The following is a 144,179-nucleotide window of genomic DNA, read 5'->3' on the forward strand; positions in this document are numbered from 1 at the left end:
GTGTGCACAGAACAACTGCACTGACGTGGTGGCAGGTATGCCACAGGACCTACAAGACACAGAATCACGGAAATGCTTGCTGGAAGGGACCTCTGGAGGTCATAGAGACAAACTTCTTACCCAGAATGGGACTGTCCCCACTGCTTGATCAGCCATACCTTTGTCTAACTGAGCCCTGCACATTGCTAAAGGTGGAGATCCCACAGCCTCTCCCAGAGCATAGAATAGGTAACCAGTGCCAGTGCTGCACTACCCTGCTTGTGAACAGCTTTTCTTTTTCAGGTGCAACCTGAACCTCTTAAGCCAAGATCTGCTGCTCCCTGTATGTAACAGTGCAATTTGTATTTGTAGTATGCAGTATTGGTAATGCAGTATTTGTAATAGTGGAGGCAACAGCTAAGGTACTGAAAAAAATATAACCAAACTTTGATCATTTAGTATTAAGGAATTTTATTCCATTCTTAGATGACAACATAACACAGAGACTTTTTAATTTTTTTTTTTTTTTTTTGAGGGGGCATGGGCTATTTGGTCTCAACGATACTTATCAAGAAAACATTTAGAAAAATAATGTATGTTACAACTTCCTGATAAAGTTCCAATGCTTGTTAGTCTTCATTCAGCATCCATTTTACATTGATACAGATTTCCTGAAGGTGCAAAAATTGCAGTTATTTCATATCAAATTGAGTTCCTCATCACTAAGGTTCTTCTGATGGTCGGGTTTTTTTCTCACTGTCTATTAGATACACTTTTGAGGTCTCCATCTGTAAGGATCAAGTTGTTCTTCACAGGCATTAGGAGTATGTGAGTTCTTATATCTGTCTTGATCTGTATATAACTCTATACTTCCAAGATTTTGTATCTCATTACAGAGGAAACAAAGAGAAGTTGGATGCAGCACATTTACGAAAAGCAGCACAAATGGTGTGTAATATTATGGATGTAATTCATAGAAAAGCCACAGGGCATACATATCTTCAATTTTTGCGTGTTTTCTAGTTACCACAAAACCAGCAGATTTAGTTGCTGTTGTCTAGGAACCAGTAGATTAATGGTCAACCAGAAGGCATTATGTTTGATGACATCCATCGTGTTTAGGTCCTTGCTAGGCACTATTGTTAGAAGTTGAATGAAAAAAAACAGAAACCCTTAGCGTCTTCTAGAATGATGTTTGTGTCTCTTCAGATGGCTCAAACCCCATGTTGCTTTTTCCCTCTTCAGCGTAAGGGTTCACCTCATCACAGTTTGATCCCGTGTCACTCCCACTTTGTCTTGCTTTCCTGTCATAAAAATTCATTTTATATTAGAAGCCCCTGTTCTGCTCAAGTCTTTCTGCATCCACAAAAGAAACTATTGTAAATAATACTGTGCTTAAGTGGGGATATTTATACCAAAAGGAATTGTGTCGGTTTTAGGGGGAACTGTAAAAAACCTACTACGTTCTTAGAAACCCCATTAATGGAGAGCCATAGAAAACCAGCCCAGCTATGTTGCTGTTAATGCAGTAATATTTAAGGAAAATGACATTACTGGACAACCTCCAAAAAGATTATTGAAAACGGCAGGTACTGCTCTACGTGGGCACACTCTGCTGTTGGAGCAGGCACTGTGTTCCCTGCAGGCCACTCCATCCACCTCACAGAGGGGACGGCAGAAGCCTGGCCATGCCACGGCTCCCTGTGGTGACAGTGTCCAGCTGCTTTGGTTAAACTACTGATGATGTAGAAATTGCACTAAGCTGCCAAAGCTGCCTTGCACTGAAAAGCAGGGAGCTGAACCTTTAGCCATCTCTGCTGGTGGGAGGAGGATAGTAAGCTTTAATTCCTTAACTTGCTTCGGTTAGATTTGGCAACCCGTTCATAAGCACCTTGACGACTCAGTCACTGGGACGTCTCCCAGTGGTCATGATCATAGTATCAAAAATGTTACTCACTTTTTTCGATCTCTCTGCCCAGTGATGATCAAGACAATAACTCCAATGACAACCAGGCTAATGACCACCCCAAATATAATTAACCAGATGGTGACTGGTGGTTCATAAGGTGTGGCCAAGGTTGGATATATGCCCACAAACTCCAGCGTATTATCATCCAGTCTGAAAGCCTCATTGATTCGCCCCCGAGACATCCTGCCATCAAAACCAAATTCAAAGACTTTCACACATTTATTGGAAGGAAATAAACAGTTTTCAGTTATTTTATAAATCTCCAGTGTGCCAAGCTTCCCCTGAACTGCTCAGTTGAAAAGGCTGCACAGATGGTACTGCTATTCTTATATTTCTTCTGGCACGGGATGGTGGGTGACAAGCACAGTAACTTAAACCCTTAACTGTCGCAGTTTAACTGACATCTTCAGACACTGTATGAATTCTTAAACTCAGTCTTAACATTTATCAAAATGAGGCAAACAGCCTTCTGATCTCCCTCTCTAGTTGCATTTTAACCCTCATTACCGCAAGTTTCTTGGCTATCCATAAGCTTCTTGGATATGACAGAATATCTGTTTCCTCTCTACAGTCTTCCACAGTTTTGAGTCTTGTGTTTTTCACTGCCCTGAAAACCCTTTCTCTGTATATTTTCTGTGCCTTGTTTTTCCCTGAACTTCTGCTTCTGCTGTTGAGTGCTAACCGGACACTGATTTTCGTAGCTTTATTCTTCTCCCTTGGTTCACCAGGGTCTCTGACTGCTTTTTCAACTCCGCCTCATGTTGCTGCTGCTTTTAAATTTGTGCCCTCTTCATTTCCCACTGTACATTAGCCGTGACCATCTGCAGAGCTGCAGTTCTACTTATCATTTCTACAGCAATGACTTAGAGTGGTGTCATACTGTGCTATAAAAGATCTCTCCATTGACCCGTAAACAGGAACTAGCTCCTGCTCTGACCTCTTCTATTCTGTATAATCAAAGACATCTAGCTGTCTTTCTAATACATCATTATTCTGGAGTCCTTGCTATACAATAATTCTTGCACTGAGTCTTCACTAATGAGAGGAAGAAAACACACGTGCATGCACACACTGTTACCATGCCCTGGATTTCAGAATATTAGCTAGTTCCCATTAAAGTCTGAGCAATGATACTTCCTGGCAAGGTATGATGCAATTAGGTGTGTTATGGCAGCTTTACAAGCCCCTTGAAGTGTTTTACACTGGCTGTTGTCCAAGACACCATGAGATAGATGGACTGTCTTCTTTCTGTCATAACAGTTTCTCTCATCCCGCTATTTCCACGCTAACTGCAGAACAGACTATCTCATTAACCCTTCTGCCTCAGCTGACTTGAGAACCACTTTCCCTTCCACCCTTTCATCTGGTTGGTTGCTTTTGTTTCCCCAGAGAGCAAAATCTCACCTGATGGCATTTTCCAGGTCAGCTTTGGGCACAAGATCACTGTTATTACCTGGCATGCTGACACTAAGGTAGAAGGAGATCCTTTGTGTCTGTTCCTGAACATGAACGTCTGTAATCCTGAATGAGAAACAGAAAAGAAAGGTTATTTTGATTGTTGAGATGATATTAGCTTTAAATTCAGGCATGTGAACAGTTGTGTTTGACCAGCAATGCCAGGGGGTTAGTTTATGCTCAGTGAATGCTTCCTAGTCACCTCAACTGGGAAGCGAAATCAATTTTCCTGTCAGAGTTTCTTTTTTTTAATGTGCTATTTCATTGCTTGAGATGGAGAGAGTCTACTCCATACCTAAGACAAGCCTTGGAGTAATTTTCCAAAGCACGTAATCAGCTGCACAACAGAAACTGTTTGGAGCCTTTTGAGTGTTTGGGGCAAATCTTATGAATGAAGAGATGTATGAAGTACCAAGTGAAAAAAAAAAAATCTTCTTCCTTATATTCTGCTGGGAATAGATCTTAAAGATTACACGACTGATGTTCTACAAAGTAATATCAAACAGCTTAAGTAGATACCTTCTGAAAATTTTGAAGAGACCCCATAAAAAGGGTTGTTTTTCTTACCAAAATCAATTTCAGATGATAGATTTTCTGTTTGTACGTGAACCTAGATAAGATTAGTAAGTCTGCATGGACTTCTAGTGCTTTATAATCAATAAGTTTTTCTTTCATGGGCCCAAAACCTCTTGGATATTTAGTATCACGCACATACGTTGGTATAAATTTTTATTTCTAATCAATGTATCTTCCCTGATATTCCCATGTAGGTGTTGGGTGCAATTCTCAAGGCTCACTTGCACCACTGATAAGCCATGGGAGACAGAGCCTTCTGCATCCACTGAAGTTACCTAACTTTAGCACATTACTCTTCAACGTCAGACTCCTGAGTGAAAAGACAGCATGTAACCAAGCTGGCTTCTTGCCTTTTACAACCAGCTGATGTTTGACATTGTTTGCCGTCACCTTACATTTGACAGAAGGCACAATTAATTCCACCAATTCATGCCGCTAGCGAACCAGAAGCAATATAGGCATAGCCAGCACAATTAAGCAATCCACTCACTGGAAGTCAACTTCCTGCTGTTTCTCCTCTGCAAAGTATTTTCTCATGGCATAGGCGATGGATGATTTGAACAAAAAGAGCTCGTTTTCATCCCATTCATACTGCAAAAACAGCACAAGAGAAATTCATCAGAGATGGCAACTGTACGGCAAGTTACCTGACACTAAGAAATCGTTCTAAAAAGGAATAGAAACGCTTGGCATACACTTTATTTGTGCCATGACAGCATTTCAGGAACCTGCTCAAACCTTTTATCTCTGTCAGTCTGGGTGCTCTGTTGGAGAATAACCAAGCAGGCATCCCCGCTGCCAGACACTGCATTTTCTGGTACTTTCATATGGGGTTGCTGAAGATGCTGCAGTCTCAGCCCGTCTCCCTGCCTTACAGGGAGCAAAGGCAGCAGGAGCAACATTATTCCTACTAAGTATTGTGCATTCTGCTTGAAGTCGAAAGATTTCACAATTTAGATCTTGTTTTAATCACGTACTTTCATTTGCAGACCTGTTCTTTAAGGAGGAAAAACTGTGGGGCAGGGTGGTTCATTTACTTGCTTGATGAGCTGGGATTTTTGTTCGAGGTTTGTTTTGATTCAGTAAAAAACTCTTTGCGTCGGTATTTCTGCAGCAGGCATGTATTTGTTGATCTTCGCTGGACAATACATAGGCAATGTGAAAAAAGCACTGCCTGTGTGCAGGCTCTTCCCGGCGTGCCTTGTCAGTCCAAAGTTATTTGCAGTGGAAGTCAAAAACAGCTTCTCTGGGGCAGGAACCGAGAGCTGTACAGGGGGCAAAAACCAACTGATAGTACAGCCTGGTCTGTTGTGCAACACCTTGTGTGGACAAAGGGAAAATTCCCATTCGAACTCTGTGGCAATTCTTTTTATCCCCCGAAGGCCTAGACTTGATTGCGTTTATGGTACCTGAGCAGGAATGGCTGTAGATGCTGCCAGTGATAGTTTCACGCAGCTCCTGACTTTCTGGGGTATCATTCAAGAAGGTGTGGTAGAAGGCAGCTCTGTTGTAACAGGCTTTATCTACATTTTTCTACCCTGTCCTCCTGTTGACACTGATGTAAAACAGAGAGAGAGAAACGCGTGGGAGGAAGGAGCAGGACAAGCCTGCCGCAGTCCATCCATGCAGGACCAGGCCCCTGGGGACACACCAGTGACCCAAAGCCCCTGCCAGGAGGGCAGCCCCAGCCCCAGCCCGGCGGCGTGCGGAGGGCAGGGGCTGTGCCAGCTCCGGCTGCTCCCGATAGCAGAGGTTGGAGCTGTGGGTCACCCTTGCCCGGGCAAACGCTCCTGGCTTTCTCCTGCTTGCTGGCCAGCTGGCAAAGCCTTGCGCTGAAGCACTTCTTCTCCTTGTTACCGCTGCTGTCTCCGGCAGCTGGCAGTGTTCACCATCGTAGCCTATGATGATACTGGGGTCTCATTTTTTCATTTATCGCAACATCTTTAGCCTCTGCAGTGCTTTTTTCTTTTTTTTTCCTGTTTTTTTCTTTTTTTTTTTTACTAGGAGCTAATTGAGTTTGATTCCTCTGTTGCTGCTTTCTGTACTTTGCGTCTTAGCTTTTTAATCATTTATTTGTTTCCATGGCGTACATTTTGTCTTTTTAAGCCTAATGTATTTTAATTGCCACTGCGCCTCTCCAGTGCCTTTATAAATACCATTACAGGCTGTGTGGATGGAAAGTACCTAGCTGGCTTCTGATCTGTATTTGAGTAATGACTACCCACACTCCTTCCCTAGGCATCTCGGAAACCTACCTTGGCGCTCGCTGCTCGTTACAGAGGCTGCTTTGCTTTGCAGAGCGAAATGAACTTTGCTAAGCGCCTCTGCTCTATTATCGCATGTTCCCTCCAAGATCCCACATGTGACTTGAAAGACAGCGTAAGTCTGGCCTCTAATTCAAAGAAGGTTTTTCCCTTGTGAAATACATGAAAATGCCTGCGGGCTGACAGCACTCCATTTCCTAACAGCGTCTTGTGTGCCAGCCTTTTACAATGTAATCACACATATGACATTGATCCAGTGGGGAATTTTGAATTAATATTTGAAGAGAGTCCTGTTTTCAAGAGGTGGCCAGGGGACTGACACTCCTGGAACCCTGTATTTTAAATAAGACAGACCTTGAGTGATTCAGTTTCCCTTGGGAGAGCACTTTCATAAAGCCCCAGCCGAAGCAAAGCTGTGGGTGTCTCAGCCTCATCAGCTACTCTGGCGATCCAGCGATGCTAGGGCTGCAGCTCTAATCTCATCAGCCTGAAAACAATTAGTAGGGTAACTGCAGCCGCACATGCTCCGGCACAGCTGGCGTAAGCCCATCCGTGAGTCTGGATGCTGAATTTGCCAGAATTTTGGGCTATTGAATCTTCCCTGCTGGCAACAGCTGGGGTGTGCAGCGGGGAGGTGCACAACTGCCTGCGTGCACTGCGGCTGCCCCCGCTGCCCCCCAGGGAAGATCCTCTGCAGAAAACGGGGGGGGGGGGATGAGGGGGATGGGATGTGTTTCCCTCTCTGCTCTAGCCAATGCTAAAGAGCAGAAATACAAAAAGATCTGCTGGCATACTCAGAATGCTTTCTGCTGTCCTAATGATGCAAAGCAGCTCGAAATACATCTTAAACGAACACTTGCACTGCATTCCTTGTTTCTCTGCACTGTGAGCCATGTCAAGCAGCCAAAACATATTGTCCTGCATAGTCGGGCTGAGATTTCGGCCCCATGTTGCCCCTGTCTTCCCTCTATGCCGGTTCATGTGTGCACCACTATCTGCTGCTGGCATATCAGCATTCAGAGTCCTGTCCCCGGGAGCTCAGCGTAAGCGAAATTTGGGGGGGGGGGGGTGCAGAAAGCTACCGAATCGAAAAGGTTTCTTGCATGTTGGTGATGTGGACGGGTTTTGACAGGAAAATGCATGGCTTGCTCTTCGGATTGTAGGAACCTACTGTTCGTATAATAACTCAAATGAAGTAATCTGTATGAGATTGTTTTACAGCTGCCCAATTGCACAACAAATGACTATGATGGCAAAAGGCAGGCATAAAAATGGTATTAAGCTAAACATTAACCATAATGTCTAATAAATGTGTTGTAATATGGAACCTTTTCATGCTGTTGATATCAGGTTTGAATTGTATCTAACTCAAATCAGCAGTCTAGGAAGCAATAAAACTACAGTGGGGCTGCATGTGAGACAGTGATAGAAGTGAGAGCATCAATTTGTATGAAAAATGAGCCACGGTATCGTGTCCCTGCTAGCCCAACAGGCTCCGATGTGCAGGTCTAAGTGACCTGCCTGATGACATACTCATTCTTGGAAAATTACTAATGTTCTGCAAGGTGAAAATGGCTATTAACAGGAATGAAGTGTCTGCACTTAAGCCTTCTTTGCTGCCTCTGTGAGATTAGCATAAAAAGGCACAGCTAGAATAAGGAGCCAAGCGTCTGGGTTAAACAGATGGGCTAAGCCAACGCTCCGTTTAAAATCTTAAAAGCCGTTTTTAGCGTTGATGAGTTTTTTCGGTTGCTGTAATACATTTTATTGGACCAGCTGGTGTAACTGGGGAAAGTAGACAAGCTCTTGGGCATGAAAGCCCTTCTCCTGGTCTGAAACAGAGGCAGCTGCACCCCCCACCCCCAATCTTAATAACAAAGCTGTCTCTGCATAAGGGTTGGAGGGCAGACAGGCAGCCGAATATATCAGGGCCTGGAAAGATTACAGCAAATGGGAAAACAAGAATCTACAAAGGAACGCTGTCAGCAGTGTCTCAGCATGAAACCAAGGCAATTTGAGAATAGAGAATAGAGAATTTGGGAATAGACCCCTCTGCTTTAGCCCCACATTTAAATGTGAAGCAGCTACCCTAACAACAACTTCTGAAGGAAGTCATCACAGCCATGATAATGGAAATTAGGAGGAATGTGTGGGTAGAGGCTTTATTCAGACACATCAGTATAGCTGGGAAAAATATAGCTGTTTTAAGGTACACAGGTGCCCCTATAATGGCCCTCCAGGCCTGTCCTGTAGCAGGTAAAACACGACTGGTAACTCCACCGAATAACTCAGCTCATTCAGCTGAGATGTCTTTCTTAAACTGGGTGGGATCACTCCCTGGAGAGGTCCCTCCAATAACCGTCTTGACCACAAACTCAGACAAGACATCTTTTATGTGACAACTCTTCACCTGAGCTGAGGCCACTCTTCAGACACAAAAATCAGCTACAACCTGCCTTACTTTCTGAGAGGCATTAGCATAACATCTCTGTTGCCCAAAGGATACAAAGAGCACCACAGCGCAAACACACTTACCGCCTCATCCCCCAGTGCCGATTTCAGGCTGATGCGCACTTTGATGGCATTGTTGTAATCTGTTTTAAAAAGAAACAAGGGCCATGTCAGAGCTGCAGCAACAGAAAGTTAGTCCTGGGACATGCTGGGATGGCCAGAATTTCCTTACAGGTCTCCCTGGCCAGCTTGGCAGGATTGATTTTGTTTCCCTTCAGCCACTTCTACTGCAAACATCCGCATCTGAGCTGCCAGTCAGACACATCTGGCTTTGTAGTAGATAGAATGAGAGAGCACAGATCAGACAGATTCTCTGGTCTTCCTTAGACATCTCCCGAAGGAAATGCCTCTTTCCCTCCATGGAGAATGAGCAGCTCAGATACAGATACTGGTGTCTGGCTAGGTGAATCCCGCCATTAGAGACTGGCACAGCACGATAAGGGTTACGGTGCTCCCCAGTACTGATGGTGATTACAGGTACATGACTTGGGCGATTCAACACTCCATGTCACCACAACAGCCTGAAAAATGCATTTTTCCACTGTATTTTGTCCCTTTGAGCTCTTTTGTTTGACTAGTACATGACAGAAAACAAAACAGTAGTCATTTTTCTGTACTGGTTTGTCCTTACACCCCGAGTTCAGGGGCCTCAGGCTCCCAGGACCAGTGGCTCCCAGCCCTGCAGAACAGGCACGCCGCTTTCAGGGAAGCACCACGCAAGCCCAAGCCTCTGGTCTTTCTTCCCTCTGCACAGCCATCCCACACTCTTACCACTGCCACTATGAAAAGGAAAAGAAACTCCATTTCTGAAAACTGGGTGAGGCTGTGACAAACCCCATGTGTGCTGACTTCTCCAGCTTTGGCCATGATGAAGCCAGTCTGCCTTCCTATGAGTAAAATTTACTGCTTGGTGTATATTTCCCACAACCTTGCTTCCACGGGGAGAAGAGCCTTCACCAGCTACAAGAAAGAGGGACTTTGCTGGTTAAGGGCTGTGAGAACTAGCAAGTGTCTGTAATTCACCCACAAGCTGTACGTACATGGAGCCCAGTCTGTTCTCCAACCAATGTATCTGCCAGAATTGTTTATTTGCAGCCAGTTATACAGAGGTTCGAAGTAGCGGAGCAAAGGCGCTGCATTCATGTATTTCTCTCCTGTTAGTCTTTCCAGCGCTTGAGTCCAGGGCTCAGATCTGCCTAATTCAAGCAATTGTCTGTGTATGTAAAAGGAGAGATAACATGTTATTGTCATGTTCCATCTAGACATCTAGCAAAACAGTCTGCGATCAGTATCAAAGTTTTCTATTTTGCTTCTGAGTTTCCTTCTTCCTCCCATCATTCCTACTAATAAAAATAAATTATTTTCTCATTAACAGGCAATTAAACCTTTGATGTTTACCTACTCAGCTGATATAAATTTAGTAAACTTGTCAAAATAAACTGAGCAGACATATGCTAAATTTTCAGGCTAAGTTCATTCTTGGTGCAACCTCATTGACGCCAGAAGTTTTCAATGATGAATTAGGCTTTGTTATTTATTATGTGTGAGGAATTTGCTTTGTTACCTCAAATTGTCACCAGCTGCTGTAGAGTTGGTAATGTCACATGTGTGAAGAGGGCCAGTATGGTTAGCTGCCTTGCAAAGTGCCTCCTGAAACTGGAACTGATAGATGGTCCGAGTGTAATACCTAAAGGAAGGGCAAGGAGAAGGAAGGCATAGGTTTTGTTAGTCATCTGGCAAGGCAACCTGCAAGCCCTTGGCCTTTGGAAAGCTCTGCTGTGTCAGCTGGTGCTCCTGCTTGGGAGGCTGTACTGCAGGGAGGGAGGCCAACTGACATCTATAAGCTGTGCTGACATGGATTTAACAGAATGCCAAGATCAAATGCAGCAGAAGAGCCCCAGATCCGTTTGATGCCACATCAATTCAGAGTGAGTAAAGGTTTTTAAGGCCCAACTCTCACTCTGGCTGAGCCCTCTAAAATGAGATGGCTGGGACATGGAGGGACACCCAGAGTTAGTTGCTTCAGGGCTGCATGTGCATGGCCCAGGTGACAGTGGTATGGGGCACGTGCTCTCCTCAAGAGGCAAGCAACACATACAGATGTGCTGCCACTGGTTTGATGGCAATACAAAGCTTCTACACTTGGCAAGAAGCTCAGCAGCCTCCTTGCAGCTCAGACATTGCTATGCAGCAGCCCCTGACGTCCACAGAAATATTTCCACTGAAATCAGTGACCTTCAGTCAGGACTTTAAACAAATAAGATTGTTTAGGTAGTCAGGGTTTGTTCTGTACCCAAAATGTAAGTCATGAACTCAACACTGAGCAAGGATGGAGCTACCTTATGAATGAATAATCATTGGCCACATGAAAGAGCACCGCAGGGTCGCAATAGGTTTCATCGTGAGGGACGGGTTCGACAACGCCAACTATTTGTCTCCTGGGGATGAAGGGAAAACACAGGATTTCCATTAATAGATAATAATTAAAAATAGCGTGACTCTGCTCCTGCTCCATATTGTCTGATACATGTGGGCATCTCTCTCACTTCCAAACACAAGAAGTACACACAGCTCCCAGTAATCTCAAATGAATACTGCTCCACAGCTGGACACCCCAGAGAAGAAGCTGCTTTGAAACTGATGGTGCAAGGAAGAAATTTGTATGGTAGCAGCGTGTGCAGGGAGTAATTAGTGGTGTGAAATAATCTACAAGACATGAGCTTCACACACACTTCATGCCCTGGCCCATCCCTGGGTAAGGGCATGCAGAGACTGGATGACCCAAAAGGTGCCCGGCCTGCTGTGCCACTGGGCTGGAGATGAGGGTGCTCTTTATTTTCCTCTCCTGAGAGCAGGTTTCCTGAGCAGCACTACGGAAACAAAACCATGTCCTAATTTCTGAAAATGGTAATAAGCTTACATGGAAATATTTTCTGTAAACCCGTATTTCAAGGTCTTGTTCCAGCAGAGAGCTTTGCAGTGCCGCTACAACAGAAGTGATAAGCTTCCCTGAACAATCTGTCATTCTCTGTTTCTCTGACATCTCTGCTACTTTTGAATAAATCGAAGCTGACTGACTTTTACTGTGGGTCAGGAGGCTTGCTTATATCAAGTTTTATTATAGATTTTGTTTGCTGACAGAGGCTCACTGTTTGTGTTCGTGTTAGAGGGCAGACTCCATTTTCAGTGTGGGGCTTGCTTGGTTTCTCTGTGGTTTTCTGTCCCCACGTTTTCCACCCCAGGAAATGAGAGACTCCAGCCTGAATCAAACCGCTTTTAATCTCGAGCTCCAGGGAGCTGAAAGTAGATTGGCTTGTGGGGATCATCTGAAAAGGCACCTCTGGATGTTACTTGCCAAGGGAACTGTATTTTCTTGACCAAGAAAGGTAGTATCTTAAAACACAAGAGTGGGAAGACTTAGTTTGGAGTCTTTCAGACAATTTGCCTCCAAAACCACTCTAGAACGGGGAGGAAATGCAAATCAGAGAAGTGTGCACAGATATTTGGTAGATTGAGATCTGTATGCTTCCCAGGCTGGCAAGTATGATGAACTTCACTCTCCACTTGTCCTTAAGGAGGTGGCGAGCAAACCAGAGCATACGCCCAAGGAGACTTACGGAAAGGCTGTGTTTAAGCTACAAAGATGTCCTGGGGCATACACCACCACGGGGACAGCAATGTTGATCCTGGGATCTGGAACATCTTGTGCAAAGACCACGGACTGCCTTTATCCAAGAAGCTGACATTAGAAACGAGGAGAAAGTCTGCCAAGAGGCAGGGTTAAAAATCCAGGGCTGAACACCATGCTACTGGGGATACACAGCTTGTGAGACCTCGTCTGCACAATGTTGGGTGTTCCTACCTGGCACTCTACTGGGCGTTGTAGAGAGAGAGATCCTGCACCATGGCAGGCACAGGCACCTCGGTATGTTGACTAACTAGGAAGGGATGGTTTTGCAGGATCATTTGCAAAAAATCCTCCTTGTTTCTCAAACTTACTTCATCTCCCACCACCGCTTCGTCCATTCCTGCTTTGTAATCTCACCCCTAAACACCATCCACCTCCACTTCTCCAGCATGTAAGTAAAAGGCATTGTTCCAACAATCGTTAGCGCTTGTTTGAGCAGAAAGTTGATTTCATTTTCTAAAGAGACAAGTAGTTAAGGTAATGGTTATTGTAGCAATTAGTATCTGATTAAACAACTAAAGTTGGTTCCTTTTACAGCTAATGCTTACATCTGGCTTGAATTACAGATTTTCACTAAGGAAAAAGTGGAAGGAACAATACTATTGAAAAAAACATGAGAAAAGATCACTTAAGCATAGTAAGCAGTTTTGCCTCTCTTTCTTTTCCCTCAACTGCTTAAACAACCTTACCCTTTGGTATTTACATGTCATTATCCTCCACTGAAAACCTTCCCAGGTTCTGGGGAATTTTGAGCTGAGGACTTTGGTACATCTCAATCCTTATAAGGTAATAATCAGAGAAGCCAGACAAACAGCATTATAATGGGGACCTACCTACATTGCCCACCCAATATTCACTTAAATGGGAGATGTAAATCTTAAAGCTTGAGTTCCATTTCAACTGCTAAATACATACCTTGGCAGAGATATGCACAGATCCATGCAACAGAAATTGAAAATACTATTAGAGAGTCATCCAAATGAACTATGGAGATGTGGGGATGAGTTCTTCAGTACTGAAGGCAATGAAGTGCTAGCTATTTGTTTCTAAATTATGTAGTGGCATAATAAATCATAGAATCATAGAGTCATAGAACTATAGAATGTTTTAGGTTGGAAAGGACCTCTAGAGGCCACCTAGCCCAAACCCCGTGCAGTGAGCAGGGACATCTTCAACTTGACGAGGTAGCTCACAGCCCCAGTAGTGTTCCTTGCTTCATTACGTGATTTGGGAACAAAACAGTATTTCTGGTCAGCTGGTGGGATAGGATCTTCAGAAGCCTGTTAGTTGCTCACTCAGCTTGCAAACATGATCTTCTGCTGCAAAGTAAGGCCCACAAGTGTTTTGACATAAATATATAATATTTATGCATTTATTTACCTTCATCCTCTTGGAAAGTTGGCTCTAGGAGGTCAAGAGATTTCAAGTGCTCAGGAGTGGCGGCAGAAAGTGACATAATTTCACCCACTGCCTCATGGAAGCCCTCATTGGCACCATCTCTCAGCAGGTAGGGCTGCACCGAGTACGCCATGTCGTATTCGATGTGGCCCATCTCATGGTGTGCAGTCAGGAAGTCGTCCATGGTCACTTTGGTGCACATCTTGATCCTGAGCAAAGTGTTTGTGGTCAGACAGATGGTGGCCCAGCCAGATTCTGGCTGAGCTCTGCCTGCTGCAACTGCAGGGCAAAGCAGCCTCCTAAGCTCGCAAATGCCCGTCGCCCTGAGCGAACCCGGGCAGCCGCATCCTAGCATGGGCCACAGTTTCTCCTGCACGAATGAGGCTTGGAGGGGAACTTGGGAAAGGACTGTCAGCCACCCTGAAATTGTGATGGGAGTAAGAGAAAATTGCTGTTTTGTGAGAAGCAACTGCTCTCTGAAACTTGGCAATAAACTCACTGTCATGTTGGAGTGAGCACCCACCATCAAACTTAAGCAGACAGTAGTATAAAAAAACTTGTGTGTCACTGGTCCTGCTACTTCATCCTCATGTAGGCACTATTTAATAAAGGAATTTCTACCAAACAGGGTTTCCTTTCACCTTCCCCAGACAGCTGAACTGTGACCTCAGCTGGTTGCCACCCAGGGACCCTGTGCCATTGCTGCAGAATGTGCAGGTGTTGACAAATCCCACTGGCATCCACAAGCACCCACATTTGTGCTTATTCCTTAAGCTCTAGAACATAGTCATTGTTTATTTAATTCATACAAATAATAGTCACTTCTCTGCTTAAATTTGAGAGTAGTCCTTAGGTTTTCAGAGGAAAAGTTGCACAGAAAGGTTTACAGTCCCACAGGATCCCTGCTCTCTTGTCTTCCTTTCCCCTCATAACAACCAGAAAAAGTTAATAAATAATGAAAAATTTTAACTTAAACCAGCACCTTTAGTGAAATATATGAATGTTCTAAGAGATGGTATAAAAAGGGGTCATAGTAATCGCAGTACCTGTAGTCATTTTTCCCCAGATCCCATGCCGTAGGATGGCAGACAACACTCCTGCCGTCGGTCGGCTCTGTGAGCATGGAGTTATTCCAGAAGCCCTCGGTCATTTCATAAAGGCCGACGGAGGTGAAGAAGGCCTCAGCGGCTTTGAATATTTTCACCGCATCCCATTTCTGGAAGAGAAAACGCAGCCATTAACCGCTGCTTCTGCACAGAGCCTGCTCCCGACGGCTGGCTTAACTCAGGGCAGCTGACTTCTTATGCATCTCCCAGGGACTTCAGAGCAGCACCTGGCTTACTGAGGGTGAGACGATAGCATCTGCCTTCATCACTTCTGTAAATTCTGCTGGGAATTGGAATTAAGTGTTTTCCCCACAAACAAAATAGGCTTCTGCACTCAGAGGTTCAGAAGATAGCGCCTGACCCAGACCAGAGAATCCCTCAGTAAAAGATAAGGCGGAAAAGATAAAAAAGATATTCTTCTCAGTAGCACGTCTGAACTGGGATCCGACCCTTTAGCCACTTCAGCTGCGGATAACTTGTTTGAGGGAGTGGGGCTGCACTCCTAGCAGATGAGCATGAGAGGAGATCTCGGCCAGAACCCTGCAAGTGTACCTAAAGGAGCTGCTTATTGGATTGTAACTGCACATTAATGCCCAGAATATTTTCAAACATCATTCAGCAGTTTTATGATTCTACATAGCAGGAAGTCTGCATTTTCCTGACTGAGTTTTCACAGAGATTTAGGTGGCAGACAGCTCGGTTGGATGGGAATCCCAAATTGGGCACATCCACTAACAAGGAAGAGTCCAGCCACTTCCCCGAGGCTCTGGAAGTAATGCTTCCCTCCCCACAGTGGTACTTCAATATATACAAATCTAAGGCTACAAGTGGGTCAGTACTGTAAAACAGGGGTAAGGTTAATGCAGACTTGTTCAAACTGCTTATGAATCAAATCTAGTTACTCCTCTCTTGCCAGCATAACATTTGCATGGCGTGCTCCCTGTGAGAGGAGGGTAGATTTCAGGTGAATAACCACATTCCAAAAACCGAATTCCACCAATCACTTTTTGGTTTATAAAAGGAGTGATGTTTAGGCAAGCATACAAAGAGTTATATCTTCATCCATGTTCTCAGTCTGGTAAAGGTGCTGTGATGGCTGTTAGCACTACAGATCTCAAACACAGACCTTATGGTACTATGCAGTTATCAAAAGATAACAGGCAGCATAGCAGTTTCCTAGCTGTTGCCAAATAAACAAGACTGACAAAAAAACCCTGTGATATACAAACTATTTGATTATGGTAATGGATGGCAAAGGTCATATTTGATACCAGCCAACTCCATGGGTCCTGAAATATTTATATGTAGAAATATAACTCTTAATGGTCAGATGTCTCTGAGGAAAACAGACTTGAAGCTGAGATTAAGCCAGTCAAAGAGGGTGGAGAAGAAAGAGAGGAAAACAGCCAAAGGAAAAGGTACAGTGGAAAATGTATGAACACATTAAGGTGAAGAGCAAAAAAGCAATGCTTTGCTGGCGGTGTGTCTGCCTTAGGGCAGCTATGGTTTTCTAGACAACATGTGGTGTGTAATTTTTGTATCATCTAGATTTGTTACATAATTCATATTGCATAAAGGCATGTCTGTCTTACCTTTTGAACCATTGCAGAAGTTACATCAATATTTGGTTTGGCTGGATAGGGAACAGCCAAGGAATACAGATTTGTCCAAAACCTACCCCACATATCACCTTCAAAAAAGAGAGAAAGATAGAAATAATTTAAATGATTGGTTCTGTATTGTTCAAAAGTGCCAGACAGTTCTATAAATTGTGCAGTGTCATGAACAGGGACTTCTACATGCCCAGACAGGTCTGATCCAGATGTGGAGGAGAGCAGCTCTGGTAAGTCCTGCATAGGTCAAACTCAGGTCTCAGATCCTTTAATTCCCCAAGATCAACTACATTTGTACAATACTGTTACAGGACTGATCATCTTCCTAAAGGGCTATTCAGAGTGAATGCTAAATTGTTAGTCCACGTGATTGCCCTTGCCATATTCATGTACATTACAGTCACAGCAGCTTGATGTTGCATGCTTTGAAAGCAAAGTCATGAAATGTGGAACTTAGGATAAGACATAAAAGGAAAAAAAGTCTCTCTGAAACTCTCATTTCTATGGAAGACAAGTGCTGCAGTGAGGAGGGAAATGTCCCAGCCCAGTGCTGGAGTTTTGAGCCAGGTGCCACCAACTCTGGCGAGGATGGAGATGCCTGCCTTCCCCACCTGCCTCTGCTGCTAAGCACCTGCGTCATTTCTGCCAGGAACAACTTCTCCATTTCTCCTCTCCCCTTCTCTTATCTGTAACCTGTTTGTCAATATACTGATTAAACAGGCAGATTACTCTGTTCTCATGCGCCTTGAAGGCGACTGTCCTGTGTACAAAGTCAGGCTCGCACGACACGGCCGCATTGACGTACCCAGCAAATGGGCAGGGAGGCATCCTGTGTCACTGATGAGCTCGGGACCATAGACCTGCTCCAGCCGGTGCCTCACGTAGGCATGCAGCTGCTGGTACAGGGGTTTTATCTGGAAGCAGAGCAGGAGAAGGAAATGAATTATTATCTCTTTGCTCTATGCCACTCATCCCTCCTGAACAAAGAGCTTCGAAGCTGTGTCTGATGAAAACCTCCCAGCAGCTAAGTGCACCACAAATCTGCAGTGGAGCTTTGTCCGCTGCCTCTGAGCTCAAGTGCTGAGTCGAGATGGTAGCCCCAGAAGTTCCTGCTCAGGTATGAGGGAGGGAGCACTGCTAACTTTAGACACGGAGTATCAAGGATGCCATCTACGCCATGCGAAACACACGGCCTCCTATGGGCCCTACCTGGAGGAGAGACATGAATCTGCAGAGTTCCCTCTTTCCCTCCCTTCAGCACAGTGCAGCCTGGGGGGACTAAGCTGGTCCTTGAATGGCTGCAGAGGTAAAAACACCATGTATGTCCCCCAGTGTCTGTTAACCCCATGTAGACTAAGATTAGCCAGTTTAGAGCAGGTCTCGTCTTCCTTCACAACACTGACACGTGAGTCCATAATCACAAAACACAATGCTGTGGCCCAGGTGAGAGCTTCTTCCTGCCCCTACCTGCTCAAATGTCTTCTCCACATCTTCAATCACCTGGTCACGGCTGTATATGTATTCTTCTGGATAGTCTGCTTCATAATTTGCTCTCCAGTAATCTCCATAGTCAGAATAATCTGTAAGCATGGACACATCACATCAGGACACGGCACATGGCACTGCTCAGTTCTGTAGAGCAGTGCAGTTCCCTGTTGACCCCATTCAGACCCATAGCCTTTCCCCCAAAGCAAAACAATGAAGTGTGAGATGCTCTGGATCTAGAGGGGAGAGAGTGCTCCACCAAGGCTCTGTCCCATGGACGTGCAGGTATGGGAGATTTCCAAGAAATGTGGAAATTGCAGTCACGGTTATCTGCTAACTGGCATCATTTCAGCTGGAGATAGAGGTCAAAGCAAAACTTCTCTCCTGACTGGAGCTCCTGCAGGCATGAGGGAGGGCAGCCTGGGCTCAGGCTGGATGCTAAGCGGTTCTCACAGAAGGTGTGTGCTGGTGCACATTGAATATGGGCCCCCTCCTCCATCAACAAAACCACAAGGGCAGGTGTAGACACCAGGACTGAAATTCAGCCCACAGGTTCACTAAGTCTTCCAGTTCACTGAGCTCCACCAAGCCTGGTGTAGAAATGGCTCATAGCTGAGGTCTCTTGCTTATTGGTATGAGGGAAGGTAATAATGAACATTTCTTCATGTTTTGGTTTTTCCTGTCTAACCACTTGGACTATTATTTCTTATTCCTGGTGTCTAGCTCCAGCTTGATAGTTTTCACAAAACAAGGAGTATAGGAAAGCAGGTGTTACAGCTGCAGTTTAGCCAAGAGACAGATGACGTAGCTACTTCAGAAGCTATTTTAGAAGACTCCCAAAAAAAATTAGCAGCCACCTTCCATTGTTCCTTGAAAAGAAAATTCCCTATGATTTGTGCAGAGATCCCTGGCTGGAAGCACACTTCCCTGAGTGCAAAATACATTTGAAGCACCTGGCTGCATCTGCTGGCCCACGCTTACCAAATCTGATCATTCCAGTTAGGGCATAATGCTTATAAATGTACCACTGGTGCAAGAAGGACAAGGCTGACAGAAAAGCGAAGTCACCAAGACTCATCAGCACTTAGAAGTTGTTTAAACTGAGCATGCTTGCCCATACATCGCAAGCAGCGCAGTTCTGGATAAGGCAGTATGTAATGAAGAGCATTCGGGAAAGGTGCCAACAAAGACATTCTCCTTGTGTCCTAGGCTGGTGACATACCTCTGGTCTGGTCCTTGGCACCTGTCTGCACTACCTCTCACTTTGCAATGTGCACACCAAGAGCAAATTATATGCAAAGTGCTGCTCATCTCATGTGTAAAAAAGTATGGGGTTTGAATCCCTGTGCAAATTGTGCAAGACTGCGGTATGTTTGTTAATTTCTGGAAGCCAGAAAAAAAGAAAAAAACATATGACTTACTATTAAGCTTTGCAACCTCGTTTTTAAGCTCAACATACTCTTCGTATAATGGTCTCATTGTCCTGCCTACACCAGCTCTCCAGCCTTCCCAGGCCCACAGTCTCTCATTATAATCAGTGCTGTTAGCCATAATAGTGTCCAGACCTGTCAGAACAAAAATATAAACAATAAGCCTTGAAAAAGCAGAATCTCTTCACTTTTCTTTCACAGCAGGCAAATGAACCAAAAGCGAAAAGAAATGTAATAAACTAAGAAGAAAACACTTTATGTTCGATATACTGAAATATCCCTTTATTTTATTGCATCCTTTTCTGATTAAAGGTTTTCCCCTTCTTCTCTTTAAAACACACGGGGCAGACCATCGTGCCCTTAAATGCTTTCTCTGCATTAGCTCATCTGAAGTTGGCAGTGTTCCTGGGACTGGACTCACTGCAACGCTGAGTCTAACAAGACTTTGATGACAGTGGAAAAAAATAGATTTTCTGTGATGTAGGCAAACCCCGGGTGACAGGCAGGCTGTCAAGCAAACTGAGCAGCCCTCTCCAAATTTTGTCTACCACAAGTAGGAGACAGTATGTCGCACGAGCAGCAGGCCTGTTGGAGGTCCCTGAATTGTAAGGTGCAATTAAATTATGACTAGGCTTCAGATAGCTGGATATAGCTATTGAAACTATAGCCTGTTCTCTCGCAGTCAGGAGCTGCCCTTGGGCTTTTTCTTTTTGAACCATCAGTGTAAAGGACGCAGTAGGGACAGTGGTTCGTACCGTACCTGGCTCCAGCACCAAACACTCAGACGGTTCGGTGATTTTACAGACGGTCCCGGTGCTGTAGATGGTACTCATTGTATTTAGCACAGTGCTCAGCTGCAAGTTAGATGCGAGATAGCCCGTTAGAAACCCACTCTGTGCAAAATAACAGCCAATATTATGCTAATTCCTTAAAAGCTCAATTCAAGACTTCACCCACCAGCTTAACATTTCAGCTTATGTTTAAGCTCAGCAGAGATTAATGAAAGAATTTGCCTAAATGCATTGCTGAACCAGGGCCTAGCTGGAAAAGACAGATAATCTCCCAAATATATGACGTAATATACAGGTCCTTAATATCCAGTCAGATAGAGCTCTGGATTTAATGAGCACAGACTGTCATGAGAGAGCCATCAATACACAGCAGCAATAAAACAATAACGTTCAGCAGTGCGCTTCCATAAGCATGGACCCACCTAAAATTTCCAGGTAGGTTGTGGTTTTGAATGGCAGCAAAAAGGGCTCCTTCTGCAGATGCTGCCAGGCTGAATGTTACTGCTTGTGAGGTTTAGCATCACATTACACTGATTGCATAGAACTCTTTATACTCCATTATAGAGCAGTTACAGACCATGTCTTGGGTCAGCTGGAGGCCAAACGCATCTGAAATCACTCAGCTCTATCTCAAAAGCTATGCTACATGGCTCTGGTTTTATTTTTTTTTATGTTTTCAGGTTTTCATACCTCAGGAAAAACACGCACCACTTTTAGCTTTTCCTTTAGGATTATGTTATTTCTCACTTAAAGCTTTAAATCAGAACTATGTAGAGCTCTCAGTGGGAGGGGTGGTTAATGACTAGCTCTAACTTTATCTCTGTCAGCATTAAAATAAATAGATACCCTGGGAAATTTTTGTATCACTGAAGAATATTTAAATATTCCTATGGAATCCCATCAGACTGTAAAAAAAGTCACTTTCCAAGCAAGAATCAACAATTTCAGCCCCAAAGGCCATTTATCTAGGAAACTACAAGTGTCTAAACAGGGAGGATACTGAAGAAAATACCTCTTCAACAGAGACAGCGTTACCATCAGGGCACTGCAGTACTCCAAAATAAATATAAGTTTGCATGAACTGTCAGCATTCCCACCAAGGTAATCTGTCTTTCCAGAAACACATCTCATTTGGATCAGACAGGAGGTCCAGCCAGTGTGCTGCTTTTCTTGCACAGTGGTTAACACTGCTGATCTTAGCAGAAATATCTCAGGGTCCTTCTATAATCAGGACCATAGGATCCTCTAACTCAGTGCTATGTTTCAATTTGATGTCCAGCAAAAGGAAACTAATTTAACTCTCAAGTGTCTGGTTATAAATCTTTTTTGAATCTGCATAGCTGCTCACTCCAATTCCACACGTAGTTATTATCCATATACATGCTTTTTACATGAACTTGTCAGTGGAAATATCAAATCTCGCTATGAATCTTGCTGGTCTTCAGCAGCTTTCTGTGGAAGAGGGTCACCAATCCTCCCCATTTTCAGGTATCCCAGGGTGCCCGCTGCACAGAAACATCCCCTCTTTTTGACAGTTTGGTAATGCAATAAATGCAGAGAAAGAAAGACTGCCTCCACCTCCACCTTTTTGACTCCTTGAACGTCCTTTGACCCATCTCTTTCTGCTCATTGCCCTAGGTCTGGACTCAGCCAAGCATTTACCACAGGTCCTCTTTTCCTCCTATGACTAATCCAGCCGTTTGTGCAAGGACAACTCTGAGGCGTGTGTGCGCTTGATATTCATCGCACGGATTACATGGAAAAACTGCTGACTTGAATGGGAACCCTTTTCCTAAAGCAGACCACCCCTCCAGTGGTGAGGGCCGTGAGCACTTTGTACTGGTACACTCCCCATACCAGTGCTGGGAGACAGCATGATCCCGAGACAAGCAAGGCAGCGACAGCGCCGTGCCCTTGCTCAGGGGTGTTGTGGGAGGCAGCCCAACTCACCCGACAGAAATGAGCTACATCCAGCAACTTACTCTGCTGTATTTTTCCGGTGACAGCACAGATGATCCTCTGTCCTGGAGAGCCTGGATCTGGAGCCTGGTGAGAGCATCCTGGATGCTGGCTAATGGGAAGCTGCTGGCGTTCCTGGAGGCCTCGTCGTAAAACGTGGACCACTTGGCACTCGCCTCGTTCTGAAAGGGGTTCACACAAACCCTGGATTACTCCGCCTAAAGGGTGCAGCAGCCTGATGTACTCAGTGGGCAAAAGTGTTACTGCTGGGAAGAACTTCATTTGTAGAGACCACCTGGGCATGGCGGGTTGAGCACTTGCACTGCACAGTGAAATGGCTGGGGAACTTTTTGGCTTTGTTTTATTCACACATCCAGATAACCATTTTTCTTTGGAAACAAACAGCAAAAAGCAGGACGGTCTCTCCTCACACCATGCTTGTTCTAATCAATCCAGCGTCACTTAGCTGTGTTCCCTGCTACTCTAAGTCACCACATGTTCTTCCCCTAGTGCTTTTCCTCACCCACCTGTGCCTAACAGAAACCAGATACAAGCCAGGGCACAAGAGGTCTGTGACTCAGATGTCATTCGCCTTTTCTGCTTCAGCAGCAGTGACAGACAGCAGCCGAGATACTGATACAGAGCCTTTTCTCTATGCAAATACCACTTTCTCCTGAAGTTTTGGTAAACAAAAGATTATACTTTGGCATAGGAGGCTCTATAGAGGTGCCTAAATTGGGCATGCAAAACCTCAGTGTTTGGCATGAGATTGCTTTCACCGCTGCTCCAGTTACACACCATGACACAGGAAACTCCCAAATTTCAGTGCACAAAGCAGCACCATAAGAACATTATTTGGATTTGGGACTGTCTTCTTCCTATTCACCTTTTTTAATGTGTTTCTACATAGTTTAGCACATCAGCACTCACCCCAAATGGCAACAAGAACAGTACTAATTAACCTGGGTTCTTGGGCCAGTTTAATTAATTATGCTCATGCCAAAGCTTCCCAGGTTGTGGAGAGGGCACCTGTAACTCCTGTCCCTCCCTGCTGAGGCATCAGGAAACACAAATGTCATACTGTGCTTGAAGAGCTCTTTCAGGAGCTTGATAACCACCCAGAGGAAGAGCATCACTGTGTAAATTTGTTTCTGAAGTCCTTGTCCTGAGCAGGGACGGAGAGGTGTCTTAGGAGCAGCAGGGCAGAGCAGGGGGGTTCTTCAGCTACAAAAGCCAGTGGAAAGAAGTTAGCTGTCTGATTTTTCCCCAATTACAGGAACTCACTGATAAGTCAGAGGAATAGTTACAGGGTTTGTAGCCCAATTTACACGGAAAATAGATGGGAAAGAGCCAGAAGGGACAGTATTCATTAACTCTGCTCCTCCAGTAGAAAGGAAGGAGGGGAAGCAGTGGGTTTATTACCAGCACTACTGAAGAGATCAAGTGAGAGAAAATGTCCTCTCTGAGCACTAGACTAATTGGTTCTTATTGCTGGTATCTCCTAACGTATTTTATTATCATCTCATTAATGCTGAAAGTACTATACGGGGCTTTCACTGTATGTGTTTGGAAACGTTACAATTTAAGTACCTGGTGCCTCAGAAACCATTCCAGATTGACAATGATTAGTCATTAGGATTTCTTCCAGCAACCAGTCTCTTTGCTTTAATTAAGAAATACGATGATTAAACCATGTTTTAATTAGTCTATAAGACCACTAAGTGGAAGACTTAAAACTATTACACAAAAGCAGGTGTGGGATGTTTGGCCTCCTTTTTATGCTCCAAACTGTTTATCTCTAAAGTCTGAGTTAACTTTAAAACAAACATAGCTACAAAATTTAAGGTGGTTTTGTTCATTTTGAAAGGCTGCAAGGTTAGGAGAGGCTAGGCTGAGGCATGACAGTAATCAGCCAGCTCATGGCTGCCTGCCCTTGATAAACGCATTACTTGCCTAGAGACCTCGTTGGCTGGGACAGCCAGAGGTTGGTGTTGAGAAAAAGGGAGAACTGTGTTGCAAGATAGCATGAAGGAAAATGTTGTCGTCCTTCATCCTGATAGAAATTTACTTTCAAACCAATGTACTAGACCACCACACTGCAAACTCCACTGCTAGGTTTTGGAAACCCGTGATCTCACTTCATTTTTCCCAGTTTAATACTTCCAGGCAGTCTACCAACAGCCCTGACTATGAGAAGAGCGATAGGGGACAGTGGGGAAGGTCCCCCAACTGGGTAAAGGGTGTGGACCACTATATAAAACCATCAGCAAACATTTAATAAAATGCCTACATTCAGAAAATATTGGCATATTCATTGAGAAGTAAAACAACTTCAGCAACAGAGAAGACAGAGTGCTGTCCGTGTCAGTAAAAAGCCCAGTGTTAGTTCAGTTGTACGAAAAGCAGGAGACCTGAGCTCATTATGGGTGCAAGATTCAAATCCCGTTCCCTTGCATTGCAGGGCAGCACCTAGCTCTGGCCCTGGGAGCAGGCCATCCCCTCGGGGCTGAGCCCTCTCCATGAGGAACGGGACCCCGCACAGGAACACCACGCCGGGAGGCACTGGTGGTGGTGGGACACAAGCGGAGGAAGGTGTCTCTCTCCATCCAGCTCAGATTTTGGGGATGAACATGCTTGGCCCCTCACTTTTTTCATCCCCTCACTGGGGTGACGTGAGGTGATGGCTTGGGACAAGTCCAGACTCCGGCCATCCCCATGCAGTGCAAGGGCAGCCCAGACACCAGCCCTAGGCTGTAGAGCCTGGTAGTGGTCCAGGTATCTCCAGTGAGGAGGCACTGCTATGTTAAAGCAAGCCCCTCTACCCTCCTGAAACTAAACTACAGCCACCAACCAAGTAGCACTCAAATTTCAGCCACCCACAGTGAAACCAAAATAAACTAGAAAGCAGCTGTCAGATTCCTAAAACAACAGTAAAACCCACAGGATGAAGCACTTACCATTTTCCTGGCAGTCTCCTCGGTGATGTTGGTGTTGTAATTCCAAGAGGCAATGGACATCTCATAGCTAATGTCTTCTGCCCTCCTGTTAAACTCTTCTAGAAACAGTTGGGCTTGTTGCGTGACATCCTGAGGGGTCACAACAGCGCTCAGACCACAGAGAAGCCAGAGGTGGACCAACATATTCATGTTTGGGCTGAGAACGTCCCAACGAAGTAGGTTTCCTCAGGTAAGCTTCTCTGTTGGACTCTGTCACATCAGCCTTCAAACACGGCTAGCGTCAAGAAAAAAGGCTGAATCCAATTTTACAGGCCTTTTATAGGTATTATCCATTGTAGGAGAGAAAGGAAAAAGTTTTTTATAAAAAGCCAAATAAACAAAAGTCAATGATTAACTTTGGAAAAACATAATTACTCCTGCCACTTTATGGCCTTCTTATAAAAGGCTTTTACTTTTGGTTAATGTTTCCCAAATGTGCTGTCAATGATACAGCAGGTCACTTTATCTACAGTCTGCCCGTGTCTTTGGTAGCTCAGAATCTGCGAATCCTTTAACAGGTTGGTGATAAGCTGTAAAAATATTTAGAAACTTCACTGAAACACGAAGCCATGAACTTTAACTCCCAGGCAGGAAGAAACCCCAGTTAGCCTGACATGGGGCACCTGGCTAGGTGTTTAGGCCCACGTTTTAAAAGGCTTTGCAAAGCCCAAGTGATCTGGAGAATGTACCTTGTTTTCAAACAAACTGGGGCACGCAAAACCAGATTTTGAAGCATGTTCACTGAAAAATCAAGAAGTAGCATGAGACTTTGTGGGTTCATAGCATCTTGCGCAGAGACCTAATCTGAACTCTAAATCCACTGGACTTATGTACTAAGGTGACTAAGACTACCAAAATGACTCCATTTTAATATATAAATACCTTTGCTAATCTAGCTAGGAACCTAGCACTTACTGCAAATCAATGGCAAAATCAATACATGAATTAGTTCTGGAAATGCAGCTTGGGTTGAGTGTTATTGACCTGACAATACCTTAGTACTCTTGAAATTAGGCTATTTCTGCACTGAATCACTTGGTTGGTTTTGTCTGGGGTTTGTTTCTTGGGGAGGGGGTGGAGCATGTGAGACACAACTCAGCAGCCACATCCATGGGTTGGTTTCCAGTTCCCCGCAGAACTTCTCCAAAGCCACTATGAGTCTGTCTAGACGGGAGCAGTAGCCCCTTCATTGCCAAAGCCCAAGAAAGGAGTTCCAGTCCTCCCACTTCCGACAGGCTGAACGCAGCATGGCCTCAGCAGGGTCAACAGCAACAGGAATCCCCAGCAAGCAGAGCCAGAAACCAGGGACCTTGAGGAAGCACCTTGCTTTAGTATCTTCTGATACCCATGTCCTGTCGTCCACGGACAAGTGATCTCTGTCATCCATGTGCAATCCTCTAACAACCTTTGTTTTCCGAGGGAAAACCAACAACCTTCACACAGAATCACAGAATCACAGAACGGTAGGGACTGGAAGGAACCTCTGTGGATCATCTAGTCCAACCCCCCTGCCAAAGCAGGGTCACCTACAGCAAGCTGCACAGGACCTTGTCCAGGCAGGTCTTGAATATCTCCAGAGAAGGAGACTCCACAACCTCCCTGGGAAACCTGTTCCAGTGCTCCGTCACCCTCAGAGTGAAGAAGTTCATTCAGCCCTGCCCCAGAGGTCATGTTCCCCAAATTGCATGTTAATCTTCTTGGTACCATCCAGACCCTCCACAATTTTTTCTTCCTCAGCGATGGTGTCCACATCTGATCATCACCACAACCTTATCAATGATCAGTAGTGCAATCACTGTCTGCATCTTACATGCTGTACCTTGCTGATACACAACTTATTTCTGGTGACCTTAGCCAACATTGACTCATATTCCAGTTGTGACCTTTCTGGCAGCACTGCTGCCTGCTCAGCTGTTCCTCTTTTTCTCGTTCTAGGGTGGCCCTAAGTGCATTTTCAATTTGTGCGGGCTGAAGTCCATTGCACTGATTTCAGACCATTTTTCCAATTTTTATGATCATTTGGAATGGTAATCATTCAGAGGACTCCCAGCTTGGCAATGCCTGCAAACCTGTCAATAGATAGGCTTTCTCTTCCCACATCCAGATCATACGGGATATAGCAAGACCCAGGCGAACTATCACTTAAAATGGCCCCTCTTCTTGACTGAGAACCGTGGAGTCTGTTTTTGAAGTAATTACATGCCTTCTGTGATTCTTGTCTAGCCCATTATTCCTTAATTTGCCAGTGAGACTGTCACGTGGTGAAATGTTGAAAGGGTTTTGTGCCATTTTTTCATCTGTTGTGTGTCAAAGCAGAGACTTTTGTCTATTATCACCTTGATATGATTTCTTCTGCTCCAATAGAGAACAGGGACTATGTTGACTATTTGCTTTAACTCCTTTATTTTCTGTTCTATGCTGATAAGTTAACCGCACAATCACTAGATTCAATACATTTTAGGGTACCAAAACAGGGCTGGCTGATCCAAAATTCCCTTTTTTGCAGGCAGGTGTTCTTTTTTCCCCTTTTGCAGTGCTCTGATGCCTTGCTCAGGGGCAGCTCTGATGGCGGTCATCTCCCTGCCATGGTGCAGGAGTCACCTGTGCTCCCCATGCCGCCTGCCTATGCACAGCCCCGAAACCCCGAGGGGTGCCTGCAGGACCCAGGGGCCCCCAAGCAGTGGGGTACTTGGGGGATACCTGGAGGGGAGAGAGGGGCGCCGCGTCATTTCATACAGGGAGTGCATCTGCACAAGCATTTAAGTGTGTGTGCAAGCATTGTGGTGAGCTGAAAAATGTAGCAGGGAGTGTCACACTGAATTATGCTGCAAATTTTCAGCCTTATTTCTAAGTTCTTTCCTATGACATACCTAAATGCGATACTAGAGATCATATCTGAGGAATAATACGAGAATTACACTGCACCTTTCTTGCCACTGCCTTAACACAAGAGAAAAAACTTTAAATTTTGAGATAAATTAGCACAAACTCATGTTTTGAAAAACAGTGTTACAACAGTGGGAAGCCACCAGGCTCCATATACATCACCCTTTCATGGATGGATTTGCTCCCATGGAGCAGACACATGGGAGACCGGGAGACCACTGGATACAGACTTGTCTGTGTCAGCCTTACTGCCACGGCAGGCTTTCTGCAGGATGGCCAGGCTCCAAGCTGGGGGTGATTCATGTAGCCTGACACAGTGACACCGGGTCTGCGGGGAGAGGATGCCATCCATTCTCAGGTGAGCTGGGAGCATTTCTTGGGGTGGACCTTCAAGCTGCTCTGGAAAGCTGGCGAGAGTATGGGGACAGTTTGTGCAGCAGCAAAAATGAAGCAGCAAGCAACTGAGAAAAGGAACTACCTCAAGCCTCTTCAGGAAACCCAAACCTCCAGCAAGGGCAGTGAGGCAGCAGCCATGGGGTTTGGGTTATGGCAGAAGAGCAACCAGGAGTTCAAATCTGCTTTTTGATTAAATGTGTTGCTGTATGTGATGGCGGCCAGCCAGCTTGGCTCAGAGCAAAGATGATTATGTCAGTTTGCCACCGTTACAGTGCAAAGGCTGCAGGTATCATGATCGCACAGGCTCGTTCTCCTCCAGTGTGCCAGTCCTCCCCTCCACCCTTCAGGTCTGCAGCATGAGCTGTGGCTCCCAGCTCCCACCTGACACCCCCATTCCGGTAGTCCCCAGTGTCCGAGTTGTCTGACATCTGCTTAAATAGCTGCCCACCAGCGTTCAGCTGTACCCTGGCTCTGTTAGAGCAGTTTTCTGCCTCATCACTCATGTTGTTGGCTGAGCTGTGCTATGAAACTAGGACTGCAATAACAGAGAATTGCATTTAGGGCATGCCTCAATAAGAAACCGCTGTGTTGCGTATTGGGCACCACACATCCTTAAAATTGCTTAAAATACTATTACCAGGCCATTTTTCCAGGCAGGAGCACTGTTAAGCTCTCTGCTATACTTTGTCATTCTGCCCAGAGCACAAAAGACAGACACAAGCATTGCTCGGTGACCAACCTGCAGAGAGGGGCTCTGAAGGGCTGTGGCTGGATGGCACGGGGGCTGCCTGGCCTGGAGCATCCCCGGGGAGGCCGAGCTGCCACGGGACAGCCACCGCTCCGTCTGCGCAGGGCGGCAGCCGCGGCTCCCCTGCCTTTGGCCAACGAGCGGCTCACATCAGTTAAATACCTGGCAAATCCTTGCTCTGAGGACTCCCCGGAGAGTGGCTTTGTGGAGGCGGCAGAGGGCTCGGGGGTGGCTTCAGCCCCTCCGCACATCGCCCTGACGCGGCAGTAGCGCTTGGAGACGGGCCGTGCTGCCGCAGCCGCACCTGGGCATCGCTGGGAGGTAATCCCAGATCCTCTCCCTCTTCCTCGTGCTTCAAACTGGGGGCTGGGCGAATAGTCCTTTTAATCCCCCGAGCAGCCTTTTTCCCACATGACTAGCTCTTCTGCATGAGCGACATCTTTTCTCAGACAAAAGCTGTCCCGCCAGCGCTGGGACTGGGGTGCTGGCTCCCTGGCTCACCAGCTGCCCTCAGCCCATGTGATGGGGGCTTTCCCCACACTGGGAGCCCTCCTACAAGAGGGCACTTTCATGAGATCCTTGTGCCCGCTCTCTAGGCGGGGAGCAGAGCTGTATAGTGGCGAGAAGGATGTCTCCGCTCCTCCACAGGCAGGCATAGCCCGTCCTGCTCGACCTCTGAGCCACCCGGGACCAGGTCCTGTGCAAAAGGCACTCATCAGCAGCCAGCCTCGGCTCGAGCATTGGCAGTTTGGGCTCTGCAGCTCTCTCTGCAGAAATGAGAGAGGGCAGATCAACAGCTGGTCGGATTAATTCTCCATTGCCCAGCAGGAATGGAGGTCCAGGCAGTGAGCACAGGACACAGAGACTCCCCACCCGCTGCCCCACGCTCAGGACCTCCATCTCAGTGGGGAAGAAGCGAGGGGGACCTGCTACCTGGCTCACAGCCACCTCCTGCGGCCTGCTTGGCCACGCAGCCATATCCTGGAGACTTCCCAGAGATGGAAGAGGGTTGCACCCCACTGGCCTTGGACAACTAATCCATATCCCTCCAGAATCTCCTGTCCCAAGACAGGCTGCTTTGTTCCCTGGATTTCAGACCTGAAGAGAAGCTGTCGCTTCTGCACCACCTCTTCTTGCTCCAAGGGAGGTGCAGGCTGGTGGCTGTTCCCCGAGTTGAAGCGTGCTCAGCATCGCCAAGGGGGAAAGTGCCCCGTGGGCAGGGGCAAGCTCCAGACCTGAAGACATCAGGAGCTGTGTAAAGATGCTGGAGGTTGCCCCGAAGCATCAGGAAACCAAAGTGGTTTTGCAAGGCTTGGGAGAAAGCTTTGAAGCTGAATGATTCTCAGGAAGGCAGATGAGTGTACAAACCGGCAGGTTAAATTAGGATATCATAAAGTGTCACTGCTGAAGGCCACAGTCAAAATAAAGACCGTATGCTAAGCAGGCAGAGGAGAGGGAACCACTCAGGGGCACAATATTCTGTGTTCCTTACAACTTGTCCATTGCAAAAAGTCACCTTGCCCTACCAGTGCAGGGAAAGGTACTGGTGCTGTGAAACACAGCTTTTCATCTAGGCAACCCATGTTGCTCATTTCAGTTTTACTAAGTTGGGAGTGAGTGGTCCCAGTTTATTTTGCAGTGACCATGTGTCCATACATCAGCATCTACAACGTTATTTAGACAGAATATCATAAATAACTAAGTCCAAGGTCTAAAATTCCACTTGGTCCACAACTGATAAAAGCTACACACTGTAATTTGTAGCAATTAGAACCTAAATGATAGGGGAGAGGCAGAAGCTGATAGAAAGATAATGCCAGAACACTCTCACCTTTCCTCCAAAATCAAATGCTTTCTATTTAGCCACTGCTGTAGCTAAAAAGATGCCTTGATAACTTCAGATTGCCACCTCTAAGGGACAGGGAAACACAGTAGGATGTAGGACAGATTAGCAAAGTCAAACTTTTCTTTTTGATCTGAAGTCAAATTCAGTTCCTACTGAACCTGCTGACTTTACTGAGAACAAAGTTGAATCCATGCAGTAAAGCTGGAATTCCTCAGCCACAGAATATCCACCTAAAGCGCAAATGCATTGTGCTAAGTGCATCCACAGTGCTTAATGTATTCATAAAACTGAATATACCGACAATTTGTGCTGGCAAGTGTGTATCACTCATCACTGTCAATGTACTTTAGCTTTATGTGATTTGAAAACTAGCAAGTTCAGTCCGTCAAACTAGGCATATCCAACTGTGCAAATTTTTCATTAGCAACCGCCCAGTAGGGTAGGAAGCTGCGGTGTCACTCCATTGAACACATCCCTTCTTGCAGCCACATTAAATTGAAACAAAAACCATGCGAGGCCAAAAGGAACCGCTCTTCAAAAACCAAGTACAGATTGCTCATTGCTAATGGATTGTGGACAGGTGGTCAATACATTTTCTATAAAAACTTGGCGCATTTAAAGCAGCTCATTTCATGAGCCACAGGTTACTGCACCGATGAACTGACCAAATTTCTGAAGGCATCTGAACCATGTTTTCAAGAGTATCTAGAAACATAGATTCCCACTTTTCACTGTGAGTTATTTTGTCTTTGTTCACTTCTGCCCTAAGCTTTAATTTCTTCTGTTTTCCCACATGTGGGGAGGTTACACACGAAAAACTCTTTCCGCCAAGATGTGATAATGCTCCTTGCTTTGTCAAAACTGACGCCCAGTTCTCGGCACCAAATTATCAAACCAGAAGCTCTTGTGCTAATGCTGTGATTTGTATTAATTTGGGAATTCTTTCGTTCTCACAGTGATGAAGGAACAAGACTCGAATCCTGCCCTGAGAGTCCTTGTTCCCACTTCACCCTTCTCATTTGTGAACAACGGCAGAAACAGCGAACTGGCTTCAGTTATGCCTTCCCTCAAAATGCAGAACAAAGGTGTCCCTTTACGAAGGCACAGAAAGGAACGGATTCTCCATGAAGGTCAGTATCACAGAGGCAAATGTCACACCTGGACAGACAAATAGGAGCATATCGTCTGCAAGAGGCCCATGGCAGAGCTGCAGGGGTATACGGGGTCCAGCTGTGAGCACCCGACTTCGAGATGGGCTGACAGGGACATGTTTAGGGGTGAACACCATAGACAGACTCTCTCAAGACTTTGGACACTGTCCTGGAAGAGAAGAGGCAAATGCAGATGTGACAGAACAAGCTTCAGTTTAGTTTTCTCCAACAGAGTAAGCACCAGCTTGCAGGACAGAGTGGTTAGTTTTCCTCAAAACAAGTGGCAGAATGGCTCAAACAAGGACTTCAGCGTCTGTCCACAATTTGCAGTCTTCCTTAAATAAATATTGATAAACAAGGAGTACTAATTTCATTTCAAAAACAAGTCTGTGGTCGATAGAACGCCGAAGGTTGGGCACAGCAAATGGTTGTGTCACGACTGCACGGTCCCTAATTTAAGGAGGGCACTGCAGAGTTCCCGGTGTTCTCCAGCACTTCAAAAGTGTAGCTAATGACTGACAGCATAAACAACTTACTCATGCATGATTTGTGCCCATTCTAGCCTAGACATCGTACTCTCTCTCAAGTAAGCTGAACAGAACTGTAACGTCCTTCCTGAAACATTGACTCGCTGGGGATGTGGAGCTAGCAATAAACGTTGCAGATTTTCTTCAAATAGAATTTCTCTGGCTTTATTGCTTCATTTAATTTAATTGTCTTGTCTCCTCTCTTTTCTCAAATGCAGCTCTTGAAAACGAAACAGTTCCATCTCAGGCACACCATGCTCCTTTGTCCAAATTCATGGGTACGGCACAAAAGTAACTGAAAGCAGAACCGACTGAGTTTTAGGAAGTAGTTTACAGTATAGATTTACACTATAGTCTATATTGCTTGTTACTGATTTTCCTGTTTATTATCAGGTTATTTGATGGCAGGTGGTGGAGAGCAAAAAAACGGTGAAAGTTACATAAAACATCTGGGCCAGATCCCCAAGGGTTATAAATTGTCGTCGTGCCATTTGCAGGCTCTGGAGGACACACTTTGGCAAATCAAAGTGCCCTTTGTTTTCTAATACAATCCTGCTGCACAAAGAGACAAGAAAAGGGATTTATTTATTCTGTAGCACTGTGCCCTTGATTAACCTAGCCTGCGGTACCTTTTTCAGAGAAAGAGCTAATACCAGCACTGACTTCAAAGTGCTGCTACGTCTCATACCTTCATGTTCATGTATCATTTGCTTCTCTCAAGCCATTTTCTGTCAGCAGAGAGGCAAGCAAGATGTATGCTCTGGGTGAATCCCATATCATCATTAGCAGAAAATTACACCAAACTGCTGTAAAGCAATTATGCAGCTAAAAGGTGAGCTGGGAGGAAGTCAGTGATTAAATACTCACCACCACAGTCAGCCCACACTACATAACATTTTGTTCAGAGGCTTTCAATGTATTTTCAAACCACTGGCCAGTGCCATGGGCTGAACTGAACCTTCACTCAGGCCTTGAGAAGTATGCTCAGATATGCTTGGCCCTTTTTCATATCGAGTGAATTTTATTTTGGTATCATATAGTACAATACAGGATAATAGTAATTCTTAACTCTTAGCTTGAGGTTGCTCTTACACCACCAAGCTGATCTCACCAAAATCTTTCACGCGTTTTTGCAGAGGTGCTACAGTTACAGCAATTCATCATGGTCACACTGCAGTGTAGCTATCTGTCATACAAAGAATGTGAAAAGTGTGAAGGTTTAGAAATGATGGGATCTGAATTACCTCAATAAAACTCTGCCTGAGTGGAAGACCTTGGAGCAATGACTGAGGAACCAATAATAACATGGTACTCTATATCTTCCCTCCAAATGATTTTAAACACCGGTAAGCTTAGTCTTTGACATTCCTGTGAGAAACACATGTCCATGTTGTGGATAGTAATTTTGAAGCACTGAGATATTATCACTAATAACCAACTTTATTAATCCTTTTCCAGAATGGATCAGCACACCCTCTGGGACAGAGAAAAGATGCAGTCCTTGTCCCGAGGGACCCACCAGCAGAACATCAAAGACAACCACAACAGATGAGACCACATGAGGCAAACAATCAGTGGGATCCATAGTTTTATTCTGCATTCAGCCCTCCTCTCCCTGTCTCCCCTAGCCTCGGGCTTCCTGCTCAGCTTCCTTCCTTCGACCCACTGCTTCCCCTTCTTCTCCCCATTCCTCCTCTCCTGCACACCCTGTTCCCAAGAGCCTAGTAAGTAAATGGGTTTTCTAATAGAGCCTCCAAACACGACACTGGAAAGAGGACAGCTAACAGTCAAATCCTGCCTCCAGTGTTGTGGGCAGCTGCTTGGTGACTGCCGATATCGCACTTTGCTTCAACACACTTCCACTCTCTGTGCACAGTCACCCACACATACAACTCCCCTTTACGGGGGCCCAGCTCTTCTGAAATCAGTCAGAATTTTATCACTGATTTAAATGGGAATGGGATTAGGGAACAGATAGCACAGTCTCTATGTGTGGCTGACTTCAACGTAATCCAGCAACGCAGTTCGGGTTCTGGCACCATTCGATGCCCTCAACTGCTGGCTGCACAAATAGGAAACACAGGTCTGAATGGTCTCTGCCGAGTTACCACCACCTGCACGTTCTCACCTGGGTTAGGTGCACCAAGCCCAGCAGCTGGGGTTTCTACCATTGAATCTTTTCACAAGTTATCCAACTGTCACATGAAGGTTCACTTGACCCCAAGGTGGCTACGTCTTGCAAATCTACTCTAGTTTTATTATAAAAAATGTGAGGAAGGTTTTTTCAAAGAGCTGTGAAATGCCCTCATAGATTTAATCAGAGCTGGGCCACTAACCACAAACTGCACCTTTGGAAAACCTGGCATTTGTTGCAACTTCTAACTCCAACAAGTTACAAACTTTTGCAGCTTTTAATTTCCAGGACATGTAATCTGTGACTTCAAGTGAAAAACACCTTTAGTACCAGCTCTTTGCTAGCCCTAAAGCTATAGATGATCCAGCCACTTTTTAACCTGCTCTTACGGAGGATGGGAAAGCTAGCTTTTTTCCCCTCAATAAATGAAAACTTTCATGCACTGATCACTGTTCCATCCAAAGGCATACTGAATATCAGCAAACAGAAGTTATTTTACGGAGAAACTTTTGCATATGGCTTGAAAGAAAGCCCAGAAAGAACTGACAATGATAGATGATCTCCCTGGTGACATTCAGGAATAATGCAGTTTCACATTTATATCAGGGAAAAACAAGCAATGGACATATTTAAATAATCATTAAAAATTAAACGCCTGACACAGGGCAGGTTTCAACCCTGTTCTACTGCACATCTTCTGGAAATCTTTAATGGATAGCATTTGAGGTCTTCTCATTTGCTTTGCTCATGAACAAAAGCTCTGTAATGGAGGTTCGAGCGTATGCGTTATCAGCAAAAAAGGCTCTCTCAAGGGAAATCGAGTGAAAGGACATTTTTCTTGTCTTCACATTTGACATTCAGGAGTAGTGATGAGATAAGGTAGGCACAGGAGTCTTTCAAAAAGCCACCAGATAACAATGGCAGCATTTCACAAGGATGTGAACCGTTCATCATCTGCTGCAAAGACTCCATTAACGTGGCCTGCTTTTAAATCCAGCGCTTCGCAAGGAATCCCATTTTCTACTGTTACTGTCACTTCACCTTTCTCTTCTAAATTTTCTCTCTCTGTTGACTCTTTATTCTTTCTAAAAATGAGAAAGAGAACATCATCTTACTCTGTTGACTTGCAGCACTCCACCACAATTCCACAGACAGAAAACTGCACATTTAGTCAGAGGTTACTTTCTGAAAGGCATAATCTGGTACACCTCTTTGCTGTCGTAAACATACCACAGAAGGTGGGAGGCCCACAGATTGGAAACTCTAGTTTAGTGGCTTGGGTCTGGACTGGGAAACAGAAAATCCAGAGTCAACATGTTGTAAGTACGTTATAAATACTACTTCACCTCCTTACTCTGTAAAACAACTGGAGGGTGCAGAAGGAAAAGCTGGTGCAAAATAGAAATGGAAAAAAATCTCTAAATCTGTCTTTATGTCAGGAAGGACTGCACTAAACATCTTGTCTGACCCTGTTATGCATGTCATAGATTTCACCCCATGATGTGGACAAATTAAAACATACTTTTTAGAAACAGATTAGCTTTAGACTATAGCCTCCAAATGTGGAGACTTAAGTGCCCTCACACTCTTTGATGATCTTCTCCAGAAGTTCGATACTCTTAAAGCTGCAAATGTGAATTTTCAGTTCAAGCTTCATTAACAGCCACCTTCCTACCCATTTTATACTTCTGTTTTCTTGATCAAACAACTGCAGGGCTTTCACTTTTCCAGACTCCAGTTCTCACCTAAAGCATATTAAAATAGTTGCTGAATAAAATTATCTAAAAATACAACCATGAGAAGATGTAATACAGAAATATCAGTCAACATGTCACAATATTCCTTCATTCCAGATTTATTCTGACCTTGAGATCTACTAGTTCATAGTTGAAAAATCTGCTGTAGTTTACAGCCTGCAGCATCAGCGGTTTCAGAGGATAAGAAACTCAAAGGTCAGCTCCACTGCTTCTTCCTATCCTGCAACATGTACTGTAACAATCTGACTCAGGACAATCATAACAACCTGAGCCAGTGCAACTGCTAATAACAGCAATATTAACAATAATAAAATTTTATTAGTCTTTGGGAGATTCTTGGCACTACAGACTTGCTAAAAGTAAATGGGGGGGTAGTAGTGGAAACCTCTGACCTCTGGCTGCTGTATCTGCTCTTACAGTGATAAAAGGAGCGTTCTTTAATACAAAAGCCATGGGGGCAGACCATAAAAGAAGATACTAAGAAGCAGGTTCAAAAGAAATGAGAGGAGTAGGAGATGTGTGGAACTCATATCAACTACACCATATCAAGGGAAACTGCTCAAGCTTAGCTGAGCTATTTTGAAAATAGAGGGGGGGGAAATGCTATCTTTCAGCCTGATATGAAGCACAAATGATTATTTCAGCTAGGAAAATCATAGCTATTTAGCTTAATTTATTTATACTACACTTAATTTGAAATATTCAAAGTGCCCCTTTAAGTTGGGCACTACATAGACACACAGAGCTGTGATACTACACAGAGGGCAGGTACGGGCCTCAGGTAGCAGCATTATTCTCCAGATTTACAGAAGAGGTTGTCTAGGTTCAGCAGATGAAATAACTCAGGCCATAACACGTCAAAGGTTGTGGCAGGGTTTAACTATCCACAGATCCCAAGTACCTACTCAGACTCCCCAACAGCATCTCTCATCTTTTTTTTGAAAACAGAAAGGGGTTTTGCAAAGTCATGCAACTGTTCCAAACGCAAAACGTAATTGAAGGCATTCTGACTACACTACTAAGGGTTCTCTATGAGAAGCACTTTTCCTTTACAGTAAGTGTTGTTTCTCTGAGGTCTTTTAACATTGTTCTTCAAGGCAATAAGGAGGCAGAAAGGAAAAGTCTCTGCAACACATGACTTTTCATACACGAATCCCTTGTTCTGATATATTTGGGGATGCAGTGCAACATACAGTTGATAATTTTAACATTATCTAGTTGTCAGCAGAAATTTAAGCTTTTCCAGTTCTTCTGCTGTTCCTGTATGACTCAGTTGTTGAAGTCATAATTCTGTGTTAACCTAACCTCTGTGGCAGCCTAAAGCACGGCAGAAGCTGAACTTCTATGGCAGAATCTCAGCTCAGCTGAGAAATTTCTGTTCTTTGTGCCAACTCTGAGCCAACAGAGATGGGAGGACCAAACTCCACCTACTGTCTGTCTTGCTCCAACATGCTCACACTGGGGAAGCATGAATAGCCTTCTCTTTTTCACTAGTGCCACTCCAGGGCAGAAACTGAAAGGAAACGAGAGTATCTCTCTCCTACCCGACTGCCAAACAGCAAACACATAGTCTCATGGGGAGATCTGGTCATGAACCTATTAAAGGGCTGGGTAGTTTTGACTCATCAGGTCTTGAATGGTAGGTTAGACCATGCACCGTTCCATTGAGCAGGCCCTCTTCAGCCATACATTAATCATTATTGTGCCCTCTACTGAGGCTTCTCAAACTGCAGCAGCAAATGTTTTTTTAGCCTTGACAGCTTTTGACACTACTGCCCTGGAAGTGGCACAGTCACTGCCAGCCTTCTCCCTCTTGGCAGCTATTTGGGTAGTCTGTGTGAGGACGCCCACCTGTGGCACACTAAACCTTGAGAAGAATGGCAGCAAATGTCTTTGTAAAGCTATCATGTCTAGTTAGGTGGCCTCCAGGATCATATTCTTGTACACTCTATTACCTCGTTACATCCCAGCATTATGAAGGCATCTATACCTCACAGTTAAAAATTGTAACCCCTTTCCTTGGAAAAGGACACGAGGGTTTTTTTTACCTATGGAGGGAGGAGGGGCATAGCTATAATTTCTCTGAGGCTGATCTGAAAAGGAAAATCAGGCCAGCTGACTTAACTTGCCAGTATTCAGTTAGAAGAAAAGCTAAGCTGCTTACTTCTTGCGTTGCTGAATCCCTGCAACAATGAGGAAAATGATTCCAGCCACAATGAGACAAAGAACAACACCAAATACGATAAGCCAGACAGGCGTGGAGGGTTCAACAGGAGGGGATAAGGTTGAGGTTATCCTCAGGAACTGCAGTGTTTTCTCACTCAGCAGGAAGGCACTGTTGATTCTGTTCCGGTTCATCCTTCGTAAAAACACAAAGAACATGACAACACTTCATAAAGGTATTTTATAAGTTAAAAATATACAAGAAAAAAAAAAAGGAATTTTCATGTATGTGCTGCAAGTCTGTCCAGGCTGAATTTGATCCAGCATGATGTTGGTAGGATTACACAGACCTTCAATTTAACATAGACTTTGTCAGTAGTCCACAGACAACCACACATTTACAGGGTTTTGAACACCAGATTTTTGTATGTATTTATGTGAAAAACTTGGAAATACAGATGAGACCTGAAGTACAGTACCATTAGTTATTTCTAGTTTGGACCATGTGCTGAAGACATAGCAGGTTGTAATCTGTAAGGGTGGCTCTCTTGTTCTTCTCATGAAGCATTCAAGATTAGCATGGGAGTGGCAGATCTACCCTGCAGTGCTCAGAGGATTTACTTATCAGTGCCCCTTGGTTCCTCAGACTGAACCATCCTGCATGTTATGGGCCGGTACACATGCTCTTACTGTTGTAGGTTTTCTTAGGTCCATGAGGCACAAGATACAATTTCGTCCAGGAGGATCCACCCCTATTCCCAACACATCCTTCTTCCCTGCAGGATGCAACTAAAGCAGTTTGTGCTTTGCACATTTTTCCATGATGAGAAACTGTAAGTCTGAGAAACACACTTTTTCATTTGAGTAGTACAATTGCCACCCTTTAATGGATATCTTCACCCACATTCACTACTTCTAAGCATTTGCAGGTATTTTTGGATCTGAATCTAAGCAGCCTTAAGAAGCTTTAGCAGAATCTTTCATTAGCTTTTTCAAAGTGTTAAAAATATCTGAGAAAATGTATTGCACATAATGGTCTTGAGAGACTCTTTTTGACTGCAGTTCTATGATTTACAGCAGCTCTTTCTTGTATACAATTCAGTTTATTTACCATAGAGCAAGTATTTCCTAGGAACAGATATATGGGAAATACAGGTAAGATTTTTGCAAATTTCTTTTCTTAGAAATCACAGTGTTTGACTGTTCCTTAAACAGGAAGTTCTTAGCCTTAATGGAAAACTAGCATTCCTGGAGAGGACTGGAAGCCATGGCATATTATAAGACTCATTATACAGTAAGCCATCTTTGATTTAGAAAAGATTTTCATCCTTATTGATATGAAAGGAACATTGTGAACAGCTGAAATAAGCATTGTTCACTCTCATCTACTGGCTGGACTTACAAAATTATGTGCTGAAACCCATGCAGGCAACTACAGGTGCATTTCACATTTGTATATGCATAAAAGCATTTTGTGTATATTTATGCAAGATCTTGGGTCTCACACAGAGCTCTGAGAAGGTTTACCTTTCTCTTTATTCCTACTTTGTAGAGAATCTCATTCAATAAAATTCTAGTCTACGGGTAGTGTTCTTATGTGCTACTATAGCGTGAAGAACTAGAATAATGGTTTAGTATGGAAGCCTGCAATCCGAAGCAACTGAATAAAAAGTATTGTAGTTTTATAGACCGTTTAATTTCTTGTTTCTAAGTTGGGTAGGAATTGAAACTTTTCATAAATAGCATATTCTTTATCGGGTGACAGACAACAGTCGAAAAACAAACATACTGTAATAGCATCCAATTTCTGTGGCAAACAGGGCACATAAAAGACTTAAATAAATCAGCTTATGCTACTGAACATATCAAATAATAACAGAAATGCAAAAACCCTGCATTCCAGCACTCTGTAAGAGAGCTTTAGTGAATAAATAATCTGCTTCCTCCACTAATGCTATGAAGTTATTGTTTTGTGCCTCTGTAGGAAATAGTTTAATCTGCTCACAAGCTTAAAAGTTAATCTTTCCAAAAGAACGCACACTCATTCATCAGGAATTAGGCATTACACCTCACAGAGATAACATGAATTTTCAAGACAAAGTACAGAATGCCAAAAAACAAAGAGGCCTGTTTTCCACTGCGTGCTTGAGAAATGTACGTGAGCTATGCTCCTGGTGGAAGTCATCCCTATAAACCCCTTATGTAGGTTTGGTGGACCACTGAAGCCAGATTACTCATTTTTTTCTTTTTTCCCGCTTCAGCTCCACACTCTTGCTTTTATTGACTACAGAATGCGACAGTAGAAAGCAAACTGCTTTGTACCACATGGTACTTTGTACAGGCAATGCTCAGCTACAATATCAACTGGTGTTCTAGAAAGAGCTGGCATGAAAAGAATGTGAGTGCAAGATAGTTTAAGCCAAGCTGAGACACAGCCAGCTCTGCTCATGAAGAGTTCACACAAGCTCTTCTCATGTGAAAGCTGACTTCTAAAATAAGCCAGAACCGTACTTGAGAAGCACTGAAAGGGAGCCTATGGTCATTAGTCCAGGCGTAGATGTGCATACAGCATGCAAGGCAAGTTAAATGACATAAACCCCACCCAGAAAGCGTGCAATTCCGTCACCTGAGGGAGGAGGTTCTCTCGCTGGGAAATGTAGCAGCTGGATGAGAGCAGTGTATGTACCACGGACTGGGCAGTAAATTACAGGTAGGGCTCTGGAAAGGGACCTAGATTTCTTCTAAGGCTCCAGCATTAAGAGAGGCTCCTTCCAAAGTTATAATCCCAAGGCTCACATGCCTTGCATTCTGTGGGACTGTTAAAAATCCTTCTAATCTCACATGCATGAAAGACTACTGACCCCTTGGTGTTTTAACTACTTGGATTAGTTCATCCTTAAAGAGGCAGAGTTCTCATTCATACAAGACCCAGAGAGAGAAAGCATTCTCGGTCAGCAAGGAAGAAAAGGTTGCAGAAGCAGTGACTGTACCTGATGGCTGCCTCTACCTCACTTCCAGGAACAGCTGTCATATTTTTGGAAGAATCTGTGACCACAAACCAAAATGACACCCGATCTGTCACATTGCAGAGCAGCACATTGGAAATTCTGCAGACAGTTAAAACAACAATCATCATTAAAGAAGCATGGAAGGAATTATTGAAGTATTTTATATTTTCTTAAAATAGTGCTTTCATCTAAAGAGAGAAAAAGTTCTTACTTTTAAAAAAGTTAACAGTTAATGTTCAAGGAAGAAATATCACTCACAGCGTTTCTCATTTCCCAATAGGATCAAAAAAAAGGTAAGCTTATTGAGACCAAACCTGAGTCTTCAAACATATATCTGAATCTATTACAAACTTGCATGGTCTTGGATGTACATTTACTGTATTCAAATAGAAAAATACATATTTGCATCTTAATGATCAGGGCTGTGACAAAGGCCATGTAATGGGGCAGATGCTTTGGTGAACTCAGAATTTTGTTTTCGACAGCTAATACCACAGGAACCAGGCACGGGGGATTCCCCACATGATTTTCAAGTGAGCGCAGTCCTTCTACATGATTCATTTGTTGGAGGGAAGAGCAAATAAACTGATGTTATTGTTTTTGACATCTTTGTTCACAGAGTGGAGGCAACAGGCTCAATTTAGACATTCTGCTGGCACTGGCCTATGCCCTTTAGCTTATGCTATGTCAAATACTTCTCTGTTTTAAAAGAAGATTGCTCAGCTTTATGTGAAGTTAATACCGGAAGTGCACAGGCACGCAGCTTCTCATAGCACACTAAACGTGTGTGAAATGTCTTTTAAATGCCTTTTTTCAGATTGTTACAAATGTGTTTTCTACCACTAGTATTAGTAAATGGTGGAACTATCATCAGAAAAACCTCACAGAATGACACCATCATGAGTACTTAAACAAAAGAAGTGAAGGCTAATACATTAGTGTCATAACGGTGACTGAGGATAGATGGTGCCCCTGTGTTCTTTTATCTGTTCCTAGTTTATTCACACAGCTAAGAAACAAACCAACCAAACTCATGTAATACTCGGGGATTGTGTAAGGTGGCATTTATTACAGCATGGCAAGGAACACAATGTGTATCATAAAAGGACAGCCAAAGCCTTTATGAATTTAATGACAGATAGCTAGAGAGATAAAAATGAAAATAAATATTTAGTTCCATATCATCGATAAATAAGCCAAAGGATTTGGCTCAGGATTCTGATTTACTGGCCAAGCAGCAAGCAGATATTCTGAAAGTCCAGGACCAAGAATTAGGATCATTTTTATTTCCAGAAAGCAGCCTGGACTTGATTCACCTTTGCACGAGGTCTACCTGGCCACAAGCACAAGACAGCTGCCGTGTCGTGACTGATGCCACTTGGGGTGATCGGTCTACAGACGCTACCTGCTGTTCCGGAGGAGCAAACCCTGCAGGGAGCCAGCAAAGAAGAATGTAGCTCCTCTTTTAATTAACCACAGTGATGTCTATAATGCTCATTACTAACTAGTATAACTGGTTTTAAAGTCTGGCCTGCCCATCACCAAAAGGCAAGTCGTTACCACTTCCCCCCCAGCCTGTGCTGCCTCTCGGGTGACGAAGCCCCGGCCGCAGCCGCCCCCCCACGCCGCAGGGCTCTGCTCATTAGTGCCACCTGCTGGCTAATTACAAACGGAGTTCGTCACCTCCGCAGCGGCCTGGGGAGCGGGAAGGACCGTAAGAGAGCCAAAATTGCCGATGCAGGTGTAGTCCCCATCCGGAACAGAACGAGCTCGCTTTTAAGGCAGGACAGGCACTGGCTTGATCACAGTAGTTCATTATGGAACATTTTGCAGAAATATTTTACTCACTCTGAAAGCTTTTTTGGGTGGTGTTCTGGGTGCCTTGGGTAGTGCAACCTTTTGTGTTACAGAGAAGGTATGTATTACAGAGAAGGTATGTATTCCATAGAGACAGGCAATCAGATAGAAAACAATGATTTTGCAGAGCTGAAATACACGCTTTTCCCTCTCTGGAACAACATCTATTTTGCAAATACAGAGAATTTTTACGGATAAAAGAGGAAAGCCATCCTCTGGAATTTAAAAAGATGTTCACATCAGTTTGCTGGCAACAGTCAGAAGATAAAAGCAGATTTATTCCTCCCAAAACAAAAGCAAAGCACAGAATTTACAGAAGGGGGGAAAAAAAGAGTCTACTTTTGGCTGGTGGCTGACAAACTCTTGCTGACTTCACAGAATATCTAAAATTGTATCTGCAGAGGAAGTTTTCCATCAGGAGAATTTATAACAGTGGGACCTAAATCTTCATGCTACTGCCATTTTTAAAGCTGGAATTTCTGTGGTGCAATCAAAAACTGGTCCAGGTAGAAAAGCTAGGTTTGTGTTGCCCTCCAGATGTTCTCAAAATGGGATAAGTGCAGAAAGTTTGATCCCCAAAGAGAAAGATAAATTCGGTAGACAAAGACTGGCAGAACACCCTGACCTTCTCATTCTCGTTCAGATTCAGAGACTCCTCAAGCTGGGGTCTTCCCTACAGCGTCAAGGGCTTTCAGCTTGAGACAGGGCAGTCGGTCACCATTTTGGGCAGCATTTCTCTTTCTCTAGAACGAACAGTATTGAATCAGTTGGGCAGCAAGGCTCACACTAGGATATGTAAATTTTGCCTCCCTTCTGCTCCCTGTTGTGTCTAAAATCCTTGCTCAGTTGTAAGCATCCAAAACCTGGCTTCACTGCCACTTTTTCGTAAGTGGGATCTGAGTGCTGTAAATCCTTCCAGGCTCCAAAGAGAATAATACTGCTCACGAGAAGTTCAAAGGGGATGGGGTAAACACCAACACAGGCTGGTTCAATAAGCACCAATGCAATTTCTCTGCAGCAGCTACGCCTTTTTTTCCTGTACTATTTGTGTGTCAGTCTGATTGACAGCAGGAAGAAGCATCAAAAAACTCTACCTTCACACTGTTTAGATTTCAGAAACCTGACTTCTTCATGCACTATGCTAATTAAGTGTATCTGTAAACATGTAAGTAGACATCTTTTTATTTCCTTAGGAAGGCTGTTATTGTCAGAATAACAAGATCCTGGTCCTGGCCTTATGGCACCATGGCAAAAGTCCAAAATTGCATTTCCTTTAATATAGTCAAGGGAACATTACTGAGCAGAGGGCAGGAAACCCTGATGGTTCCTTGGCCTGAAACACCACTGTTGCTCCTTATGGAGATTTAAAGGATTGTTCAGGTGTAAGAGCTGCCAGAGACTCAAAGGGAGCTGGGTGCCTACGGTGGCCGTTAGCTCGTGGGAGAACCACAGCCCCAAGTCCCAAGCACCTATCTCCAGCTCTCCCAAAAGCTTCAGGCCTCTTCCAACCCAGCGCTGCACAGTTGCTCCTGTAAAGGAATGGTATTTTCTTCCTTTTTGTTAGCAGCAGCCATGGGATCACCTTGACATAACAGCTTTAACTCTGGAAGCTTATTTTGTTATTCTAAATGGTCATAAAATTTTTAGTATCAAAATAGTCAGTCTTAGGAAGAGGATAATGTTGATTAATTTTTTTCTGGTCACTTCATGAGGAAAACTGCAGCTTTTTTTGTCTACTAACGGAGGGAAGATGTATCAAAAGTAGATTCTGTTACTTGAATGACAGTAAATGTGATGACATTCTTTCTGCTCTAAAGATTAACCAGCCTCAGGCCCAAAAGAGATGCATATTATTTCAAATGAGTCACAGATTAGAGAAACCAGGGTTACTAACACGGACTACAGACAACCATTTTTAACACTGAGAGATCAAAGATTGGCTTACGTTGTTCATGAATGTATGTGGTGAGAATTAATTGAAAGGCCGTATATAGAGCAGGATAAAAAGGATTTTTCTTTCTCCACTGAAAAAGAAGTATTTATTTTATCTGTATTAATAATTACTGAGTAATTTGATGGATTGTGTTTGTCTTCTGTTTCACAGAAAATTGAAAATTTGACAAGCCTTTCAAACATTAAACACAGCTCCATGATTTATTAAATTTTAGCTTAGAAATTAACTTTAGAGAACTCTAGATGTAATGTGCAATCTTGGCCATTCTGCGTTGGGTCACTCTGGTTACACAAGTGCAGCAACAGCATCAACTGCTGTTTCCAGCAGCACAGTCAAATGCTTATCATTACAGGCTGGCTTTTTATGCAGCTTCACAAGCCTCACAAAAGGTGACTTTGAATCTCAGAAATTATGTGACAGGCTGCAACAATGGTTATGCTGATCCACCAGACAAATTATTCTGGGGTCTGATCCGGCTTGCTGAACTTAATGGCATTTGGTCTCACGTGGGAGTTACTTGTGGCTGCGAGTTACTGCAGAGCTGTGGGTACGTTAGAGATTAATGGGATGTTGAAGGGGAGGTTTGTCACATCTTGGTTATGGCCCTGTGCAGAATTTATACCCTGGCAGAACCAGTATTTGGTTACGTAAAATACTGGTGATTTTTTCTTAAGTCTTTATTTTGACAAAAATCTTTAATTAACTAGATGCAAAATTTGGGTAAATTTATATGCTACCAGAATGCAGTCACAAGCAATTTGTTTGTTCTTTTTTGACAGAACCATTGATCATTGATCGTTTACAGGTCCCGAAGAAAATCTGTTGGCCTTTATCTGTAAAAGCTCCTTCAGCGTAAGGTAATTTATTTGCCATGAGCTCTTGCTTCTGCCTCCCTCTTCACCACACTGTAAGCCCCTGCCACTACACTTACCAGCTATGTGAGAGCGCTGCTCCTGCGTGCACAGCATACTGCAGTACCCTCTGGGATGCTGAGGGCTCCCACACCTCCACAACCACTGCAGAGGGCATGGAGATGGACCACACTCCTTCCTTTACACCCTGTTCCTTCCAGCTGCCAGCCACAAGGGTGGGGAAAGGAATGCAGTATTTCCAGGACTTCTAAAAGGATGGAGACTTTCATAGCTTTCCTGCTCTCATGTAACAGGCAGGTTATTTGGGGTGTATTGGGAGGTTCAGCTAGCTCTCCATCACTGAACGAGGACTCTGAGGTCCCCTGGGATTTGGGAAACATCTATGGATAGGAAACTCCTCAGCCTGTTGCCTAGTAAGTCGTACCAGATCTCACAGCTGCACAGCTGCCCTTTGGTTGACATGCTGTCTACACATGACCTCAAAGGTATTTAAAAGCCCTAGAAAAGTTATCAGTTATACCTCCAAGGTACACCCCAACAAGTTAGACCCCACAAGGAAGTCCTATACTGTCTTAAAAAAGAGGTAAAGATGCCCACACCTAGCTGTTTCCAAATATTATACTGACTTCTCCTCTGACAAACACAGAATCATAGAATCATAAAGGTTGGAAAAGACTTCGAAGATCATCAAGTCCAACCATCAACCCATCACCACCATGCCTACTAAACCATGTCCCAGAGTGCCACATCTACACATTTTTTGAACACCTCCAGGGATGGGAACTCAACCACCTCCCTGGGCAGCCTGTTCCAATGCCTGACCACTCTCTCAGAAAATAAATTTTTCCTCATATCCAATCAGAACCTCCCCTGACACAACTTCAGGCCATTTCTTCTCATCCTATCACTTGTTACTTGGTAGAAGAGACCAACACCTGCCTCACTACAACCTCCTTTCAGGTAGTGTAGAGAGAAATAAGTCCCCCCCCTCAGCCTCCTCTTCTCCAGACTAAACATCCCCAGCTCCCTCAGCCACTCCTCATAAGACTTGTTCTCCAGGCCCTTCACCAGCTTTGTTGCTCTTCTCTGGACACACTCCAGCAACTCAATGTCTGTGTTGTGGTAAGGGGCCCAAAACTGAACACAGTACTCCAGGTGCGGCCTCACCAGTGCCGAGCACAGGGGGACTATCACCTCCCTACTCCTGCTGGCCACACTATTCCTGATACAAGCCAGGATGCTGTTGGCCTTCTTGGCCACCTGGGCACACTGCTGGCTCATGTTAAGCCGGCTGTCGACCAGCAGCCCCAGGTCCTTTTCCACCAGGCAGCTTTCCAGTCACTCTTCCCCAAGCCTGCAGCATTGCATGGGGTTGTTGTGACCCAAGTGCAGGACCCAGCACTTGGCCTTGTTGAAACTCTAACAGCTGGCCTTGGCCCATCGATCCAGCCTGTCCAGATCCCTCTGCAGAGCCTTCCTACCCTCGAGCAGATCGACAATCCCGCCTAACTTGGTGTCATCTGCAGGAAATTACCGATTTGTGCTACTCCACCTCCAAACTGGAGTATTACTGACCTTATCACATTTGCCCACAGGAAACATTGTCTTTGTAGGAAACCAAATTAAGTGAGCATAAATCCTGTCATTTCCAAGAGTAGATAGACATAAATGCTATTAAAACTTTAACTCCTTTCATACTGGCTTGATTTTTTTCCCATTACTGCACCATGCTTTCTAATATTAGTTGAGTCTGCAGAGAGCCATGGTGCTTGAAGAGGGAAAGATCACTGGCTTCTGACACATATTTTTGCTGTGTGAGAGCACCATAACTTTGAAGGAAGAGAATAATTTTTAAAAAGTATCTGGGACTAAAGTATGCAAAAGCAAATCTTTATGGATCAGATACTGGATGAAAACTCTGCTAAGTTGAAAACCTGAGAAAAAGCCCTGCGTAATCACCTTTAATTAGCTTGTATCTTAAACTCATTTTTCAAGTGTCATTTTAATTGGGTGCAGTAGCATACTTGGCTGGTTTTGTTCAGCTTGGTGTAATGGCTCTCTTGCTCAAAGGAGACAACTTCTGAGGAATAAAAATGAAACAGAAAGGAACCAAACACTCCTGTTACATGGAGGGGGAAACCACCTTCTATTTAAGAGAAAGTGTGGCAGCCACAATAATTATCATGTGACTAAAGTTAACTAATATCATTGCAAATGTGGAATATGCTTCATCTGATACAGTGGCAGCCTGAAGCAATTTTTTTTTTAAGTAAATTGAGAACCTTATCCTCATTAGCCTACCAGAACCATAAATCTTTCCTTTAAGACTGAAAAACAATGAAAAAATAATAGGCCCATGGAAATACACCTACAGGGTTTCTCATTTAAGAATGATAAGAACATACTGCAAATACAGCTTGCTAAATGGTCTGTCTAATCTGGTATCTAATTCCGTAAGTACCAAGGATCAGAAGCCTGAGAAGAATGTTCAGTACCTCAGAGTACATTTAATCCCAAAACCAATTAAAGGCTCATTTATGTCTGAACTGCAACATCTGAAACTTCTTGATGCTAGGTAACTCAACCGCTGCAATATCAGGGATAGATAACCCCAGCAGAACACAGCACTAGCATAACTATCCACCTTCCAGTTCCTTAAATCAGCTCATCTTCAGCATACTGCTGAAGCTGTGCTCTAAGAAAACGTGCACCAAAGCTGCTCATTCAAGGATCTGTACTGCATTTCTTGGCCTTGCCAATGTGTCCCTTCGCCTCCTCCCAGTACGGTCTCCAGAAGGTATCACGTCTTACTGCCAGATCCTGCTAGAGTGAACTGAGACAATCCCACTGAGATCCACAGTTGTGTCACTTCGCATCAATAGGGATACTGGTCCAAAGACTGAGCATTGCTTAAGTCAGAGAGAGTGTGACGTTTAACATATATCTGGGTGTCAAAGAAATATACTGGAACAGTCTGTTTTTAGAGGCTGTATATAATGATTTCTAGACCTCAGTATAGCAGAGAATGTGCCACAACATGCAGCATTGTTACTATGTATAAAGCAAATCAGAGTAGCTGCTTACTGAGTTGCGCTCTTGCTGGAATATCTTCTCATTGCAAAAGCCACCATTGCTTTGAAGAGGTACTCTTCATTAGCATCCCAGGCATACTGTAAAGGAAGATGGAAAATAATCAGTTTCAGCACCAGTGCTGGCAGTACAGAGAGGGAAAAGAGTCACTGAACTTGAAATGCCGTATTGATCAAGCAAATGAGTAAATTCTCTGGCTGCACTATGAAAATAAATTCCTGCCCATTATGTAGTGTGCACAAAGGACTTTTTCTAATGGCTATTATAAAGTGGAATATAAAGTGTAAATAATGTTTCCCAAAACTGAATTAATTGAACGTTCTGAAAACTGACCAAACTGGAGATGTAAAGTTTCTTGTACCAAAGACTAGGCATATTACTAGAAATCTCCCCACATAGCTGCACCCATGGCCTTGCCTCTTTTGCTGGATAAACCCTGTTCAAGTAGAAGGTTTAAATCCACTCTCAAAGACCATTTGGCTTTGCCCAAATATTTAAAAAAAAAAAAAAAAAGCTAATGTTGAAGGTAGTTTCTGGGAGTTGGATGTCAGGACACTAGGAAATAAAATGCGCTTATGGCCTTATTGCTGCACGCCATCCTTGCAACAAGAAGACAGAGTCAACTATAGTACGAATTACTACATGGCATGTGAGACAAAAGAAAGAAAACAGCATCCATACTATTTCAGTAAGAAGTAAAATACAGGCTCCAAAAACTGTTCTCTGTTGTCTTGATGAAAAATTGTGGTTCCCTAATCTCCATTTTCTGAGACAGCTTCACTAGGTTCCCCTGAGCTTTCATTCACATATGCAATTCTAATGACCTATATGAACTGCACCTATTACATTTTTATAACAAGAGCCATGACTGCGCCATACTGATTGAATTTCTCCTTTCAGCAGATTACAAAGATTTCAGCAGATTCCATTTCTTGGAATTATATTAATGGAGGTTAGAGGCAGCTTGCTTCAGTCAGTCAGAACACAAATCTAATCTTTAACTTTCAGCATTAAAAAAATCTGCACTGTAATCATCAGAAACAGAAGCCCAATGGCGTGGATGCTTAACCCTGTTGACAACTTGTACCCACTTTTTCATGGGCCCTTATATCACATTCAAAAACCACCAATGTACATCAAAAAGCAGTAAACAGCATTGAAAATGCCAAATCCTAATTCTGGTTTTTAAATTCTGATTTCGGATGCATGGAGCTGCAACCTCTCTGTGGAAAGATGCACTTCCAGGCATCAGCCCTCATTTTGCTCTGACATCCTGTGGATTGGGAACATAAGCAGGGAAGGAGGGAGTCATTTAAAAGGCAGAAAGTCATACTGATCATATTTATCATCCCTAGACAAATGATGAGTTGTGAAATGGGCTCTCTGAGATGTGGTAGAACAGGGACAACAAAGCTGAGCAACAGATAACTTGAGTAGCATTAAAATCCAGATGCAGTGGTGAGAATCTGGGTTCTGACTCACCACTCTTGCGCTGTGAATGAGAGAGGTGTAAGCATACTGTAATAATGTATGCCAGTCTGGGAACTTAAACTGAAAAAAAAAAAACCAGACTCTTTGAAAAGAAATCATAAAAGCCTGTATTTTGATCCCACTGCACTGATGAAAACATGACAGTAATGACAGCAACTAATACTAAAAGAAAAAGAGATAATGTAGTAGAGCAATTAATATAGATAAAAGCCATAAAACTATTTATCATAATTTTAAAGACATCTATATTTAAACCACAGAGCACAATCTGCAGCACTAAAAGGGAAGATCTTCCTTTTTTTTGTATGTAGTACTATTGACTGAATTCCTACATGTGCCATCTGCAGTGTTTGAGAACAGGTCCAAAAGGACAGAAAAAAATCACTTGTTATCCAGTGGATTAAACCAGCTGTACAGATAATTTAATCAGTTATCCTGAAAATGGATGATGAAGCAAACTCAATTTCATGCTTACATGGACACAAATGCAACACAGCACTACCAAGTATATGTGTTTGATGTGTCTAGGTTTAGGGCAGTACGTGTATATATGCACAATTCGTCACTATCAGGTATTCAGTTTTAATAAATAATGCAGTAGCCTAGAGCTTCTTTAAGTCAGAGTAACAAAATGGGTATCTTAAAGCAGGGAAAATAATTTGTATTGAGGAACTCCAGCCTCAGCTGAAAGAGTAAGCACTTTAAAAAAAAAGACAGAATAAACAGAAAGCTGCAAGAAATGGCAGGGGAAGACACGCAGAGAAAGCTCAGCAGAAATCAGGGGTCAGCTTGAGTGAGAAGATGCTGCAGACAGCCTTCTGGGCAGAAAGGCAAGAAGCCCCAGTAAAACAGTGATCAGACAGGAGGTAGAGAAGATGGACAGGGCTGCGGGGTCCATATGAACAAGAACCTCTGTACCTGCCTGCATGCAGGAATATGCAGAGGAGAGGCAACATAATGAGAAGGAAAACTATGGCAAGAATACCTTCAAGCTAATAAACTCTATCGGCTCAGGACAAACGGACACCAATTGCCAGAAGACAACTTCTAATCATCAGCTTCCTCCAGTCAGAGGGATGGGTGCAAAGAAACCTGAATCATTTTACTATGGGGCTTTATCAGTTTCATCTTTATCCTCCAATTGCAAAGGCCTGGACTGCAGCTGATGACTGTGGGAGGATGTTGCTTCTGTTCTTACGTTACCATGAAGTGCAGCTATCGATGCACATTTTGCTGCCATAGAGGAAATGTATTAAATATAATTTGCAACCGCACACCATAAACATCAGATAACTCTGTTATCAATGAAACCTTACATGACAGTATCAGAACTATTAACGTCTTCTTTGCTCTACAAAGGAACAAACGCAAAGACCTTGGCTCAGATGCTCTTGCCATTCTTTACATGCTAAGGAGGAGCAGACTTTGACACAGCTGTCTGTGAAAGACTCTCAAGTGCCTGTTTGTGAAAGAGGAGGTTGATGAGATAATGGGTAAAAGATGATGAGCGCAGATTGTCAGTGGGATGAAATGCTATAGCAGTGCTCTAAGGAAGACAAAATTTAACCTAGTAGAACAAGATTGTAATATTACAAGATTGCCCCAAGCAACCTGGTCTGATTCCAATGTCGACATGGCTTTGAGCAGCAGGGGACTAGGGACCTTCCAAGGTCCCTTCACTCCTAAATGGTTCTGTGTTTTAACTAGACAGCCATTCAGACGGCAGTATGGCAACATATACACAAACGCAATTCTGGGTCCCTTCTGGTGGCAAGACACCAAGTGCATGTCAGCCTTTCTCCCCTTCACCCTCTACCCTGGAAACAGCCTGAATACATGAGCCACAAGGGAAGCACACCTTCTGCTTCACCTGGCTGCAGCCCCTGAGGTGCCAGCTCTTTGACTCTTACGGTTGAACTGAGTGGTGACACAGAGTTATACAGACTTCTCCATGCACATCACTTCTGCTCACTCCCCGGTTGTCTGGGGCTCTTTTGAATTAACTCTCCACCACTCTGCTAACTCCATGAGTAGGAAGCAACTAGTGACGAGCAGCTACTCCAGAAGCCAGTCATAAAGTTAATACCATCCTCAGAGAGACTCATAAATCACCCTCCCTCTATTTAGCCTTACATTCACCACGTTTCCTCCCACTGGTTAACAATCTCTCTGTCAAATACACTCATTATTTGCAAATAAAATGATAACAGCTAAATACCAACTGTATGTTACCTTCTCTTTCCAGCTCACTGTGATAAGAACTATATAAACACACTAAATGGCACCCCTTGCCTAAAGGACAGCCTACCTTGTGAACAAATTAACATATGGTGTCCTGTCTTTATCAGCCTCACACAAAGTAGATGGCGTGCACTAAACTCTTCAGAAAACTACGCTAACCTATTTCCTATGCCCCTGAATGTCCACTGGAGTTATCTTGCCAGTCCTAGCAGAAAATGCTCACAGCATCATGGTTTTCTGTTACCATCTAGCTTGAAGTGACTTTGAAATGAATGAAACTGAATTCAACAGCAAAGCATCATACCAAGATATCCTAAGATCACTGTGTCCCACTGTGATACAATGACAGTATTACCCTTTTCTTTGCTAAAATAAATAAAATTTAAAAAGTGTTCCAAATCTTCAGTGAAACTGAATTTCAGTTTGATAGTATTCTTCAGTCGTCAATTTCAGTCATTTGCAGAGAAGATTGCAATAGCTATGAAAAGGAACTATTACCTGTGCACTTAATAAATTTTTCATTATTTGTGGGTACTCTTGTATGTCATTACACCACTTTCAGCATGCTGTTGCTGTTCTAAAATGCTGTCCTAGATTGTCTCATTCTTAGGGCTTTCACACACTTTGTTACAGGAAATAAACTACTGTCTATCTACAAAAACTAATAGACTGCTCAGTTATTGCTTTTTTCTTGTAGTATAAAGTGCCTTTAAGATTAATAATTTGTATCATACCCTTTTGGATGAAAAATAAAAAAATCACAAATGATCAAACAAAAACCCCTTTTACTGTAGTTGGAAAAGTAAAAAGCACTAAGAAACAGCATTACTGGGAACTGCAATTTTCATTTTTTGCAACTATTTTGAGCCAGGATTAAATCAAAATATTAGCAGTTATCATTAAGAGGAGTTTCAATAATGATTATGTCATATTTTCCGCCATAGGATTACACTATTTAAAATAAATTGTTAAACAAATCAGGCTCTCACTCAAGAGAATTGAGTTCAATACGAATTTCCACAGACAAATACTTTAGAACATATCTTGAATATTTCTCCACAGTTTGTCTAGTTTATGAAGTTACCAGTGGAACTAGGTCACTGCCAATGTTAGTTTAAATTACCTGATATTTCAGGGTAATTTTAGAATGGCTTCTACAATCATAGGGAGGTTCTCATATCTCCAGTCTGTTATAATACATAACCTACTGCTTCTTGTTTCCCAGGGGTCCTAACATAATCAGACACCAAGCTTCAAGTAGAGGTACCTGTCCAAGACATTTCACATCTAATTTTATGCTGAGCCCTGTAACACACTCCAGATTTGCTCTAAGCATTCAAAACTGCAAACAAAGTACTGGGCTCTGCCATATTTCATAGCACTTCAGATCAGGAAGGACCATTCAGTCATCTAACATGCCAATCTCTTATGTATCACAGACCTCTATTGCTCACACCAGTACTTCTATATTAAGCCCAAGGACTTGAATTAAGCCAAAGCATTTCAGTCCTCATGAGACTAGCCTGTGCACCACAGGCAGAGAAGAAAGGCCACTAACCGAAACCCTACATTAGCAGGGAATTGATGAGATATGCTTGAATGACCTCTACACATCATGCTTGTCTGAGAGCCTGACATAAAGTCCCATTTCATAAAGACCTAATGATCTTTTCCTGCTTCTCTTCCCAGACATGCTTGACTTCACAATTAGCACACTCAAGCAGAAGTGCTTTTCCCAAAATACAGACTTAGATTTATGCAGCACCTCTCATGCATAAAGTGTAGCATCTCTAATGTTTTTTGATGGAAAAAAAAAAATCTTTGACACAAAATTACCTTTAAGAAAAGGCAAGCTTTATACTTCTCTGTAAGGATGCCATTTTAAGGAGTGGACTAGTCAAATGGCAAGAAATGGATGCCAGGATTATGACTTAAGCAAGCTACTACAATTAACGCTTCAGAACAAATCGCGTGTGCTGCTTTCAGAAATTTTACAGTACATGTTACTTCTGTTTTGGCAGATATTCAGTTAGGAAGAATATGTGAAGAGACTTTACTTACTGCATTATCTCCCAAAGCTGTTTTGATGCTAAGTCGTACTTTGAAAGCATTCTGTGCATCTGACACAAAGAGAAAAAAGCAAACACATATTGAAGTCAGCCAAAATAGGATTTTAAATAATTTACTTCTCTATTTCACAAATCACAGCTTCTAAACATGTCCTAACAGATCACCTGGTCAGGCGAACAGAAGTTATTAGCATGAAAAAATGCCACAGCCCTACATAGTCTCAGTGAGGTTTACTATGACCTCTTTAAAATATGCGAGATCAACTTCTGTACTTAATTTGCAAACTCATAAAAGAAGCGAATGCTCAGCGTCTCACTCTTCAAAGTGCAGACTACCAGTAAAAATAAAAATCTGAGAAGCTGACAGCTTTCTAGGCATAAACTCATAGCTACATTTGCCTGGGAAAGGATGGGAATCACCTCCAGAACCTACCTGGCTTGCAGAGCTCAGCATGACCAACAGCAACTACAGAGAGAATAAGCAGCAACACTCGTAACATCCCGTCAGCGTGGAAAGGTTGAAGCAAAAAGAAGCCAGTCTCCCCTGTAAAGCACTCTTAAACTTTCTGTAACCCAGGATTAAAGCATCAGCAGCACAAGTGAGCAACCAAGTAAAAGGTTTAATAATTAACCCCATTATTTTAGCTAAAACAGGCACTAGAAACAACTGTCCTCTGTTAGTTATTTACTGCCTTTCTCTGTAGTAAAAAAAAGGCTGTAACAAGTTTTTAATTTTCCTTTTTCCTTTTCAGAATAATACAAAACTTCACACAGCGCTCCAGGCCAACATTTTTGCCCCCAGACGCGATGTCAGACAGGCACACAAGATGTCTGTGTGACATCGCACCAGAGCAGCTGCCGACGGCAGGGGTGGGACATCGTGCGGTTACCCACAGCAGGTGAATTGGAAGCTCGGCTGCCACCAGATCACAAAGGAAGCTGCCACCCGCCTTCCTTGGGAAACCGGCTGGTCCCACAGAGGGCCCCTGAGGATGAAGGAAGACTGGGCACCCTTTTCATCCCTCCAAAAGAAATGTGTGATGAACGCAGAAGCCACCTCCTCAAAACACAGGGCTCCAGATTTGCCCCTCATTTGCCTTCAAACTCACAGCACTTCTGAAAGGCAGACCTGGTGGCCCCAGTGCTGTGTCCCCCTTCCCAGTCCCACTCCCACATCCTGGCTCAGGAGTTTGCCTGAGCCCAGCAAAGCAAATGCCTGGATCCACACACACACAAAAAAAAAACACCGCTGAGGCATTGCTTTGCACAAAAACAACAGTTATAAAGGTGGAGAACTACTTTCTTGCTGTTGGAGAATTGTTACGGTAATAACCGGAGTAAGAAGAGATGCAGTAAAAGGACATCAGAGGAAGCATATTGAAGAAGGACATATTCTCCTGTTGACATGACGTGCTGTGTATACGTACATGCACACATGTATGTTAATATTTTAATGATCCACATTACACTATTAGCCAAATGTTTACCAAGACAAAGAAATAAATGCAGAGGAGAAAGAATTCAGAAACTGAAATGTATTGCAAGTAGTTGAACAGTCTTTGCAATCTGGGCAGCAAGACAGGATTATTTTATTCCACTCTGCTGCTGTACTCCCCCTGTAGCCACTCTGATTAATGGTTAGTTCCTACATTGAAGATTGCCTCAGAATTACTTTCAGTTGGTCCTTTAGCACTGAGAAGTGTGTCCTGAGACTGCAAACCCAAAGACCTTCACAAGAATGACTACCAGTGAGAAAGTTTTACTCAACTGCAGGACTGAATTTGTGGAAAACTGTCGTGGTTTAACCAGGACAAAAACAATAACCAGTATTTACTATGTAACAATACTTGGACTTTCAGGTACCAGAGAACTTACTGTTTCTCTAGTTTAATCTTATTTTTCGAAGCCACTGTCAAAGGAGTTGATAAACCATCTTTAAAAGTCATTAAATCATGCTGATTCCTGGGCATCTGTTTACTTTTGCTAGGCAGCCAGCTCTGAGCACAAAACTATTGGACACATTATCTGCCTAGATGTTCAATCTATGCCTACGAAAACAAAAAAGTGACATATTCATTTCTAATGATAGCTTAAATTAACACACTGTATGTACACGCATCAGAAGGAGACCACTAAAAGATATACTGATGTATGAAAGACTACCAATTTTCTGTAACAACTGTAATTTAAAAAAATCTCAAAAGAATGTGAATGTAATCAGTTTAATGCTAAATTCATGTGTGTTGCTTCAGTAACACGAATTTGAACTTTTTTTGTACCTTTGGAGAAAATACTGGAGAATTTAGGAAGAGAGTGGAAAAGCCAAGCATTGTTTCCTTGCTGCCAGAAGGCAAACGGAACCGAGCATCGATATGCGGCATCACCATTTCTTCCTGCTGTAAACCACTGTAAATCAGTTCTCTCCCTCAGAATCACATGGAGCCGGTGTCAAAGTACATCAGAGGCACATGACACCCAGTAGAAACAACCTCAGAGGACTTGACTGGATTCCCTGACCAGGGCTCCTGACTTCCAGCCAGGATGGCTGATTTTCCCTGACTTTTGTTGCTGGCAAGCGAGCAAGACAAAAGCTTTTTTCCAGTGGAGAGGGGAGGAGGCCAGGAGAAGCAGCAGCGTGACAAACATCCCAGCTCAGAGCTCACAGGGGAAGCACCGTGCCTTTGATATATACGTGCAGAGCAACTTGGATGCGTGCCACATCCATCCAGCTGACTGCCCATGTGCTTAGCCGGTTGCATGTGCACAGAGCACTGCACATAAGCAACCAATTGCTGCACACCTGTAAATCTTTTTCCAAAGCCAGCATGATTTCTAAAGAAGCCAGGTGGACAAGCAAGCCTAGACCAGGGGTTAGTGGAAAACTAGCTTTTCAAATCAATTACATTTTTAAATACTGTCTTAAAAAGCATTGTAACTTTTCAGGTTACAAATGGAGTGTATCAGCATAATCTAAAAAGACGGACATTTTGACACTTCATATCTTTGTAATAAATATACATGCATGGATAACTTTCTGCCCGGTCTCTTTTTTCACATTTTGGCAAGATACGCAGCACTGTTTTAAGTCTGTCTGCATTTGTTTGTCACTGATTAATCAGTCAGGCATCAGTTTGCTTGAACAAATGACTATCTGCTTGCATATATGCGAGGTATGTTTTTAATTCAGTACTTTGTGAGGTATTAGATTTTTAAATAGTTCCTCTTTTATGGTAACTTTGTTTTTCCTAACTACTGTCAAGCTACGGGTCACAGCCGTGCAGAATCTCATACATGGTCTGCATCCTAGAAGTACCATTGAACTAGTGCAAAGAACTATTGCTTTTCTTGTACTAAATGAAATTGTCTGTATGGTTGAAAATAACAGTATCTTTGCAATTTTTTTTTCAGTGGTTGTGAACTCCAGAAGTTCACGTATTATCTGTATGTATACACTTAACAGTACACTATAATTTGGACTTCCAAACAAATCAAGAGAGGACTGAAGTTTCAAGACAGCACATGACTTGGTAAAACAAACAAAACCCTTCCATCTTCTTGATGTGATTAGCAATGTACTTTTCTGCTTCTTTCAATGTCTTTGAAATGGAAAATCCCAGAAAAGTAAAAAATTGATAGCTATCATGTAAGTTAATTAACAGCTATGGCCAAACTTAACCTCAGTTTTCAAATTTGATAAATTAAGTTTTGAACTCTGAGGAAGTTAATCTTTAGTCTTAAATAGTTGTGTTCAACTCTTCTGAGGAGAGTCAATGTGCTACTGTCAGCATTAGTTGCTCATGGAAATGTACCTGGAGGACTGCAGGTCTAATTGTACACGGTGCCTTGCAGTACCCCGGGTGCAATGGGAACGACGAAGGCTGCACTCCTGCTGCAGACTTCAGAAGTCGGTGAAATTAGGATCTAAGCGAATCTCAGTATCACCCAGTAAACCAGGCTGGCCGATAGAGGTCCAGCCTAAGTCTCATTAAATCGGAGTTTTTCCAGTAACTTTGGAGGGAGCAGGGTGTTGAATGAGGCCCATAACCACTGTGATCATTGTAACGACGCAAAAGTAACTGACGTCACGGAGTGTTTTATCAGTGCTCACAGAGGCAGACAGCACGTGGGAAATCATTTACCTCTTGAGACAGCAGCGTAGCCATTAGGCAGCGGGCGGGGGCAGGATACGTTCTCTGGAGTTCACTTACATTGCCTTCAAACGTGTGCATTGCAGCGGAAAGCACTGAGCATCGCCCACAACAGGGCTGGCACTGAGAAGAAACAGCAACTTCCAGCGCAGAGGGGATGGTGCTGCTCCCGCCACCTCGCTAATACACTCACAGACAATCTGCAGCCCTGAAGCCTCAACGGAAACCGAACACTTCTCATCACAAACCAACACTTCCTGAGTGTCTCCTAATCAACACGTATCTTCTGAGTCAACCAAATCCATGCTAGTGATATATTGCAATTTCCCACGTGTTCTCCTACATCCATTTTCTGCACCCAGGAAAATAAAAGCTATACAATTCCATAAGGAAAGGCATTGCTCTTCTACTGAAGCATATGGCAAAAATTATGATGAGAACAACTGTTATGTAATCTGCATGCCTATAAAATGTATCTTTCTTTTTTCCCCATGGGGCTTGAGTGTACAACAAAGAGAGCAAACATTTCTTATCTGCTTATATGCCAGTCCACACTGGTAGCAAATACGAGAGAAATGGAAACCCGAAGAACCACGTGGAAACGAAGCGCAAGTGTGTGCTAAATGGAGCACCTGTACTCTTGCTCAGAGCTGGTCTACTGCGTATGCATAGTTCTGTGGATAGATCTTACAAGACATGCAGAGATTTACAATGGAATATGTATGGTCTGTAACTTCAAGTTGGTTGACAAGAGTTTCTCTGTTCTGTGCTATTCTGTGAAGCGTAACAGCGCACCTGCTATCTACCCCCACATGATGGGGTTCACGTAGTACAGGTATATTTTTCTTTCGGAAACATGTGAGTTCCGCAAACTTCTCAAGGATTTCCACAAAAATAAACTCTGCTTCAAAAGGCCTGTGGTCTCTACGGTGTTACCCCTCTAGGTAAGGGCTAACAACTACTGACCAGAAAGCTACATTGCTTTGGATCTGTGAATGGCTCTTGCCTGGAATGGCCATATTTGTTTCTTTCTGACACTGTATCAATTAAATTGCACGGAATTCTGCACCTATAGTTGAGTATCAAGCTTTTGTTATGTGTATAAATTAATAATAATAAAATGGTGAAAAATGCAATTATTGTATTCCTGTTTCAAAGAGGCACGATAGCTTTTTCCAGAATCATTATGAATATCTACAGTAGCTGATGTATTTTGTGTTTTCTCATGAAGAGATCCTCCTTTTCTCTACTCAAGTACATAAGCCTAAGCCAGTTCTTCCCCAAGGATATTGGAAAAATGCCATAATGAAATGTAGCACACTAATGAAAGAAATGATTGAATTTCTTAATTTTGACTTATAAATAGCTTAAAGGAAGGTTGTTGTCGCAGTACTTACTCTGTTAAAAGGAGAATGAAAAGTTATAGTTGTAATTCCCTAGTGGAATGATTTAAGAAACACATTTGGTTGTGTGTTTTCAAAACTTTCGTGGGTGTCAACAGTTCATCAGTTGTAAAATGCACAATACTGCCACCTTCTGTATCTAAGAAGCAGAAAATTACGTGTTATTTTATATGTACATTCTGCACAAGCAAACAGTAATTGTGATGTCAACTCCGTTTTGAAAGACAATCTAGAATCCAAAACACGGTTAAGTAACAGCAGAGAGGTCACGGTCTGAATATTCATTGGTCAAATAGCAAACGTAACTGCTGACTATAGCAGTCACGTGCTTGCTCTGAATAACTCCACTGAGCTTTAGAATAAGTAAGAAGATAATGATTACGCTGTCAATGGACAGTCAATCTTGTCTGATTTTGACAAAGCCTGCTCTGGTATGCTTCACTGCTAAGCAGCTCAGACTACTTACGTAACGTACTACCGCAAGGATGTACGAAGTAAGTTCCTACATTGCGGTTTATGACAACCCAGATCTTGATCAACAATGTACATTAATAATGGCTGGGCAAAACATGCCCAAATAAAACCTGCCAATCCACTGCCTCTGAAGGCTGCAATCTGTAAGGCATGCCTCCGAGGAACGGGTTACTGCCAACCTGCGCGTTTCCACCCATGGTATTCATGGCTGTCTGTGCACTGTAACTCGCTCCCTGCCATGAAATGTGTTTCCCATCGAGACAGGCTGTGCGCCTCAGAGACGATAGCGATAATAGGCCAGCGGCGGCCGTTAAATTCACCAACATACCTGCCCGGTGCGCCCCCGCCACGCTGGAGCTGGGGCTCCCCTCCGCCCTCGGGGAGGCTGCAGGCCGGGGCAGCCACCCGCTCCCCGCCCCCAGAGCAGCCGAGAGCCACGCCACCGGCCACCGGCTCGCCCGCTCTCGTTTTCCCAACTCCGCAAAGGCGCGTACCGGCTGGCCGGGCCTGCCGCACCCCCCGCGGCCGATGCCCCTCCGCCCCGCACCCAGCACCCGGCCGGCGAGCGCTGCGCCGCCAGACCGTCCCGGCGCGCCCGGGAAGCCCCGACCCCAGGCCAGGCGCCTCTCCGCCTCCTCCTCAGCCGCCTGGGGGTGCCCCGGCCCGGCCCGGCCCGGCCCGGCCCGGCCCCGCCCAGCCCAAGCCCCAGGGCCGGGCGCGGCCGCGGGCACGGGCACCACCGCCCTTCCCCAAGCGGCTCAAGCGTCCGGGTCGCGCCTAGCAGCAAACCCGCCCCGCCCACAACGGCCACCCAGCGCGCGGACGCTCGCTTTGCCTTGCCCCGCCCCGCCTCAGCCCCGCCCCGCCCCGCCTCAGCCCCGCCCCGCCTCAGCCCCGCCCCGCCTCGCCTCAGCCCCGCCCCGCCCCGTCTCAGCCCCGCCCCGCCCCGCCGCTCCGCGCTCGGCTGCCGGAAGGGATTTGGTGCCCTTCCGCCGCGGGGTCACGTGACATCCCATTGGCAACGCAAGATGGCGGCGCCCATGTTGCTGCCCGAGTCCCCTCTGGGGAAGTTGAGGTGAGGCCGCGGCCGGTGCCGGTGCCGGGCCTCCCCGCCGCCTCTGAGGGGAAGGGGAAGGGCCCGGGGACCCCCCGAGGAGGGTCGCGGCCCGGCCTCGCCCGAGACCGCCCGGCCGCGAGGCGGCCTCAGCCTCGGCCGCCTGGCGGCCGGGCCTGGGAGTGTCGCGACTACGTGCGGCAGCGGCCATGGCCGGCGGGCCGCCGCCGCGCGCGGGGGCGGTGGGGGGCAGCTGGCGCGCGCGGGGGGCGGCGGTGGGGAGCGCGGCCTGGCGGCGGGGGCTGTCGGGGGCGCGCGGAGGGCGGTGCCGGAAGCGGGCGGGGCACTTGGCGCTGCCGGGGCCGCCGCCCCGGCCCGGCCTGGCCCGGCCTGGCCCGGCCCGCGGCCCGGCGTGCTCGGGCGGCCGCCGCGGGGCCTCCCGTGAGGCCCGCGCTGCTGGCGGGGCGGGGCGGGGTGTCAACACCCCACGGCCCCGGGAAGGCCGCGGCGCGGGGAGACCGCCGTGCTGTGCGTGGTCGGGCCGAGCCCCGTCCATCCCCCTCCACCGCTAACGGGGTCCCCGGTCCAGGCCTCCGAGCCTCTGCGCCCTCCCGGATTAACCCCGAACTGAAGGGTTGGAGGTGCCGGTGAAGTTTTGGCTGTCTGAGTTAAACCTAGGGAGTCTTTTATAAATTGCGATTCTGATCTCAGGTCAATGTTTGGTGTGGCTGAGTGACATAAGATCACCCCTCCCTCCTATTTTTCCGTTACAAACTGGCTGGAAAGAAGAGAGCTAGAACAAAAAATGACAGAAAAAGGGTTGATACGAAAAGGCTTTCAGGTACTTGGAGGGTTTTTAACCGTAATGAAAGCCTGGTGCTGTCTCTAGGCAGCCTTGCAGAGCTGTCAGGCAAACAAGGATGAGGCTGGCCAAGCTGCAGTAGCAGAAGAGTGGACCTGGGTGTTTCCTGTGGTGGTTGTTAAGTATGCTTTTGTTACCTGTACATTAAGACTGCTGCCTGTAGAGAGTATCAAGGGAGAAGGGAAGGGAGTTAAAATTTCATACCCTGTAAAGGAGAGGAAGACTAGAATGTGCTGAAAAGTATGCCAGAATTACAGGGTAGGAGATCCCCAAATTTTTCTCCCCAATCTTAGCTAGTGACCAAGTTTCAGGAACTAAGGGAGATTTCATGGAGCTGGTGATAGAGTCAAGTACTGCAGAGCTCAGGAAGGACGAGACCCTCTATGCTGCGTCCGAATGTGATCATTGCTGCTGTCCACATGCAGCTCTAACAGCACAGCTACAGATACCATTGTCATGTCAGATGTCCCTGTGGAGTTTTGTATGAATAGCTGTTAATTTCACAGTTTGTGGGGTTTTGTACTGCTGATGCAAATTGAGTGCATGCATGACAGAAAAAATCCTTTGTCTGGCTGTTTTAACGTAAATAATATTCTCTTATCTTCAGCCATCAAAAATACAGAGCTATTCTAAAGAAAGAAAAGCGGAAAAAAAAGCGGCAGGCACTTGCCAAACTGAGAGACTCAGGTAACTGAAATGTTTTGTATTGTCAAACTAGCAGTGATTTTGTTTGTTTGTTTTTTAAAAGGATATAATTTTGCATATCTTTGCTGCTTATAACATCCGGTTATTGAAATGCATTGTTTTGTGTTTTTTCTCAGAAGCTACAGAAAAAGATGAATCGGTGTCTGAGGAGGAAGAGGAGGAACTGGAAGAAGAGGAGGAGGAAGAAGAAGAAGAAAAAAAACTCGAGGCAGAAAGGTGAAAAATCTAGAAAATAGCATATGTGCAGTAGATACATTTGTAGTCAATTCCATTTTGATACTTTGAAAAGTTTCAATGTATTCTGTAAAACAGAATCCTTTTTGTATAGTTCGGGCTACACAGGTTTTCTCTAAAGCCTGGATGACTCCTGTGGAATTTTCTCTTTTAAAGAAGATAAGATAAGCTGTGGTTATTGTTGAACTAATAAATTTGAATTGTATGCATGACAATTGCATCAGTTGTGGGTAGTCATTACATTTTGTCTGAGTGGTGTCTGGTTTCCTTGGTAGACAAAAACTACATGAGCAGTGGTTGCTGAGAGAAGAAAAGGCCCAAGAAGAGTTCAAGCTTAAGAAAGAAAAAGAAGAGGCCACAAGAAAACGTCAAGAAGAAGAAGAGGTGATTTTTAAACTGAGTGTTACTGTGTTGTGTCTGGCAATAAAGTAGACAGCGTAATATCTTTTACTTGATGTCAGTGTGTTTGAAATCATAAGCTCTTCTTTCTTTCATTCTAGAAGAGTAAAATTAAAAAGGGAAAAAAAAATACTCTTTTAGAGATTGTTATTTAAAGAGAGAGTTTTTGTCCAGAGATTTAGTTGCTTATGACTGGATGAAAACTTAATGGTCAAGGAGTTGTAATACAACATTATGGTTTTGAATTTGACTGATTGTAAAGCATTTGTTTCCTTAAATAATTTTTAAAATTTTTTTTTATAAAGAGGAAGATCAAAGAAGAATGGGAAGAGCAGCAAAGAAAAGAGAGAGAAGTAGTACAGCAGAAGCAACAGGAGAAGAGAGAGAGAGAGGTGATTCCTGGCAGTGGGAGAATAAACATGTTCTATATCCTCTTACATTATCAGATGCAACAGTCTATGTGTGTTGAACAGGGATTTTATTCTAATTAGCAAACATATAAATTTGTTAGTTACTTCTTCTCTCCATTCTGTCTAAACTCCTGAAACTGTTATTGATCGTTAAAGAGGATCGAGAGTATCCATATACCTGGAAGGAGAACTAGTTTATTATAAACCAGATAATCTGGTTCATAATATGTAATTTTTTTACATCAGTTAAATACAAAGGCACGCTGTGAATGCAGGTTCTCATATGTGCACTTTATGCATTGTGCATTAAAGATAATCCTTACTTAAAGTCCCAGCTGAACCCAGTCAGTACTGAAGAAAATGCCCAGTGAGGATATGGAATATGGAATTACATTGCTGCTGTTCCTTAACGCAGTTCTTAATCAAAAGATCTATTACAGCTCTTCTTTACCTGACTCATCCAACAGGACGTATCTTTTTTTCAGAGGTCCTTAGGTGGAGAGAAAAAAAATGTTACTGCTAGTCATTGACAACATTTATGTTAACAATACATTCTTCTAAAGGTTTAGTAGTTGAACGACCTGGATGTAAGATGTCCTGTACAGAAATCCAACATGAGGACTGGCCTGTCGCCAGTAAAGAGTGATTGCAGCTTGCTAGGATCAGGACATTTTAGCTTCTCCGTGATCACAAAAGATTCCAGTCATTTCACTGGGATGTGTCTTGCTGCTGTGCCTGGTAGCCACAGGAGCAGAAGAGACAGGAGCAAACAGTATTGTCTCCTGCATTTAATAGTTGATTTTGTCACTGATTGTGTAACGCTTGCATGAGGAATGAAAAACAACAGTAGTTGTTGCATTTCATGTCTTAATTCCTCTTATGTTAAGTGTCCATTTCTCTCTTTGCAGAGTAGGGAGAGAAAATGATGGACGTGTCTTTTTTTTTTTTTTTTTTTTAAGGTTGAGATGTAGTTCCAAGAGAGTTGAACCATGGTAACAATGGGATTTTATTACTTCCCTTTCCCTGTGTCTGAGTTTACCCAAGCCCTCAGTGCGCTAATTTGGTTCCCTGAACTAGATGGAAGTCACTTTCTTTTTTGTTTGGTTGTTGGTTTGGTTTTTTCTGGGTTGCCATTTTACTGGTTTATTGAGCTAAATTCGCTCACAGAGGACATTGAGAGGTACCCAGAGGGAAACTGAGTACCCAGCTGGGAGTGGAGCCTCCCACTTGAGCAGCGGAAAGTTGTTCAATTGATTTGGCCTGTCTCTTGAAACAGCAGTTTGTTCAAATTCCGACTTAATGATTTAAAAAAAACACATTGTTTTCCCCCTCCCTAAGACGAGAAAATAGGTTTTCTGGTTTGGGTTTTGTTTGTTTTATTTTGTTTTTCTAATAGGGTGAATAATATCTGACATACTTGGTGATTAGTACCAGATGCTGTCTGTGTCCTCATCTTGGATTGCATTTTTTAATTTTTATTTGCTTTTCCTATTTTTTTAACTTAATTAATTCTCTTCCAAATTAGAACAATGGTAGCATAATTTGTTATAACTGATTTCCAGCCATTTTTGGAGAGTCACTTTATTGTTTTGCTCAGCCCACTTAGAAGAAGGAAGCGGAAGAATAGGCTCATCGTTTTCCTGTATTTGGAAGGCTAGATACAGTGAATTTATTGTATAAAAATCTCTTAACAGTTACATGTTTTGCTTTAACAGAGGCTTACTAAGCAGTGTATTTTTCTGTGTGTTACATAGAATGTTCTAAGGTAAAATTCAGTGCAACTGAATGATTATAACTACACTGTACCCAGACGAGTACTAGAGCAGGAGATACATTTAAGTATTCAATAGTTCAATGACAGTTTTAAGAAAAAAGAAAATTAGACTTCTTAAGTTGTGTAGCATTTCGATTAGGAAATCATCTATATGAGGGTCTTGTCTGTTGTATCCTTTAACAGCTTTGTAGTACGTGAATTGCTGCAAAGCAAAAGTAAAACCTCGATTACTAAAGCAAACCCCATCAACTTTTATTATGCATAATCATTGAGTTACTGTAAATTAGGTTCTTAACTAAAGAAACCAGATGTTTTGCGTGTCCTCAGGGTTTTCACTAGTCCTGTGTTTGCACCATTTGTAGGCAGCTGTGCAGAGGATGCTGGATCAAGCTGAAAGCCAGGTATGCTCAGAGACTTTTTGAAAAAGAACTAAAAAGTAATTTAGTTGCCATCCGGTGTTTGCCTTCTCGTGTGTTGTCCATCTGCTCTCAAGAACCTAATGGCCTGAATAAATTTAATATGTAGTGGCTTGCATGAGCTGTAAACAATTATTTACTAGGTGGCACATAATTAAGCATATTTCTGGCTGGTTGGTGGCAGTGCAGTTGTGCATGCTCATTCCTGTTCAGAAGATCTGAATTAAAATGAATCTGGAAATAATGCTGTGTGCTATTAAAAACCGCTATGCATGATGGTTTGTTTGTGAATTAGAATTCTAAATAAATCTGTCAGTCCTTCTGGGTGGCAAGACAAACTTGTCTTTTTAAGCAGATGGCAGGCTCTAAATAAAAGGATTCAGCAGTATAGGAGGGCATAGATCCTTAAGAAGTAAAAAAAAAGGTGGAGGAGGGAAAAGCTGACTGCTCGGATGCCTGGAAGAGCATAGATCTCAAGCTGGCAGTGTGTATTAAAGAAAACCGCAGTCTTCATTTGAATCTTAGAGAGGATGAATTCACCCTTTCCTACAGACTTAAAGAATAATTTGGCTTTTTATCCCTGTCAGATGGTTAAACTGGTGAAGATTCTTGCTCTGCTTAAACCTCTGCATGAATCTGGAAATTAAGTTTTAACGTAGTTAACGCATTGTATGTTGATTGTCATAGCTACGCTGGAGTTGCATTCAGATCCAAATTATGTTTAAAGAGTTGTTTAGGTAGGGAATCTAACTCTTTATTTCATAATGTGTGGGGGGGGAAATGTTCTGAACTAGTACCTGCCCAGAGCTCAGGACATATTAGCAGCCATTTCTACAAGGGAATAGGCAGAAATGTGGTGTGTTGGAGACTTCACGTAGTATCAGTTCAGGGCTCAGTTACTTACTGTTGACTCTGTTGAAGTGAAAGTGCTGTTTTGTTGAAAGAAAATTATGGCTGAGTCATGAACAGAACTGGTAGCAGGGTCAAATGCTGCTTGTAGTTAAATAGTTTTCGGTTGATTTAAAATGAGAACTTAGGCTAGTCAGCTTTACAGATGTTTTGGCTAACAAAATGAAAATCCCCTTTTTAAAATGTGTGGTTTTGTTTTGTGGCTTGCAACTTGATAATCCCCTTCTGAATTCTAGAAATCATAATGGCCAAAGATGATCAGTATGGAGGCTTTTACTTCAAGTGCTATGAATTTAGGTTTTTCTAATTCTGGCTTTTGACAGATTACTTTTATTTTAGCCTTTTCTTGCTGCATATGATGTGGTAATAATAATGTTAACGAGCTTTGAGCTGTTGCAGAGACAAATAAGTAAATAATCCTAGCTTTCTGCCTGCCAGGTGTATAAAGTGCTGCTCAGTGGGTCCTGGAGGGAAGTGGGTAATGGGCTTCGCTGAATGGAAAGAACATGTTCCAATATTTGTAATTCTTGTGGATGACAAATGAAATTGCTGTTTGGGGAGCAAATATGTTGCAACTCTTTTGGTTATAAAATCTTAAGAAGCTTTTCCTTTAGCAAAAGAAAACATCCAGTTTGGTGATTTTATTTTTTGTTTGTTAAAAAGAGTTAGAATCACAGAATCGTTACGGTTGGAAAACACCTCTTAAGATCATCCAGTCCAATCGTCAGCCCATCACCACCATGCCTGCTAAACCATGTCCTGAAGTGCCACATCTATAGACTCATTAATACAGACTTGTTCTTAAAACTGAGCGGTTATCAAGAAAAGAGGTTTCCGTCATCAGAGACCCAAGGCACTGGGCAGCTTTGTAAAACAATGCTTAAAATAGGTTCAGCTTGTCCTGTATTAACACAGTGCTCATAATTGCATGTGGATTTAATTGGTAGTTTTATTTTGACATTACATTTCTTTCTTCTTTTCTAACTTCTGTGTATTTTAATGTTTTGTCCACAGCTGGAGAATGGTGTGACCTGGCATAACCCAGAGCCCCCGGAGAATATAGGAACAGAGAAGGATCGAGCAAATTGCCCATTCTATATTAAAACAGGTTCCTGCCGATTTGGAGACAGGTAATCAATTGAATATTTACCAGTATAGAAGTGTTTTGGAGAGATGAAAGGGAAGCAGCTTCATTAAGTCATATGCAAACTGAAGAAAAAATTCTATATAAATTACTTTTATGTATTTGGATGTGGTTCCATTATTCATGAAGGAACTAGACATTGAGAGCAAAAGCGTTGCCTGGCTGAAATTGAACTATTTGTTGTTATGCTGTGTTGTTGATGATGTGTTCTGGTTATATTGGTCAAACTGACTTTTCCTTAGCTCTGACACATGCACAGATACATTCAGGCAGAATATATTTTACTTCTGTTGTTAGTACGGGCCTGATATGTCAGGTGATTTTTTTTTATTTTGTCTAATTTGCGTAAGCCACATCATTTAAAAAATAAAATCTAACCTCAAATGGACTAAAGCAAGTTAAGGTACATCTGCACAGTTGCAAGAGCTGTTGTGTGGCCTCTAGAATTCTCCTGTTTATATGTACTGTTTAAATGCACAATACATTCATTCTTGCTTTTTTTTAATACTGTTACGAGTGCCCTATCGTGGAAGGGAAGTATAGTAAAAGGCAGGAAAAGAGGAGGACAACAGGATGATCAGAGATGAGGAACAGCTTCTGTAGGAGAAGTGGCTAACTAGTCTAGACTCTGCTTTCAAAGAGGTAATGGACAAGGGCTGTGGTAGATGAACATTGAACTCATGAGTAGGAACAGAAGGATTATTTGCTTTTATTTTATTATGAAATAGTTTAATTAGGTGTCCCTGAGTGTTTATCAGCTTAAAAAAATAAAAAATAGTACTTTCTCATGTGAAACAAATGGTGAAACTTGTTGCCAAAGGGCATTGAGGACACCAAAAGTGTAACTGGGTTCATGGAGTGCAGGTTCATTGGTGACCATTAAAGATGATGACCCAAATGCAGCATCTGGATAGAAAATCCCTGAATTTTTGTGTGTGTTAAGGAGGAAAAATAGCTTAGCAGGGAAAGACTCTGATACTTATTACATGAATCTTCAGCATAAACTAGTAAGGCTGTTTTACTAATTTGTGTCACTGAAACATGTGTGGTCCATCTGTTGTAGTTTTCTTTTTCCTAGAAGTAGTTTGTTTTAGTGTGATGTATATTGTGGATAATTATGTGATAGTTGAACTCCATGGAAGCTTCAAGTACACATCTTTTTTCTGTTCTGAAATATATGTTGAATTACTAAGTAAAACTCTGGCCAGCTATTTCACTGCAGGCAGCATTTTTTGCTTTGCAAATGTTTAGTTCTTTGTAATCTTTGTAGTATTTTTGTTTCAGTGGTGTTTAATGGCAGTGACCTCCTCGAATTTATTACGGATTGGATAAAAATCAGTTTTGCTTTGAACTATGGTAAATAAATACTGAGAAACATCATATTCTGCCCTTCTTCTCTCACTTGTAGTTGTTGATCTCGGCTACCTCTCCTTCCTTCCTCCTCACATACCTGCTTCCTTCATATTCTGGTCATGTTAAACTCTGGTGTTGACTGTAAGTTGAAGGACTGAGGTACAGCTAGGATAAGGACTGGAAGAATGCGTTGGAAACTGAAATGGACTATAACAGTGAAAAATTGAGAGCCAGTGTTATCAATAAAATAGTTGTTGAATCTTGTCAAAGCTCAGTGTGTCTTGGAGAACCTAAACTGGTTGAGTTCACCATTATTAATTTCCCCAGTAATTCAAACCCTAATATTTTGTAGTAATACCAGATTTTGTGTCGTTGATTTTCCTTGGGGTTCCTTTTCTTCTGTCATATATTCATTTTGTGCACAGACAATATTGGCTGGGTGTAATATTTTGAGTTCTATTATTCGAATAGAAGAGTGAAAGGAGGTAGCTCTAAAATGTAAGGAAAAATAAAAATCAAATAAATTGTCTCCGGTTTTAGTTTTGGAGTTTTGGAGTTTTGGATATTGTTGTGTGTTTTTTGAAGTGTAATGTGCCAACCAGAAAGTGAGAGTCAATTTCTGACTGACTGGATGTGGAAAGAAACTTCCTATCTGAAGTCTAGGCTATAATTGCCCATTTTGAGACCTGACCTCCCTCCAGTTTGTCTGTGCTTTGCTAGTACTAGATAAAGAGAGTAGACTAGCCTGACTGTTTTTCTGATCATGTCATGAAAAGGAGAAATGTGTTGGAGAGTGCATGACCCAGTTGCTCAGGGAAGCGTTTGAAACGGAGATCATAAAGCACAGTGAAATAAACACGGAGGCTAGCATCTTAGGTTCTTACTGAATCTGGAGGTTTGTGGAGGAGAACGGTATTTCAGCATGTGGGGGAGGTAGCCTGAATATGATGGGTGGTGAGGGAGATCTAATACTTTTATGGCTGCCAAGAGGATGCAGATTAAGATCAGACTTGCTTAGAAGACTCCTTTTGTTTAGAAGTGGAAAAATGTCAATCTTGTACTCATCCAACTTCAGGTCTAAACATGCCTTCCTTCTCTCACTCTTTCCACCCTGCATACAATGAGAACAACATCAGTAAAAGTTATTCAGTTTACAAAAAAGAGCAGGGACTTGCTTTAAAATGTCTTACAAGATTGTCAGTAGTCTTTCTATAAAGTCCTTCAGAAATGGGGAACGCATTTAACACTAGTAGCCTAAAAGAGATTACTGTAGCTCTTATTATGTTACTGGTATCTATAGCTTTTGCAGATGTGCTTTTTTAAGCAATAATGTACTTACGCATGGCAGAAAGCATTAAGATTATACACAACCTCACTTCCAAAATATTTAATAATTGAAATATGCTGATCTTCCACTAATGGATTTTATTTTGTCACAACTGTTATTCAAAATGGCAAGTCTTTGAAATTTCAACAAGTGCATCTTATGCTGAAAGTGCTGATCTTTTCACTTTTCTTTCTTCCCTACAAATGCCCAGGTGTTCTCGCAAGCATAACTATCCAACATCCAGTAAGACACTACTCGTCCGAGGGATGTTCATTACTTTTGGCATGGAGCAGTGCCGGAGAGATGACTATGACACAGACGCCAGCCTGGAGTACAGTGACGAAGAGACCTACCAGCAGTTCCTGGAGTTCTACGAGGACGTACTCCCCGAGTTTCAGAACGTGGGGAAGGTTGTTCAGTTCAAGGTATGCAGCTGAGTGTAATAGCTTGTTAAATTTTTAACATACACAACATAAGTTGTGCTTTACTAGCCTTAACAGGAATTCTGTCCAGCATGCCCTAGCTAAATCCCATGTACAATAGAGAATTAGACAATGCCCTTACAGCAAACTGTGCTTCTCTCACAGCGCCTGTAAGCTGATCGCTGCTGCTACAGAGCGTCGTCTTCCTGCGGGTGAATCTTCTCTCCCATTCCCCTGAATTGTTATAAAAGCTTGTGCTTTTCTATTGCAAGTTATTCGTACTGCTCAACAGTCCAATTGCCTCACACTCCCTTCTTTACTTAGCCCGTGATGGGCCCCAGAGGCTCCACTCAGTGACTGTTAGACAATATGAATATATCTGGGCTATTGTATTTGTGCCTAAGGAATGAAATAGCAGGGGCATAAAATGTATTTGGAGTATGCACCCACACAATATCGTTTTAAGACTGGTCTGATAAAATCAAATGACAATGAACTGAAAAGACAGTAGATAGTAGCAGGAATTATAAAAAGATAAGTTATGTAAATGGGTGTTGAGATTTGTCATCCGTCCTTAGTTTCTGCATTTGGTGTGCTCAGTGTTCTTTCCTGAATTTTTCCCATTTATATTATGATTTCTTATGGGGCAAAATGAGGGACCTGTAAATGGAGACCTCGGAGATGAATGATGTGTGTAAACAGACCTACGTTGCCTCAAAATGCGCTGCTGGGATGGTGGAATCTCCTTGTAGCAGTATCTATTGCAGCATCCCTTTCTGCCTGCCATTCCTGAGTGTTTTCCTGCAGTGACCAGGAGGCACGCAGTGCCTTTTCTCCCTTTGCGTCCCTCTACTGACAGCTGCCTCAGAACTGAGATCGTATTAGCATTTCAGGCAAGAGGAAAGTACAAAAACTGAATTTTCAATAGCTGTATAATGAGCTTTATAGGTAAGAAACCTTCACTCATTTGGAGGAGCATCCCCTCCATATTTTGACTCGTGGGGTGTTAGCAAGCTGTGCTCCATCCTAGAGGACAGGATGTAGATTCCCAGTGGGGCGTGGGTTGAAATGCTGTCTGACCATCAAATGCAGATCGTCAACTTGGTATTGTTGCTATATGCAGCTGTGCTAAGTTGCACATACTTGGGTCTCTATGACTAAATCAGGGTTAAGAGCTTTTAGTGTGGCATTTCTCAGCTTCTGAAGTAATTGTGCAACTGTAACATGATTCTCTTGGGCACTTTCTTTATATCAAAGATGCTCAGAAATTACGTGTTGGCTGCAGGGATCTTAACTGTGATGGAGCTGAGTTTCTGCTGCTGTTTAGAATCGGATTATACATATAATCGTCTTCCAGCTGACTTCCCTTTCCAGTGTAGCCCTAGGTTTTATTCATGCTGTTCTCTCTGGAACGCTGCTCCAGAATCTGGTAGATCCTTACAAAACACACTTCTTTTCCCACCCAAAAGCATCCATGGCGAAATCATTCTTGCTTGTTCTTGTCTTGACGTTGTTTATCTCAAATAGTTTGACTGTTTATTCTGTAATACATAATTATACAACTGCGTGGTGTTGTGCCTGAAGCCCCTGGCTAGCCCAGTGCGCGGAGAGGTGTTCTCTGAGGGTCGGTCAGGGCTCAGGGATGAAAGGAGCCACTTGCCTCACGTGGTGCGGATGTGGGGAGAGGCCTGGGCGCAAAAGGGGCTGGGCTCACAGTTCTGCCCTGGAGTGCTGGGTTCTAGCCTGCTTGGGCCTGCCCGTTTCAGAAGCCATTGTAACTAGCAACAAGCTTTTTGGAAGTTAAATTGTGTATTTTTGAGAGCTTTAGATATACTTACAAACGCTAAGTTATTATGGAAAAGAAAAGGTGTTTCAGAACTGTACAGTGAAAGCTAGTGACTTCAGCTTTTCTAACTCATCTCACAGGGATGCTGTGAAGGTAAATTGCTCTAAAGATTCTCTTACCATAATGAATCCCACATTTCCACATGAGGATACTACTAATTGTTTTCAGAGCAGGATTTGGCTGTTGCACAGTAGGGTTGGCCCAGACAAGTGCGAGACAATTGAGTACAAGCTGTCTTGTGGACAAAGTGGAGCAGAGGCCCCTGTGTTAATCAAAGTATAATGCTGGAAACAGTCAAACATAAGCCAGAAGGGCACTTTTTTTTTTATTTCTTTTCATCAAAACCTTTTATTTGGCTAAAACTAAGTGTTTGGAAGAAAATCATGTATAAGCTCGTATTGACGAGCTGTCATAAATCAGAACGGCTGCCATCTCAACATGCGTGAGCTGCTGTATAGCATAAACCTTCCGTTGCACTAACGTAACGTTTCGGTCCCCTTAGGTCAGTTGCAACTATGAGCCTCACCTGCGAGGAAATGTGTATGTCCAGTATCAGTCGTAAGTACAATCTTACTAAGTTTTAGAAATGTGAACATTGTTTGTATAATCCAAGTGATTAATTCCCATACTGTAATGGGAGCCTTAAATTGGTCAGTAACATCTTAAATGATTTTATGATGATCATATGTGTGATTTTTACTTTTTAAAGGGAGAAGGACTGTCAGGCAGCTCTTGCTCTATTCAGTGGACGATGGTATGCAGGCCGACAGCTTCATTGTGAATTTTGTCCTGTGACAAGGTGGAAAACTGCTATATGTGGTGAGTCACGTAAACACTTGGAAAAGAGATCGTGTTTTATTGAAAGAGTGCTTACGGGGGTGAAAAAGAGGGAATTGGCCTGCAGCTTTCACATCTGCCTAATGCTGCAGTTCACTTCTGTTTGGAAGACAAATACGCTAACTCGCTTGTGTAGATCTAGGAAAGCAAGGGAGTATTCACACCATGTCATGTAAGTGTCTGAATCATTCTGGTGGATTTACCTTGGACTGGAAAAAAAAGTTTGGATCCTAGCTTTGGAAGTAATAATCTTAAGATGGAACTACAGAAGTACTAATTAATCTCTTTTAAAAAGCAACAGCAGTTTGTGATCCATCAACAGTTCTGGGCAGTAACTATCACATATGACTTATCGATATTTACATTCTTAGACTAAGGTAGCGAAATTGTTTATGCAAATAGTTTTAAGCTAAAATTTTCATAGCTTTTAAAGAGTTAATTCCAAGAAAAGTATATAGTGAAAAATAATTTTGCGTGAATTAAATTGGTAGGTGGTCAGATGGCTGTTTTTCTGTTTGAAGAACCAAAATTCAGTTGAATAAGTTTCTTTCCAGTAGGTACATAACGAAGAAAGAGATTCAACAGGGTCTGGTTCATAAAAAAGCAAACCCTAATCTGTTGCAGGCTTATTTGAAAGGCAGAAGTGTCCGAGAGGGAAACACTGCAACTTTCTTCATGTATTCAAAAACCCAAACAATGAGTTTTGGGAGGCCAATAGAGACATACGTATTTCTCCTGAACGGACTAATCAGTTGTCTAAAAACTCTGAAAGGAGAAACAGAACGAGCCATCGCGATGACTATTACAGCCGGTCGAGGAGAAGGGGCAGCCCAAGCCCAGATCATTCTTACCGGAGAAACGGAGAATCTGAGAGAAAAAAGAATCGCCGCAAAAACAAGAGAAGGCGCCGGTCTGGCAGGTCAAGAAGTCGGGAAAGGAGGAGGTCTCGCAGCAGGGGCAGAAAGAGGAGAGGCCACAGTCGCAGCAGAAGTTATAGTCGAACGCGCAGTAGGAGCAGAAGTCGGAGTTCCTCTCGATCCAGGAGCAGGGGTAAAAAGAGATCAAGCAGCAGGGGGAAGAATAGCGAAACTCCCAAAACAAAGTGAGAATTACTTCTCGAAGTTGCTAATTAATCAAACATAGAGCTGACAAAGAAATCTTTCCAATAGGGCACCAGATATATTTGGGTTTCAAATAAAGTGTTCTTGCACATTAAAATGTTTCTTCCTAATAAAGGAACCTAGTTTATTGTGTGCTAAGCTTCAGAAAATTAAAAGTTTAAGTCCTATATAAGGTGTGAATATCAAGTACTCTAGCTACTCTGTCCCTCTGAACTGCTGCAACATGTGGATGCATACCGAGTACAAATAGAAAGAAGTAAAGCTTATTTGGTATATGCTTATTTCTGTGTTATGTGTGTGTTAAGTGTTTACTGTCCCCGTAAGGAGTTAGTACAGAACAGCCAGTGTGCTGTAAATTCACACCACAGCATACTGCAAACCGAAGTCTGTGTAGAAGACTGCCATTTCTATTTTCTGTCTGTTTATGGGAAATCTCTTTCTAGACAAAGTAAATATAATCATGTTATGAGTTGGAGAAAAGGCGTCGCTGTTTGATTGTGCGATACTTGCCCAGTAGGAGCTTTGTGGTCGTAAGTGTTGGATTCTTCTCTCTCCCCTGACTGAACTGTGAGCTAATTGCCTGTAGGGATTGCAGTAGACTAAAACCAAGTAGCAAGTACACAGAAGAACAATCAATTTATTCAGTACCGTAATCCTCAGTAAGAGCGGAGACCATGCACTTGTAATCCTCGAGTGAGGACAGAAAATACTTTGCATACCTCTTGGCTGCATACCGTTTGTAGTTGAAAACAACCCGCCTAAGCTGTGATGGGGGGGTGGAAAAGTGTGCATCTGGTAACTGAAGATGCAGATCTGCAGCTGTGAAGGCTCAAGAGGGTTGCAGAGTGGCTAAAGAAACGGAAGGTTTTGTACCTGAAACAAGACTTAAGGGTTTTTTGAGCGGAGGACTTGGCTTAAAGCCTTTTTAGGCTTATTTTACAAACAGTTCAAGGCGCCCTACTGCCTAGCTTCCCTGCGGTCAAGGTAGAGAGATGGGCATATAAAAATGAAGTTACCAGGACAAAATCTTCTTGAAATGATAGCTATGTTAGCAAAGTAGCTGCACTATACAAATATTTCTTCACTTTTAAATGAAATATTTGTGCTGTTAGGTGGACTGTACTTCACACTGCTTAACTTCAGGTGTTTAACTTGGGCACCTGGGTGGCCTTGGGTGCTTGGAGAGAGCGGTTTGTGGCGGTGTGGGTGTCCCAGGCAGTCTGCAGAGACACCTCCCTCCCTTTCACCTCTCCACAGAACGTGGACTCCTGCTGTTAGAGCACAGCTCAGACCACCTGAGTTGTTGGAAGCCTGAAGCAGGCATGAAGTGCTCCCAAATAGACATTTGTTACAACTCCAACAATGCATCCTGAAGTCCCAGAGAAAACCTGGGTATCCAAACCTTACGTAGCATTCCTCACAGCGAGAACATTCTTTCCCCAGGATAGTTAAGAGTGAATGAACATTGCTTCTGGATATAATATATATATTTTTGCTTTTCTAAATGCATACCACACCTAGCATGCCGATTATACATTTTCCTTCTTTCATGTGTAACTGTTGTCTGATATGGAGTAATACAACGAAACTGCTATATATTGATGTTCAGTTCAAACCCGACTTTCACTATATATTGTCATAACTGTAGGCAGAATTGTAGCTTAGTTGATTTGGTTAAATGTTTTAGTTATTAACAGATGTAGGAATTGTAATTTAATAGCATAACTTTTGAAATAATGACTTTGTTTGAAAGGCATATTTCCAAGGATAGACAGCACTGAGTTTTAAATTATATTTGAGAAATTTGTGACCACCAGTTTCTCATAACGTATCTCTTTCTGACTAGACCTTGCAGACAGATTTTCCCTGAGGTTTCTATTTTTTCATAGATGTTCCCTGGTCTAGTTGGGTCACTTGCGCAGAGTGCGGCAAACTGGTTTGGTGCCCCAGAGCAGAACTGAGCTGGCAGCTGCTGCTTGCCGAGGGCACAGCCAGCAGCAGGCCCGTGTCGTGGTCCTTCGGGCAGTCCTGCCTCGCGTCCCACCACCCAGCCCGGGCTGGCGGCGCTGCCTCGTGCCACCCGCAGAAGGCTGTATGCCCCGTGTCGTGTGGCCGGCTCTCGCTGAGCACGACCCAAGCGAAAGCCATCGCCCAGCTCAGGCAGGAGTGCTGGGATGGGCGGTGGGGACCTGCGATGGGTCGGGTGGGACGAGCAAATGCCTCGGCAGGATTAGGAACCAAGTGCCAGCTGAGACGCACATGAGAATCCCACCGGTAATTAGGCTCCTTGTCCCCACGGTTTTGTAATGGGATCTGGGAAGCTGAGCTGCTGTATTTTTCTTAAAAAAAACGTTCTTATAATTAAAAAAAAAAAAAGACGACTTGCTCAGAGATGCATGTAAAAAATTAAATATACTTTATTTCTGCTACTCTAATGGCTGAAGCTTCAGCTTTTTTTCTTGAGTCTGAACCCAAACTTACTGGCTGTGCCCGTGCCCGGTGGGACTGGCAGCTGTAGTATCCTTCACTGTCAGGTGCAGCCTGTTTCTGGCACACAGACTGGGTGCTGGAGACCTGGCGTTCGGTTGGCAGTTGTCAGCATGAAACCTGGAATTCTACCAGTTTGCTAACTTGAGAGTTGATCTATTCTACTATTGTTTCCCTACTTCACACTTTTAAGTAGTGTTCTATGCATGGTTTTGTGTTTCCTCATTAGCCGAGTGAGCTATTTATTCTGAAGAGACAAAGAGACTAGAGGTTCTTAAATGTCCAGCTGAATTCTCTGTTTTTTGCGAAGGGGAGAAGCCCCAGAAGAAGGCAGGAAGGATTTAAATGTGCAGGGAACGGCTCGTTCCCGCTGCGTAGGGTGCTATGGAGCGAGTCAGCGGTGGCCAAGTTCTGCTTTGTTTTCAATGACCACCTGACAGCTGCGGCTTTCAAAATTCTTGTTTTCAACTATGAATTCTGTGGGGGTCACCGGGCTGCTGGCGAGCACGGCCGGTTACGGCAGCGGCGGGGCCCTGAGGCCCCGGAGGCAGCGCGCAGCCCCTCGGCCGCACGGAGCCCCCTGCCCGCGCCCCTCCAGGTGCTGCCCCTCAGGGATGGGGAGCGTCCCGCGGAGCGCGGGGCCTTCCTTCCCGCAGGGCCTTCCTTCCCGCAGGGCCCCGTCCCTGCCCTGCGGGGCCCCGCAACGCCGCCCCAGCCAGCTCCCGGCGCTCGCTCGGGTTTTGGTATTCCCATGTTCAGCGAGTGGAAGGTTGCCGAGGGGGCGGCCGGCGACATCCCCATGCGCGAAATAGCAACATTTTATTCCAAAGAAATGCGAGAGCCTGCAGAAGGGCGCCATTGCTTCCTGGCCCCGGTCAGCTCCTCTTACAAAACATGGGAGCCTATGCTGGCTAGCAACTCCACAGCTTAATTTACTTTCTTACATTATCTAAAGAGTGCGGCTGATTTTGCTGTCACTGTAAGTTCGTTGCAATTACAATAACCCCCAGTTATTCCACATATCCGTCTGTTCAGCACTGATGCATCCACTGAATTCCGTATCTGTTGCTGATTAACAAAAAGAGCACTGACCAGCAGCACTGCAATGGGCGAGGAGTGACTGACCGCAAAGCAAGCCACGCCAGTGTCACCCGTGGCACACGGTCACGCAGCGAGGGCAGCCGCGGGGCGACCGCTGTCATGGCGTTAACGCAAGGAGAACAGCAGGCGTTCAGGGAGGGCCTTGTCACCCTACAGACTAAGATTCAGTGATGAAGCTGAAGACACCCAAGCCAACAATCACTTGCCAAAACAATCCAGAAGTTCTGATTGATTCTTTAGGTCCCCCCTGCCCCTTCCCTGTAAGACAGGAAATTTAAAACACAAAATTTTATTTCATGTTAAATAAATGCCCTAAGACAGTAAGTTTTCCCCATGCTTTCGCTGCTAACATCAGCCAGTTCAGTTCTTTTAATCTGAGAAATGTTTGGTTGAGTCTAGGATTGTGAATGTTGCGTTGACTTGCTCATAATTCCATGGAAGGAACCAAATACTGAGTTTGTATCATCCGGAACCTTCTCTCAGTCAACACGTGATTTGTTTTAATTTTCAAATGAAGTAGCACTACCACATCAGTTTAACATCTGCTTTAATAAATTCCATGTTCAATGTGGTAAGCCTTCCAAAAACTTGCTAATTTATTGCTTTCTGTACAATTTAAATGGATGTAAATAACTAATCTTGGACACGGTATACTCACACATTTTTTAATAAAGTGCTCAAGAACAGGTTAAGCACTGTAATAAAACTTCTCTTTTTTTTAAGCTAGCACCGAGTAGCCTCTTCTTTCCTCTGCAAGCACCAGAACTAACTGCATATAACCACAAAGCAACGGTGTAAAAATGGACATTTATTACAACAAAACCAATGTGACAGACAGAGGTCAAACAGTTTATTTAGTCACAATCACAACAAAGCTTAATCCAGCCAAGCACATACAAGTGACAGTGTAAACGTTAAAACCATGTTTCATACATAGAAAATTGCTGGGGGTTTGACTCACTTTAAGGTAATTTTACCGCTTCAGTCTCAGACAGGAGGCCGTTCCGCTGCCACTTTAACCTCACCTATCCCTGCATGGGGAAACGCTCACCCCGGCTTTTGCGTGCTCTGGGTTAAAAACAGTCTCTGGCAAGGGGGTATGCGCAGATCCCGGACGGGGCCAACGCCATCTAACAGTGCGAGCTGCCAGGCTCCACGCTGGCACAGCCATGAAGCACGTAGAGCTGCCACGCGCGTGTGCAGGGGGATGCGGATCATGGGCCCGCGGGCGCAGGGCTGGGCCCTTCCCAGCGGGTTGGGTTTGCCCCGGTGGCAGGCAGCCCCAGCCCGGCTCCCGGGGCAGCTGAGCGAGCGCTCACGCCAGCAGCGCCCAACAGCTGCCGCAGCAACGGCACAGCGAAGCTCGGTGAAAGCCTGGCACGACCTGCACGAGGGAAGGGACCCAAACCCTGACCACCAGCGTGAGGGTACTGGGGAGGGAAGAGCCGTGCCTTCGCAGGGCCCATGCGGACACACGGCAGCACTCAGCTACTCCAAAGCGTGGCACCACCTCGCCAAAACCACACGTGAATCAAATTTCCTCAAGGGAGAGATGTTTAGTTTATAATTACCGAAAGTCTGCTAGAAGTGCCAGAGTAGTACCTGGTATCACTTTACGTGATTTGCAGTGAATCTGCTATACAAGTGTAATATCTAAAAGCTCTCACTGCAAAGGAGTTGGTTCAGCTGTACCTGACACTGGAGCTGCGGAAGGGATGCGTCACATGTTAAAGGTGTCAAGAAAAGCAGTTAAAATTACATTGACGCTTAGTAGGGCTTTTTTTTTTTTTTCAAATGTACCTATACACCCCTTAAAGCATACCTATAAAGCACCAATAAATACAAATTAATTTGTAGAGTTTGAAAGAAAATTGTAACAAGTCCCTTTTGTAAAGTTTCTTCCCCGTCCTCAAAAGTATCTGATTCTCATTACGCACCCCTCTATACAGTCAAAAAGCCCACCTCCTTCCTTGTCTTTACGTTCAGACAAAACTCACACCAGATCTAAAAATAGTTTCCTCATTTGGACTTTTTTTTTTTCTTTTTACTACATGCATTCCCTTTTTAGTATAGTAACTTGCACAGTTTTGCTAAGGGTAGCTACACTTAAATACACCTCCAGTCCTAGTGAGTTGATCCGTTTGCAGTTTTCTTGTGAAAACCAGTATCACCTTAACAGTTTTTACCAGTCTGATAGGCAGATCCTAACAGGATTCTTTGGTATAATGGCAAATTCAGTAGTAAACAGGTTATTTCCAATCTTTATGCATCAACTGAAATACGCAGAACTACCACGAGTGGTGACTAAAATGCAGATGAACAAAAGTCTTTGGTTGCATAAACATAATTTCTACACCGTAACATTTCGTATGTGTTGTCGTCTGTGTGGTTTCTGTTCATCTAGATATGCTATGTTGTAATGATACATTTATTTCCTGAAGTCAAGTTCGCTTATAAAAAACACATTGAAGTCAAATGCAATTTTCCTATAAATGCAGTGCAGGGAAACACTGAGTCAATTTAAATCTAATTCCCTTACATTTATGATTTTTGGACTTTAGTTTCTTCTTCCCTTTCCAAAGGAGTATTTTTCTTGTAGGCCTGAATGAAGCAGCTTAGCAAAACAGTAATACTGACAAACAGCATCTTACACCATTAGCTAAACATTACAATGAAGGCAGTGAACATTTACAGTATGAAACATTGAGATGTCATCAGCTGAAGTGAAGATTTATGTCAATCCAATTTCTTCAAGTACGCTACGTGGAGTCTCTGCTTCCTATGGAGGGAAAATTTGAGACAGTGGTAAATGGACCCTGTGCTTCTATTGAACTGTACCGTACATGAGTTAGTATAAAAGACGCTTAATTAAAAAAGAAAAGCTGAAAGACATGAAAATATAAAAGTACTGCAGTTTGCAAACATGGTATTAGCTGCACTTTTCAAAGAGCTGTTAATTAGATTGTCATGGTTCACAGGAATAGCTGGTAGATTTTATTGCCCTTAAGCGTAATAAAAATAAAGCAATTCAGATGTACCAGCAGGGAACAAATCTCAAGCCAGTAACAGCGATATGAATTGGGGAGGGGTGGGGAAGCATCTTGCAATGGAGTCAGTGATTTTTGTGGTGATTTGTTTTATGGGTCTCAAAAATCTGTTAGGAAAGAATGAATAAATGGATGAATACACTGACTGATGCAACTAAGATACAGTATCCCTTAAGCTCTTTATAAGAGTCTTTTTTTTTTTTTTTTTTTAACACCAGTCCCATGCTTAGCTTCTAAAACTAGGTCAAGGTACCTAAGGACACCTGGTGTCAATAAATTGACCCCTACAGAAGTGGATGAATTGCCAGGACTGGAATTGTATTATTCCACACATAAAGTTAATTCTAATCTTAAAAAACTTTGTTTAGATTCAGAGTAAGTTGTTTGATACAAAATTCCAAAGGGTTATTATCAGGTTTGTATTCATAATTCCTATAGCATCTGAAAAGAAATAGTAGTTTAATTAGAAACATTAGGCTGTCCTTGTCCATAATTATTAACAATATCATGGTAAATAAAAAGGGATACTGTGTCCTTACGGAAACATAAACAGTTTTAGTATCCAGAGTACGAATAAACTTACTTTAGCATCCTAAAACAAGACATGTCATGAAGCAGGAAAGAAAGGCAGATAATAGTTAAGGCAGCAAACAAAATTTGTCAACAGCTTTTAAACATTTATTAAAAAAATTGTCAGTAAAATACATAATTAAACACCTTAAATCTTGCAAATAACACCAGAACATTGTCTCTATCAACCCTGACTATGTAGCTCAAAATGATCAAGTTTACAATCCTCATTCCGTTCATGTATAAGCTGATCTAGTATTGAAGAAACAAGCTATGATATTTCAAAAGCAACTTCATTCGAAAGTAAGTCGGTGCTTGGAACAGGCCACCCCTGAGCACTTCGAGATAGCTTCCAAAATCCAGTAGCAAATAAGAAATTGCAAGAAAAAGGCAAGTTAAAAGTGGAAACAAGATACTCAGAGTATTAAAGGTACAGTGGGTTTTTTCTCACTGATGCAATATTTAAATATTCTTCGTCACTGCAGTGACCTTGATGAAGCCAGACAGAATGGCAGGATTAAAGGTTTACTTGTGTATTTTAAACACAAATCCCCCAAAAGGAGACACTGAAGAAAAGGCTATGTAGCATTTTTAATATAACCTGTCGTATTATATTCCCAGATTACTTTGTTGCATTCATTTTAGAGGACATGTCTCCCCTATCCACCAATTTAAAGCATGTTACTCAAAAAAATCCTACACTCTTATCTATAGCAACAGAACTCCGAGTACTCTAACAGAACATAACTTCTTGAGCCTTTCAGGGTCTTGAAAATATTTGTAATAAAACAACTTTTCACAGTTTTAAATTGATTAGATAGCAGTGGACACTTACAGTTACCCAGTGGTGAAACAGGATATTTACTAAATTACCTGAAAACAAAGTTGCTCAATAGCTATGAAGAAACACAGTGCACTGCTGCTGCTGTCTTTAGAGCAGCTTAGTATTATGGTCTCCACTGCCAGTTCAAAGTTGTAGGCAATTTTCAACAGGCATATACTTAAATAAAGATTAAATTTCTTCAAGTAAATTAAGGTCATTCGCTAACAATGAATTTAAAACAATGTATTTCAAGGACATTGGCTACTTGGCCACAGATACCTCACCAGTAAAACTCAGTAAGATTTTAAATACTACAACAGTAACCTTGAGGCAGGCGTGCCTTCTTATGTGCACACCAACAATATAATCTCAAAAGAAACACCTAAAGGCTAATGTGTTTTGTTAGAGGAATAATTTCATCAATTACGACTTTTAAGAAACAAATAGAACGAATTATATTACCTTTTGTTCACATTATTTGTTTTTGGAAGTGTCAAACATTTTATCCAATTGTTATGGAAAACATTCTGCAGTATTATACACTACCTGCAGCTCAGAATCACCCAAGGCAAACAATGCAAATTTGAAATATATCAGAACACAGATGAGGAAAGAGAGTCATTCACATGAGACAAAAGTGCATGCAATACTTTATTTCAAACATGCCAGGAAAGCTAATTCATTACCTAGTCATTTAGAAGCAAGCAGCTGTATACAGATAACAAGAAAAACAGCATCTCATTACAGCTCAATGCACAGCATTTTAAGGCAACAGGCATGAAACAACGCAGGCTAAAGCAGCATTAACCAGACATTCAAACACATTGTTAATGTCTTACAGAAAAAAAGGCAAACTTGGAAATGGAAAACCACTTCTATGATCTTGTTTTCTGAGATTTCAGAATGCTGCAAGTCCAATCCAAATCTTTTGTCTAATTCCCCAAATCTCCCATTTTTATGTCAGTTTAACATTTGAAAGGTAGTGCATTACCACATATAGTAGGTGGAACTAGCTGTTTGTGGTTAATCTCAGTAACTGCCTCCTTGCTAATTACATTTAAACAATTTTCAAAACCAGCACTGGTTTTAGGTGACAAATTATTCTCTTCTACTAGGCAAACAGAGGATGCAATACATGCCCTCTCACTCTGCCCACAATTTTTAACTGAAGGTACTTGTCATACTTATCCTTGTGGCAGTTCTGATACACAAGGTAGCCTGCACCTAAAACTGGAAATGCCAGTTGAAGGAGACATATTTCAAGTATGCCATTAACGGACTTAAAAAAAAAAAATCTTTCCAACCCTCACCATTTGTAAAGCAATGAACTTGTTCTCTCCTTCAGTAGCAGCAAGTGTTCAACTACTCAAGAGTGTTTTGAACATTTAAATACAAACGTTGTACCTTCAGATTTACATAAGTCATTCTCTTTACCCTAATCAATTCTGCCCTCCTCCTTTTCATAAGGTAAGTCATACTATTGTGCCAGTCTCAGAAAAAGATACTGGTATGTGCATCTTTAATTAAGATGCAAGGTCTGTGTAGAATTTCGTGTAACATCGATTAATACTTCTGTGTGTAAACATTTCACATACTACTACTCCTTCACTAGTTTCTCTGTGTATATTAACTTCATCTACAGGTTTTAAGCGTATGTTTAAATAACCACCACAGCTTATTCGAAAGATAAACACAGGTCAAGTAACGTTACAGTTGCAGTATATAGATGTTTAACTCAGAAAATTCTACAGAACTTTTAAGCATAAGACTTCAGGCTTACACACAATAAAAAAGTTAAACCATATGCCAACAAGCACAAGTTTTGCTGAAATGAGACATGTGAAGAGACAACACTGTAAAACAGAGGGGGAAGAGGAAAGTACAACAGCAGAGAATGGTTGTGGTATTCTATTAGATTCAAGATGACGCGATTCACCAAGCTGATGATAATGTTCTGTCATGAGTAAGTCACAGGTCTAGCTCCTCTGAAATTCTGCATGCATGATGAATGAAGCCATTTAGTACACTGGGACATTAAAGTATTCATGACGTGGCTACAAAAGAAATGTACATATTCTTATACATAATAGAAAGGTGGACAGATATGCAAGAAAACAAAAAGATAATCTCACTGTTGAATCTCTGACATGAAAAGGACATTTGATACAGAAATTGTATTTTTGACTACTCTAGTCCTCCGGGAGGGCAGGGAGAACCATCACTTTACCCCCCTTGTATTTGCATGCTGGGTCCAACAACATACAGGACAACTTCACATCATAATCACCATATTATGTAAGCTCAGAGTTTGTTCTCAGCCAAAAACTGTTTGAAGCTGAGATACTGTTCCAGAGATGGACCACCTTATATATTTGCTCCATTCTAGCCTCTTCAGTAGACATCGACTACTGGCTACTGCCAGAGACGGCATGGGGCTAAGTGAACTTCTGACATCACCTACTGTATCTGCTGTGATCAATACATGTCACTAACAGCCGGCCAGAGCATGGTTGTGAGCCACACCATGCCAGAGTAGTACAGCAGTGGCATAACTTGTGACAAAAATTATCTTTCTATCAAAGGATGCCTGTTTAAAAAATGGTAGTCATCTGAAACACCTCTCAGTAGGCAAAGTTTTCTTTGCTTTTGAATTATGCCACTGAACTTAGTACTGTCTTACATTATTAGCATGAACATTAGTACACAATTTGTTGAAGGAGGAGTTAGAAAGCAAGCAATACTCTTTTTTTTGTATTAAAAGACTAAAGACAGTTTAGGACATTTTTAATGAAATAACAGCAATTTAGGAGTATCAGCCCCACATATGTCCATTACACATCTTTCGAGAGGCAAAAAAAAAGAACAAACCAACTCTCTGCATATCAGTTACCATCTTTCATGATGTACCAATTAAAATCTTCAATCTATTTTAGTACCCCACCCCAAAAAATTACAGAAGTCTTACAACAGAACTGAGAAAGTTCCAATTATTTCTAAACCTAACAATTTCATCTTGTGCTATCCCAGTTTATTCACACATTCAAGCTTGTGTATTTTTAAATACTAATCTCCAATGGCAAAAAACCACAACAAAAATATCCTAGAAGCTTCACAGGATTCATACTGCTTTTCAGTATCACTAATCTGAACATTATTCCATAGTAGTTAAAATTATTCTGAACAAGCCAACTGCAAATCCAGTTGAGTTCTCTAAATAATAGCACCTATACCTCAGTGACAGTTGCAGATGTGTTGTATGAAGTCTGCTGTGATTTGTGGTAGAACTCAGAAGAATTTGGTATATAATAGAGAATTACAAATGTGAATTTTGACCCTTAAAACCTCTCTTACTGCTTAAGTGAAGTGTCAGCCTATATTAAAAACAAAATGCTGAGGCAATATTCCTAACTGGAAAAGGAACTGCATGATGGTGGTATGCAGTACTAGCCCCAAGGAGTAGAAGCTTTGACTAAAAAGAAAATATTAACTCCAGAATTGCTGCAGCGTCCACAGACAAAAAAATTCTCAGAGAGGTACTTATGGCAAACTTCTGCTTTACTTAATGCTGCTGGCATGATACAGATTCACTAAGACAACTGAAAAACAGGCATATTGTAACAATTTCAAACGCCCAATTTTTACAGTTTCGTATTTTCAGGTTTTATCTTGAACATATACGCACACATGACACTGATTCTCCTCCTCCTTGAAAAAACCTCATGTCTTCCAGTGTTTCATCCTTAGAAACCTGAAGCCATCAAAGTTGGTGTCTTCCCTGAAATGCCTGTCAAATCTCATAACAGATATCTCCTTAAATTTACAATAGCTCTCCGGACAGAAAGAAGAATGAGAGCAGCTGATTTTCTAGCACTCTTACAAAGTTTCTTACGAAGTTAATTACCATTCACTGTTGTTGTGTTCAAAGATTATCCAAAGCTGCGCACGTTCTTTAGCACACTCTTTGGCCTGGATGCACTGACCGTGTTTCCTTTTACGCAGCTGGTATCAACAAATAAGGGCACGGAAGTGTTCATTTCATGTTTATCCACTTGTCACCTTTCAGTACTTTCCAAACTTCTACTCTCCCACACAGCCCTGGGGTATTCCCCACCCTGTTCACATTTTCAGTGGTTTATAACTTGAGGAATTAACTGTCTTCACTGCAAAACTCTTCGTACACAAAATTAGATGATTGACTCAAATTACTGTTATGGGATTAGTGTCTCATCTTGACAGAAACTTACTATCTAATGATAAAGCATGACAGATTGTTAAATAACCACAGAAAGAAAGTGGTTATTTTGCTCCTGGTGGGTTTTTAGCTTATCAAACACGTAAACACCACCTGCACCTAGACTAGCAACAAACTGACATTGTAGAGGTGAATCAAAAAGATTAAAAGGAAGACAACAGTAACTGAGATACGCAGCCATAAGATAGCAATACGGTGAGCTGGAAAACACTGCAGTTTCAGTGAGACCTCTGTACCCCACTGAGGACATCCCAAACCATCACGCACAGAGGGTCTGGCACTGTGGGCAGCCTGACAAACAACAGAAAGGAAAATAAAGTTTTGACAAATTATTTGCCATCACAGAACTACAGTAGTCACCTTGTCTTCCTTCTGTGGAACTCTGCAGACCTCAGACAACATCTGAGCCTGTGAAGCATGTCCTTAAGATAGCTAGTTATCTGGATATAATGAGTTTATAAATTAGTTGATCTAGCAGCTAGGGAAGAGGCAATGGTATCCTTACAGCACAACACAATGGCAAACTAACATGAAATACCACCTATGAAAAATCATCACTTCTTTCAAAATCTGGATGCAAATTGTTTATCTGACTTTAACACATAGGTCTTAGATCCTAGTTTTGCCAAAGCAGTAACAGTTCTACAATACAAGCTGCACATTGCAATCCATCTTTTTCAAACTGACATCTGTGTTTACAGCTCATTTTAAAAAGCTAATAATACGCTCTGAAATTGTCAGCCTAAGTCATTAGAGATTTTTAAATTAGAAAAATGGTAGAGTTGATTTGTGTCAACAGAACTATTTAGCTAGCCCAACCCAACTGACATTTTTCTCAGCCAACTTTGTCATGACCCAGTCTAATTAAAAAGTCATAACCAACTAAAATTAGAAGGGACGTTATTTAGTCCAGTCCCCCCCAAACAGCATACCTGTAACACTCCTAAGAGATATTTAATCTGTTGCAGGCATCCAGTGATGGAAACTTTTTAATGCTCCCGAGGCAATCTACTTAAATGCTTCATTATCATCACCACTGGAAAATTTGCCTAACATCTACTTTGAAATTATTTTCTTGCTGCAATTTAAGCTATTTTATGTCTGTAGTGGACAAGAAAACAGCCTATTTCCTCAGGCAAGAGAGAGACAAGAAATTATTCATGCCTACACCAAACTGACTCAAGTTCAGTGTTTTGCAAGTGCTGCCATTCTACTGCCAACGTCACACAGCAGTGAGATAGACTTCATGAACACTTGGCATGCCTTCTTTTTCAGAGAAAGTTTGCTTAGGTTTTTGCTTTAACTTCTTTCCCATGAAAACCAGCACAAAGCCTACGAAGGCAAGCAATGTTAAACTACAGGCAAAAAATACAACTGCTACCTTTTGATAAAGACTTGGCTTTTTTGCCCCCCGGGCATCTAAACAAACCCCAAGCTAGAACAGACAAGATGCAGGAACATGGAGCGCACAGCAGTTTGGGAGCGATGCTACGGAAACAGGCTATGGGGAAAAGAGAGAGGAGGGATGTTTAGAAACATGAAGTTCTTACAGCAGGAAGAGATTAACATTTAACAAGCACTTTAGCAATGCTTTAGAAGCAATTACTTTTACACTCTACTTCTGAATCTTCATGAGGAAATGTTTCTAATGAAAGGCTGCTTTAGGAAACTGCTTTGTTCACTTGAGTTTTCAGGGATTTCAAAATAGTAGAGTACCTGTTTCCCAAGCTTTGATTAGCCAACTATTCGGGAACTCCAATTACATGTTTACTGGGAAAATTCTACTTTACTTTCAAAGGAGAGCAAAGTGTTTTCTCAGAGAACCTAGAAACATTCATGAGGATCTGAACATGTTCAAGGACAAATATTAACTATGATGATGTTGAAAAACAAAGAACAATCCCACATCAATGTCAGCTCCAAGTCAAGACCTTGTCTGCAGCTTCCTGAACAGAATGGACAAGAAAAAGAAATCTTCAAGATTGGTGCAAACACAATACTCAGCTAGAGTCTGAAACAGCAACAGTTGTCATGCAAGTGTTATTCAGCAAAACGTCCTTGCATATGCACACACTTTGGGTCTAGAACATCACCTCAACAGACCAGAAGGATATGACATAACATCAGCAGTGGCCTGCCTGCCTCCCCCTCAAAAGCAGAAGCAAAAATATCAGTGGAAGCTTTGTGTACTGTAACTGGATAACAGTGGGTGCTTCCTGCTTCTTAGCTGTTATTCTGACCTGCTGGATCAGAGATAATCACTTCAGGAGCAGTGCTTTATACCCACTAATCAGTTGCTACCCAGTGACCTATGAAGATCCGACAGCCTAATCTTTATGGGTAAGGGTGTTTCTAAGCATCCACTGGAGGATCCACTTCCCCACCACAAAACCGCAAGTGCTTTAAGCAAGCACTACTGCTGAATACTTTATATTGTGAAGCTAGAGTCAAAATTATGACAAAGCACAGAGTTCTCCATCTGATAAGCCCACAGTGTCTGTATGTTTGGCAGTTTGCCAAACTACACACATAAGGATTCATTAGTATTTTCTTGCATTTTCTTCCAGCACTGCAGCTACAGGTTTGCATTACTTATTCCCCTTTGCTTAAGGAATCTTTTCTTAAACTGCAGGGTTGTATCTTTGAAGAGATGACCAGAATATACCGCCGTAACAAGCCATATCACATCCATTATCATTCAGCTTCCATAGCAATGGCATTTAAGCATTCCCCCTTCCTTCCTGTTCCTGCAGCACTTTGCCTTGTTATAATTGTTTGGACAAATGTTTGCAGGGTCAAGTTGTAAACATGGAAAAGAAATGCTGCTGACTACATGTTTTTAGAAATGAGCAATTTAAATTGGATCAGTTTAAGTGGATCTGCAATCCAGTTCTAGAATAGTAATATAAGTAGTTTCTCTGGCACAAAGGAAAGAGGGAGGGAAAGGACAACTGAAAACTCCGTAAATCAATACTGCTGCTGAAGCTCCTTGCCACACTCCTATGACTTAAGCCAACAGCAGAAGTGCAGCGTAAGACAGGTAAATTAGAACTTATCTAACTACGCTAGCTGACTTGGGGGTTCGCAGCAGACATGAGTCAAGAACACTGGCTTTTTAAAACACTTAGATACACTGGGAAATGTTAAAAATAAAATGTAATTTAAGTTGCACTATTAGCTTTAGCAAAAGTCCTGGCTGCCACCAAAAGCAGCTATCGTTTACTTCCCTTTTCAGTGCCACTGCTTTCCTCCTCTTGGCACTTCCCTCATCCTCCCCTGCATATTCTCAGATTTAGCCAACAAGCTAGGAGCCACATAATCACAGGGGCAGTCAATCAACACAAACGCCACCACAAAGGTGGCATCAGGAGTGGATTTGGCTTTCTCAGCAAGAGTCACTGTCACCATGGTTTTAGGTGATGAGGAAACTGCACCCTGACTCAAGACCATGACATTACCACCTGTAAACGGCTGTTGATAGAAAGCTGAGTTCTGTTCAGCAGAACTTGAGTGTACAAACAAAAAGATTTCACCTTTCTAGTTGTATACCAGTTAGGTTTTTCAACACTATACAACGCTCACCGTAAATTTAACAAAATTCTGTATGGAATAGACTACTTCTGAATACGTGGCTTATTATGCTTGCCATACAGCACATGGAGAACTCCGCATCCTAGTTTACAAGCAAATCTCTCTGAAAGAGCCCTCAAAAAAACAAATTATACTCATTTAGTGCTTGTTTGTGCTTGATAGAGTAACACAGATTAAGTAATTTGAAGCTGTGTAACCTATTAGTTAAATATCAGGTTAATCCAAGCACAGAAGGTATATGAAGTAAACTCCTCCCCTGGCCCAAAGACAACCTTCTTTACCTCAGGAGATCTTTCTTTACCACAGCTGATCTTCATTCCTATATATAAGCTGCAGTTCCCTCCTGCAGGCAAACTATCCCCATCTCTTCTTATGTGCAACCATCTACACATCCCTCTCCATTCACCTTGGCAGATGCCATCCCCATTTCTCCATATTCTGTGGAGTCAGGACAACCGTGTAAATTAAGCTCTGTACACAGCAATTATTCCTTTACTCCTTCCAGGGAACAGTACAAGCCAGGAAGAAGCATCCCGCGAGCATCTCATAATGCCACTGTGTTTAAATCAATGTGGACAAAGCACATTTCTTCAACTAAAACTGTGCCCATACATAGAATTCATCAGGGACATACTGTAAAGAAGTAAACTGGAGTCACACAGAAATTTCTAAGCCTGAGCTTGCATGTTGCAGAGTTGGTCTTTGGAACCATTTAAGACAACAAAACAGATTAAGACTCCCAAGTAAAAGCTCTCTGCTTAACATATGTCCCAAACAATACAAATGAAGTTTTAGTCACAATGAAACTTTTACAGTCACAGTATTAATACTAACCTCACCGTGAGAATCACACTCTTTGTACGTGAACTTGTTATCATGGAGAGAAAAAGCAATAAACATGGGGGAAGAAAACTGTGGAAAAAGTCAAGCTTGAGCATTTAGGTTTTATCGTTGTTTTAGAATATGTCCAAACTCATATATGAAATTCTATTTTGAACAAATGACTTGTTGGCTGCCCTGATTCTACAGATCTAATATGCAAGCAGGTTCTTAGCTGCTCCCGACTCCAACACAGATCAATAGCTGTATCATATACTAAGTAACCTTAAAATAGTAAAAATGCCCATACACCAACAGTGAATTTGAACATGTTATAAAATATTTTTGTCTATTATAATAATTTTCTTTTGTCTGCAAACTAAATCCTGATATGTATAAAGCTGCATATGAAATTAGATCTATTATTGCAGTTCCACATTATAAAAGCCGATTTGTTTCCTGAACTACTTGTTTATCATGATGCCAAATAAGCAGCAGACTAATTACATTTTCTCCAGCGAATCATTTTCATGTGTATTTTAAACTTGCCTTATGGAAAATAAAATCTTACCTTTATTAGTAGGACTGCCACAATGTATTCCACTTAGGCTTTGGACAAAAATATGTTGCAATGCACTATATATGCAAATAAGCTTTGTTCTGTCATGCAGCATTCGGCACTTGATAGACAGTCAATTGCAGCAGCACCCAGTCTTTTTAGGGCCCATTTTCTTTGCACAGCAGATGTAAATAGCTCATTTTCCAATAAATACACGTTTACATGGGTTGATTGTAAGTAAACAAAGCCAAACATCTGTTTAGTTATTAGTTTTGGTATCCATTTCTCTAACTTGCATTATCCCACTTAATTACAAACACCAAAGAAAGCTAGTAGAAGTCAGACACTTTAAGTTGATGCAGTTAGTACGAAAAAGGAAAATAAAAGGGAACACTCAAAGCACTCTTCAAAGACCATCATGCAAGTGTTGCAGAAAGTTAAGCCCATCACCCATGTTCTGTTTACCCTTGCAAGGACTTAATTACACGTGCAGCAGTCTTTGCATAGCACCCGTTTAATCCATGCCACCAAAATGGTAAATTTGGTAGTTACCAATCATTTAGATGGGGGTCAAAAGGGCTAATGCCTTAGATTGCTCTTAATCATAAGATATCCTCAGACAAACCTCCCCAGTCTTCATTCTGGCTCTACAAACACAAAATCAAGCAGCAGTGAAAATGTAATACCAACTACTTAAATAAAATAAAAAAAAACAACACCCACCCAGTTATTTACAGCTTATTTTCATTAAAAACAAAAGTTAAAAAATATTCTAAACTATATAAAAAAAAAATTCAGTTATTTCAATCAAATCTGTTTCAGCTGTTGCTAACACAATTTTATTAGGTCCTACTAAAGTCCACTCAAACAACAAAAATGCATCAGTAAAAAACATCTGTTCAAAGACTCCAAGCAGATGCACTGAAAAACTTCAGTTTATTTTTCATTTCTTAACAAGATAAAGGATATTAGTATCTTACAAGAATAAGTTCTAGAGAATTGTGTAGAAAGCTCACCTGTGCTTGAAGGAATATTAAATATTTTCTTAAGAAAACTTAAGATCAGTTGTTTGTTATTATAACAGATTGAAAGCATAACAGAATAGGGTGCTACCAAATTTACATATTTAATTCCTATGTAACCATATTTACTATTAAGTCATCATTGTTACTTGCTGAGCTGTATGTGATAAGCCAGTCATTTTCATGTAGCAATGCCTGGTGCAAAAAGTTGAGCATTTTCACTTTAATCCATCTGTTAATCAAAGATACTTAGATTTCTCAAAGAATTGTGGACAATAGGTCTTCTCAGACTGTTTTTTGCCTTTTTAAAATAAATTTTTCAGCATAAGATTTAAAATAGGTACACTTTTAATGCATCTTGATATCCATCACCAGAACTACTACTGTTGCTAGACAGCTTGGCAACAAGAAAACACAGCTTCTCCCTTAAAAATAATAAATAAAAGCCCAAGAACACATACCAGCAATGTGCCTGACATCTGTACAACACACAGATAAGACCAGAAAGGAATGAGAATCTAAAAACCAAACACAACGGGATGCCTCCTGGGGGCATTCATATTCTTTTCACCTACTGTTCTGTGGTGCTCTGAAACCATCTTCACAGGCAGTGAGAATTTTAGGAAAGGGTAGTAGCACTGCAACATGACACATCATCTCAGACACCAGAGCAAAAACGGAATTTTCTCCTCACTATCTCATGGTTCAAACATTAAAATTGCTCTTTTCAGCATTCTGCCAGATTCAGGTGACATGTTCTATTAAAATGCAGATTAATGTGCTCATTCAGAAAGAGCATCTAATTTTGACGATAAGATACTCCTTACTGTCAAGCAGTCTTCTGCAGTTGTTCATTGAATTTACTATGTTTATTGACCAAAAGCACATGACTAAGCTCCTGAAAACAGCTATGGCATATGCAGCAGTGCAAAATTTTCATCAGTGCTTCTACAGACAGTAACAGAATATCATCTGTGGAGAAAAATCTATCAGTTCAGTACACAAATAATAAATATACCCTTAATAGAATTACAATCTGTGAGGAGTGTGGTGTACTGTTAATACACCCTCAACAGTTCCACAAGGATTGCTTGTATTAATAAATGATGAACTTCATAGGTAGTTTTGTAAAGTGGACACTGTTGATAGGTACTGGAATTCACAGAGAGGGTACTGAATAGATATCAGACAGCAACGACTTCACTTACACTGATTTGTCTTACTTAATTGACACTTCCTAATGTTTCAATTTGCAAAGCTGACTGAATGCATACTTAATACTTATATGGAAGTCTCCTTCCTCACAACTTGTTCATTCTTAAGAAGTTATAACCAGCACTTTTATTTCTTTAATAGAATAAGATTACTCACATCTTGCATGCATACACACTAAACAAAACAGTCAGATAAAAAGAAGAATATTACGGAGACAGATTTAATATTTTAAAGGTCTGAACAAAAACTTCTCAGGTGAAAAGCAAACTGCTTTCTATTGTTTTCAATCTATAAAGCCAAGGCCAGATTAAGATTTGACAATATGTTTCTGGAAAGACAACTGGATTTCTAAAGCATTTGGAAATCACAGCCTGCAAATCTATGATAAGTCCTAAGCATCATGACACATCCAGAAAAACAAGAAACTTCACAAAGAACATTAAGATACTGAATCGCATTTTTCAAAAAAGAATCACAAGACTCACATACAGACCAGCAAAAATATTCAAGTTACCAGAAAAAAAAGCAGTCTGAGAATGGGAAGAAGGTGAAGTATCATACAGTAACTTCCTGGATACTTAATGCCACTTTTTCAAGAAGACATTTAAATTGGAAAATGTTAACTTCCCCACCTCCCATTCCTACTTGGGAGAAAAACAGAGATGTAGGTACTACTATTAATTTTCTGGACCAATTCCTATTGCTTTAAACAGAAGAATATGATTTGGTAAGTATTTGCAGGGAAGCCTACTCCACAGTACAAGAAGGACAGTTCAAATACATCTATTAAAAATATGAAAACACCTTTGATATCAGACCTGTCAGCAACTATTAAATTTACAACTAATTATCTTTAGAAGTTTGTTCCAAAGAGAAGCAAAGTTCGTATGATTCCTGATTGCGTGTATTCTTACAGTTCATTCCATCTAAAGTCCAGCTGAATTTACATCAGGTATTTATGAAGCTATGATGACTTCTTAAAAAATTGTTGGCAGGTTTTATCAGTGATTTTACAAACTCAATGGTCTATAGTACAGTCAATGACAAGCAAGATAGCCATAAACATATATCTATATGAAGCCAGAACTGCAGCTCTGTAAAGATTTAAGTTATTACTTGAACAGAATGCTACAAAAAGCAAAGTAATTAACACAAAACATATGCAAAGAATGGATCACGGTATGACAACTTTAACTGACATATTTGGAAATACCACAGTTCTACACAATCAAACACTTTGTAACTTTAGTACCTCCTTGCTTTCCACCCTGCGAACACTGGATTTAAAAAACAGTATCATTTTTCTGACCACAAGCATAACCCATATCGTAACTCAACAACAAATAAGCAAATTTTCCTAAGACGAGGTGCAAAATACTCTTCCAAAGTGAAGCATATTATATATACAATGTTATAGAGCACCACTGTAATCAAGCATGTATACAAGGCCTACTACATTCAAAAAATAATAACCATCTGTTCAACTGATGTGGGAAAACGAACACAAAAGCAACTGACCTCTTCAGTCAAGCCCAATATCCTTCATCTTGGTTCTTAGTAATGTTTTGTGGCAAACCATACAAGTCTTTAAGAACAAGCAATTCAATTTTTTATTCCCAAGACTTGGGGGGGGGGGGGGAACAAACCACACTATCTCACACTCAAAGTATCTTACAAAAAGCCATTTCCACACAGATGCACTTCCTCACCTACTACATAAAAAGCACCTCCAGTTTCAACAGCACAATTATAACCTCTTTCCTTCTACATACCCAACATACTTCTGGGACTGAAGTCTGAAATGCATTTTACAAGTGTCAGCTACCACAACACTACCACGATTTACTCTATCTTCTACAAGTTGGGAGGGATTCCCAGGCCACAAAGATCACAGCTATTTCTTAATCCTTAAATAATGAACTAACAACATATCCCTTTCTCACTCATGATAACTCTCATAGCTCCCCTTACATATCTTCTAAAATGTAATTATAGATCATTATCTGTGCCTAAAATCAAGCACATACATGTCTTAAGAACTACAGTCTTAAACTGACCGACCCAGCTGGCTACTTGAAACCTAGCCAGAAGTTATACATGAAGAACAGACCACAATCAATGCAGTCAGATCTCTACTGTAATAAAGATGTCATTATTCTTTCTTGTTTCACATGGAGAGGAATACAGGTGTAGCAGAGGCAAATGTCATCACTGCCAACTTAGGAAGGCAATATACTTCAGTAGTCTATATTTAAGAGCTAACATTAAGTGAAGACTGAATTAATTGCATTAATTATGGTAGGTTTCTCAGGAGACTAGTAAAAAACAGGTGCTTACAAAGGCTGCTTCCTAAACTAGACAAAAACTCCCACACACTCCAGGCTTAAATACCAGGGATTTCTTTTGTCATTGCTAGCATTCCTGTATTTTGTCATATCTCAAGGACAGTCTAATACCATCTCTCCACTTTTATGCATACCTTCAAACCTGCAGCTCCCAATTAGCATATTTCATTTCCAAGAAGAAAATTTTCTTGGCATATGTAGGAAATTCAGCAAATTCTTTTCCAAAGATGCTCATTCTAAAATGACAAGCTTAAATCTACATAGCAACACTAAGCATCTAGCACAAGTCAGCTGACATTAACAATTTAATCACCTTTCTGGATATAGGATGAGATGAGGGCTTGAAATAGCAAAGTAAACATGGTTAATTGATAGCATATCTATTATTCTTCATATGGAAGAACTAGTAGATACTACCCAAGGCCAAACTGCAAGAGCCTCAGAAAAAACATTCACACAGCTTTTAGATTTTTGATCATTACTAAAATAGTGATGAACATAAGTATGATTTGGAATTCACAGAGAGGGTACTGAATAGATATCAGACAGCAACGACTTCACTTTACACTAATTTGTCTTACTTATAATTGACACTTCCTAATGTTTCAATTTGGAAGTATGATTTGTCAATAGATCCACTGGCCTTTTTACTGAGATACCTCTTCCAAAAAAATATATTTTTAATTATTTTAGATGTTCTGCAGTCAGTTACTAAAAGAATACAAGTGGACAAAATGGGGATAATTTCCAAAATACTTTTACAAAAAGTACATGGGATGTATTTTCACTCAAAGCCAAAATTTAGGAACTTTTTTCTAGTTCAAATGAAGATAATCAAGTTTGCATGGTTTTGCTTTTAAATATATAGATAACTGCCTCCTTTAGAAACTCGAAGTATTTACTCCTTGATTTTAGTGTTTTAGCACAGTGAACGACCATGAACTTCCAAGCACCATATCAAATTACTTGGACCATCAAAATAAAAACACAGGAATTAAACATTTAAGCGAAAAAATGAGATCTTCTCTTTTCCATTGTTGCTAGTTTCATGCATTAAAAAAATTAAGTAACATGAAATCATGCACAGGATTATCTTTTAGCTGTTCCACACACAACAGGTATATAACTCATGCCACAACATACTGCATCTGCCAATCATCATCTTTCAGTATAATTGAGTTGTTCACACAAGCAAAAAAAACACCTTTCCATAAATGTATGCCTTTGTAATCACTAGTTAAGTATTTAAAATTTCTATAGCAAACAAGATATAAAATTATCAGACAAGACACGTGACAGCATTCTTTTGAACAGAAGTACTTCTAGCAATAGATTTACAAGAAAGTATGGAAGCACTGGAATAATTAGTTGTTACTACCATTCATATGGATAACACAACCAGTATTGACAACTGACTACTGGTAAGTTATCAGACGGTAATAAATGGGGGGGTGGTGGGTGGGTAGGGAATGAATATTTGAACTGAGAACATTATTGAAGAGCTAACAAGAAAGTGAAGGTTAAAAAGGCTTAAAAAGTTAGTAAGTTTCAGTCACACGACCTCTAGCAGTTAGAAAGTAGACCGCACAGCACCAAGGACTTTGTGAAAAACTGAAGTATGTGCTCAGAGACAGAAGACATCCTGGAAAACTGCCACAGAATATACAAGTAGGCAAGGCTGTTAGGAGCTAATTCACTACTCAGCAACTTATGCCTCTGCATATTTTCTTTTAACATCACGCAAATAGCCACTTAATATATTTGTAATGATTTTCCTTTGTGTAAGTATCTGTACAGCTTTTAATCTTTAAGGTGCTTCATACATTAATGTGCATAGCATTACTAATTAATAATGTTGTGTATTCAACACTGAAAAATAATTTTTAAATTAAGCAATAGGAGTATTCAGGGCCAAATAAAAGTCCTTTTGTGGCACATAATTAGAATCTGACATAGTCAAAAACAAATACACAACCACCCTGCCAGAAATGGTTTGCATTTGGAATCAAACCACATTTCATTCCGGTAGGTACCAAAAAGTCTCCAGTTGTGACAAACTATTATTTTAACAACCTTCTTCATCAAACTCAGCATGCACATAGCAGCAGTCGATACAAAAACAAACGTCTGCAGAAAGAGTCCAGTTTCACTGGAAGCCCAATTTAAATACGAACTCAGACTTTTACGGGTTTTAGAAACTAAAAATCAGATATATGGAGTAGTTTTATACTTGATCGACAGTCAATATAATATAACTAAGAATGAAAAACATAAGAATCAAACATAAGACTACAGTGATGCTGTGATAAACTGTTACATTGCAATTTAATCAGAAAAGATTTAATAAACCTTGACAGAATAGAAAATCTCAGAGATGTGGAAAGGAAGGGTAATCAGAGTAAAGCTATCAGGGCAAAGGAAGTCTCCCATTGAAAAAATTATACTTCCTTTTGCGTAAAATTTTTAATTTGAAATTATATTAAATGTAAAAAAGAATGCTAATTGTTTGGATAGAAAATCAGTAATTAAATCCTAGAGGTACAATGCATTTTTGCTTCAGAAGAGCCATAAGAAAATGGTGATAATAAAATTCAAAACCAGTGAGAATGAGAAAAAAATACAGTAATTCTATTTTATGTATAATTGACTGTGCATTTGCAGAACACAGGCTGGAATAGATAACTAATCTGTTATATCTGTTTTCATATAAAGAAGAGCAAAAGATTTTAAAACAATAAACAGACTATTTTTTCTCCCTGTTTGTAATCTGCAACAGGACTTCTGGTTAACATAATTCCTTTTAAGAGTAAAGAAGGGCTCAATAAAAACTGCATCAGAACACAAGTAGTAAGTAAGTGCATGTATTTCCTTCCTAGAAAAACAGGGTGGAAAATCTGTATGTAATGGCTGACCTTGTTCATGACACTAACTAGCTGTTGCAGACAAGAACTGTAATGTGCTGTGGATTTGCCTGTACTCTGAAAGGACGACAAACACAACTACAAAGGTAAAGAACATTATGTGTTTCCCCATCCCATTAATACCACATTCAACAAAAAAAGAGTACCAAGTGGAACACAGAATGCTTATATGAGAATTATGCAATTAACTCACAGGACGAAAAAAAACAAATTGAAGGTTCACATGAGGGGAAAGAATAGAGGAGCTTATATTTATATAGAATCTTACCAGTGAACCTCAGTACACTTAAAAAAAAAAAAATCAAGGTTCATCATCCCTCTTAAACTGTATGTTCCACTGACTTGCACACAAGACTGATAAATCCCCCAGCACACCAGAATTTTGTGTCTTCCATTTAGACATTCAAAGACCTTAACACTGACCTTGCAGCAATTCAGTAAAAACAAACAAACAAACAAAAAAAACCCCACACTCAGCATAGCATGGAGAAACAGGGAAATGATACTAAGTTTTTCTATACCATTGAACCCCTTCCCATCAAATGTTTTCGAAAGAAAAATGGTAGAGATGCAATCTGTCTTTTTCAAAGTTCGTAATGGACAACAAAAGCATTCAAAGTGTGTTCTCATACTTCATTCTGTATGTTTCTATAGCACTACTATTACTGCATTGTCAACTTAAAAGACAGAAATGTTCCAGAGTAAGCAACCTATAGCAGAAAGGCAGGTCTTTAGAATAAGAACTATACCTGAATGAGTCTCAAAGAAGAGAGTCTAGCTTCTGGATTTCAGCAATGAAACAGTAAAGAAGTAAACATGCATCAGGTATGACAAAAAACTAATGGTTGATTAATAAAGAGAAGAAATGAAAGACACGTAGATGAACAAAACTAAATTAAAACAGCATGAACTATAATTATCTAGGTATACACACAAAACAGCCACTTGCATTTCTAGCAAAACACAAAATCACAGTAGGTTACAATATACACATGCCAAACAAAAAGAAAAGAGCAGATAACATCATAATATTGCACTATTAGGACAACTAACTAGAAAATACATGCTAGGCATGCTAAAAAGCACCTTCTACAAGCTTAGAGAAACAGGAGCTTTTTCTAGTCACAGTCTACCATGCTGATACTTTGGCTAGCGAAGTTGAATTTGCTTACCTCCTGTAATAGATCTGCCTGTTCAATGGCTTTGAGAACGTTTTTCTTGGAAGTCTCCTGAACTTCCCCGCCCAAAAGGAACTCATCCAGAATGAAATAGGCTTTTTCAAAATTGAAGATGATATCGAGTTCACATACCTAAAAAGAACATCAAGCACTACTGCAAAGTGGGAATATATTATCTATTGAGGTATAGCCTCTCACAAAACTTAACCTGTTTACAGTTTCACCAAACTTCACCAAATCAAGGTGTTAGCCTCAAGCTATAACCTTTTCAGAAACAGGGCAACAAAAAAAAAAAACAACAAACTGTCCATTGAGAAAAAAAAAAAAAGGAAAATATCTTTATTCACTTGAGTTAAAAACAGTTATACCAACCTCTCTGAAAAACATTTTCATTGTTAAAAAGGGTTCAACTCACAACCATCAGTGTGACATGGCTCTTCATGAGGCAAGAGAATATCCCTATAAAAGTTCTCTTCTTGCCTGTTGTAACCAAAGGCAGATCATGCAGTCTGACAGAGAAATGTGAAAACACAATAATCACAAATTTCTTACTCATCCTGTACATTTCCTAGTCAGAAGGACTAGGAAGGCAGAAGTACGAGCAGCAGTTTTTCTAAGAGTGCTAATGTACATTATTACAGTTGTTTGTATTTGCTATCTGGGTAAGCAGATGTCTATCTTTTATTTCCTCATCACTCCTGCTGCTACTTGACAACCAACTGCTTCCTTTGGAAGCAGATGTAAGAAGTGCTCACACACTAGAGCAATGCCAGGGAGAAGAAAAGCTGGGCGCCTAGACAAAAAGCTAAGGATAAGATTTTATCTGACCTTAAATAAGACTACTATGAAATGAAATAAATACAGAGAATTAACACCAGATTTGTAACAGTTCTTCACTATTAATGTCTAAATTAATAATTTAATTTTGTATTTTAACAGTTATATAGACAATCATCAGTTTAGTTTGGCCAAGAAAGCAACAGAAAGTGTGTTAGATGCACCTTTTCAACAACTGGTTGATTATGTTTTAAAAGTGCTGTGGACATAAAACAAAATGACATAATATAAACAGACTGTGAATCTATAAAAATTAAAAAGAAATTACTAACTCACACTGCCAAAATATTTGTCAAGAAGTTCTACATAGCGATGAATTATTTCCAGAGTTATTAGTTCATTGTCCTGGTCTTCAATAGCACAGCAGAAATAGAGGCTTGCGTATCTGTAATAACAAAATAATCCTGACGTTAGCATAAGAAAATGAGCAAAATTAATGCACTTGAGATGTGTTATGTTCTAAGTAGTCCTTCATACTCAAGTTTAGTGTACTGTTACTCTAAATCAACAGCCATGCAAGCTCTACCAAAGAACACCTGAAAGACCAGCAGACACATGCATATAGAAAAGGGATCTGCCCCCTTGAGTCAAAAAAGACTTCAGTCTTTACCATCCTCTAGCTGACAGAATTACATTAGCCTAAGAGGTGGCTGGAAAACGAAAGGTATTTGATTTTTTGGCTTCCTGGCAGAGTTCTGAGGCATGATATTTTCTCTGCTATCTACAACATCCAGACTCTGCTATACTAATCAACAGATTCAATCTTAAATTCTTATCACACAAGCTACACACTGAGATATTAAAAACTACAGAAAATGCCTCAGGAAAGATAAATTGAATTAGCAATTAGGATTTGGTCTTCACAGAGATTTTAACAAATGCCAAAAAAACTCCAAAACTAACACTGATGTTATATACCCCAACTGCTATTAAGTCAACAACTCAATCCCTACCAACTTTCCTGGTATCAGACTAACAAGAGGCCATCAGCTAGTTTCTAGCAATCCACTTCCACCTTGGAAGACAGAGAATTCTTTACTTCAGATATGATATTGAGTTCCATTTTAACAAAAAGTCCATCCAATTCTACTGCGGTCTACCATACACTTGTTCAAGTCACATTTGAAAAAGCTGATGCAAAAACAAAACAGGAATCAAAGCTGAAAAACCTATTCAGTCTTTTCTGAAGTGCCAAAACCATATGCCGTCCAGACACACATGGCACAACAGAGATTTCAAGTAACACCTGTTGTAACTGATAATTTACATGAACCAGAAACAGCTTTTCTTTGCCTGTTTAGAGAGTAAAACGGGCCCCATTAAGCACTCTTTGAGTAGCCAGTCCCATTGAAAAAGAAGTTATTCAGATGTGAATGCCAAGTTTAAGATGCATGTTTGTTTCCTATACATAGAAATGTATACACCTTTTAAACGTTATGCATCTTTTATCAGCTGGGAGTTCGTAACCCCCTCAAAGAACCTGGCAGGGTTTTTGGCTACAAGTCCTGCAAAAAAATGTTGCATTTCGTCATATGTTCAAATTTGTCTCCAAGCCACTCATCCAGCATCATTTATGACCTGATAGTTCCCCCTCTCTGCTCTAGCTGAGTTAAATTGCAATGGCTTCATCATGAACAACTAATCAGAATAACTTTTATTCAAAAGTTTTAAAATATTGTAAAAACATTACTGCCTAGGACTTCTTTCCATCCTACCACAAAACACGATGGGAGAGGGAAGAGAGGAAGACACCTCCATTGAAGCACTTAACACGGTAATTCCCTTGCTCTTTCATCTTTTCACCACGGTGACATCAGCTCATCAGAAGTTCTATCTGAGCACAGTTATTTTGATTTTACACTGTTGTGTTTCTGCCTCATTAATTTTTCAAGGACATATACAGTCATTGTAGTAGCTTGTAAGATTCAATCTGTATGAGGCATCTTTCAGTTAAAGCTGTTTTAAAAAGTATTGGGAAAGTGGTATTATAAAGAAAAAAATGTTTTCAAACCTAGTGAGGAATTTAAGTCAAACTCCATGTTATCATACTTCACTGTAGAAAAAAAGAGCTTTAGCACATTAGTTGACATTTACGCTAATTACCAGCACTTAGGCCAAACCCATCTAAACCAAGCTTTCTTCATATTCAGATGCACAGCACTGACTATGATGAAGTGTAGTTAAACTGTTCCCTTACAGTGTTTAAACACAAGTTGAATCACATACCAGCAGACTTTATCAAATCAGATTTGACTCAAGTATTTGAAGTTTGTCTACATGGAACACTCCTTCTGCGCTTCCCTATTACTTCAGAGTCTCTTTTGATGCACAGAACTATTTTATGCAAATATCCCAATAAAAGAGGCAGGCAGGGGAAGGTAGAGAGAGGGAGACTACTTAACATAAAATACTTTCCCAAAAAGTGGTCTGCTCTCAGTGTCCTCATTTAAAAGAAAATGTAACATACTTTAAGAACTTATTTGGCAGCTAGTGAGTAGAATACACATTCAAGCTCCGTCAACTGCAGTTTTGGAGAAAGAACACCGAGAAATGAAAACTACTCAGTGGACATCTTAACACAAAATGGAGGCCTGCGTATCTATCATTACATGCAGAGAATATTTTTCAAAGTATTTTTTAAGTAGAAGCCATGACTAATGGATCACTACACAACAAAAGAAAACAAATGCAGATTCAGTAAGCCTATATGGCAAACAGTGGAAGAGTATACACAAGTCAGCCATCATTGCAAAGAGCATGAGCATACTACAAAGGTATACCTTTCTTCAGACCCAAATTCTCAAAGGCAATAGATTATTGTAATTTTTTTTTCTCTGCAGGCCAGGGCTTCAGAAATTAGCGTCCACGTGTAGCCTACAGCAGATAAACCAGAGGTTTTGCGAAGTGTAGAAGCTTACATAAAGAGTGTCTGTACAAAGACAAGTAGATTACTATCCACAGACTGAAAAAGATTTCTGCTCTGTAGAAGCTTTGTTTCTTCATAATGAGCCTGACAGAAACCTGTTTTTCATATGCATCCAATGAGAAGGCAAATCCTGACAGTAAAGTATGTCACATCACACAAAAGCAAATGTAGTACAGTCTGGAAGAAACATTCTGCTCTTTTTATTCCCGTTACAGTTGTGTGGTGTGTTTTTTTTTTCCTTAGTAGGTTTTAGCAGCAGAATCTTCAGGCCCAAATCAGCTGCTTACACTCATTTAGGGAAATACTTTACGATAAACATCCTCCACTCGTTAGAAAGGGCACCAAAACCAGTTTGGAAAAGTCACCTAAGAATGTAATATGGAATAAAAGAACAAAAAGGAAACACAGGAGGTATAAATGCTCATACAAATTCCTGCCTTCAGGTACGTGACCTTAGCAGTTTTTTGTGGAAGGAAACAGAAATTCATGAACCTTCTGCCCTAACAGTTGCACTAGTTCAGTAGTGTGAAGCCTCACAATTGGCAGGCAATGCTTCAGCGAAGTTCTCAGCTACTACTCTGCTCGCAGCCAGGTTCAGTAATTCTGCTGGGGGATCAGGTCCCTATGAGCAGAGCATAACTTGCAAATCCCACCAGTTCACTGCTGTTCTCCTAGCAGATGAGAGAACACCTGCTTGAAGTCATCCCTGGAAGTTTGTCACCAGATAAAGCTGCAAGCCACAAGACTGTCAGCATCTACATCTCATTGCATGTAAATTCTAACTGCAGAAATTTAAAGCCTACAGAGGTTGGCAGGAGTAGAGCTGAACTGCAAATGACAGCCAAGCTGCCTTCAAGAGGCAGACAGGTGCTTAAGGGAGCCCAAGAATCTGGACATTGGTGATAGTTTACCATAGTCGACACAGTGAAATCTGGGACCACTAAAGCTGTACTTGGCAAAAGACTTTCTTTTTCCTCCTCCAAAAAACTTAGACATTTATTTAATAAAACAAGAAGTTCTGAGTCTCTAGTACAGGCAGATCAGTCATTATTCAGTCACAGATACAGAAATCAACAACAACCCTACTAAGTAAAACACTTCTTTTATGGTTTTTCATTTCAGCAAGGCAATACCCCACAGTAGTACTAGAAATAAACAAAACTAGAACTCAATCTGGCCACCATTGCAAGGGACAACAAAAAAATGTTTTCACAAATACATTAGCAACGAAAAGAGAGGCAAGGAGAATCTCCATACCTTATTGGATGCAGGGGGGAAGACTGCCAATGAAGATGAGAAAAAAGCTGAGGTACTTAATCCCTTCTTTGCCTCAGTCTTTGACAGTCAGACCAGCTAATCCCAGGGTACTCAGCCCCAAGAGCTGGAGGACAGGGATGGAGAGCAGAATAAACCCTCCATAATCCAGGAGGAAGCAGTTAATGACCTGCTACACCACCTGGACACTCAAGTCCATGGGGCCAGATGGGATCCACCCAAGAGCACTGAGGGAGCTGGCAGAGCAGCTGGTCAAGCCACTCTCCCTCATCTGTCAGCAGTCCTGGCTAACAGGGGAGGTCCCAGATGACTGGAGGATCGCCAGTGTGACACCCATCTACAAGAAGGACCAGAAGGAGGATCCTGGGAACTACAGGGATGTCAGCCTGACCTCGATGTTGGGCAAGATTATGGAGCAATTCATCCTGAGTGCGCTCACCAGCCATGTGAAGGACCACCAGGGGATCAGGCCCAGCCAGCATGTGTTCATGAAAGGCAGGTCCTGCTTGACCAACCTCATCTCCTTCTATGACCAGGTGACTCGCCTAGTGGATGAGGGAAAGGCTGTGGATGTTGTCTACCTGGACTTTCGTAAGGCCTTTGACACTGTTCCCCACAGCATCCTCTTGGAGAAACTGACTGCCCATGGTTTGGATGGGTGTACTCTTCACTGGAGAAAGAACTGGCTGAATGGCCGAGCGCAGAGAGTGGTGGTGAATGGATTGGAATCCAGCTGGTGGCCGGTCACGAGTGGTGTTCCCCAGGGCTCAGTTTTGGGGCCACTCTTGTTGAACGTCTTTATCAAGGATCTGGATGAGGGGATTGAGTGCTCCCTCAGTAAGTTTGCAGTTGACATCAAGCTGGGCAGGAGTATTGATCTGCTCGATGGTAGGAAGGCTCTGCAGAGAGATCTGGACAGACTGGATCCATGGGCTGAGGCCAACTGTATGAGGTTCAACAAGGTCAAATGCTGGGTCCAGCACTTGGGTCACAACAACCCCATGCAATGCTACAGGCTTGGGGAGGAGTGGCTGGAAAGCTGCCCAGCAGAAAAGGACCTTGGGGTGTTGGTCAACATCCGGCTGAACGTGAGCCAGCAGTGTGCCTAGGTGGCCAAGAAGGCCAACAGCATCCTGGCTTGTATCAGGAACAGTGTGGCCAGCAGGAGGAGGGAGGTGATCGTGCCCCTGTGCTCAGCCCTGGTGAGGCCACACCTGGAGTACTGTGTTCAGTAGGACAAGAAGGCCATTGAGTTGCTGGAGTGTGTCCAGAGAAGGGCTACGAGGCTGGTGAGGGGTCCAGAGCACAAGTCTTCTGAGGAGCAGCAGAGGGAGCTGGGGTTGTTTAGTCTGGAGAAGACTGAGGGGAGACCTTATTTTTCTCCGCAACTACCTGAAAGGAGGTTGTAGCGAGGCAGGTGTTGGTCTCTTCTTCCAGGTAACTACCACCAGGACTAGGTGAAATGGCCTGAAGTTGCATCAGGGGAGGTTTAGATTGGATATCAGGAAAAATTTCATTACTGAAAGAGTGGTCAGGCATTGGAACAGGCTGCCCAGGGAGGTGGTTGAGTCCCCATCCCTGGAGATCTTAAAAAAAGTGTAGATATGGCACTTCAGGACATGGTTTAGCAGCCATGGGGGTGCTGGGTTGACAGTTGGACTTGATGATCTTAGAGGTCTTTTCCAACTTTAATGATTCTATGATTGTAAAAGCTTGGTACTGGTAATCCTCTAAGAAAAAGCTGCTGCTTCTTGATGCTGAGGTCCTCCTAGTGCCACATGAACTAGAATCCTGTACAAAGGGGACCTTATCAAGTTAAAATAACCAAACCCAGATACCTACTTCATGATAATCATTGCATTCAGTCAGTTTTACAGAGTCACCTCATCAACACCATAGCAACACTTTTAACAGATAAAGATGGCAGTTAAGAGGTACATAAAGAAAGATGGGGATTGCATCAACTGCTGGGCACACACCGCTAGCTGCAGGAACTGCACCTTTGGTTCACAATATTTTGAGCTAAGAGGCACACTACTTGCAGAATGGGTGCCTTTCTGTTTCTTTCAGTGTGCAGAGGGCAAAAAGAAAGTTTAAAAATGTATTTTTCTGTGTTTAATGTAATCTATGATTATAGTTATGCTATAGTAAAAGATGATTGGGCAGCATGAGCTCAGAGTTTTATAATTTTGTACTGCAAATACAGTTCCAAGCTGACATAAAAGCTAAGCCACAATCCTTAATCGAATTACGAATCAAAATAACTAAGTCCCATGATCTCAGTTAACCAAATGCCAAAGCAAAAATTACATGAATATTAGTCTGCAATTTCCGATTTTGACTGCAATATACTACACAAGGAAAATTACTGTCAGCAGCTAAAATAGTAAACAGCTGAGATCTTCAAAAAAAATAAAAAACCCACATCCTATCCTAAGTTCCATTTCTTAGTAAAATTAGAAATGTTAAATGTTAACACTTTTCTCTGTCACAAGAGGAAAGCTGCATGAACTTCTATCATATATGCTCCAACACTACTACAGTTAAAGTTGACAAAATGTGAAGAGCAATCATTAATTGTGTTTGCTAAGTTCCTAATCAGCTGTCTGCAGATGACTTCCTGTCTGTTTTCATTAAGTGCAATTGTTGTTGGCTTCCCATATTTTAATTTCTTTTTTTCTTCAGCCAGTCACTTCAAAACTCTATTTGTCTCCAAGTTAGAAGCTTGCATCCTCTTTCACTCTTCTAGGGCCTACCAGCCTGAAAAACCCTCTTAAAAACCAGCTACAGAATACATACATCCCAATTCATGAACCATGCCAAAAGCAGGGCACGCTTCCATCTGTGTTTTGTAGTGATAAAGAAAAAATTGAGGAGGCAACAATGACTGACCCTATTTTGCAACCATTATCAATGCTACATGTATGAAACCAAGAAAAATAAAATTTATTCACATTCAGATGGATTTTAAAGACACTTAGCTCTATTTTCTTGAAGTTTCATTCGGAAAGCATCATATAAGGATGAAATGCTACAGAGCTAATGAGGCTAATCAAAGTAGTCCAGCTTTCTTGATAAATGTTAAGTATCAGCAGGCAGCAAAAGCTACCAGCTTGCACATTTTGCATTTGAGTTCATTCTGTTCTTGCAAAAAGGTACACCAATGAGACCCTTGAGCATACTTCTAATAATGCCAGTCATTCTTTGAGTTGCAATATCTAGGTCAATTCTCTCTTGCACCTGAAATGATGACAGTAAATACACTCTAAAAACCAGGACAGCACATCAATTTCAGCAATTTAAAACTTATAATAGCAACATGCACTTGCAACGTACAATAGCACTACGTACATACTTTTATAGCTTATATTGAAAAAACATTTACACCAGGAAGTTCAGATCCTTCCCAATAATAGAGCAGACAAGAACCAATCTCAGTAGAGATGCTCAAGAGCCTGTTGTCTGCGAGCAATTGGAAGTGCCTTTTGCAATTTCACAAACCACACAAAGTTCCTGCAGGTGTGTTTCTCTTTTAGCCACCCACCTTTCAGAAAGTATTAGACTTCAACTACTACAGTTGTCTTCTTGAGATTATCTACTTTTGAGCTATAACACATCTCCCTTTTCAAAGGAATCATACCAGTTGGTACTCCTCAACTTCAACTGCAGTGTGATGGCCGGAAAAAGCCTGTCCCACAAACCTAAAAGCTGTTAATGTTATCAGATAGAGGAATTTAAACTACTGCCTCTTATATCCAGTCCTTCTGGAGACTTTTTAGCCTAACGATACCTGCCAAAAAAGCAAAAGTAACACAAGATTCGAGTTGTTCATTAGCTTGACGCAAACTAATCTTAAGCAAGATTTCATAGGCTAACTGTGCCAGATTGGTCTGCAGGCAGTGAAATAAGCTACTGCAGTCACCTGTGCACATCAACAGTCTAGCAGATGGACTGCAGTATACATCCAGCCCAAAATGTCTAGATACGTCTCCCAGAAAATTTCTTCTTTCTCCTCGACCACAGGACCCACAGCACACTACCAAGATGCACGAACACCACAACTTTCAGCAACTCAAACAGTCATATCCAAATTTCCCCCAGTTCCCTAGATACAAAAGGACATGACAAGTAGTTGTTAACAGCTATAAACAGACAGGGAGGGAACGCAGCTGCGTGAAATCAACACACCACCAGAACAGCTACTGCTGTTCAGGACTGGGCAAGGAAGGGAACAAACTGGCCCACTCACACCTACTTTTTCTTACCTAGTCCCATAAAAACCCAGCTGAAGGACCACATGCAGACATTATCTCTTAAGGGAGCACACAAAGCATTCGAGCAAGCTTGTCTACAGGTATGTGCGAGACGTTTTGTGAGGAAACGGAGAGGCAGAATAAAAAGGTGTGTATGCTTTCTTTACACACAGCATCATGCATTGTTCCCCGTTTCTTCCTCATTGTGTTAAAGAACTACACACATTAGATAGACTGGTAACATTCATGTGCATGGTGTTACATGCGGTAGGGTATATATGAAACCGGCACTCGAACATCTAAACCTTTTTTATTCCACCCATTTGGTACATCGGAAAAGAGTTACAAACTCTTCATTTCAGCTCCAGTTTCCTCTGTCCTACCTACAGAGAGACTATATTTCTTGCAGGGCGCAAATTCCTTACCATCTCAAAGATGAAATAAGAATGCATAAATCTTCTGAAGTTTATAACTAACTAGGGAAGGGGGGTAACTCAAGGTTTTGTAGCACCATTCTTAGCTGGAAGAGATACAGCCTACGAAATCAGGATGAGGATTACCGTTACTTGTGGAGAAAATTACGTTCACACTGCTACGTTGTAATACATTTGTAAAGACCAGCACAAAGCTAAAAAACGTTTGCCAAATATTCCCAGAAAAGTTAGGGAACAACTGAGAAATGAAACTACTGCAAAGAAAGTTAGAGAGTACTTCCACCAAAAGAAAGCTAGCCATGATTTCTTCAATTAGGAGAAATGCCTTTTTGTATTCATAGCAAAAAATAATTTTAAAAACCCAACAAAAAAACAAACTAGGCACTCTGAAGGAATGATCTCCTTATTTCTATGATTCTTTAAATGCAAATTACATTTTAAGATGATTTATGAAGTCACTGCCTGAGGTAAATGTTCACAAAATTTAGCTTTTTCTTTATCTATCAAGTCCTATGTTCTTCATATTTGTACGCATTTATGTACTGTGTGAATCTAAACAGTGAACCAAGAACTACCACTCCTTATGAAAGTAGGAGGAAACCTCATTTCTTCAGCACATTCCTAAACGCATGAGTGATTTTCCACACATGAATGATTCCTACGTGGTTATCAAATTAGATTCAAGGGAAAAGTGAGTCTTCTCCATAACCAGCATAGGGAAGCAGAAAAAACAACAATAACAAAAATCAACCTTCATGATTTTGTCGCTACTTATTACGCTGTTTGTGATGTACGGCAATTACAAGGTTAGTGAGACAGAACAACCTTTTGTAGACAATCTTCAGGTCTCTCCATTCCAGGAAGCTGCACATTTTCGGTTTGCGGGCTAATACTGTTTGAACAAGTTCCCTTGTGATTTTCTTCTTTTCTTTGTCAGATAATGGGACATACCACTTCTGGAGTCTCAGTTTCCCCTGGCGACTAAAAAGCAACATAAACTGCATCTGTTGAATTAGAAGGAAGGAGGGGGGGGAAAAAAAAAAAGATTAATCTCAGTCTCTTAGTTCTAAGAAGATTTCTGCGAGGAAAACTAAACAGGAAGCAAGTTAGCCATCCAAAACCTAACTACATGATGTATTTCTATAGTGGTGGCAGACATTACACAAGACTTGGAAGTACCAGTAATACAAAGGATCCCACTGAACAAGGTCAGTCAAAGCAAAGATCGTTGAAAGCGTACACAAGTTTCAGAAACGGATGTCAGAACCACCAGGTAGCGAGAGAACGCAGCCAAATTTCAGGCGAACCCTGTCCAATACCGGTATGGTTGCACTTGCGTTTACTACGGCAAACGACAAAAAAACCCAGCACGGCAGTCTCCTCAAATACCCAAACTCATTTTCAATTCACCGGATTAGAGCCTTGCAGCAGGAGCAATTTGCACTTAAGATCTTTCCGAAAAGCCTCAGAATACTTTAAAAGGCATTAAACCTCCCAGCGGAGAGCCCTACAGCACAGAAAAGCCTAGTCTTTTCTCACGTTACACAAAAGGAGCAGAGATTAAGCGCTTTCCCCGAGGTCCTATGCTCCAGGTCTCGCTTCCCCTAAAGAAGTGATGTTGCAATTATATTTCAAGAGGAACTTGTCGGCTATGTCTTCCAGCCGCTGTGACATCGAAGGAAATGACTTTTTCTTTTTTTCTTTTTCCTTTTTTCCCCTTTTCTGCTCAAAGTTGTACTGGGCTGAGGAAGTTTCCCAGGCGATACGACAGACGTGAAACACGATGAGCAAAGCCCATCCCAGCCCCGGGTTACGAGCCCCACCATCGCCAGCGCGGACAAGGGGCGGCGGCCGCGGCTCCGAGGGCCGGCGGTGCCGGGGCGCTGCCTCCTCTGTAGGGGCCGCCCTGCCCTGCCCTCCCCTCCGGCCGTCCCCGCCGCCACCGCACCCGCTCCCGCCGTCCCCGGGCAGCCGCCGCGGCTCCTCCCCAGGCGGGAGCGGTCGCGGGTGACCGGAGCGGCGCCGCCGGCCGCGCGGAGGAGGCGCGGGCCCGCCCCGACCCGTGAGGGGAGCAGCGCCCGCTCCCGCTCCGCCGGGCGAGGGGCAGCCGCCGCCCGTCCCGGCCCGGCCCGCGGAGCGAGGGAAGCGCTGCCGCCGGGGCTGCGCCCCGCTGGCCGCAGCGCGTCTGGATGCCGGGGGGTGGCAGAGGCAGAGCCGCCGCCGGCCGGCCCTCGCCTCGGCCGCTGCGGGCGCTCCCTGGGGCGGGCTGGAGAGCGGCGGGTCCCGCAGTCCGGGGCAGGGAGAGCACCGCCCGCGTCCCGTCGCGCCCCGCGGCAGGCTCCGCGTCCCGGCGCGGCGAGGGAACAGAGCCCGTCCCCACGCGGCTGCGCTCACCGTGCCCCGGCGAGGAGAACGAGGAGGCGGCGGCACCGCTACCCGGGCTGCGGCCGCTCCTGCTGCTGCCGCCGCGGCTGCCGAGCGGGACTGAGGGGAGGGGAGATGCCGCCGGCTCTAGCCCAGCGCGCGCGCGCCCCAACCGCCACCCCCCCTTCTTCCCCCCCCCTCCACGCTGGGGCGGGGCCGGGCTCGCGGATGCCGCTCCCGGGCGAGGGGCGGGGAAGGGAGGGGGCGGGGCCCGGAGGCGCCGCCGTTTCCCCTCCTTCCTCTGAGAACAAAACTTTATTAGCTCGCGCCGGGCGAGGGGGGTTCGTGGTTGGAGCGGGAGGTGAGCGCATGCGCAGTGCGGCGAGGAAGGGGGGCACCTGAGGGAGCTAGCCGCCACCCAATCGGGGAGCTTAGCGCTAAGGCGGGCGGGAGGAGCGAAGCACGGTATTGTCCAATGAAAGAGAGGAAAAGGTAGTGGGGGAGGAGCTTGCGGCGGTGGTGGGAGGGGCTGGGGTAGGAGGCGGGGTTAAAGAACCTAATCCGCGTGGCCCGAATTAGGATAGGGCAACAGCCGGCGCGGCAACAGCCAACCAGAAAGCGCAATGCAGATAGCGGTCCGCAAACAGCCAATGGGCCGGCGAGTCACGGAGTTGGGGAAATGACATCAGTCAATCAGGCGCCCGGAGACTGAGACTCCTCCTTCGACCTCCCCATCCCCGAGGCGGGGTGGGGGGAAAGGGAGGGGCGGCCGCACTGCGCCTGCGCCGCGCCGTGTTTCCTTCTAGCACGTGCGCGGCCCGCGTGGGGGGAGGGGTGGGGGGCGGTGTGCCCTGAGGGGGTCTGTGCCCCGGGGGGAGGCTGTGCCCCGGGGGGAGGCTGTGCCGGGAGGATGCTGTGCCCTGAGGGGGGGCTGTGCCCTCAGGGAGCTGTGCCGGGAGGAGGCGCGGCCCGGCCCCACCCGGGGTCTGTGCCCTGAGGGGGGGCTGTGCCCCGGGGGGAGGCTGTGCCGGGAGGAGGCGCGGCCCGGCCCGGAGCGGGGTCTGTGCCCTGAGGGGGGATGTGTCCTGAGGGAGCTGTGCCGGGAGGAGGGGGCGCGGCCCGGCCCGGCCCGGCCCGGGGTGTCGTCGCTGGGTGCTGGCCGCGCCGTGCGGGGAGCTGGGCTGGGCAGGCAGCACCGCGCTTCCCCGGGCAGTTTTTCCCCAGAGTCACCTTGATTGCGAGCGGTGGTGAGGTTCGCAGGCTGAGCCGCCGCCATCTGTTTAGCGGTGTTGTGTTTCACAAAGGTAATTTTTAATGTTTTTTTTCATTCGTGCGCAGCTGAGGAGTTTTTCATTGTCGAAAGCACTTGATGAGGGTTTTGTTTAGTTGGCTGCGTTTATTTTTTGTGGTTTTTTATAGTTCTAATGGAGGTAGGCTGAAGAGACGTGGTGAAATTTTATTTGAAAGAAAGATAAAGACGTGTCTCTTCAAGCCAGAGTTAGGCCACCTTATTAAAAAAATCATTTAGTAGCCTAAAGCTTTCTACGTCGTTGGTGCACTTCCCCTCACCAGCATTAAAGGTGGCAATAATCAGAAAGGACGACTTTTACCAGCTGATCATTTAATGGTGTAACACAGTGATTGACGGGACTACGGGAAAAGATTGTGCTCCCCTCCGTAGCTCTCCTTTAGGAGTAGCGCCGAGTGCTTTGGGATGTGTCATGCTGTTATTACTTTTTATTATTGACACTTTAAAAAAGCCTGTTCTGGCTGCAGAACAGCTGTGGCTGCAGAAAACCGGTGCTGGAAACGCTTTTCTGTAAAAATGTGGATGGTCTGAAGGGAAAGCCAATTTTCTGGCGTTTCAAGGAATGGTATAATCGATTGTACTTGAGGAAAACTGCAAATATGTTGCCCATTTTATAGTGAGTTTATAATTGTAAGACAAAAGTGACATGAGGACAAGGAGGAGTGCATGAAACCTCACTGAATGGGTAAGGCAACAACAGTATTAGAGGTCATGTAGAAAATGAGAGCTACAGTTGTAGGGACTTGTTCCTGTCTAATGTTTGTTTAGCAGCCATCCTGTTCTCATCTGAACTTGCCTTTCATCAAGCTCAGGAACAGATGTGTGTGGATCTGTTATGTCATAGAGTCTTCCCTTACACCAGTGTGATGTAGGTGCCACGCATCACAGCTCCGCTTGTTTGTGAGGCTATTCCAGTGTCTAAAATAACCTGTTGTTCAGAAAGCTTTCATAAATTGTAGTTTTCCTAATCTGCACTTTGCTGTTCTTGAATTTAGCAGCATATGTCCCATGAGTTCTCCCTTACGAGTGCATGCAAGTGTCAGATACTTGTAGGTCTTCTAAATCGTTCTTTAAGCCAGCAACCGACTTTTCATCTGAGCTACTTCCAGTCTATTAGCTTCATTATGGTCACAGGAGCTCAGAAAGGAATTTCTGAAGGAGTCACACCAGACCCATATTGTGATTTGTCACTTCCCAGCTCAGTGAAATATTTCTGCATATGGATCAAACCACACATTCTACAAATGCTCAGTGGATTGAAATCAGATGAACTACCCAGATGGTTCAAGAAACGTGTGTATTTGGGTGGCGTAAGACAAAGTCTCAGAGCTCCACCAATCCTTTTTTTTTTTGATCCTGTATCTTTTGTTTTAATTTTTTGTCAGATTTCCCTCTCAGTTTGAGTTTATAGTTTCATCCAGTGATCAAAGGGCAGTTGTTCCACTGCTTTTCTCCCTCCGCTCTGTTACTTGACTGGATTTCTTCAGGCTTTAACCTGGAGTTTCTTAATTAAATCTCCTGATCAGAATAGTTCTGCAGTTTCCGGTGCTATGATAAGGCGTGTGAGACTGGTGGCATGTCAGGCACGGTGGGAACTGGAACTGTGTCTAGTCAGGTCTAGCTCGGCTGAAGCTTTCTGTTTTCCTCAGCCTTTCCTGCCTCCTCATCACTGTTCCAGCTGGGGAGTGCGATTTTCTTAAGCCTGTCTGGATTATCACTCTCGTGATCATTCCTTAACTTGTTTCTCTCAAAATGACCCGGCTTATGTTAAGCAGTTTAAGGTGCGATTCCGTGGCAGTTTCAGATGATCTAAACCCTGACTTCACCCACGCCCTCCTCCCGTTCCCAGCTTTGTGTTCCCACCTCTTTTCTTGTGCTGGCACTTTTCTGCGTCTCACACAGGGCATTGCCAATGAGGCTGCTCTTGGTTGTGCAGGTGAGGATACAATAAAAAACTGAGTTGGTTTTGGGATTGAGTGCCTCCGTCAGAAGGGCAGTGACAAGCAGAGGTAATGCTGTCCGTTCTGTTTGTGCTGTTTCAGGAACTTCAGAAGATGCTGTTTGCATTTTTCTTCAGTGTTGCTACTTGCACTAATTACCCCTCTTTATACCAACTCCATCGTTTGTTTGTGTAAGAAATTACCCTGTCACTTATCCATTGAACTAGAAATATACTGAACTAGCTGTAATTATCAAATTGATAGAGATTCATATGATGCTTTAAACAGTAATACAGTAGCCTTTGAGTATTCCACAAACCCGTGACAGTGCAAATATCACACAGTCTAATTTTAGACATGATACAATGAGTCGTCTGTTCATTAGGCTTTGTTCATTTTCTAATAACCAGCTTTAACAATATGGGTTTTAGAGAATGAGCTAAGTACTTTGGTTTCTAAGCCAAGAATGATAACCCCCTGGTTTACTATGGATAGATTTTTCAACTGCTGTAGTTGTAAAATCTTTGGTATTCTGTTTTATATGTAAGGCAAGTCTTCAGGGGATAGAGCCGTTGACCATAAGACATTTGGGGTCCCCAGCCAAGAGTTTGCTTTCTAGGTTATTTCCAGCATGACTTGAGATGCAGAAGAGAACTGCCTGGAGCTGGGCAGATAGGCAGGATGGAAGGAAGAAAGATTGCATTAAATTTGCTGGAATTTGCCTGGTATGGTTTATGTCAGTTATGGAGGTTTTTGGTTTTGTTTGTTGCTTGGATTTTTTTGTTTGGTTGTTTTTTTAATTAATTAAAATAGAGTAGGTTTGTCTGGAATGTTGGGTCTTATACCAGAATTAATAAGGCCAATATCCACGCATTTGGCACTTCATGCATGGTGTTAGTGTAAGATCTTAAGCCCCTGAAAGAATTCTGGTTTGTTTTCATTGTTAACCAAAATGACGGGTAAACAAAACGGCCTTTATAACATGAACTATTTATGAATTCCAGTGGAAATTGTGTTTATTGAATTTTAACTTTTTTTTTCTTCAGGAAAGCAACACAGTATTTAGTAAAGAAAGTCTCTACTCCTGCCTCCCTTTCAACCATCTCAGCACCTTAAAGAGGAGGGCAGCATACTTTAAAAGCATATACTGTATCTTTGCAGGTCTCCACTAAAGTAACCGGTGGATGTATGAGTGGGACTCATTTTATTGTTAATTTGTCTTCTTGATGTTCGATATCAGACTCCATTTTCATTGACTGAATAACTGTGGAGACATTATGAAGGCAATAAGAACTGAGTTACTAGCCTTGGGAGTGATTACTGCTAGATCTTTTCCTCTTAAGACTCCAAACAGGATGTTGCGTTATTATATGCAATTCTCTTCCTTGATGTACTGTCTGACCGTTGGCCAAACTATCGGCGTACCATTATGATTCATGCAGAACACTTAATCTCAATGGAGCCAAAGTAAGTATACATGAGGCTGTAAATGACTGTTTTCATTGCTGTGCTCCTTTTTTTTTTACGTGGGGCTGTCTCTCTTGATGAAATACTATTTAGTGCAATCTAGGAGCCTGATTGCTGGATGCTAGTAAATCATCAGATTGTGCCTGGAATCCTTACCCACCTGTCTTTTCTGTGTAGGTGTTACAGGTTTGCCTGTAAGAGACTTATGGACATTGAAATTCTTTTAAATACGGTTGGTTTCTAACAGTTGTGTATGGCTCTGCCCCAGAACGTGAATGTCAGGCTGCATGTGCGATAGGCACAGCTACAAAATGAGCATCATGGATGTTCGTCCTTGAAGGTGAATTTTTGGAGGTGAGGGAATAGTGGTCTTCCAGCCTGGTTATGAGAATTACAGAACCTAAACCATGGCTTACACATGTCATTTGCTTTGGAAAATAAAAACCTGCTTTTGAAATTATCTGAATATGCAGAAATGAGGTGAGGGAATGTGGTAGTTGCCAGTCAGCCAGGGCTTGCTCTTATTTAGCATGTTCATTAGCCTGGGCCTGTGCAAGACACAGCAGCCGTTAGAATAAGGCACGCACAAGCCAGCTGGTCGCATTGTGCATGGTGGGCTAGCGAGCAGCAGATTTCTCTTTTTTACTTAGGTGATGTTCTTACCTTTCGTTTCTCAATGTTTGTGTTGGAGTAGTGCTCAGAGGCCCCAGAGTTGAGGAAACGAACGGCTCTGCAGACATTTATGAAGAAAATTGTCAGGATTCCTAATGCTCCTTGCTGCTGCACTGCTACAAACTGTGCCACAGTGCAGCAAAGAATTGAACGGTTTCTGAAGTCAGCATGTGAGGAAACCTGGCATTTCAGCCTCGCCAGGTAGTTGCCAGGAGGAAGGGAGAGAGGAAAGGCAAGAGATGAGGCTGGCATTTCTGACACTGCATCAGTACTTCACTTTAAGAAGTTTGTCATGGTTTAAAGCAGGGCATCAATAAACTGAGTGACAGATGCTCTCTATTAACCCCCACCCTCCCACCAGAGGAAGGGAAAAGGAGGAAAAGGGAGAGAGACTTACAAATTGAATATAAAAAGTTTTACTAATAATATTAATAATAAGAGAACTGATGCAAAATACACAAAACCAACACTGAGTTTCACGGAGCTGGGTGGCACAGGTGGCTGCCAGGCAGCTCCAGGCAGTCCCGGACTGGATCCTGCAGCAGACGGGAACTGGATTCAGGAATGCACGGATCGGAATCTGGACCAGGATCGCAGGCAGAACAGTGAGCAGGGTCCTCTTCAGAAGGTGGCCATGGACGAAGAGAGCGAGACCCTCGTGATCCCCCAGCTTTAAACTGAGTATGACGTGCATGGCGTGGAATACTGCGTTGTTCAATATGGGGTTACCTGTACTGTCCGCCCCTCCCCGCAAGTGCGACTCTTTCCGACTCCTCACTTGCGGGACCCAAGGGGTCTGTCGGTGGCCTTGGCTGCTGTAGAAAGAATTACAATCAGGGGTCTTTTTCTGCCTTCCATTCCTACCGTTAGCTCAGTGTAACTGTAAACATGAGGTATTACCAGCTTTGGAGCGGACAGCGTCTGTAAAATATGCAGCCAGCTTCAGAAAATTGCAGTTACTGAGAAGAACTTAGCTGTAAGGAAGATCCACTAAAAGAGAATCGGTTTTGTTTTAACCAAAACCAGGACAAAGTTATTGAATAAAGCATCCCACATATATCTTGCTCATCCTCTGGCACACCTAAGAAAGCAGTAGCTGCCACTGCGGTTTGTGAAGTGGCTGATGCTGCAGTTTAAGCAGTGTGTACTTACTGGATCCGTCCCTCAGATGAAGAAGTACTTGCACAGGCTTGTGCGGAGCTGCTGGTTTTTGCCCAGGATGAGGAATTTTTTTAATATGCTGGAGCATAACTCTGGATAGGATGCTTGTGGAGTCACACACATTCAGAATAAGGCAGCACGTAGGTTTTCTGGAACACAGTTTGATCACCCTTAATCCACTGAAGTCCTCATTTAGGCCTATATGTCCTCTTCTGTCCTTGCGTGAGACATGCCCAAGTGACGATCCTGTAAGGCCTCTTGATCCAACTGTGTGTGGAGCCTGGTCTAACGTAGCTCAGAAGGTACTGCCTTCTGCACCAAGGAGAAAATCCGGTTTCCAGCTTCTGACTTTCCCATTGGCACATTGCTTTGTGTAGTCCGCACAGAAGGTACAGGCTTGCATAGCATGTGTCCTAATTTTCAGCAGATGATAGAAACTTTTCATGGAAACTTGGGAACTGATCTGAATATTAAATGGCAACCCAAAACTAAAATGTTCCATGTTATAATCAGACTCCTAAATCTTCCAAGCTTCCACACTGATCCTACAGTATTACAGTAAGCTTTCATTTCAAATCCTTCTGGAAAACTCAGTACAATTTCTTCCGTCACAGTAAAGAAATGTATTTCATGATCTGCCTAGCTCTTGCCACTGCTGTAAAGGGACAACACCGTTTGTAAGATCTTCGTTTATTGCTATTTTCTTTTTGGCTGAAGTGTTGAAAGAGGATGAAACTGGGGCAGCCAAAGGCCTGTAAAGCATTTACTCCCTAATTTTAAACGCTCAAGAAGAATTTAAATGATGCATAGATTTTGTGCTGGCTGTGTCCGCATGTGAGAAAATTTTATCTGTGTGGATTCTCATTCAAGGTGTTTAGACCCCCTCTGTTGTCATGAGTTTGTAAAGCCTATCTTTGCAGTGCAACCCTCATCCTACCTTAAAGCTGCTAAACAGTAATTACAGCAAACATCTTTGCCAAGGGAAAGTATGCATCAGTTGAAAGAGTGTGTACCTGGGACTCTAGGTTTTGAAGGATTTTGAAGAACTAAAGAGCATAGGAAATGAGTGTGATAAAGCTAACCATGAGATCTTATGGAAGGGGAATGTGATTTTTATAAACAAAATCTCTGTAAACAGTTGACTGTCTCCCTTTACGCTTTCACACCCACATACTCAGAAGCCCCAAAATGTGTGTGTTTAAATGGTCTGGGCAAGATCTTATGTGTGATCTCACAGAGGATAAGGATGCTGTCTGTTAAGCCTCTGCTGTACCTCTGCGTTTCTTGATTGGCAAATTAACTGATTCTGGGCTTGCTTTTTGTACTCTCTGGGAGGGGACGGTTTTTGGGATACTTTGCCCCACTATTTTGTTTCACCCTTCACAAATTCATGAATGTCATTAATGTCTTGTTGCCTTTGGATATTTTATGGCTCTGGACTTGTTCTTCATCTTGTTTGATAACTTATCTGTAGGTCAGTTTGTTCCTTCTCTTCATCGCATACCTTTCTGTTTAACACGTGTTCCACTCCTGCTTCTGGTTCTTTCACCCACATACATTCACACACTTCCATTCATACTCTATTAATAAAAATATTTGTTACAAATCACTGCAAGATAACCAAGTAGCTCCTCCTTTTTACCTGAACACTTTGTTCCTCAAGTGCAAGCCTCACCTTTTGCTTCCATTTATACAGCAGTATATCAAATACTGTTAGAAGCCCAGCCCAGTAAGAAGACCCCATTTACTCTTTGACTTTAGGATTCTGCCCTGTTCCAATGGGTCATTAGTGGAACAAAGCCAAAAGGGCATTCAATTACTTGCTCAAGTCTGAAAGGCCAGTGATTCCAAACTGCAGAGTGTGCTAATAACAAGGATGCATCCTTTGTCAATGTATCCTTTCTACTGGAAAATACCTGCCGTGTGGAACCTAAGGCCCTTATTACAAATTCATGAATGATTTTAATCCATTCTGGCAGCTTTCATAAGCATTGCAGACATCTGGGAGCAAAAAAGATTGTTGGTTTGTGCAAAATAATACAGCTATGCTCATATTAGATCTAGCTCTCTAGTGGGAAACAAATACTTAAAAAAAAAAATTAGTCAAGAGATATTTCTACTATATGATATATCACCAAACTATTTAGAAGTCGTATTCAGTAAGAGACAATAACTCAATGCAAAGCATCAACAAAAGAAAAAAAGACATCTAAAATGTACACAATCCTTGATGTGTTGGAGCAGTTGTAAAATCATGTTGTAAAACTTAACTACCAGTTGTCAGAAAGTAACACTAATAGGAAAATCTAGCTATCAAGAAGTCCTTTCATTTCTTCGTAATTTTTTAAATGCTTTCTCCAAAATGTGAGTTTCCCTCTGAGCACTCTTAACTTAGAGGCACTGTTTGTTGCAGAGCCAAAGCTGTCAGAAAGGAAACCAGATCTGAGAGTGAGCAGCATTTATTTCCCTGGGGCGTTATGGTGCAACATGATAGCCACAGTCAGCAAGTAACATTTATTATGGCAGATGCTTGAAGAAGTACCAAACAGCTGATTTCTGGTACAATTTTCATATTATTTTCCCCAGTCAGCAACTGGTGGGGAAACAGAAGAGGTGGTGTATGATCACAAGTCAGAGAGGAAGCGTGAATGGGAGAGGTTGCACTGAAATGAGCAGTGTTCCAGAGCTGCTGTGTATAATACAGCTGACCCTGATATAAGGCCGAAATTAAAGATTCAGACTTTGGAAATTCCATTTCTATAGAACCAAATACAGCTGAGTGTTGGGTAGGGTGCCTAAACGCTGTGAAATCTGTTCCTCCTGTAAGTAGAACAGGTTTGTCCCACTTGCTCAGATTTGCAAAAGGAACTCGTGTAAAGAAAGCTTATAATTAATCTCTCTTCCCAGTCTTACAGTTTTACAGCTTACTTTGCTACTGGAAAATCAGAATTAGGCATCCTTCCTCTCTGTTCAGTCATGAATAATTTGCATTGAGGGGTACCAAAGAACAGCATAGTGAAATCACCCCCAGGCAGCTAAACAGTCTGAAGAAATTAAGTCTGTGCATGAACTACACGTAGATTAAAAAAAAAAAAAAAAAAAGCCAAAACCAACCAAACCAGAGACCCATGCCTGAAACAGAGCAACAAACCAGGGAATATTTAGATTAGTTTATATTTATTTGCTAGTGTTGGTAGCAGATGGTTACATCAGTATGGCTGTTCAAGCAACTTAAAAGCTGTAAGAAACAGCACAATTTATGTAGCAGCTTGCCTTCTTTAGCCCACTCTTACTTGTGTTACCCAGAACAACTCCCATTACAATTCATCACACAGCTAAGAGGCTAAGAAAAGGAGATAGGTGGAAGTGCAAAACCAGGAAAGCAGCGTGGTTGTCCAAAACCAGAGATCGGGAGTTTCTCCATCATGGACGCCTGCTTTGAGTGATAATTCTGTGCACAAAAGGTCATTTTCAGAACATTTCTTCCTCTCCTAAGTACGCTGTGTACCTTGATTATTAAAATTTTTAGAGGCTACACTACCTGAGCTACCAGATAAGCATGATTTATCTCACTGCTCTCTTTTTAAGAGAGCGTATTTAGCAGACGAACTACACTAGTCTGCTTTTTTTTTCTCCACATTGCCCATTTATTTTCATGCAACACCCAAGCTGGCTAAGATGAGGTGATGACTGACAGATGAGGGTGGCTAGTCAAATGGATGCCTATGATGCATATGGGTTAAAAAATACCATCTAAAGAAATTAAATAAATACAAATGGTAGTCTCAGCTGAATTTCCCCAAAAGAAGGCCTCACACCTAAGAATATCACACCGAGGGTTGTCATACAGGATATACAGATTTTGTATATGTCCCACTGAAACAGTTTAGTTCAGCTGGGCTCCTCTCTCAGACACCTAATTCACTGACAAGGTCAAGAAGAAAGGTTACATCTTCATAGGCAACTAGACAGAAGTACTTGTGATACCAAAGTGGAGATACATCTGTTATATCACGGTAAAAGGAATGGGCAATATAACGAACAAACAGTGATTTAGAAGTGGAAACACAAGTGCTTGCTTTATAAATATTTACTGTGAAGCTGACTTTCCTGCTCTTGTTCAAGTAAGTGGCGAGGAACATGGCAGTCATTTGTTACGGAGAATGTCGCTGTAGGTGGCCCAGAGGAGAGGATGCCACCGCCATCATTTCACTGTTGGACTTGGCCTCACAGCCTGCTGGCATCAGAAACCTCCGTTCAGCGAGAGCCCCAAGCATACGCGTCTGTGGGTGTCTGAGAAAGGGTCACTGACTGTGCACCTGCAAATTGACAGAGGTACTGACCACTCTCGTTGCTTCCTGCGTGGGAAAATTCTGTGTGCATTGACGACGCAACGTCATAGAAATCAGGTGGAGTCCGAGCTGGAAATGGGTGTAGTTTGTACTGATTTAAATGATTACATTAAGAACATTAAGAAGCTGAGCAAAAAAAAAATGGCTTTACTTTCCTATCTTTCATTTATATGTAGTAAATGCTCAAAACAACTTTTATGAGAGCGAGTATCTCCTGAATTAGGAGTGGTGTGTTTTTAAAAGATTCTTTCTGTGTAACTTGGCACATTGCACAGCAAGTTTTATTCAAAACTGGGATGCGCGTGTTTATATCCAATGCTTGCAGGGTAGATGCCCGCTGAGCACCTCGCTGAGGTCCTCCCTCAGAGGTGAGCTGCTCTGTGCCGACACCTTAGCCCAGCTTGGGAGCGTTCCCGTGCCACAGCGTGAGGGGTGCTCCCATCGCCTCGCTGTTTCCTTACCCACCTGTGTGTAGTGCAGTGCGGAGCTGGTGGCTCTCCATGTGCCAGGACCTGTCCATGTGCCACCCACGGGAGCCCTGGGGCAGCCAGGGGTGACAGGGCTGGGGACGGGGATGCAGGGCCACCGGCACCCTGGTGTGCCCGCACCCTCGCTGCAGATCCACCCCGTCCTAGAATCAGTCGGGCGCTAAGTCCGTTTTGGGCCTTACAGCAGCGCCAGACGGAAATCACCAGACTGCAGAGAGGATGATGGATGGGTGCAGGCTAAAAACTGGCTGAGGGCCCTGAATAACTCTCCAGTTTAGACATCGCCACGCTGGAGGAGACTTTGGCAGCATCTACGCTTACTTTCCACTGAGCGCTGAATCATCCTGCGCAGCTGGGTGAGCAGCACCTGGCCGGGGAAACGACGCTGGGGAAGGATCCTGCTGTGCCGAGGGGCCGTGCCTGGCTCGGGGCTCGGAAAGAGCCTGGGGGCTTGGGGTGCTGCTCCTGGTTCCTGGGTGCAGGCACAGCCACCATCCCACCAGCACAGGGAAGACACCTGCGGAGCCAGACAGAGCCAGGCATGCAGGGTCCGTCTCTGAGAAAAAGGCACATTCGCCAGGCACCAGGCAGGCAGATTTGTGTGGTTGCTCGTTTCCCCCTGTGCTGCAGTGTGGAACCAGTGCCTCGCCATCGCTCGGGAAGCAGAAGTTGCAGGCCTTGCCGGCAGTGTATGCAACTGGTGCCATCAGACTTGTCTTAGAAGTCGCTGGTAATGAGATAGTTAGGTTACAGCAGATCTCATTTTCGTTAGTGGTGCTGCTTCTGGAGAGGAGCACGGAGTAATAATCATTATTATTGCTTTAACAGATTGTATCTGTGCATGGCTGCCACCTGCCCCTCTCAATACTGCACTGTAGACACAGCTTGGTTTCAAATCCTAGCAGGTGACCTTATTGTGAGTTCCATGTTTTCAAAGCCCGCAGAAGCCTGGCCCCAAACTATACAATTTAGAAATAAATACATTGGAGGTTTCCTTTTTCTTGCTGTTTGCGTTCTGGGTCTTTATCATCCATACAGGTCATTTTTCTTTTTCTCTCTACAGCGGGATAAGATTTTAGGTGAGGGAAGGAAGGGAGGGAAGAAGGCAGATGGGAGGGAAGGGCAGAAGAAAGGAAGGAAAGGAGGGGATAAAGAAGGGTAAGAAGAGAAGGGAAAAATTGAAGAATAGCAAGCAAGAAGAAGTAAAAACTAATTTCTACAAAACAACAGCAGGAACTGTGCCTTTAAGAAAAATAGCAGGTAAAATAATTTACACTTAAAAACAAAGACAATAGCTCTGTTAAGACTTGGCTCGCCGAAGAAGAGTGAAAGGCAAAGTAAACGAATTTATTTTATCCAGCAGTGCTTGTCAGCTCAAAATTATCCATGCCAGCACAGACATTAACAAGGTTGTAAAGCCACCCCATTCCCTTCTCATAAATTCCTCGGCTTGAATTAGTGAACTTGAGATTTCTTGTCCCTTCAGTACTCGTGATTCCTGGGACTCTAACCCACAGCAGTCCATGTAATGGATTACCTTGGTGATGAATTTTATTTTTTTTTTTTTTTCTGAAGTGAGAGGGCTGGGATTTCAGGCTTTTATACTCGAGGGCTGCCTTTGCTTTCTGGGATATTGAATATGCAGGTGCAGAAGGACAGACCTCTGTAATCTGGGATCTCTGGTTTCTCTAACTGGCTGAGGGTCACAGGGGTGATATTTCAGAAGAGGAGTTAAGACAGTGGGGGATCCAAGAATAATTGCTTGGATGGTGCTACAAAAGTACAAAATTATTTTTGGGAAAACAGCCCTCTGAGCTTTGTCTGGAGGACCAGCCTCTGTAAGACCTGTCCTGCCAGTCACCTGGGTCAGTATGAAACTTGGCATAGATTGTTTGGAAAGTGTGACTTCAGATCCTTGTGCTGTGTAAATCCCTACATCCACCAATTTAGTAGAGATATTCACGTTTACACCACTGGCAAGTTTGGTCGTGTCTTTAATTTATAATCCAAAGCCTTTGTCACAAGTCTGGAGAAAATGACACCAAAATGTGATCCTTGACACTGGGAGCAGTGTCATTTAAATACAAAGGTCAAAGGTTTGTGGTATGCGTCACTTCCATTTTAAACCTGTGTAGAAAGAATGGATTTTGTAGTTGAAAGGCTGATAATGCTGTTATCCTTGTTCAATTTTTTAGCACCATCTGTTCTTCCCGAGTAGAAATTCCAGACAAATCACATGAGCAAAAACTTAGTGTATTTCTCCATGCAGCAGATGAACCATTAGAGTTACAGAAATCTGGTTGGGCAAAGAAATATGTTTATAAAATGATTGGTTTAAGTCTTTGTTGTCTGAGAAAATGACTTTTTAATGTACTGACAGCTGTCTCCCTCTGGCATGTTTTCAGTTTAACAGTTTATGTTGGAGCCAGATCATTTGTTTCATAACTGGCTGTAGCATAACAAACAGCACTTTTAAATCTCCAATCAGCCCACATATCACGTAAACGTTATGTGTCCCAATTGGGATACTTTTCCAATCACTATGTTTTCTTAATCGTGCCTGAAAAATACGTAAATAATGTGGCCACATGATAATCCTCTTTGAAGTCACATAGATAAAAAAGTGAGTTGACTGAAACATTTGGCTATTTTTATTTGGTCATTTTTCTTTAGAGTCGAGGAAGCTATGCGGCAAATTAATGCATATTTATTTATTTACTAAAATAATTCTATAGTGCTTATTTAAATCCTATCTAGAAAAGAAATACTATTATTTTCTGATCCCTAGAGCTTCCAAAGCCCAGTGTGCTAGGCACTGTGCAAATACAGTCGGGATGCTTACAGGCTAAATCAGGGGTTCGTTTAAATGTCTTCATGCCTCGCTTTCAGATATGAGAGCGCTGGGCTTCATGGTCTGATCTCTCCACCTGTATCCAGTGGTATCCAGTGGACCCAGCCTGGTTTTGCGTGGGGAGTGCCGAAGTCTGCACAGAGTTTGCTGTCACCACTCCCATCCCTTGAGCATCATACAGGACATCCCCACCACTGCTTTGGAGCAACGCCTGCACCTTGGGTTGAAAACTGCAGTCTGAACACAGAAATCATGTCGTAGTAGGGGCAGCTGGAAGTGAAGAGGGAAGTTCATTTGCATCTGAAGTGGTCTTTTGACATCATTGCATCGCCTTAATGGGGTACGGTGGACATGACATAGAAATGGCAACGTTGGATTATTATTTCTTTTATTGGCACTGTGATGCTGCCATTCCCTGTTTTATATGGAAAAGAGAAGATTGTAGGCCAATTGATCTTGCAGATGTACTGTGTGTATTCTGTATGCTACCAATACTCATTTGACAAGGATTCCATAATGTCGTTTTGAAGAGGTGTTACTGATTTTACTAATGGATTAGATCCACTTGTCATGGAAACAGAGGAATGTTCAAGGCTTAAATTTGTTCTTTGACCCTGAACCACAGCATTCGTACCCTCTCCTAAATCCCATCCTTCAATTAAAATTTGCAACCAAGGTGGGAAGGATCTACTGTAAATAGAAAATTTTCTTGCTAACCAAACAGTGAATGTTACCAATCTCTGGCGTGTTTCTGAGGCACATCTGTGCCTGTGATCTGTCCCTAGGCTGTATACATTCTGAACCAAAACATTTATTTGATGTCACAGTAATGTGCTTATGGACCATGTAAAAACAGAACAAATATTAAAACCTTTGCAAGCCTTATACCACAAATGAATAGATGCATAAGGAAGGAAAAATACAAGCTCTCTGTAGAAGTAAGCGTCTGCATAAAATGTCTGCAAGCGAAAATATGTGTGGAGGATGGCTTTTTAGATGAAAAAAAAGAAGTCCCATTAAACAAGTGTTTGTTGGCAGGCTGTTGGAGGTTGCAGCCGTAGGTAGGCAGGAAAGATGGTCTTCTGACCTGTGGCTTCCAAGATTTTCACCATAATCTGTGACAGTAATTTTGTGATACCACTGTGAAACCTGGAGCTACAAAGGCAGAACTACCAAGGTCATACTGACTGTGCATTGCATGGCTTCTTTTTCCTTCCTTTCCCTATGATGACTGACAAATCTGGATTAACCCCAGTTGAAGGCAAGGCCTGGATATCGTGACTGCATTGGGCCCTGGCAGGTCTCATGGAACACAGTATTCACTGTGTGCTGGTCACAACTCTAGAGCAGATTGTACCATATGGAGCCATGTGAGGAGTTTTGGGATAAACGGAGAAAGAGTCAGGAGGACTCATTTGGTAGGAGGTATGATGAATGGGAACATCTTTTAACCACAGGACTTGCCATGTCAGGTATGCTGACCTTCAGTGGCAAAAGAAGTGTAATGGTCAGAAAGGGAGCTACGGGACTTGTGTGAATACGTTAGATGATCCAGTTCCAACTTGAAGGAATAATAAGTGAGGGAAGTACACATTGCATTTATTATTTAATCTATCTCCTTGTACTGTTTGCATAACCTTAATGAAGATCCACTCCTTGTGGAATCTGAGAAGCCTGCAGCTGTTACATGCTATGTATGTCACATATCTTTTAGGACATGGACTCACTGAAACTCTTGGAAAATCTTCAGTTTAAGCTGTTTAAGATGAAGCTGCACCTGTAGTTACCTGCAGATATATTGCAGATCATTCTGCCTGTGGGAACCAGAGTGGAGGAGAGACCAGTTCATAGTTGCTTCTTGCTCTAGTTCAGGCACCAGAACTCAAGTGAGCTCCCAGATTTGGTCACAGAGGTAGAAGCGGGGGTAGTCTTCAGGGCTGAACAGATTTATTGTGAAGTCTTAGCTCTCGAACTTGGGAAGCTCAGGCTCATGGTGTGTAGGCAAAGCAGTCATGTCTACCTGAGCAGTATTCAGTTCTGGGGAGGTCTGCCAGCACAGTGGCATTCAAGGTGGGCTTTTCGCTGAGTGTCAGGGGCTTGTGTGGTGCAGCACAGGGTGGAGCAATAGTTCTCTGGGTTAAAACAATGCAGAGGAGAAAAGCTGAAATTAAGCCACAGCAGTAGAAATAAAATACTAATACAAATTTCTTAATATATTTTATTAACCTCCCCCTCCCCCAATTCTGTGTTTTAAATCGTGGAAGCTCTTGCAAGGTGCTCTCAGCTCTGAAGTGTGTCCTAAGGTATATTTTTTTGCAGCTATTCAGACGACAGTGGAGTGTCAGGAATGTCACATTAGGTGTGTGTGGATATGTAATAGCATTCATGACCTTCCGTGATGACAGAGGCTTTGCTGAAGCTCTCTGACTGTAACAGATCTCAAATAAGTGATTGTTCTGAATAAATCGTCTACGCTATTGTTTTCCCACTGCAAACAGAACAGAGCCATTTTTAAAGAGGCTGGATAAAAATGACACAGAATTCAACGTGTGAAAGAAAAGGACAATTTCAATTATAATTTCCCTGATATTTTCTGAACACTTCTCATAATGTTGGGGTTTTTTGATTGCATGGTACTTTCAGTTTGAGAACAGACAGGGCTATGGAAAGTGTTGCCTCCCACCAATAAACATGGGAGCAGCACACCATCATTCACTTCATGTTTTGGAACAAGGAGTCTATTATGCAGCTACAAAAGGGACGGAGCTTGGGAAAACTTTGATATGGCAGTTTTCCAAGCCACAGCTGAAGAGAGCTGTGCTTTTGTTTCTTAGATTTCAGATGCTAATTGCAGCAGGATACTTGTCCAATGCATTAGTGAAAGCCTTCAGTAAGACAAAGGTGCTGCAGCAGTCAATATTCATGGTTCAGCAGATGAGCTGAAGCCTCAGTATTTTTACCGGGAACACGGTGCTGTCTTCCTGATGAGCCGTTGTGGTGGATTCATGACTTCTCATGGTCATTACAGATCCCGCGTCGAATCTTTGAAGAGGCGCTGTCAATCCAATATAGATGATAGCAGCGCGACTCCTGAAACTCTCACTGCGGTTTCAGCTGGATGCAGCATTTTTGCGGTCTTAGGCTGTGATTTACAGAACATTTACAAGATATTTCACTTCAGAGCAAGCGGAACAGCGGCAGCGAGCAGGGCAGCATGCCTGAGCAAGGACTGACATACATACATGCCCTTAGAGGAACAGCCTTCGGAAGTACCGTGATTTACAAGATGCTCTCCTGTCCAAACGCACTGATGTTTGGGGGGATTGCACAGGCCGCTCTACCCGCCTTGCAGTACATCTGCTTTCTGCCTGCTTGTGCCCGCTCCCCTGCCGTGAGGGCTGCCTGTAATCCCTGCCACCTCCAGCGCAGAGAGGCATGGCTCAGGCCAAGAGGGAGATTTCAGGCAGCTTCTAGCCAGCAGGCAACTGGTTCTTCCCCACCACGTCGCTCATCCCACAGCTCCTGTTTAAACCCTAGCCGAAACCAGATGGTGGTGAACGTGCTGCTGCTGATGCCATGGAGCACAGGGCAGCTTGGAGCCCTGCTGCCTCTCCTCTCCCTCCGCACACTGCCCCACGGCACTGCAGTCCCTGGGGCCCTGATGCTGGTGCAGAGGGGCACAGCGGTACTTGGGGGACGGAAATGTCTGAGCCTGGAGAGGATCCACTCTCCTGTATTGGGTCCTTCATTACGCAGTGCTTGGAGGCTTGATAAGGCACGTAAGAAATAAAAGACATTTAGTTTCTAAAGTCTTCTGTTTTAAACAGCAGTGTCAGCTAAAATGTGTGTATTTTTAAAATTTCGCTTTTGTGCTATATCAATTCCAGAGCTTGTCACAGTTTTCCTGTGGTAATATTGCTAAAGTAAGTCTCAGCTGACTCCATAGCCTTATGTTGTATCTCATCACTCTTTGATAACTGGAAATGTACTGTAGATATTAGGCATGTACTGGAAATGAAGAATTATAGAAAACAGTTGTCTCATCCTTGAGGATGACAGAGTATTTTGCTGCCAAGAAAATCAGCCACAGATTGTCTTTTGGAGTAATTCACAATCAAAAGGTTCTCAGATCTGCTTTAGTGACCAACCTTCCCTTTAAAAGCCTCAAAGTGCCTGCATTATATTTATGGTGGATTCAGATTTTTTTTTTTAATTACAGCAATTAAAACCTTAGGTCAAAATTTTCATGAAGACCCATAAATGGAAGAAATAGCATTTGGGTGGGGTGAGAGGAGGAGATGCTCGTTGCTCCATGTTTTGCTACTCCGGTCCTGTGCCATGCTGGGCAGCACTATGGGCAAGTGGCCTGTCTAAAATGGTTTTGACTTGCTGAAATGCCATTCACCGCTTCTTTTTCTTTTCAGAAATATTCCTGCCTATTACTGAACGTTACTGTGAGAACGAGATGCCATCTTGTGGTCGGATTTTCAGCTCACAAGCCTGGGCTTGCTTTTCTGAGAAGCTAGTTCAATCATCCTCCAGCTTGGGGCTGCAAAACAACTAAACCAGCATTTTCAGGTTTCATTGTACACCCATCCTCCGCTAAGACCTACGGGCTTTTACAGGAAAAACTGGACAGTTTCGAAGTAAAATTGTCTGCTATTAATCATAACCTGGAAATTGGCATTTGGAGATAATAATAATTTTTAAGTTATCAAAACAAAATGCTGATATGTGCAATTTATTTTTTCCAAAGTCAAGCAAACATATTAATTTTGCAAAGTGTAATGATTTTGTGCAGCAGCTTGAAAAAAGGTGGTGCAAGCATTATTGCGGGGAAAGCTTGTTTTCCATAATTTAGGGTGACATAAATAGCTCTTAGGACAACCTCATATTTTCCACATTTCCTCACTTCTCAACCTCAGATACAAAACTGATACTTTCAGATACAAAATACAAAATCTGCCTGGAGTACAAAGCTTATAGACTTCGGGATCACTTAGATGTAGATTTTTGTCCAGCTGTTTATTCAAGAATTACCCATGAAGTTAAGATACAATCTGTTGCTTTTGATATGCTATTCTCAATATGCTAGTATGTTTTGTGCAACATAAAGATCCACTTTTTTATTCCAGCCTCTTCAGTGTGCGAAGGAAAAGCCAAGGGTATGGTTGCAGAAGTATTTTAGCAATAGAGGATAACTGCCATCGAGGTTTCTTCACCAGGACTGTACCATGAGCTCTGGTACAGGGCACGTTCTAGGCAGAACAATAGAGCCCTGAATGTGTCAGGCACAACTCCAGTCTCTGGAACAGCTGAGGAATGAAAGCAATAAAGTGAATATGAAGCTGCTTTTCCTCCCGCTCCTTTTGGGGTACAAGTTGAGTCCAGCTTGGTTTTAAAAAACAGTGTCTGCGTCTGTTGGAGCTGCTCTCTGGGTACAGCTATGCCCCGTCCGCATATGGACGCAGGCTGTGTCGGTGCCATGCGGACTAGGGGCATGCTGACCTTGTCTGTGTGTCTCTACTCGTAAATGAAACACGCCCAGAAGCTTCCCTGGGCGTCAGGAGCGACGGCTGTGGGACAGCCCGTGTCCGTGCCAGCTCACCATCTGGCTTGCAGAAGGAAGCAGCTGTAGGCACACTGACTGCTAGCAATGGTCACCCTGCTGCCTTCGCTGCCAGACTGTGCCTGGAAGCTGCTGTGGGGGAGCACTAGCTCAGCCAAAATGTGGGCCAGGGAGCAGTTTAGGGTATACACTCATGGTGCTGTGCTCAGGAACCATGCTTGGATAGACTAGCATGGATGAGCATTGAGTAACAGAGGTGCTATGTAGGCAGCCAGGGGAGGACCAGCACATCACAGACTGTTTGTTGTAGAGGAAGTTAGTCAAAACTTAGAACTAGCAGCTTAAACATTAATAATAGCTACAGTAGACAAAGCTTATATATCGCGATATATGAACTGTGACACCTGTGTTGCAACATGCTGAATAGCTAACTACAGAATCGACTGAAACCGACTGAAGAGGACGTGATATTGTATAAGATGACCACTAAGCAATCACTTAGTAACGAAACAGCAAACAAATCAAACCAATAAAGAAGCAAAAAGACCCCAGACCTTAATATTATTATTCATCTGAACTGTTGCGTGGGGGGTGGGGAACTTAGACTGTAAGGGTATGATTGCCCAAGGATTTCTTTTCTCGGGGTCCTTCTTTGGAGGCACCCAGCTCGAGCTGTAGCACTATTAATAGAAGGTACTTTCTTAAAGGAATCTGTAGGCTTATGTGGAAATCTGGAGTCAAGCTCTGTTATGGTGGCTAGCATGCATAATTTCCATAATATGTTACAGGTTATTTATTTGTTGTTTGCTGTAATACTGTGCATCACTCAGCAAAAGAACAGAGCCCCAGACCTCAGGAGCTTACAAGGTGAGGGAGCAGAGGAAAGCAAAGGCTCAGTGGTGGGAAATGCCTGGCCAAAGCTGCCAAGCCAGCCCGCGGCAGTGCTGTGACCCAAACTCCCCCGTGGGAAGGGGAACACGCAGCCGGGTCCCAGTGGTGCCGCTGGGCCGGTCGGCGCCCAGCCTCGCACCCCGAGCGAGCAGAGGGGTGCAGGATGTGCTGCCATCCCCATGGTGTACTCGCCTCCGTGCTGGAAGGCAGGCGATCGAGCCGAGTTCTGAGAAGAGAGAGGAGCCGGGAGCTCTCCCGGGCCCGCCGTGTGATAGCTCCAGACAGCGTGTGCTGCCGCGTCTTAACTGGTGTCAATTTGTGGAAGAACATAATGGAGTAAAGGTGCGAGTGTAAGCAGGGGATACAGTGAAAAGAGAGACTCTGTATTGCTGCCAATTGATTTTTTTGGCAGCAAAGAGGCTTTTATTCTCGCTGCATTGCAATGAGGGCTTCAAAGCTCATTTAAGTGCCTGTTTGCCTTTTCTTTTACTCTGCATTGCAGCTGGCATGCCCAAGAAAGACAGCTTGCTCAGAATGCACATTAAGGCTTGGCCAGTGCGTGTGTAAAGCAGAAGTGATACACCACCATTTCATAGCCAGCAGGCATCGGGATCAGAGCAGAAAGCCGAGGGCATGACGGTGTTCCCATTCCTCCCAGGTTCATCCTCATCCATGTCAGCTGAGGCACAGCCATCAGCGCTGCGGGCTCTGCTCAGACGTGCCGGACCAAAAGGGATGGAGCTGACCGAAATGCAAACTGCTGGAGCTGGTTACTGGGGTCGAAGTGACCTGTTTCTGCCCTCAAAGGCAGAATTTCTCTGCATCTGCACATTTATTTTGAAAATTTGACCAAACAGGCATGAAATTTTGTACTGGATGTTGGTTCTTCTCTCTCTGCCCTCATTTATTTCAGCTGCTGCACTGATTGACATTAGGGAAAAAAATGAGGAAAATGTGTTTTTTCCTTTTTGCAAGGGATTCATTTCCCTTCTCCCTGTATCTGCAAAATTTGACAAGCAGCAAATAGAGCAGCAGCACATCTGCCTCAGCTCAGGTCAGGAACACATGCTGCTGCCAAGCCAGCATGATCAGGAACCAAAGTATCTATAAATGTCGGCTGTATCTTTCATAGGCTGTAGAGGTGAAAGGAACCCCGGTGTTCATGTGCCCTGGTCTTCTGTATAAACAGGACGTAAAGCTGTTCTCTGCAACTGGATGACAGCCAGTCTAGAAACACACTTAATTTCATTTTAAGAGCCTGCACAATTCCCCTGGTAAATCATTCCAGCTGTTAATTTCCTTACTTCAAGGAAATTGTGTCCTATTTCAAGGCTGAGTTTATCTGGCAGAGTTCAGCTTCTAGCTACCGACTCTTGGTAAGCTGCTGCCTGCGGTTTGGAAGAGCCGGGGCTGGAGGAGCTGCGCAGCTTTCCGGAGGAGGAGCGGGGAACGCGTGGGTGTTGCTCCTGTATCGCTAACAAAGCAAATGCACAGCCCTGGCCAGTGCCGATAGTAGACTGCAACCCTGTTAAGGTCCTCCTCCTCCCTCTCTCCCATGAATTCATGCCTGTAAAAGTAACCCCCAAGTCAGCATTTTTTCATCTGTAAATACCCATCTAAAGTGACTGTAAGACCTCTCACCCTTTCCTGAACAAGATTATTAACTCAGTCCTGCTTCATCCTCAGTATCCCCTCCCCATTCTGGATCATTTTCTGTGTCCTTTGAATTCCCCCTCTGACATCCTCCCTGGCAGCACACTGTTCTAGCAGCAGTCTTACAATCACTGCATACGGAGGCAAGATCACCGTTCAGCCCTAGCCTGCTAGTCCTTTTTATGTATTGATTTTTCTGTGTCACAGTGATCGCCAAGCCCTCTCCTGGTTCGTTGCTTTCTGTGAACAGCAGTTCATTCCCTCAGCTGACACAGATACAAGGATATATCTCCAAAAGGGTGGCTGAAAAGCCTTTCCAAAGACAGACTTGCCTTCAGCAGGGTGATTGTCTCCAGGCCAGGCCTGGAGCTTGTCTCCTACTCTGACATCCTATGTCCTCCTTTGGCTGGACACCCAGAGCAGTCAGCACAGGTCTTGGTCTCAGGTGGTCTTTCTAACATGTTAAGCTCCTCAAATGTTTCTGCTGAAGTTTAAGTTTCTACTTATCTCTGGATTGTGATAAACCTTCACTGACTACAAGTTCAAACTTAGGTATTGACATTGGGAAGAAATTCTTTACTATGAGGGTGGTGAGGCACTGGAACAGATTGCCCAGAGAAGCTGTGGCTGCCCCCTCCCTGGAAGTGTTCAAGGCCAGGTTGAATGGGGCTTTGAGCAACCTGGTCTAGTGGAAATTGTCCCTGCCCATGGCAGAGGGTTGGAACTAGGTGATCTTTACAGTCCCTTCCAACCCAAACCATTCTGTGATTTACGAAAACTTGTGTGACCCATATTTAGTCACCTAGGAAGCTTTTGGCAGTCCAAAAATGGAGAGAAATGCTTAAATCTGAGTGCCACCAGGACATAGCAGCCTGGAGAAGCGGCAGCCTCTTACACCCAGGCATCAACCACAGCTCCTAAGGGGCATCTCTGTGGCAAAGCAACCCATCGGAGTATAGTCACTGACCTTCCACCAGATCCAGCCCTGGTTACAGTTTAGTTTGTAGAAGCTGGTCAGGATTATTTTGCAGCTATAACAGCATGAGTGATACTAACAAGGCACTGCTGCAGCATCTCAGTAACTCTGTCTGAAATGACACTCCTGGAAAGATCAAAACAGCAGACAAAGTTTAATTGAAAACTCACAAGGCCATCACCATCCTCCCACATGCTAGAACCTGCTTCTTGTTCCCACTAGTTAGATTTCCTGGGTAAACAGCCATCGCAAACTAGGTTTGAGATTTTTTGGCCCAGTAAAATAAAAAATGTTTATTTTAAAAGAATTACATTCAGTAATGTTTATCTACTGCCAAATGGGAGAACAGCGCAAGAATAGGAAAAATTCCTCTTATTTCAACTCACTTTATGTTCTGACAAAAAAAAAAATCTGTCTGTTTAGAACAGAATATAGGCACCCACCTTCCTGCCTTCACCTCAGAAGTATGGAAAAATATTGCACTGTCAGTTCTACTCAGACCCAGCAAGAAGGGATTGCCTCCCACTGTACCTGCTCACAGTCCGACCTAATCCTGTTGTAGCACGTGTCTGTTAATATTTAACAGGCTCCAACACGCTCAGATTCAGTGGCCAAAAATGTCACTTTAAAGTAGTCCTCTGTTCGGATTCTTTTTTAGTTTCTAACACTTAATCATTGCCTTTGTGAAATACTTTTGATTACTTAGAAATTCTGACATGACCTTAATACATCTTTCATAAAGAATTACTGCAGAAGTGACAAGTTAATTTCATAGTGCAAAGTATGAGGACAGCAGTAATATATTATTGGCAGAATTTAGTCACAAATAGAGGATAATTTTTCTACTAATATAAACACAATTTTATCTCTTCATTCCTTTAATTTGCAGTTATTCAGATATTTTGTGTGTATTTAATTATTGCTCTCCCCCAGCTCCTCAATAAACTTAATATATGTTTTTCTATAAATAAAATATTATCTGTATTCAGCAATTAAATGAAAACAACACCATTAGGGTTGTAAATAATTGAACAGTAGAATTTATTTCTGACAATAAGCCATGAAGTAAAACTGAGGTAATGAAAGTCTTAGGCTCTTTTTCTAATTTTAAGTAGACTTAAATAGTATATTCCTGACAAGCACATAATTTAAATGCATCTTCTTTATTAATTCTCCGCTCATCCATTGTAAAAATGGTAATCTCAGTAAATTCGCTTGGTAACGCTGTAGAAGCTCCCGTGTTGCTGTAGCATAGGAATTGCACAGTGTCCAAAATGTGACAATGAAAGCAGAATCGCTCTGGTCTTCTATGCATTTTTACAAAAAACAAAGGATATTTCAGTTTATGTGTTTGTCATTTATGTGTTCTATGCAAAAAAAAAAGAAGGCTAATTAATTACGCCACACATCTGTCCTCAGGCTCTGTATGGAACCAGCAGCTGTGAAATCCAGTCCCCGAATCTGCACTGAGGCCTTTCTCTTTCTCCAGTCTTGGCAGTGGATGAACTGGATAGGTTATGTGGATAACTAAATTACCTAAGAGGACAAAGACTACAGTGCAAGAATACTCTCCCCCCACCTGCTGTTAGTGGAGAGGGTGAGCTGTCACTCTAGCCCTTAAGATGGAGGATATAGACAATAATGACACATCCTCCTTTCTTCCGCCCACAGTGTTTATGGACCCTGCCCAATGCCTGGATGGGAGGAAGTGGGGTTGCCGTTGTAGGACGTTTGGGCAAGAGAAAAAAGTGCATTGGATGGTTCTGTCTGTGAAGCCTTCCTGACCCCCCCTGCTGCCAGACGCTGCCATAGCCCGCACCGTGTCCCTCGGAGATCTGGTTTGGGAGCTCTGGAGGTCAGGAAGAACTACTTTTGACCAAGGAAGATAAGTGAGGTGTGAGGAGCCCTCTGGAAGCTGTGTGGTGAAATCAAGAGGAGTAAAATATCAGTGAAAAGTTTAAATCGCTCAATGCCTACCCAGTTCTGCAGGTAGTGCAGCTGGGAGGCCTCAGAGGCCACTGGTGGCCCTGGACCCAAGCCCAGGAGGACACTAGCATGGATGCAGCAATGTTATGACCGTGCTGAGAAACCCTCCGTCTGTGATTCTGTCCGCCCTGCTGACAGGGACTCAGGCTGAATGGGGCTCTGGCAGCACTGCAGGGTGCACCCACATTTGTGCATTAGTTCAGCTCAGGGATGAGCTTCAGAAGCAAATATCCAGGCCCAGGCAGCCCCTCTGCACATTGGTTCAGTGACCACAGAACACTCTTGAGTTGCAGGGACTGGGTTTCGTTGGGAAAACTGGAGGGGTGGAGGTGGTTCAGGAGTGCAACAAATGTATCACAGCCATAGATGGGTGTTCGGTTTACAAGCCTGGACTAGAGCTGGATATACTTCCCATATAGGATGGGGATAGCATAGGCACCAGGTCCTCAACACAGCTGTTTCACTCTAGAGACCCGCTCGTATTGACCCACACTACCTGCTAATACGAACTCTCATTGAAGGGTGCCACCCCCTCATCTTCCTCCCTGCCCACTCCAGCTCTTGCTGTCCCTGTGTTTGTTCCCCTCAGCTCTACCAAGGTCTTCGTGGGGGCTGAGCTGTCGCTGGATCACCGAAACGACCCAGGTCAAGAATGAGAAGAAAGGTTATATTTTGCTGAGAGCTGAACTTCTTGTTTTGGACAACTGAGAGTGCAGCATACTACAGTGTGGTGCGGGATTGAATAGCCCAACACTGGGGAAAGGTGATCATCAAGTTAGTGTTGCTGAGAGTCTGTGGAAATGGCATTTTCCTGCCAGCCTGACAAGAAGCTGTAACCTATTTCCAACACACCTTTCCCACATCAGCCTCCCTTCCCTTATTTAGCCCAATTAGTAGGAGTTTTTGAGGTCAAGTCGGTCAATTTAGGAAAAACACGAACACCGTTGACAGCTGACACTTGAAACTCAATAGCTGTGCAAAGGTTGCTCAGTAAGAGTAGATATTCTATTGCTCATTATTCTTCTACGCCCTGGCCCCATGATCCATTCATGAGGGCAAAAGTATTTTAATACATTAACTGGAACCTCTGCCAGCTTTTGGACTGATATAATTTGTGGCTGATGAACTCTTGTAGTCCATCATTAAATTCCCTAATAGGTTCTTTCACAGGCTGCTGTTGAGCAAAGCTTGCCAAATCTGAACGATTCTTGTTCAGGCTTTTCCGTATGCTTCCAAACCACTGGATGAAGCCTGAGAGGTTAACAGAGAGACCTCAGGAAACACTTATTCTTTCTCAGTGGACACCCTCCGCATGGCATCTTCCTGAGTTACTCAGTGGCACTATTGAAGGCATAAGGTCCAGTTGTTTTAAAATATCTCCTAATAAGAGGTTCTATACAATACTATTCATAATTGTAGTGTATAGAAGGTAAAAACCTGAGGTTTTACTGAGGTGAAAAAAACCTGTCTGTTACAGTGATGAACTTGTCTAGAACTTGCCTTGAAGCTACTTATTTTCTTTTAAATTATTGTTTGATTATTAATTCTGTTTGATGTGGAAATCAGTATTGAAATACTTCGTCAACTTTCTGAAAATCAGGCAAACTTGCATCTTGCCAGCATAGCTGGAGACAAAATAGGGATGATATGAAAAATGACAGAAGTAAAGGGGTTTCTAGAAAGATTTTGTAGAAACAAAGGGCTATTCACGAAGTGACATTTGTCTGGAAGTCCCACTAGAAAGGGCAGCAAAGATAGTTAGAAGACACCAAGGTTTCTAAGAGCTCCACTTGTTTGTACACATTCAATCTTTCTATGTCTGCCTCTTCCCCTCAGAAACAGCATGAAGGTTTTTTTTTGTTCTTACAACTCCCTTCATACCACGTGGGGTTCCTGAAGCTGTGGCTTACTGGTTGGTCACTGCCTAATGTCTGTCAGGAGGGACTTCGTCTTGATAACATATAAACTTAAGAACAATAAAGCAAGTTTATTCTAGAAATTAAAATTATTATGTCATTTGATTGCAGAAGCTGAAATTAGAAACACATAAAAGAAAGAGAAAAATAATTCTATGAAGTGCAATTCTCCATGATGTTTAGCAATTAGAGCTGCTCCCACATCTCACATAACATAAGGGGCTGACAGTCTAGTCCCCCCACATCTAGAAGTATCCTTTGTGACTGTATTTTCTCTTTTTGTCCAACATACAGTCTTCTCCCTACCTGTCTTGTCACTTTGAAGGATGCCCTTCCCACATTTTCTGCAATTCTGCAGCACAGCTTTAGTGTCACTGAGCTCTTCTGTCCCACCTGCCTGTGACCATTTATGGATCTTCCCTCCTCTCCTCTTCCCTGGAATTGGATTCTGATTTTCAAGCTACAAAGGCTTAAAATGGGACACGTCCCAGTCCTGGCAGCTCCTCTGCACATGCGCTGATGTTGCAGTCATTACCAAGCAGATCTTCTCTAGCCTAAAGAGCCTTCTTGCTTTTCATATCATTTTCAGGATTGCTACGGAGCTTTATAAAGCCTGTGCTATGAGAAAAGATTCACAGTGCTGATACCTGATTATATCCAGAGTCCCTGGCTCAGTGGCAATGCATTGACAAGACCGTGGGCAACAGATTAATGACTGAAGTGACAGTCTCAGAACTCAAATGGAGGTATCCAGCTTTTCCAGCATTTCCCTTTTCCTCCTTCGCCTGCTATTGGTTTTAAGGGTTCTGCTTATGTTTTGTAACTGGACAACAGAAGCTCAGCTTCAGTGGCTGGGCAGAGTAGGACTGGGGCTCTGGGACACAAGAGGTGTTTAAGCACGGGAACTACTGCCTGCTGGCAAAACTGCTGCTGAGCAGCAGCTGCCTGGAGGTGCGAAGTCCTGTGTTTTGAGAAAAGGGGTTCTGATGACATTATGGTAAACATTAAAAAGGAAAAGTGTGGCTGTGGATACTGGTCATTCAGGTTACAGCTTACATTCAGCATGTGCTAGCTGCCGTGAATCTTCCTCGGCCTCTGTCACTGGGTGTCCACTTTGCTTGCAGCACTAGCTGATGCTCCGGGGAGAGGTTGGCACCCGCCTCCTCTCTGAATTTTTTTGGTTCACAAAGATTAATAAGCATGAATGATGCTATATCTAGCAACGGTCTGGGAAAAGCTGATCACAAGGTATGCAAATCTGGTGCCTCCTAGCAAATGCAGGTCAGCCAAGAGAATAGCAACTGGAAAATAGCTGTTTGCCTTACGCTGTCAAAATTGTCCTGGCAAGAGTTACCAGGGAATGTAGTTGCTGCAGAGCATCAGTCCAACCTCATCCAGCATGGAAGAGAGTGCCGTGACCGAAGAGTATACATTCTTGGCGGGAGTTAGAAAATCACTTCTCAGGGGAGAATAGAATTCACTCTACCCTCAGTGAATAATTCAACTAAGGAGTTTTGCTTTGGGCAACTTGTGAAAGTAGCAGAGCTTCATGTATGAAATGGTATTTCTGAAAGCTTTACTCATTAATTTAAAATGGCTTAGCTCAATTCCAGCCTTCCTTATACAGCACAGTCCATCTTCTGCTTTGCTAGTCAGACCTGATGCATTCCTCCGTGGTGTGAAGTGAACCAGCTGCTTGCAGAGCTCTATAACTCTCTTCCACGGCAAAGCAAAAGGGGAGCTTTAGAACAGCAAAGGAAGTCATACAGAATTTCCAGTATACTCAGCAATTTCTTACTCATTCTGTGCTATGCAGTATTCATTTATGGATAAAGATTTTATAAGAGTCATTTAAATATATGATTGTAATAAATATTCATAACTCCTTTTGCAAGATTTTTTAGCAATGTACGGAAAAACGGCAAAGGTATTTCAGGGCTTCCTTTCTCTATACAGTTCTAGAGATATTAACGCTTGTGAAAAGGAGGGGGCAAAGGGGACTGCATAAGCATGAGTGACAGTCATGCAATATAATGTTAGTTCAAATTGGACTTTATAGCCACTATACTAGAATGCAAAACACGTGCACAGATACGGCAAGGAAACTGGGTCTTATATTTAAAGAAATGCAAGCTGGTTTTTTGACTAAGTTCCAAATATCATTAGATAATATATATTAAATACACCACCTTAAATCCACCGACTAATATTGAGATGTTCATTACCAAAATAAAAGGAGATATATAGAAATCTAACGGAAGAAAAGTTCTAGGAAAAGGGTAATGAATAGCGCAAAATCCTGGGCCTGTTGCAGCTTTACAACTGGCATGAATGTTGTTACCCTGCTGCTCTTTACAGATAACTTCAGTGTACCTGCTGAATGTTTGTAGGCTGATTAGGTGTTTAGGCTTGGTATTTCTTGGGGGGGGAATGGGGTGGAGACCCCAGAAGGAAGAAAGTTTAAGTAAAAGTGGTCTGGCCGTTTTCAGGAATGAAGTTAGAAGAGAACAGATTGCTCTTGTTGAAAGTTTTACGAGCGGTTTCTTTCAGCAGGGTCAGCAGAGGTCTTCCTGCTTTGGAGCAGGAACTTGGACATTTTCCAAGGGCAGAAAACTCACCCTAGGTTTGGAGGCACACTTTTTTTTTTTTCTCTGAAAAATCACCCACATTTGCCAAGTTGC

The 144,179-nt window shown here is 42.8% G+C and overlaps 4 protein-coding genes across 6 annotated transcripts; 1 reads left to right on the forward strand and 3 right to left on the reverse strand.

Moving 5' to 3' along the window:
• Positions 1-425: 425 nt before the first annotated feature.
• On the reverse strand, positions 426-25,545 carry ACE2 (angiotensin converting enzyme 2). Its single transcript, XM_075428865.1, has 18 exons — positions 25,182-25,545; positions 22,248-22,406; positions 20,235-20,328; positions 19,466-19,609; positions 18,027-18,139; positions 17,365-17,473; positions 16,539-16,636; positions 14,887-15,056; positions 13,823-14,049; positions 12,754-12,898; positions 11,094-11,192; positions 10,319-10,441; positions 9,795-9,967; positions 8,779-8,837; positions 4,470-4,570; positions 3,353-3,469; positions 1,937-2,131; positions 426-1,283 (listed from the first exon to the last, which is right to left on the reverse strand). Exons 1-18 carry the CDS (start codon positions 25,368-25,370, stop codon positions 1,163-1,165), a joined length of 2,436 nt encoding a protein of 811 aa, XP_075284980.1. The 5' UTR covers positions 25,371-25,545; the 3' UTR covers positions 426-1,162.
• Positions 25,546-33,972: 8,427 nt separating this feature from the next.
• Positions 33,973-61,847, reverse strand: CLTRN (collectrin, amino acid transport regulator). Its single transcript, XM_075441964.1, has 8 exons — positions 61,764-61,847; positions 60,956-61,100; positions 55,844-55,976; positions 55,403-55,461; positions 49,604-49,689; positions 41,819-41,935; positions 38,830-39,024; positions 33,973-35,993 (listed from the first exon to the last, which is right to left on the reverse strand). The coding sequence occupies exons 3-8, from the start codon at positions 55,908-55,910 to the stop codon at positions 35,837-35,839; spliced, it is 681 nt and encodes a 226-aa protein (XP_075298079.1). The 5' UTR covers positions 55,911-55,976; positions 60,956-61,100; positions 61,764-61,847; the 3' UTR covers positions 33,973-35,836.
• A 579-nt stretch (positions 61,848-62,426) lies between these two features.
• ZRSR2 (zinc finger CCCH-type, RNA binding motif and serine/arginine rich 2) lies at positions 62,427-80,558 on the forward strand. The gene is made up of 11 exons (XM_075428877.1): positions 62,427-62,510; positions 63,959-64,038; positions 64,173-64,272; positions 64,566-64,674; positions 64,995-65,081; positions 67,236-67,274; positions 69,213-69,328; positions 72,234-72,447; positions 74,793-74,848; positions 75,000-75,109; positions 75,752-80,558. Exons 1-11 carry the CDS (start codon positions 62,464-62,466, stop codon positions 76,231-76,233), a joined length of 1,440 nt encoding a protein of 479 aa, XP_075284992.1. The 5' UTR covers positions 62,427-62,463; the 3' UTR covers positions 76,234-80,558.
• A 66-nt stretch (positions 80,559-80,624) lies between these two features.
• On the reverse strand, positions 80,625-114,441 carry AP1S2 (adaptor related protein complex 1 subunit sigma 2). Of its 3 annotated transcripts, none has more exons than XR_012764857.1 (6): positions 114,298-114,440; positions 112,729-112,907; positions 103,292-103,400; positions 102,173-102,310; positions 83,467-86,330; positions 80,625-82,615 (listed from the first exon to the last, which is right to left on the reverse strand). XR_012764857.1 is itself a non-coding variant. In XM_075428888.1 (5 exons), the coding sequence occupies exons 2-5, from the start codon at positions 112,905-112,907 to the stop codon at positions 82,568-82,570; spliced, it is 474 nt and encodes a 157-aa protein (XP_075285003.1). In that variant the 5' UTR covers positions 114,298-114,441; the 3' UTR covers positions 80,625-82,567. The 3 variants fall into 3 exon arrangements, 1 of the variants encoding a protein (XP_075285003.1); XR_012764856.1 differs by lacking the exon at positions 83,467-86,330 and adding an exon at positions 94,050-94,144; XM_075428888.1 differs by lacking the exon at positions 83,467-86,330 and having other exon boundaries at positions 114,298-114,441.
• Positions 114,442-144,179: the final 29,738 nt, after the last annotated feature.

This window comes from Opisthocomus hoazin, chromosome 1, assembly GCF_030867145.1.
Source record: "Opisthocomus hoazin isolate bOpiHoa1 chromosome 1, bOpiHoa1.hap1, whole genome shotgun sequence".
In the NCBI taxonomy this organism is placed as follows: Eukaryota; Metazoa; Chordata; class Aves; order Opisthocomiformes; family Opisthocomidae; genus Opisthocomus; species Opisthocomus hoazin.

What these genes read in the sequence shown, in the direction of transcription:
- ACE2 (XM_075428865.1), bottom strand. Translation starts at nt 25,370, where the DNA reads ATGAATATGTTGGTCCACCTCTGGCTTCTCTGTGGTCTGAGCGCTGTT. An exon ending in CCTCCCTGCCCATTTGCTGG is followed by an intron (nt 16,637 to 17,364) that starts GTACGTCAATGC and finishes TCTTTTTTGAAG; the next exon opens with GTGATATGTGGGGTAGGTTT. An exon ending in GAGAACAGACTGGGCTCCAT is followed by an intron (nt 8,838 to 9,794) that starts GTACGTACAGCT and finishes TTTTTAAAACAG; the next exon opens with ATTACAACAATGCCATCAAA.
- CLTRN (XM_075441964.1), bottom strand. Translation starts at nt 55,910, where the DNA reads ATGTTACGAGTGTTGCTGCTTATTCTCTCTGTAGTTGCTGTTGGTCAT. An exon ending in CAGCTTTGGGAGATAATGCA is followed by an intron (nt 49,690 to 55,402) that starts GTAAGTAAAGTC and finishes CTTCCTTTACAG; the next exon opens with TATGCCTGGGATGCTAATGA. An exon ending in GAGGTAGAGGCAGCCATCAG is followed by an intron (nt 39,025 to 41,818) that starts GTACAGTCACTG and finishes GTTTTTACGAAG; the next exon opens with GATGAACCGGAACAGAATCA.
- ZRSR2 (XM_075428877.1), top strand. Translation starts at nt 62,464, where the DNA reads ATGGCGGCGCCCATGTTGCTGCCCGAGTCCCCTCTGGGGAAGTTGAG. An exon ending in TCCCCTCTGGGGAAGTTGAG is followed by an intron (nt 62,511 to 63,958) that starts GTGAGGCCGCGG and finishes TCTTATCTTCAG; the next exon opens with CCATCAAAAATACAGAGCTA. An exon ending in TGGATCAAGCTGAAAGCCAG is followed by an intron (nt 67,275 to 69,212) that starts GTATGCTCAGAG and finishes TTTTGTCCACAG; the next exon opens with CTGGAGAATGGTGTGACCTG.
- AP1S2 (XM_075428888.1), bottom strand. Translation starts at nt 112,907, where the DNA reads ATGCAGTTTATGTTGCTTTTTAGTCGCCAGGGGAAACTGAGACTCCAG. An exon ending in TTGACAAATATTTTGGCAGT is followed by an intron (nt 102,311 to 103,291) that starts GTGAGTTAGTAA and finishes TGTTCTTTTTAG; the next exon opens with GTATGTGAACTCGATATCAT. An exon ending in AGGCAGATCTATTACAGGAG is followed by an intron (nt 82,616 to 102,172) that starts GTAAGCAAATTC and finishes TTCCCTCCATAG; the next exon opens with GAAGCAGAGACTCCACGTAG.